The 144,179-nt window shown below is 38.6% G+C and overlaps 1 protein-coding gene across 1 annotated transcript; it reads left to right on the plus strand.

Annotated features, from left to right (window-relative positions):
* The first annotated feature begins 28,806 nt into the window (after positions 1-28,806).
* Positions 28,807-106,513, plus strand: LOC127418079 (short transient receptor potential channel 7-like). The gene is made up of 12 exons (XM_051658460.1): positions 28,807-29,116; positions 34,546-35,308; positions 53,526-53,708; positions 59,208-59,372; positions 70,861-71,077; positions 71,204-71,437; positions 80,078-80,342; positions 97,008-97,203; positions 98,829-99,050; positions 101,669-101,749; positions 102,362-102,437; positions 106,180-106,513. The coding sequence occupies exons 2-12, from the start codon at positions 34,556-34,558 to the stop codon at positions 106,320-106,322; spliced, it is 2,535 nt and encodes an 844-aa protein (XP_051514420.1). The 5' UTR covers positions 28,807-29,116; positions 34,546-34,555; the 3' UTR covers positions 106,323-106,513.
* Positions 106,514-144,179: the final 37,666 nt, after the last annotated feature.

A 144,179-nucleotide genomic window follows, 5' to 3' on the forward strand; every position in this document is an offset into this window, starting at 1 on the left:
TTCCCCTCCTGTCTCCTCCCAGGTCGAGGAAGGCGGGGAGGACCCACCGGCAGTCGGGGCATAAGGCACGCCCCCCCCTGGAGAGGAAGGGTGGGGGGGGGGTGTACGTCATGCTAGGGGGCTCCCCGGCCTGAGGCAACGCCAGGAGGAGTGTAGAGCCGAGGAGGGCGGGGCCGGGCTGGAATGAGACACACCCGGACCCAATCAGCCTGATGGGGCGCGCGAGGGATAAAGGCGGCCGGGGACGACAGTTCGAGAGAGAGAGAATTGCAGGCAGCTGTACTGTGTGTTTTCGGTTGTGTGTTTTGTTTAAATTGTTTATTAAATTATTATTTAAGTTGTCAAGCCGGTTCTCGCCTCCTCCTTTCCACGAAACCCCCTTACAGACTGCTAATCCTCTCAGCAGCCTGAACTGTCCTTTGTAGTCTCCTGATATCTGATTTCATAGCTGAACCAAACCAGACAGTTATTGAAGTGCAGAGGACAGACTCAATGACTGCTGAGTAAAACTGTGTCAGCAGCGCCTGTGGCAGGTTGAATTTCCTCAGCTGGCGAAGGAAGTACAACCTCTGCTGGGCTTTTTTCACAGTGCAGTCAATGTGGGTCTCCCACTTCAGTTCCTGTGAGATGGTAGTGCCCAGGAACCTGAATGACTCCACTGCTGCCACAGTGCTATTTAGAATGTTGAGGGGGGTCGGTGTTGGGGTGTTCCTCCTAAAGTCCACAATGATCTCCACTGTTTTGAGTGTGTTCAGCTCAAGGTTGTTTTGACTGCACCAGACAGCCAGCTGTTCAACCTCCCTTCTGTATGCAGACTCATCGTCATCTCGGATGAAGCCGATGACAGTGGTGTCATCTGCAAACTTCAGGAGCTTGACAGAGGGGTCCTTGGCGATGCAGTCGTTGGTGTAGAGGGAAAAGAGTAGTGGGGAGGGCACACATCCCTGGGGGGCACCAGTGCTGATTGTTCAGGTGCTAGAAGTGAGTTTCCCCTGTCTCACAAGCTGCTGCCTGTCTGTCAGAAAGCTGGTAATCCACTGACAGATAGACATGGGATCAGAGAGTTGGTGTAATTTATTCTGGAGTATAGCTGGGATGATGGTGTTGAAAGCTGAACTGAAGTCCACAAAAAGGATCCTTGTATATGTCCCTGCTCTGTCCAGATGTTGCAGGATATGATGCAATCCTATGTTGACTGCATCATCCACAGACCTGTTTGCTCGATAAGCAAATTGAAGGGGATCTAGAAAGTGTCCAGTGATGTTCTTCAGGTGGGCCAACACCAGTCTCTCAAATGACTTCATGACCACAGACGTCAGGGTGACAGGTCTGCAGTCATTAAGTCCTGTGATTTATGGTTTCTTTGAGACAGGAATAATGATTGAGCATTAGAAGCAGCATGGAACTTCACACTGCTCCAGTGATCTATTGAAGATCTGTGTGAAGATGGGGGCCAGCTGGTTAGCACAGGATCTAAGACATGCAGGTGAAACGCCATCTGGGCCCTGTGCTTTCCTTATCCTTTGTTTTTGAAAGACGCGGCTCACATCATCTTCACAGATCTTAAGTGCAGGTTGAGTAGCAGGAGGGGGAGGAGGGGGGTTGCAGGAGATGTTGGTGTTTGTGTGAAGTGAAGTTTAGAGTAGGTGTGGGGTGTGAGATTGGGCCTTTCAAATCTACAGAACACATTCAGGTCGTCAGCCAGTTGTTGGTCCACCACAAGGTTGGGGGTAGGAGTCCTGTAATTCGTAAGTTGTTTCATGCCACTCCAACCTGATGCAGGGTCGTTAGCTGAACACTTGTTTTTCAGCTTCTCAGAGTATCTTCTTATAGCCACTCTGGTTCCCTTATTCAGTGTGTTCCTGGCCTGATTGTACAAGACTTTATCCCTAAATCTGTAAGCATCCTCTTTGGCTTGACGAAGCTGCCTGAGTTCCGCTGTAAACCATGGTTTGTCGTTGTTAAATGTTAAATAAGTCCTAGTAGGAATGCACATATCCTCACAGAAACTGATATATGATGTAACAGTATCTATGAGCTCATCCAGGTCTGTGGCTGCAGCCACAGAAATTCTCTACTGCCACTGCTTGACCCATTCCGAGCGGGATTTGAACCGGCATGGGAGGCAGGTGTGCTAACGAGGAAGCTAAAGGCTATAGCCTCTAAAGTCAGTGTAATGTAGCCAGCTGGTAGGTAGCTGTGCTGTGTGTAAACCTCACTCCCCTGGCCTCAAGAGGTGCACTAGTGACTGACTAGAGGCTTTAGCCTCCTCGTTAGCGCGCCCACCTCCCATACCGGAGACGCCGGTTCAAATCCTGTTCGCAGAGGGTTGAGCAGGACCAGTTACACTTACTGCATAGAATGTACTGTATTCTGTGTACTATTCTTTCAAATAGTTTGTGAAACAGCATGCAAAATGCAATGATTAATATAGTATTTAGTTTACTACATTTGTTGTCCCCTCACTATGTTGCATGTTTAAATCAGCTATCATGCATACTGTGCACATTATACACTGAAATATACGCAGAAATAGTTGGATGGTAGTGTGCCATCACAAACATATTCAGTGAGCCTCATTCATAAAACATGAGCAGAATACATTTCTCTGTAAATCTTTTGTACAGTAATGTCTTATGCAAATTGAATTTCAATTCAATTCAATGCAATGATTTAAGTAAGAATCATGTTATGAACTGATTTGCTCCATCTTTTTCTCTCTCGCTTACTGAAATTCCCTCCATGAATTCTATTAGTGAAGGTACTGTAATCTGCCTGATTTGTTTCCTTGGCAACTGTTGTCAGGCTATTGAAGACCCTCCCCTTTAGAACAAACAAATAGTGGACACATAGACAAACACTGAACAGAGATGTAAACAATAGCAGACGAGTCCAGACTAATTATTTTCACTGCCGCAGACTGTGTGTCTTCACGAAAAATAGAGATTGATTATTGTTTTCTTCTTCGTTTGTACTGTATGCAATTGAAGTCTGCATAAACACAGATGTTCCTGTAATATTGTAAACAAAACACTGTCCCTCTGATTAACTAATTTATTTTGCATTAATGAGTTGAGCAGTTAATCACATATATCTGTGCACTGGTGAAGATTAATTTCACACTGTGTGGATGTCTGATGGCCGATATTCTGCACTGACTTGAGACTGTCATCCCAGCGGATGACACCAGATAGCTGAGATACTAATTAAACCTATGCTGCACATATTCACTCTCTCCTTCTTACTTTTCTTAATTAGGAATTCACAGGACCTTAATGACACCTATTCTTTGCAGAAAACAATCACTGTGAACCATTCTGCAATGTGCTAAAAGCCACTCAGAACACCTGCATACAAGCATCATTACAGCAAGTTATGCATGTGCAAACATCACTTGCAGTAGCAGTTCTAGCTTGTATGGTGCCTTGGGCGAAACTTGCTTCAACACGCCCCCAAAGATTGTAAATGAGATGGCTGGTGGAGTTCGTGCCACACCCCCCCCTTTTAACCAAAACCCATTGGCAGATACTGATATTTTGCCACTTAATCACCTTATTTTGTCATCCGATCACAATTTTGCTCAGGAATTATTCTTTAAAAACTTTACAAAGCTATTTTATTGTTTTAACAATATATTATTTCCATTGAACGTGGCCAAAATTCTAGGGGAGCCACAATAAAAGATAAGTACAAGATAAGAAAAATAAAATATGATAGCATGATGATTGATGTGGGGAAATAAGGATTATTTTGCACTTCTAAAACATCTTTGCGCTTCTGTTTTTGAAGTTCTAAACAACAAAAATCACATTATACATATTATGATGATAGAACATTACGCAGTCATATTATGCATATTATGCAATATCGACATGCTATACTTTTTAAGATTTAATTTATTTTGGTTGTTTTTTCTCCATATTATTTGTAATTTGATTACAAAGTAATTAGTTACTGTAATAAAATTACTTTTCTGCTTCAAAAAGTAGTGTAACCAGATAGGATTATAGTTACCGACTTTCAGATAAATTAATTGTTTTTAAGTACACTACTTGGGTTGCACATTTCTAAAATAATTGTAAAGCATGAATCATGTTCATATGTACATCTATTTGTGTTTCTGTGACAACTGAATGGACAACAAAAATGAACAAGGAAAAAATAGACATTTTGAAATTTTTGAGCGGAAAAAAACATTTCAGTAAAAAAAGTGTTTAGAAAGTGTTTAAAAATAATTTGTAATGTGATTACTTTACCCTGAAGTAATCAGTAAAAATTATCTATTTCAATTTTAGAGAATTACGTATTTGTAGTGGATTACTATTTTTGAGTAACTTACCCAACACTACAGTATGTTTCACAGAAAAAAATATCATCATTTATTTAATTAATTATAAATAAACCATTGATTTTTATATTGTCATTTTCATGCTTACGACTGATACGCCGATCATAATTTGGTCAATAATTGGCAAATAAATATTGGTTGCTGATACATCAGTGCATCCCTAATGATTGTGCATTGTCTCTTTTGCAAAAGACAGAGAATGCTTCTCTAATAAGTGATCAGCGCTTCTCAAGGAACCTTGTATTTTAGTGGCATCATCATGTAACTGCAATGAGACCATTTGCAGGAACAATGACAAAGAGATTGAGAGGAAAATAATGAATGATGAAAAACAAAGAAACAAAGCAAAAATGAAGACAGACCTATTACAGCCAACATATGCATTACACAATACCAATTTACCACAGTCGCCAGGGACTGAGAGATGAGGGGGACATATAGACAAGTGTGTCTGTGTGTGAAGGGTTGTAGGGTAATAGAAAGCGAGAGGAGAATAAGAGGCGAGTGTCAACATATGAAAAGGGGTCCATGAAAGTAATTATTCTCTGGACAGCTGTCTTCCATTCAGACTGTGATTTCTGACACCTTCAAAATACACCCCAAATGAATAATATGAGAATGATCCCTCATTCTTTCTTTTCTCCAAAGAGAGGAGAAATAAATAAATAACAGTAAATGAATATCAGGGGAGGGTACTAGGTTTGGGGCAGATAGTGTTAAAAACAATCATTTGAGTGAAGCAAAATGTCAGTTTTTGGAATAGTGTGAACAGTGCAATATGTTGAGATTAGGAGTTTCAGTGAATAAGTCACAGGTTGCATACGGATTTACATACTTCAACTACACACTAAAAGTATGTAGTTCACTGGTAATGGGAAACAAACACTTTTGAGTTAAGGAAGACTAGTGGTACTTAAAATGCAGTAATCAATTTTATTTATAATTTTTTTATCTCCTTTTCTCCCAATTTGGAATGCTCAATTCCCACTACTTAGTAGGTCCTCTTGGTGGCATGGTTACTCACCTCAATCCGGGTGGCGGAGGACAAGTCTCAGTTGCCTCCGTTTCTGAGACAGTCAATCCGCTCATCTTGTCACGCGGCTCACTGTACATGACACCGCGGAGACTCACAGCATGTGGAGGCTCATGCTACTCTCCACAATCCACGCACAACTTACCACGCGCCCCACTGAGAGCGAGAACCACTAATCATGACCACGAGGAGGTTACCCCATGTGACTCTACCCTCCCTAGCAAACGGACTAATTTGGTTGCTTAGGAGACCTGGCTGGAGTCACTCAGCATGCCCTGGATTTGAACTCATGACTCCAGGGGTGGTAGTCAGCATCAATACTCACTGAGCTTCCCAGGCCCCCAGTAATCAATTATTAATTTATTATCTGACAATTTAAAGAACTGTCAAAAGCTTTGAAAATGCCAGTCAGTACTGTTCAATCACTTATTAAGAAGTGGAAAATTTGGGGATCTCTTGATACCAAGCCAAGGTCAGGTAGACCAAGAAAGATTTCAGCCACAGCTGCCAGAATAATTGTTCGGGATACAAAGAAAAACCCACAGGTAACCTCAGGAGAAATACAGTCTGCTCCGGAAAAAGATGGTGTGGTTGTTTCAAGGAGCACAATACGACGATATCTGAACAAAAATGAGCTGCATGGTCGAGTTGCCAGAAAGAAGCCTTTACTGCGCCAATGCCACAAAAAAGCCCGGTACTATATACCCGACAACACCTTGACATGCCTCACAACTTTTGGCACACTGTAATTTGGAGTAACGAGACCAAAATAGAGCTTTATGGTCACAACCATAAGCACTATGTTTGGAGAGGGGTCAACAAGGCCTATAGTGAAAAGAATACCATCCCCACTGTGAAGCATGGTGGTGGCTCACTGATGTTTTGGGGGGGTGTGAGCTCTAAAGGGCAGTGGTAGCTCAGCGGTTAAGGCTCTGGGTTACTGATCAGAAGGTCGGGGGTTCAAGCCCCAGCACCGCCAAGATGCCGCTGTTGGGCCCTTGAGCAAGGCCCTTGACCCTATCTGCTCCAGGGGCGCTGTATCATGGCTGACCCTGCACTCTGACCCCAGCCTAGCTGGGATATGTGAAAAAGAAGAATTTCACTGTATATGTGCAAATGTGTGATAAATAAAGAAAATTATTATAATTATAATTATAAAGGCATGGGGAATCTTGTGAAAATTGATGGCAAGATGAATGCAGCATGTTATCAGAAAATACTGGCAGACAATTTACATTCTTCTGCACGAAAGCTGCGCATGGGACGCTCTTGGACTTTCCAGCACAACAACGACCCTAAGTACAAGGCCAAGTTGACCCTCCAGTGGTTACAGCAGAAAAAGGTGAAGATTCTGGAGTGGCCATCACAGTCTCCTGACATTAATATCATCGAGCCACTCTGGGGAGATCTCAAACGTGCGGTTCATGCAAGACGACCAAAGACTTTGCATGACCTGGAGGCATTTTGCCAAGACGAATGGGCAGCTATACCACCTGCAAGAATTTGGGGCCTCATAGACAACTATTACAAAAGACTGCACGCTGTCATTGATGTTAAAGGGGACAATACACAGTATGAAGAACTAAGGGTATGCAGACTTTTGAACAGGGGTCATTTCATTTTTTCTTTGTTGCCATTTTTTGTTTTATGATTGTGCCATTCTGTTATAACCTACAGCTGAATATGAATCCCATAAGAAATAAAAGAAATGTGTTTTGCCTGCTCACTCATGTTTTCTTTAAAAATGGTACATATATTACCAATTCTCCAAGGGTATGCAAACTTTTGAGCACAACTGTATATATATATATATATATATATATATATATATATATATATATATATATATATATATATATATAATTTTTTTATTGCAAGTTATTGTGGCGGGGTGAGCAAGAGACAGACACAGTTGGTGTGGCGTCAAGCCTCGGAGAAGCATTTATTAAAAATAATAATAAACATTAAATGTTCATAAATGGGAAAATAGTGTCCAGAGGGAATGGTGTTCAAAATAAAGGGGAATCTGGTGTCTTTGCAGTGAAGGGGGGCTTGTGTAGGATGGGGAGTGTCCAGAGGAGGATCCATGAAGTGGGTGGGATCCAACAGACGCACGCGCTCCGCTCGTTGGTCCATGGCGTAGGTGAGGGGAAAGCGGCCTCGCATTCGTGCCCGTTGGCCATGACACGTGCTTCTAATTCTAATTAGTTGCATCTAATTCACACCAGGGGTCCGGGGGTGCGGGTCTGGTGCGAATCTAATTCGCCTGGAACCCACCCCACTCTGTTCCTGGATCTGTGAGGACACCATTGTGTGCACACATGGAGAATAGAGGCCGGCTCTGCATTTATTTTGCAGCAGTGATAAGGCCAAACACACATCAGGTGTGCCTCGTTCCCCCACTGCCAAAACGAGGCTTATTAATTATGCGCCTCTTCTCTCACCTGTCCTCTCTCATGGTGAGCCTGGCTGAAGGACGGCCCTCAGAGGTGGGGCGACAATGACAAGTGGGAGGGGTGGGTTGTTCCGCCACATTATGGCTGCATCCAAACCCAGGACTGGGAGCCTTCGGAGGCTGTATACGGAGGCAGGATGAAAATAAGGTGTTTTTCAAACTGTTCGGAGACCAGTTTCCTTAAAAGTTCCACTCATTCAAAACAACTGTCAGTTAAGCCATTAATTGATTAGGCAGCAAGTCAGCTGCCTGCATGTTCAGATGCAGCCTATATATATATATAATTTTAAAAAAGGCCCTCAGATAACAGTAATTTAATATACAATTATTAAATAGTTATAAATATATTATTTCAGATAATAAAATAAATAACAGATCATTAAAATGCAATACATTATTGTGGGAGACAAGTAAGGCATTGATAAGACAATACAAAAACTGGCTTCATATATATATATATGTGTGTGTGTGTGTGTGTGTGTGTGTGTGTGTGTGTATATATATGTATATGTATAGTCACTAGAGTAGAATTGGGGGAGACGGAGGAACACGTCCCCCCCAATGCTGTGAAGGGGGTGAAAATACGCTGAAAATAATTTAGTGTGAGATATCTTGCAATTGCGTAGCTGTGAGTCTGACATATTGAGACAAAAAACGGAAGTCACCCCACCATTGTACGAGGTGGTATTGCCCAACTAGGTGGTGTCACGTGGTACCTGTTACTTTTCTCAGCGCTGGCCAGGATGCATGAACTCACAGTAGTTTATTATTACTGGATGAGGATTTTAAAAAATGCTTTTATAAATAATGCTGAGGCTGATTTCCTTCACAGGTATGAATCCTTGCAATTATCAGTTTTTGTTAAATATATCTATCCAGTGTAAAATGCCTTCAAATGATATAAAACGTTCTTAGATTTAAACGCAGATGCATGGAGGATTCGGTGTTCAGAGCGTCAAGCGCCCCCTGCAGGAATAAAATACCCAAGACAGTCTGTGGCTGACAACGTGTAATTTCAGTCTGTAGGACTGTATCCCACATAAAACTTTCGTATGAATTTAGAAAACATGAAATACATCACGAGTCATATGTGGAGTCAGCGATGATGTTAAAGGTGTCCATAGAAGGTGTTTCATGGTGAGGAAAGCAGACAGGTATTTCAGATGAGCAGGTAAGAATTGTAGTTTTCTGAAAGGGGAAATTATTTATGAAACAGTAACCATAATACTTTTTCTTAATGTTTGATATGATACAGTGTATAAATATTTCAGAGTATGCATTGAATTAGGGATGACGTGATTATGCGTTTTACTATTAATTGTGATTAAAAATATCACGGTTCATTTAACCGTAAGAATTTAGAATCCACGGTTAAAAACCGTGAAGTGCTTTATTTACACATGGCAAAATATTATATATAATGTATAAATATATAATATAAAAGAGTTTTTCGTAAGATTTTGTAAGCCTAAATGTGAAAACACTTGTGCCTGTGTGTGTACTGGAGCTGTTGCTATGGTTACGGACGGTGGCCGTGTGGTGCTTTAATGGCCAGGTGTCGCGGACTGAACGTGAACTTTCAATTCACGTGAAACTGAAGCTTAAACATGCAAATTCCAAAATCTAACAGAGGAATTCGATCTACCAGACAAAAAAGTGACTTAAAGCAGCTTGTAACGGGGTTCAGGATGGGCAAGGAGGAGGCGGGAACCAGCAGAACAGTCAATATAACTTTAATGACATAAATGAACTTAAACAAACATAAACCCACAGACACACACACACACACAGTGGCTGCGTGTGTCTCTCTCTCTCTCGAACTGGTGCCTCCGGCTTGTCTTTATCCCCCTCCCGGTTGACTAGGACAATTCAGCACGGGCGTGCGTCCTCACGGCAAGACCACGCCCTCCTCCTCGTCACACTCCTCCACTGCCCGATTCAGGCTGGGGAAATCTCCGGCATGACGTACTCCCCTTCCTTCCTGGAGGAGAAGTGTTGCCCTTCCGGCCGTCCTTCTGCCGGCAGGTCTTCCCGCCTCTCTGGAGCCCTGGGAGAGACGAGGGTATGGAGAGGGTTTAGAGTCTGTTGCCGATGTTGGGGTGTCTGACAGACAACTGATTGCTTAATAAACTGATGCAGAACTAAAAACTGTTTAATGCCGTACAATAATCGTACAATCTTACGCACTTTTGAAGCACTCCGGTTTCATTAGCACATCACTGAGCTCGGGATGTGCATAAGCGGTGTCATGCCCTAGACTGGAGCGTCTCTACCCACTTTTTTGTGTGTGTGTATTTATCAGTTTTCTGATTATAGGGCTTCCCTTAGTGTCCACATATCCCCCAGAAATACGTCCACTTAGACGTTTAGACAATTGTTATATGAAATGCATTTTTTGCATCAGTGCTGTTGCATAATAAGAAAATGTGCAAATAATTGTATTCATGTTTAAATAGCATTTTTATATAATCATTTTTATTCGTAAACCAAAAGGAAAATATTCTTGCTCAAGGGTGGCTCTTTTGTAGCTCAGGAGAAAACAGCAGTTCATGATTCATGGCTGTGATGTAAACGAAAGTCTCTTGCTATTTATTTATTTTTTATTTTATTATTATTATTATTACTATTATTATTTTTAAAAGCACAACCCCTTCAAACTTCCTGTTTCAACAGTCAGCTAAGGAATAATAATGCATGGTTTTCAATTCATGGAGTCTTTAACTGCTACAGTATTAGCACATGAAATCGCCCAGAAAACAGATAAGAAATCATTTCAAATTGTTTCTCTTCAGCAAAAGATCCTGATGATGTGCTTATATAAATCAGAATGTAAAACAATTGTCCATAAAATGATGTTTTGTCTTCCAGACAATTTCGTTTTTGACTCTGTTTTGTAATGTTGTTATACTTGCATGACTGTTGATGTTGGTGTGGTGTTGTGTCAGTTTAATCATCAACACATTAAACTGATGTAAAGATGCAGTTTGATTTGAGAATGAAGCTGAAGTAGCTCTTAAAAGCTTTTTGAAGGCTCTGTTGTAAATGTCACAAGCTCCTTATGCTGTAATAGATTATTTCATAAGCCATTTAGTTCGCTCCACGCTCCCTTCAGGAATTAGAAGGGTAATTAAAAACCAATGATGAATGTGTGTGTGGAAATGAGTATGTGTGTATTTCTGTATGTGTGTCTGTTTTGCACAAAGCACATTAATTGTACTAGTGCAATAAATATTAAACAGACACACTCATTAACAAATATTAACTTGTCAACACTTCAGACTTTCATAATAGGAGGCTTTCCTTCTCAACAGACAATTAAAGAACCGTTAATCATTAGCTGTTAACTGTGGCTGTATTTCCTACACATAAAGCATCTCTGTGTCTTAGCGAGGCTGATAGGCGCAAGGTAATTATGATTAAGATGTTTTTCTATTCTTGAGCTTGTCAAGAAATTACAGTCACACTGCAAGACAAACCAAACAAAAGCCAGAACAAGTAGTTAAACAACTAATTTCAAACATCAAATGAGATGAAAGAGCAAATATGCAAGAAAAAGAGAACATTCTGAAGCTTTCAGTACAGAGCACTTTATTATCAAAGGAAAAAGTTTTTTTTTTAGGCTACATTTCATGGAGAAAATGAGCATGGTGTTTTCCTATGCAAAACTTGCTGCCACAACGCTAGGGTACTGTGTAGCCTGATCTCATGAAAATTACATGATGGTGGCGACATTTTTGCAAAACACACATGGCTCCTTGCATGTATCGCAGGAGCTCTGAGGTGAAATATCCACTGTGTGGCGCTAAAAGCGAGTTAAATGTTCTCCAACACAGATGAGGTTTTTAAGGTTAATGCTCTATCAAGTTTTAAATCAACAAAACCAACCTCCCTACCCTAAACCTTAAACCTAAACCTAAGCGTCATAAAAAGCAAATGTGAGATGAAAACACAACCACATCATTTTGTGGTGCTTCTATGACACTTTCATCTCACATGTTATCTCGTGTGCTCTTCATGACTTGTACCCCGCTCCTTTACATCGCAAGTGCATCACTCTAACAGTTGAGTTACCGTGCAATTTGATCACACTTGAACAAGCTTGTAAATGTGTTTGGTTATGCAATGCTAACGTTAAAATGAGTCAGGCACCATAGTCAGGGCCATTTCTAGGCACCTGCTAGGAGGGCGCCAAAGAGGAGGCCTCTGCCATAAACAACCCCCCCCCCCCCCCCCAATTGGGGTGCCAATAGGGATCTCGCCTAGGGTGCCAGAATAGTCTGAAATGGTACTGACTATAGTAAAAGTGTTTAGAAGAAATAATATAGCACTGTGTGAGGAACAGGGTGAAAGGTTAGTGTTTATGAACTGATAATCTGCCGTTTTACTCGTGTGAAGAGAAATTCAATTCATTGTTGTTATAGTGCCTCTAGTGTTCATGTGTCTGGGATTACCTTGAATAATTTCAGGTCGAAATAATGTACAGTTTTGTGCCAGTGTAGATTTACTTGAGCAGAGCGTTATTTCTCTGCAGTACGTCCAGATGTTTTATAGCAGCAGGAATTCTCTGTTGGTAAATATTCTCAATCTGCTTGAGATATTGCTATTTATTGGTTCAGAATACACAGTCTTGGATTTAAAGTGCATCGCAGCCATTGAGTTTTATAATACCTGAAGTTCTCTATTAACATTCCCATTCATCTCAATAAAATTTGCTCAACTGACGCATAACCCAGAAATGAAATGATCAGAATTATGTGATTTGAATTCTGAGGTGCTTTAAGGGGGCACAATCAATTCTTCATGAATTCCCCGCTGTATGTAATATGTATGTATAGTGTATGTATAAGGGACACTTCAGAGAATTTTTTTTAATTTCAAGATTTATCTCCAAGAATCTTTAGCGAACAAACTGTGACATCCTCAACGTTTCAATCCGTCAGAAGCTTTGATTCCCCCATTCCTTCAATTTGACGATACTTGTAGCACAAGCTCTGACCTCTTATTGGATGACCTACAAATACTTAAGATTGGATGACCTGACCTTTGTTGACATTAGTCCAGGAGGTTGGAAAAATATCTGTCTGCTCTATACAGAAATCACGACAGACAAGTCATAAATGAGATGCGGGTAAACAAGAGCCTTGAATTTGACTGGAATGGGGAAACAGACAGTGGTTTGGAATTGAAATACAATCAACCTTTGACTTTTGGCCTCTGAGGAACAAAAATGCAGATATGGTTAGTGCAAGGTGTTGCATGTGTGCAAACAAAGGCTAATACACTTTCTGAAATCATTTCTAGACAGCACAGGTCATTTAGCCTCTGATCTTATGTCTCTCTGACACATCCTCTTCCTGTTTTGTTGCCTTGGTAACCTCCATTTCAGGCTACTATTCCTGACTCATGCGTGACAACAAAAAATAACTTTGACTTGTCCCTACTTTTCTTTAAAAAAGCAAAGATCGACATTACAGTGAGGCACTTACAATGGATGTGAATGGGCCAGTTTTTGGAGGGCATATTAGAGCTGTAAAATGGTTAAAATTGTCATTTTTTGTGGAATTTTAGAGCATGTGAATCATGGCAACAAAGTTGTAAAATTAGTTAGTAAGTGATTTTATCACATTAAAATCATGTTTACAAGCATTTTGTTTACATTTTGCATCTATACTTTTGAAACAGTGAGTATTTTAATGTTTACAGATTGACCCCCATTCACTTCAATTGTAAGTCCCTCACTGGAACCCAAGTTTTGGCTTCTTTTTTTTTTTTTTTAAGAAAGTTCATTTTTGTAATAATTATGCCACCAATGCTGTCGATTGAGCTTAACTTGTATATGTTCTCTAAATGTTTCTTTAATTAATGACAGGACAGAAATGGATTTTAAATTAGCGGAATGTTCTGCTGTCATTTTTGTAATCAAAAATGTGTTTTGAAAAGACAATCCTGAAGGAAAGATGTCTCTAATGATCAGTTAAATTCATGCTCTGTGGATTTAATAGAGCTAAAGAAAGAGAGGGAGTATACGGCACTGCTCACTTGTGGTCTACAGCCTACATAGGTAGGTACCTTCTAAGGGGCCATTTTCACAGTACGCATTCTTGCATTCAGCTATAAAAAAAAAACAACATAAAAACAGCTAGATGGAATAGAACAGAATGCAGAGGCCTCGACTCACATTTGATTCCAATAGAATTTGACATGATACTCTCATAAGCATGAAAACAACACATAAATGTTGGGTAAGATTGCGCTCATCGTAATTCGTACTTTGTTTACCATGACTTTAGTGCTCAGGGAGGCAGATGGTTGCAGAAAACAGAAAGTGCGTATAATTGCAGGTTTTTGACATCATTTTAATACTGAAATATTTTTAAAATACACAAATTACAGCACTGTCAATTGTCTTGACGCCCCCTGTTCTCTTGTGTCTAGCAAAGTAAAACAGTACTGGTAGAAGAGTTTCATTTCCTTTCCGTCTTGTCAGAAGCAGCCAGAGTTAATTAAGCTTTAAATCTTGTTCAACACAAATTAATTATTAATCTTCCAATTTACAGAGGAAGGACGTCCTATTCTCTCCACCTCTGGTCAAGTGTGTGTGTGTGTTCTTTGTGAAGTAAAAGTTATAGGGAATGTCAATTAGACTGATGGCGAATAGGCCTACTGATGCATTAGTATTGCATTGTCATGCCTCGTCACAGCCTTGTTTGCTTAAAAATGCATTGGTTAAGAACAACCCGGTCTCATAGTAAAAACGTGACTCTATATACATTTTTGCAAAACTTGTTATACGTGTCTCCAGGTACAATTCCCAGAATTGTTCCATGTGAAATGAACACTAGAGGCGCTACAACAACTGTGTGTTTTATTCCCTTTCACTCAAATTATGACTTTAATGGCTGAATATGACTTTATAAATCTTATTTTTCTCTCTATTACTCAGACCTTGCTATTTTATGATATGCTGATGTTATGAAATTGTCTTCTGTCATTTTGAAAGCAGGCTAAAAACCTCATAAAGCTTGATAGTGGGACCGAATTTCAAAACACAATGTCAGAAATGTGGAAAAATCGATCTCTTACTCTGATTAGTTTACAGAATTGTTTACTTTAACTTGAAGTATAACAATTAACACTTTCATTTGAACTGAAAAACTGTTCTGAAACCATAGAACACTTCTACATAAGACTTCTGTATTGAAATTTGACATAATAGTAGTTATTTATGTTCTGTTTTCCGTGTGATAAGGTTCGTGGAAACTGTGTAAAGCATTTGTGGATAAACAGACGATTTCTGGTCGGATGAACTGTACAAAACCAACAAACCCGTCTGGAGTCTTACAAGATTTATAAGGTCTGTCATAAAGTCTCTCTATTCAGCTGAAAAATTACTAATGCGATATGGTGTGTACTGAGGGGAGAGATAACATTCAGGACTTTTCTATTGCAGCACAAAATGTGTTTATTTAGAATGATAATCACATGTGTGACTATGTTCAATCAGTCTGCAGCTCTGTATAGTGAATGTTTGGATTCTGTGGCTGGCGTTTAGTACTTTAATTCTAGTTTTATCTTCATAGTTTTCTCCGTACATCATTTTCTCTCTATCCCTCTATCGGCTCTCTTTTCAAACTGGATCTGATTTGTCTTTCTTTGAACAGAAACACAACCTTGTTTATCACCTGCATAATATAGAGTATACACAATCTCTCAAATACACACTCAGTTACACACATGAAAAAGCACAAGCTCACCGTCAAATAAATGAAAGCATTCTCAAACCCACATAGTTACATAAACACTCTCAACTATACACACAGACAAACAAACATACACACTCATTACGAGTGTGAAATCTCTCCCTTATCCATATTTCAGGGTTCGTTCTGCAGCTGAGAGAAAATGATGGAGGGAAAAGGCGTGTGAACGAGGCTGTTTGCTTAAACGCTGCTTTCGTCCACGCATGAGCAGCTGAGACCAATTACCCATCCAGAGGAGCTATTCCCATCCATCACAGAGAGGGGGAGAGTATGACCCAGTGAGAAATGTGAACATTTTCTAACAGAAAGACCGTCCTAACGGTCTCTGTGTCTTTCTCTGCAACAGTTCGGCTCATTAAATGACACTCATTTAAAATTAAATATCTTGTTACATTATTGAAAGTACAGCAGAGCTTATTTACACTAGGTGCAAATTGCGACAGATGCTATTTTCACTAAGTGTAAAAAGCAACAAAAAGCATCTTCTTTGCACTAAGTGCAAATAGCATTAGATGCTATTTGCACTCTAGTGCAAATAGTGGCAGATACTCTTACACCCCTGTTTAAATACTAACAGACAGTATAGTGGCATCACTGCAGCATTTTTAGATACCCTACATTAACCCATACCCCTTACCCTACCTTGCAAAAATTAACCATGGTTTTACTACGGTAACTGTAGTATCACCATGGTATTTTTCTAGTAAAATCATACTAACCACAAAATAAAACATGGTTACTATTAACTACTTTTAACAACATGTTACTGTAGTAACACCATGGTTAGTACATCAGAACTATATAGTTTCCACCCAAACACATGATTACTACAATATTATCACAGTAAAACCATGGTTAATTTTATCCAGATCAAATCCTTCTCTCAACTCCTCGACCTTCACTGTAACCAAATCACTGCGAGAAATCTCTTTTATTTATTACTATAAATAGTATTATAGGACATATTAAGAGCAGAGACATGGGAAAAAGTATGTCAAGGGGTGGGATTCGAACCCAGATCTCTAGTGTGACAACACATACACAAACCATCATTATACCCAGAGCTACAGCTGCATGTGAGGGTGCAGTCTGTCGTAAAATCCTGTTTTTCCACCAGATTATTGGAGTGCAAATAGTCACTTAGTTATCCAATCTCTTAATCCACTAAATGTCTAACCCGTTAACCAGTTTAATGTCTCTGCCCCACTGCGAAGAATTCAGATATGCCCGCCCTCATTTGATCAGCAGTTGACCCCAAATAAATCTGTCGTGGCTGTCTTGAGTTTGGTCTGAGCAGTGGTGGGCGGAGTTAGTGTAAATAGCCTCTGCCAACAAGATGGGCTATTTGCACTTAGTGTATATAGACACTCTGTTAAAGTATTGCAGTAAAATGATGTAATGCATCACTCTGTTAGCAGTGGCTCATTTTAGGGTGTAAAGTCAGATCTTGGGACACTAATTTGTTTTAGTATAATGAATGACAGTTGTCTGTTCAAACGCTACAGAGCTGCCTGTATGTTTACTGCTTATATCGGCAGCTGCCAACTTAGGGTCCAATTACGGGAGTTGTCAACCTTTTGCTATGCAAATAAGGGGTGCTTGAGCATTCTGAACACTTCAATACAGGACGTTTCGCCCTCCGACTGGGAGGTGAGGCGAAAATTGGTGTCCTGTACGGGATGTCTTCAATTTGGACAAAATCTAGGACAGTTGGCAACCCTAATTTACACTAAAGTGTTTTTGCATTCATCTGCTCTGTTTTTTTTTTATGGTTTTTCTATGTAAACGTGCTAGATGGACATCTTTGACCATTTTTCCACATCATGTCTTGTACAGAAGTGCCACATTGTTTAGCTGCCATGTAAAGTTTAGAAGAACTTTGACTTTTAAAAGCGTCTCAAGACACTTGCGTTCTGTTCTGCTTTATGTTGCATGGTGTCTAGAGGGGCGATGGACTGGGAGGGCCCAAAAAAAGGCTATATTTATATTCCATTAACATGAAAACATTATACATATATATATATATATATATATATATATATATATATATATACATACTGTATATATACACACAATATAGTAATAACATGTAATAACATGTAATTGCTTGAAATAAAATGTTGCAAGACTCCTGTGTTTTTCTGAGCGGTGCAGTTACACTTTACTAACACAATGAATAAACTGTGTTGTTTGAAACTGATATGCAAGGAAAAAAACAGCTAAATAATTCCACTGTCATTGGGATAAAAATATATTTAAATAAAAATAAAATTCGCCTCTCACACAAAGCGCACAAGAAACTCTTGATTCCATTATATTTTGACATTAGCATGTTGCTAAGCTAACAACTTGATGCTGCAATATACAGGTGTATATATACGTTTATAGAACTGTAATATAATGTGTATATATACATATATATATATAGCATATATGCACAATATATATACAGGTATATTTATATATAAGAATATTTGAATATATTATCAGCATTTTTCTAGTTTCGACTGCTATTTTTTATGTTTGTTTTTCCACCCTGAACTCATTGCAATGCATTCTAGGATTGCCTTCTTTGCGATGCTACCTTAGAAATTCAGCAAAAGAAAATGTCTTAGAAAGGATCATAATTGTGCCACCTATTGCCTTTCCAGTCGGGAGCGTGCCTATGGTGCTCACTAGATTTCAGGGCTGTGAGATTATTGTGATTCAAAGGACCGATCAGAATTATATTCTCTCTCTCTCTCAATCTCAAAGGACTTTCTTTGTAACATTCATTTGCACACTAGCTCCCAGAGGCGCCCGAGTGAGTGTCTTCTGTAACAGTTCGAGGGACTCTGTAAATTAGAGACAAATGGCAGGATATTTCCGTGGGTGTTTTTGGGTCTTTCAGGCATCCTTATCTGAGCAATCAAACAGTGTTCTGTATTCCATAAGGCAATGCCCAAAAATCAACATGACCTTCCGTTTCCTGTGTGACGAACAAACCAAAACTGGAATTGAATTTTAACATTGCCTGACTGTTGAAAGTTAAGACATTTTACACCATATTTTATTTCCGAGATGATGACTGTATGCCACTCGCTGAATTAATATGATACAGTGAGGTCATGTCAAAACAATGTTGCATCCTTCTTTTTGAAATTATTCTTGCTGCATGCTGCATACCATTTCACATTTGTCTTAAATAGTATGCAGTAGACATTATGCTAACCTGCGAAAACAGCTTATTCTGATATTGAAATTCAGTATTCAGCAACTTGAGCCACCTGGGTGTGAATCATAACAGAGGTCATTTACATATAGAAGTCTTAAAGGTACAGTATCAAAACAGCCTGTTGAATTCTAAGTGTCAGAGAGAGGATGGAAATGGTCATGAAACAATAGTCTGTGAGGGCATAAACAGCATAGTGTGTCATAGTGAAGTGAGGTATATATGTTTTATCAGTGTTCTTGTTCACAATGTGACAGCACAGATCTGTGGGGCCAAACCGCAGCTGAGGGTGGGCTGAAGACGTGGACCGGTTATTGATCCGAATGGTATGGTGGATTGCTATCTAAAGCGCTTCAGTGTTTTGATTGACAGCTCCTCTGGTCTGGACGTTTGATTGCCATGGAGAAGTGGCGATTCTATTTCAGCGCTGAAGGCCAGATTATGCCTCCTGGAATCTAAAGGTTTCAAACACACACTGAAATGAAGATACAATTAAATATAGCCATGATTGAACAATATTTAATAGCAATTTTTATTTATGATGAAGTAATGTATTTAAAATTTGACTGTGAAATCAATGCAGGCTAGATCATTTTCCTCCAAAACACAAGAAATTACAGTTTAAAAAAACAATAATAACCAGAACAGGTTGTAATATGGTGGAATACCCAGTTTAATTAGGTATGTTTTGAAATTATAATACGCAAATTTATTACATTAATATAAACATTTAGTGAGATTTTAGGAGGAGTTGTGAAAAATACTGCAACACATTGTTTAAGTCTTGTGGCAATGCCTTTGAAACTGTGAGTTCTTTAAAGTTTATGGCACCACTTGTGCCTCACTGTTACCCAGATGTTTGCTTTTTTCTAACGAAAAGGAAAAATGCCACACATGCTGTCAACTGAGCATAACTTGTTTTGAACCTGGAAAATTCATTTAATCGAATGTGCATTAACAGGTGTGCCTTTATCGGTATTTTACAACGGTTTGGAACGTTGCTCATCCAATCAGAATTTACAGTTGGAACTGTTTAATAAACTGCATTAAGACTACCATGCTTTGTAGAAAGTTTTTCTTCCAATGACTAAGTGTATTTATTTTTGAACAAATGTATACACAGCAAGAAATGATGGTAGGTTTAGATGCCTCTGGCCAAACAGAATGGTCTAAAATATTGCATGGAGTATTCCCATCATAGACACAAAAAGAGAGTGAATGGATTGCATAGATGAGAAAGACTCTTCGCTCACACAGAGAGAAAACAGACATCTGGAGGGAAGAGAGAGGGAGAGAGAGGTTTGAGGTCAGTGCCAGTCTTTGCATATGTTTCAATGGCCTAATTCCTGAAAATGAAACACAACAAACTTATCTCTCTTTCAACACCTCCTCTTGCTGGTACTTTCCAAAGCTTTTAACAGTGAAGGGTTTATCTGGTTGAAATCTGACAGCCGCTTAGTCTTTGACACACACTGGGAGACATTTGAGTGTGAAAAGCTGTCCAGCACAGAACAGACCCTCAGAAACCCCTGGGGTGTGTGTCTGTCTGTCTGGCTGCTGTTTAACGGCTCATCACACCATAGAGAATAATCCACACACACTGTTCTTGGTAGAAATCAAATGAACCGTTCTGTTCGATCCTTATACTGTCATTTTTATTAATTAATTTTAACACCGAAAGAAACATACAGTATGAAGCTGGATACATTTTAGTGATCATAGATTGTTCTTTTACCCACAATTTACACAGAGCAACAAAGCACAGGAGGGGAGGAAAGATGAATGATATGACGGGATCATCTGCTAGGGTACACGTATAAAGCGGGTTTTGTGGCATATGTGTAAAAGAGGGTTTAAGGGACATGTATAAATAAAGTTCTGGGTTTTATGTGTATTTTAAGAGGGTTTACATGTATATGAATTAATGAGATTTTGTGGTACATATGTAAGATGATAAGGGTGAGTAGCCAACAAACTTTTTGGGTATCTATCTAAATATCTATCTATCCATCCGTCCGTCCACCTGTCTGTTCATCAGTCCGTCTGTCTGCCATCTCTATACCCATCTATCTGTCTGTCTTTTGTCCTTTTGTTAGTTCTATATATTGTTTGTTAATTAGTTTTTTAATTTGTTCAATCTATAGTTTGTTCATTCATTCTATCGTTCAGTTGTTCTATCTATTGTTTGTTCTTTCTATCTATCCTTGCTTTGTTCATTTGTTCTATCTAATGTTTGTTTGTTCATCCATTCATTCTATCTATCATTCGTTCATTTATTCGTTCCATTATTTGCTTTATCCTTCATTCCATCTACTGTTCAATCGTTTGTTTGTTCATTTGTTAGTTTGTTTGTTCTATCTTTCATTCAATTGTTTGTTTGTTCATTTGTTCTATCTATCGTTCATTTTTCCTCCATTCGTTCATTTGTTTGTTCCTTCTATCTATCGTTACTTTCTTCATTTGTTCTATCTACTGTTCGTTTGTTCATCCATTCGTTCTATCCATCATTTGTTTGTTTGTTCATTTGTTCTGATATTTTCTTTTTCTTTAGTTCTATCTATCATTTATTTGTTTGTTTGTTCATTCGTTCATTTGTTTGTTCTTTCTATCTATTGTTACTTTCTTCATTTGTTCTATCTACTGTTCGTTTGTTCATCCATTCGTTCTATCCATCATTTGTTAGTTTGTTTATTTGTTCTGTTATTTGCTTTTTCTTTCGTTCTATCTATCATTTATTTGTTTGTTTGTTCATTCGTTCACTTGTTCGCTTGTTCTAACTATTGTTTGTTCATTTGTTCTATCATTGATCATTCTATCTATTGTTTTTTTGTTTATTTGTTCTATCTATCGTTCATTTTTCCTCCATTCGTTCATTTGTTTGTTCTATCTATTGTTACTTTCTTCATTTGTTCTATCTACTGTTCGTTTGTTCATCCATTCGTTCTATCCATCATTTGTTAGTTTGTTTATTTGTTCTGTTAATTGCTTTTTCTTTCGTTCTATCAATCATTTATTTGTTTGTTTGTTCATTCATTCATTTGTTTGTTTGTTCTATCTGTTGTTCGTTTGTTCGTTCTATCTATCATTGATCATTCTATCTATTGTTTTTTGTTTATTTGTTCTATCTATCATTCGTGTTTCCTCCATTCGTTCATTTGTTTGTTCCTTCTATCTATCGTTACTTTCTTAATTTGTTCTATCTACTATTCGTTTGTTCATCCATTCGTTCTATCCATTATCTGTTCGTTTGTTTATTTGTTCTGTTATTTGCTTTTTCTTTCATTCTATCAATCGTTTGTTTGTTTGTTCATTCATTCATTTGTTTGTTTGTTCTATCTATTGATCACTCTATCTATCATTTTTTGTTTATTTGTTCTATCTATCATTAGCTTTTCTTCCATTTGTTTATTTGTTTGTTCTGTCTATCTATCGTTACTATGTTCATTTGTTCTATCTACTGTTCGTTTGTTTATCCATTCGTTCAATCCATCATTTGTTCATTTGTTTATTTGTTCTGTTATTTGCTTTTTCCTTTGATCTATCTGTGTTTCATTTGTTTGTTCATTTGTTTGTTTGTTCGAATGTCCTGTCTATTGTTCATTCTATCTACTGTTCGTTTGGTCATTCTGTCTATCATTGATCATTCTATCTATCGTTCCTTTGTTTTTTTGTTCTATCTGTCATTCGTTTTTCATCCATTCATTCATTTGTTTGTTCGTTCGTTCTATCTATCATTAATTTGTTTGTTCATTTTATTGTTTGTTTGTTCATCTATCATTAGATCTATTGTTTGTTTGTTCATTTTATCATTCGGCCATTCTGTCTATTATTTATTAAATCTATAAATTGTTTGTTTGTTCATTTGTTCTGTCTATCATTTGTTAATTCATATATCTATCATTTGTTTGTTCATCTGTATGTTTGTTCTATCATTTGCTTGTTGGTTCATTCTATCTATCATTTGTTTGTTCGTTCACTCATTCTGTTGTTCGTTCTATCATTCATCTGTTCTATCAAACTATCGCCTGTTGGTTAGTTTGTTTGTTTGTTCTTTCTATCTGTTTTGTTTTTTGTTTGTTCTTTCTGATGTTTGTTCTGTCTGTCATTCATTAATTCCTTCATTACTTCTGTTTATCATTCATTCTTTTGTTTGTTCATTCTATCTATCATTCGTTTGTTTGATCATTTGTGTGTTTTGTTCTATTTATCTAGTATGTATAAGTGTGTGTATACAAGAGGCTTTTTAAGTACATGTATAAAGGATATATTGGGGTGTGTAAGTGAAAGAGTGTTTAGGATACACGCAGAATGAATGAAAACAGAGCTTTAACTGATTGTTCTGTGTGTAATGTTGGTTTTCTGTTCAACAGTATAGAAATATTTGTTAATGGTTTTGTCTTTACACATGCTCCCATAATCAGTCACCTAGAGAAAATTGTTCTATTTTCCTCAAATTTGCATGTCTTTATTGATTTTCGCTTTTCCATTTGAATTCTTTGGTTCCTGCTTAGTCTGTTTAATTGTGTACATGTGTATGTGTTCATGTGAGAAAATTATGTGTACAGCCTACACTATATTGAAAAGTATTCGCTCATCTGCCTTTAGACGCATATGAACTTAAGTGACATCCCATTCTTAATCCATAGGATTTAATATGACGTCGGCCCACCCTTTGCAGCTATAACAGCTTCAACTCTTCTGGGAAGGCTTTCCACAAGGTTTAGGAGTGTGTTTATGGGAATTTTTGACCATTCTTCCAGAAGCGCATTTGTGAGGTCAGACACTGATGTTGGACGAAAAGGCCTGGCTTGCAGTCTTCGCTCTAATTCATCCCAAAGGTGCTCTATCGGGTTGAGGTCAGGACTCTGTGCAGGCCAGTCAAGTTCTTCCACACCAAACTCGCTCATCCATGTCTTTATGGACCTTGCTTTGTGCACTGGTGCGCAGTCATGTTGGAACAGGAAGGGGCCATCCCCAAACTGTTCCCACAAAGTTGGGAGCATGGAATTGTCCAAAATCTCTTGGTATGCTGAAGCATTCAGTGTTCCTTTCACTGGAACTAAGGGGCCAAGCCCTGCTCCTGAAAAACAACCCCACACCATAATCCCCCCTCCACCAAACTTCACAGTTGGCACAATGCAGTCAGACAAGTACTGTTCTCCTGGCATCCGCCAAACCCAGACTCGTCCATCAGATTGCCAGATGGAGAAGCGTGATTCGCCACTCCAGAGAACGCGTCTCCACTGCTCTAGAGTCCAGTGGCGGCGTGCTTTACACCACTGCATCCAACGCTTTGCATTGCACTTAGTGATGTATGGCTTGGATGCAGCTGCTCGGCCATGGAAACCCATTCCATGAAGCTCTCTACGCACTGTTCTTGAGCTAATCTGAAGGCCACATGAACTTTGGAGGTCTGTAGCGATTGACTCTGCAGAAAGTTGGCGACCTCTGCGCACTATGCGCCTCAGCATCCGCTGACCCCACTCTGTCATTTTACGTGGCCTACCACTTCGTGGCTGAGATGCTGTCATTCCCAATTGCTTCCACTTTGTTATAATACCACTGACAGTTGACTGTGGAATATTTAGTAGCGAGGAAATTTCACGACTGGACTTGTTGCACAGGTGGCATGCTATCACAGTACCACGCTGGAATTCACTGAGCTCCTGAGAGCGGCCCATTCTTTCACAAATGTTTGTAGAAGCAGTCTGCATGCCTAGGTGCTTCATTTTATACACCTGTGGCCATGGAAGTGATTGGAACACCTGAATTCACTTATTTGGATGGGTGAGCGAATACTTTTGGCAATATAGTGTATATACAGTGGACCCATGAAGTATTTAGACACTTAAGTCCCACCTAAAAACATTAGCAACTACATAGCATAACATCCCGGCAATCAGCACTCTAGCATTGTGGCGGCAAATGTTTGCATGGGAATTTTTCATCAGAAATTTTAAAAATATAGTTTTAATGTACACTTTGTTAAAATGCATTATAAGAATTCATTTTGAAAACTGTTTTCGTCCCTTGTGAAGGTGAGAAAATTGCGCATTGAACTGTGACAGAATTATTTACACTTTTTGTTTTTTGTTTAGTTGAGAGGTGGAACCATTGTAGCTGTCAATCAATCTCTATCATGACCTTTACAGGTAGAGGGGGCGTGTCCAATACACCTGTGCCCCTCCCCCTCTCCCTTATGCCCTCCACTGGGACTGAAATATTGATTGCAGGGAGATACGAGGTGGAATGGATTTTCAAGTGATGCGGATGAAGAGAGAGAACATGATATCTCCTGATTTCACCAGGAAGTCGAGTGATTGCACATTCTCGGTCTCAGGAGGAGAGCTCGATTTTAACATATTGTATGTGTGTTTGTGTGTCCGATTGTTTAATTAATTCCTTGAGATCCTTGTGGATTTGCCTAGAATGCACATCGGATGCAGGAAATGAGCCAGGATCATGTCAGATACTGTGGATAAAACATTTGAAAAACACACGTGAACGCACACAGTTACCTGTTCACAACGACCAAACACTCTAATTTACTAACTTTAGTGTTACCTGACTTCAGAATAATTTATTTCTAGATCTGAGTTAGGTATAGCTGTCTAATCACTCTTTTATTCCAAGTTTAATGAGCTCTGTGTTTGTTCCTTTTCCGGTGTAAGTGTCATGTAGCCAGAGATTTGACTAAACGGCATAAAGTCTGGTCTTACTGCAGTCTATTCTCAAGAATTGCCCACTTAGACAAGAAGAAACTGTCTGAGTGACATATAAGCAACCAGTGATAGTTGTTTTGTTTTTACTTGTCATTTTAGGGGCAGATTAATATGAAATAGACAATACCACAATAATAAATCACTGTAAAAAAATAAAAAAATAATGAAAATGTTTCGCATTTGCACATGTGGTTGTACAGGAAAATACCAGAACATTTGTATAGGTCAGTCAAATCTACACACTTTAAAATACACATCATAATCATAATAATTTATTTCTACTCCACCGACAAAACAGTTTGGTTACAATGTTGCGAACCATCAAATAGGAAGTATCTGTTGCAAAAACAAAGAAGCGGAGTGATATAAAGAGAGAAACGATATGAGAATCCTGTTCTGCAATATGAGATATCGGCACTCAAATTAGATCAATAAGAATCAGTGGGCCGGAACTAACTGTTGAATAAAGAATAGTTTTTCTTTCAGTCTGGTTCCTCGAAAGGTTTCTATATCTCATCTAACTAACATCTTAGGAGGTTTTAATGGCACTATATTCTGTAAAGCTGCTTTGAAACAATATGTAATATGACAAGCTGCATTCAAATCTGACGACGTGTCAAGATTGTTTTATTAAACAATCACAAAAGGTTTTAGGTGTTGTTGGGGCTAGTATGTTGTATTTCAAACCAAACCACACAGGTTTATTCTGTCTGAAGCCCGTAGGTTCTGAATGCAGAATGAATCGCTCATCGGTATTCTGTGCACACTGAATTTTTATGTGTTTGGTTGACCATGAAGTAAATCACCTCTGACCCTAACTGCCAAGACTGCTTTACACAGACACAACCTAGTCACTCTCCCTTGTCAATATCTTGGATTTGATTAGACTGCAAATGTTAATCAGTATTCTGGTGTATATAATGTATGTATATAAAGGAAGTCCTGTGCTCGCTGTCACATGGGGAAGTTGTGACAAGGGCTATATCTCGGTATCTGTTAGGTTTTCAGTCAAAAGTTCAATTGCACAAATGTTTATCTCCAGCATTGCTTTTATACTGTATGTTGGTTTCAAAATGCCCTGCCTGGTAAAAAAAAAAAAAAAAAAAAAAAAAAAAGTTGCATACTCTAATATTTCGTTGGACTGCCTTTAGTTTTGATTACGGCACGCATTAATCGTGGCATTGTTTCGACAACATTATGCAATGTCACAACATTTATTTCCATCCAAAGTTGCATTAATGTTTGGCCGAAATCTTATATTGATGACGGGGGAGTCAAACCACTCTGTAAATTCTTCTCCAGCACATCCCAAAGACTTTCAATGGGGTTAAGGTCAGGACTCTGTGGTGGCCAACTGATGTGTGAAAATGATTCCTCACGCTCCCTGAACCACTCTTTCACAATTTGAGCCTGATGAATCTTGGCATTGTCGTCCTGGAAAATGCCCATGCCATCATGGAAGAAAAAATCCGCTAAATGGGATAACCTGGTCATTCAGGACATTCAGGTAGTCAGATGACTTCATTTTATTGCTGCATAACATTGCTGAGCCAAGACCTGACCAACTGAAGCAACCCGAGATTTTAACACTGCCTTAAATCCAAATGGCAGTGTACATTACAGTAGCATCATATTTTCACAATAGCTGGTGGGTAAACAAATAAACACAATAAAACACACTGGCACTCAGACAAGAGTCAACTATATAATGAAGGTAAATTTCAACCAAAAAAATGTTCTCAGGACAAAGATATATTGCATATATGTTGGATCGGGGCAAGTTGTCACATTGTATTCAGTGTTTTAAATGCTATGCATGTATGAATAAGGACTCTCAATGTACATTATTCTTAAAGGAATATTCCGGGTTCTATACTAGTTAAGCTCAATCGACAGCATTTGTGGCATAATGTTGATTTCCAAAACAATTATGTTTCACTTGTGCGAAAGAAAATGCGGCATTTAAAAATGGAAGTGAATGGGGGCCAATCCGTAAACGCTAAAATACTCACTGATTCAAAAGTATAGCCACGAGACGTAAACAATATGAGCGTTAACATGATTTATAGTGTGATAACATCGCTTACTAGCATTTTGTGTGTAAAGTTATAGCCAATATATTTTGTTGCCATAACAACAAAACACTGTTAACATTTATGCTCGAGGATCTTATCCAAAGTGACTTACAGTGCATTCAAGGTAAACAGTTTTTTTAATCAGTTTGTGTGTTCCCTGGGAAGCGAACCCATGCCCTGGCATTGCCATGCTCTACCAGTTGAGCTACAGGAGCACCATGTAAAACCCTGAAATCCCACTAAAATGACAATTTAAGCAACGTTAAAGCTCATAATAAATCTGTGCTTTTATAAAATTATAAGCTTTACATTTCTACCTTTAAACACTCCAAAAATCAGCCCCATTCACTTCCATTGTAAGTGTCTCACTGTAACATCGATCTTTCACTTTTTTCAAAGAAATTATTTTTGTGTTAATCAACATTATGCCACAAATGCTGTCGATTGAGCTTAACTTGTATTGAACCCGGAATATTCCTTTAAGCAAGAGGCATAAATATCACTGTCTAGCTCATCAATTGTTTATCATGCATCCAGTAGTTGTCAACTACATTGTGTAAAGGTTCTGTACGTTTTCTCTTTAATATCTTTGCGCGCGTGTGTGTGTGTGTGTGTGTGTGTGTGTGTCTGTGTGTGTGTGTGTGTCTCGTGTGTGTGTGTGTGTGTGTGTGTGTGTGTGTGTGTGTGTGTGTGTGTGTGTGTGTGTGTGTGTGTGTGTAAAACCAATAATTTAAGGGATGTTCCTATACAGAAATTAACTTTCAGAAATAAACCCTTATCCTGAGAAATATTCACTGGAGTAGGAAGTGTGACAACTAGCCCCGGTCCCCCTCACAATGTAAATATTAGAAAGATGCTGCCCCACCCCAACAGATCATTATAGTTAGCTATTTTATATTTAGGCTATATTATTCCATGTCATATTTTTGTAGCTTGTAGTGAAGCAAATGACCTTTTCATATGATTTATAGTTTAACTATTGCAAAGCAGCAGTTTTTAAATGTAGGCTAGCTTACCACATGTCAACTATTGATGTAATCTACGCATAATTACACGAGCACACTGCCTGATTATGAGTGAGTGCGACTGGATTTATTGATCTTATGGTGAAACTCTCTTCACCCACTTGTTGCTGCTGTCTCTGTTGCATGAAACACTTTGACGCATCAGATTCGGAGCTCTCCCGATGTCTGACGAAGGCGAGGAGCTCCGTGTCTCCTCTTCCTCCCCCTCCTCACCTCCCGCTCCTGCCGGTCAGATTCATCTCCCTCTGCTGCCGAGACACCCGGTGCGGCGGGCATCAGCGCCACTTCCACGCGCGGACACGCGGTCCAGTGACGCGTCGGTCCGCCATCCGCTGGAGTTGATCGGGCGATGCTGCGGTGCGTCTCCGGTGCGCAGCAGACTTCAGAACCACGGACAGCGGCGCTGCTCTCCTCACAGACCCCATCATGAGCAGCACAGCCCGGAGGAGATCATAGAGACCCCGCACAACCGCGCACTGCCTCACGCGTGAGTCACGACTTTAAACCGCTGTTTGTGTGGTACATACTGGAGTTTATTAGTATTTTGGAGTATTCTGAGTAGTAGGTTTAATATTACTGAATCAACCTGAATACATTAGGTTACACCATCGAACGTATGTTTGAAGAGTCATATGAGGTCAGTATAGCAACTTAAGTAACACCTGCACGTTTTTTACAGCCTATTCAGACTATGCTTCATATTTCAATAGTGTATATAAAATTATAAGCTTCACATTTCTGCCTTTAAACCCTCTAAAAATTGGCCCATTGACTTCCATTGCAAGTGCCTCACTGTAACCTCCATTTATGTTAGTGCAGCTATCATTATGAGGACTCTCCATAGACATAATGATTTTTATACTGTATGAACTATAGATTCTATCCCCTAACCCTAACCCTACCCCTAAACCTAACACTCATAAAAACTTTCTGCATTTTTACATTTTCAATAAAACATCGTTTAGTATGTTTTTTAAGAGATTTGAATTATGGGGACACTAGAAATGTCCTCATATACCACATTTATAGCATAATACCCTTGTAATTACCAGTTTATAACCTAAATAAAAAAACCTGCCCACACACACACACACACAAACATAAACACACACACACAAACATAAACACACACACACACACACACACACACTAGCACACAAACTAACACATACTCAAAAACACACACACAAACACACACATTAACACATACACACACAAACACACACACACATACACAAAACCACACACAAACACAAACACACTAACACACACACACACACACACCTCCTTTTCTATCTGCTCTCAGTGTAAGTGTAGTATGGCTCTGTTTACACCTGGTATTAACATCTGTATCGCACCATCCAATTACAAGTGGTCATAAACAATAAATAAAAAATGAATGTAAACTTAATGTAAATGAATCAGTGTACATAACACCTTAAAATGCTTAAAATAGGCGGCTCACTAGTTTTGGAACACATCTATTATCTGCTTTTCTAAGATGTTAAAGGCTACAACAGACTCTTATTCATTTCTATTTCAACTGCTCACTTCCTGTATAAAGAATACTCTCTCTCTCTATCTCTCTCTCTCTCGCTCTGTGTGTGTGTGTATGTGTTAATGTGTGTGTTTGTGTGTGTGTGTGTGTGTGTGTGTGTGTGTGTGTGTGTGTGTGTGTGTGTGTGTGTGTTTTTTTGTGTATGTGTTAGTGTGTGTGTTTGTATGTGTGTGTGTGTGTGTGTGTGTGTGTGTGTGTGTGTGTGTGCTTCTGTGTATGTATTAGTGTGTGTGTGTGTGTGTTTGTGTGGGCAGGTTTACAAGGACATTTTTTGGGGTTACAAACTGGTAATTACAAGGGTATTATGCTATAAATGTCATTTATGAGGACATTTCTAGTGTCCCCATAATTCAAATCTCTTAAAAAACATACTAAACGATGTTTTATTGAAAATGTAAAAATGCAGAAAGTTTTTTGTGAGGGTTAGGTTTAGGGGTAGGGTTAGGGTTAGGGGATAGAATCTATAATTTGTACAGTATAAAAATCATTATGTCTATGGACAGTCCTCATAATGATAGCTGCACCAACATGTGTGTGTGTGCGCGCGCACGTGTGTGTGTGTGTGTGTGTGTGTGTGTGTGTGTGTGTGTGTGTGTGTGCGTGTGCATGTGTGTTTTGTAAATAGGAGCTGATCATTGGTAGTAGCCACTTCCTCTTCCTCACTGTTTTATTTTTCTTTCATTTTTCCCTGTACAATACCTTCAGCATTTCATAACAGTTTCTGAAGAGGGTCATCACTTTTATCTCAGACTTTCTGCTCTGTTTCATCTGTCTCACTTCTCACTGGTCCTTTCATTCTCTGTGCTGATGAGCAGCAAAAATTCAATTTCCATGCTAATGCTGGTATAGGAGAGAGAGAGAGAGAGAGAGAGAGAGATAAAGAGAGAAGTAGGTCTACAATAGGATGAAAGGATAGACAAAGGAGTTTGCATAGTTAGTATTCTTTGTGTGTGTGTGTCCATCCAGATAATCACGTCCACATTTTCTCCATATAGATCATCTCTTAATTCATTCCCTGTATAAACTTTATTCGTATTGAACGTGAGCTGTCAGATTAGACTGAAGCACATTATATATTTAAGTCATTTAAGCTGCTATGTGTCATTTTTGGATATTAAAATACTTTCTTGTATCCCAGTTAAATGTGCAGACACCAAATAAGCCATTGGTAGGTTCATGAGTGCAAACACAGGCTCTGAGCTGCTGGTCTTTTAACCCCTTTGGTTTGTTCACACCCTAAAGAGGCTCTAAGCCAATCAGAGGAGGCTTTCAGAGGGCCTGTGGTCAAAGTGTCCTCCCCTCAAGATAATTAATTAATCATGTCGCCGGAAGTTGCCAGCTCTCATTGACAATGAATGAGAAGAGGTCGCTTTGTCGCTGGAAGTCGCTGCATGTGTGTACGGAGCTTTAGTTTGTTAGTTTTAAACACAGATAATACATTACACGTTATGACTTGTCTGGGTTATCATCTGCATAAGAAGCATTTGTCAATTTTTGGTAAAATCCCACACCTCCTCCAAATCTACTTATATTGCAATTCTATTTGTTGCTGCAAATGGTGCAGAAATTGCAATCTTCACCTTTAATTAGACACTGTGATGAAGGTAAACCATATGCAAACACATGCAGTTTGTGGACCTGTAACAATACGAGAAAGTAAGTGTTCTTGTTTAAGCTATATCTTTAGGATCTCGATGAACTCGCGCACACACACACAGCTGTCTGTCTTTGCTCATTGTGGCTCCCACTCTCGAGTGCGATGTTCTTTTATGTCCCTTTAGGCAACTCGCACTGTTCAAATGGGTTTCATTTTCACCCGCTCCTGTCTGTGTTTGATGTCACAGAACGCTGTGTAATCACCTGTGATCTTTTCTTCCTTCTGTCTTTTTATCAAGTCACTCTTTTATTCGTCCCTGAGGAACAGAGGAACACAGTGTCAGGTAACAGATGTCCCGCCAGTCTGATATCTATTTGAAACAATACTGCTAATAGAATGGTGCTCGCCCGTGCAAAACTCGCCACCACAATTATAGAGTGTTGTGGGTGGTTGCTAGGGTGTTGTTCAGCTCAATAGGAAAAATGTCCCTATAGCTCTCTCTCTCTTTGGGGTTTTGTGCAATTGCATAGAAGCAAACACTGTTTTTATTTTATTTTGTAGCCGGTTGTGACTCTTGTGTGTTTCTGCGTTATGAAATGTCTCGCTCAGAACTTTGAAAGCATTTGGGAATTAAATGTTCAGAGCAGCACAATGTGTGCCAGATGGCATATTGATTTGCTTGTTGTACATGTATGTTTCTGTACCATGTGTTTGTGTGTGTATTTATTTCTGCTTCTGGGGAGTATTAGCGGTGTGTGTGTGAAACTGGTCGGTACTGGGTAAATAGATTTTCCCCTGCGGTGCCTTTGTGTGTGTGTTATTTCTGACAAGACTGTGATCGTAAAGAGGGCTAAAATTGATATGATCACATTTCCATATAACATCTTTCTTTTTAGGATCTTGTTATTCTTAAACTGTGACATATCCTGTGATAAATGACAAAGCTAAAGTGTGTATGTTACCACTTAAATTTTTAAATCGTTGCAATTTCCTAATGCTCATGGGTTTTCATCTCACTCAAGCAAAATATTAGATCCATAGAAAGTCATGTACTGCAACCCTGGGCCTATATTTCATATAACTGATTATTGGTCCAATCAGAGGTCAGATTGACTCATGTGGTGTAAAAGACCAATTTAATCAATTTCTAAAAGTAGCACTGTGATTTTCCATCAGTCTATTGATGAGTGATTGTGGATTGGAAGCTCCTACAGTGTAGTGAGCAGAGAAGATTAAACTAGATTAATTAAATTCACTAATTTATTTATTTATTTATTTATGTTTTATGTAACTGTGCAATACTTTCTCCTATATCCGTATAAAGTCAACATGAAATCAAAGTTGACCCTGTTTACTTTATATAATTCCAATTAAGTCTGGATAAAAAACATTTATTTGATCCCCATATTGATTCTTAAAATCACAAGATCGATCTTTTGCTCTATGCCGGGGGTGCTTATTACTTTGATTGCTCAGGTAATGGGTATATATGTCTAATCAGTAAAATACACTTAACAACTCTGAGTCTTGGTGCGGTATTAATGTACTAAACAGCCGTTAATGTCTAAAGTGAGCGTAAACAGCGGGACAAAAATCTGATTTGTATCGAAATATCAGACTTGAAGTGTAAATGCAGCCTTATATTTTTATAATTATTTTTTATTTTTTAATTATTGGGGGGGGGGGGTTCTCCCCCTTTCTCCCCCTTTCTCCCCAATTTGAAATGCCCAATTCCCAATGTGCTCTAAGTCCTCGTGGTGGCGTAGTGACTTGCCTCTGGGTGGCAGTTACGAATCTCAGTTGCCTCCGCGTCTGAGACAGTCAATCCACGCATTTTATCACATGGCTTGTTGAGTGCGTTACCGCGGAAACCTAGTGCGTGTGGAGGCTTATGCTATTCCGTGGACTATTTATCCACGCACAACTCACCACGCACCCCACCGAGAGCGAGAACCACACATTATAGTGACCACGAGGAGGTTAACCCAACGTGACTCTACCCACCCTAGCAACCGGGCCAATTGGTTGCTTAGGAAGCCTGACTGGAGTCACTCAGCAGCAGCCTTATATTGTTAATATTAATCAAACTATAACAAGACAACGAGAATATTTCTTACTACTCTTAGCTGGATAACTTTAATAGCTTTAGAAAGTATTCATGTATTATAATTATACAATGAAGACCAATTATTTAAGTAGTTTTGTTACATTTCACTTCTGAAGACAATGATTTAACCTCTGGAGTCTTATGGATTACTTTTATGCTGACTTGTGATTTTTGGAGCTTCAGAATTATGGCACCCATTCACTTGCATTGTATGGACCAAAAGAACTGAGAAATTCTTCTAAAAATCTCCATTTGTGTTCAGCAGATGGAGATAAGTCATGGGATGGCATGAGGGTGAGTAAATGATGAGAGAATTTTCATTTTTTGACTTTTTGGACGATTCCTTTTACTTGTGCAGACACAACTATTAGTAAGCTAACTGTAGATTGACTTACTGAAGAGTGGAAAAACTGTGGGGCACACAAAGCATTGCTCTGTTTGTTTGACCAGTCGAACATGCTAATTCTGGCTCAACTAATGCAGTAAGTTTGGAGCGGGACTACCTGTTTGCCTGAACAATTGACTATTCATAAATTTTTCTCTCCTTTTGCTGTCCATACATATATCTGTCCATTTATTGGTCTTCAAACCATTGTCAATTTATTAGTTTGCTCTTAACATGCCAATCTTTTGCTTTCTGTCTCTCACTCTCAGGTCAGAGGTCATGCATCGCAGGCACACCACCCTGCGAGAGAAGGGGCGTCGCCAGGCCATCCGAGGCCCCGCCTACATGTTCAATGAAAGAGGCACAAGCCTTACAACAGAGGAGGAGCGATTCCTCGATGCTGCGGAATACGGTAACATTCCTGTCGTCCGCAAAATGTTGGATGAGTCGAAAACTCTAAATTTCAACTGTGTGGACTACATGGGCCAGAACGCATTGCAGCTAGCCGTTGGCAATGAGCATCTGGAGGTCACCGAGCTACTCCTGAAGAAAGAGGGGATGGCGCGCATTGGCGACGCGCTCCTATTGGCTATCAGCAAAGGCTACGTTCGTATCGTGGAGGCCATATTGGCTCATCCAGCATTTGCAGGTGGTTTGAGGCTAACCTTGAGTCCGTTGGAGCAGGAATTGAGGGATGATGACTTCTACGCTTACGATGAGGACGGAACGCGTTTTTCACACGACGTAACACCAGTGATTCTTGCCGCACACTGTCAGGAGTACGAAATCGTACACATTTTGTTGATGAAGGGTGCCAGAATCGAACGACCTCATGACTACTTCTGCAAGTGCTGCGAGTGTACGGAGAAACAGAAGCGCGACTCTTTCAGTCACTCTAGATCACGCATGAATGCATACAAAGGGCTTGCTAGTGCCACCTACCTGTCACTGTCCAGCGAAGATCCCGTCTTGACAGCACTAGAGCTCAGCAATGAACTTGCGCGACTCGCCAACATAGAGACTGAGTTTAAGGTAGGAGATATTATGGTACTGTTTTTTAAGTCTTTTAGCTGGCTATTTTTTGTGCAGTAAGCTTTCTTTTTTTTTTTTTCAAGGAACAGTTTTTTCAGAGTAACCTGAGGTTAAGTGTCTTTACCAAAGGTAAAATGGTGCTAATTCATATTGACCTGTTTCATGTGACGTCACTCTATGACTGCGCCACAATGTTTGGGATAAAAATTCTATACACCTTCAGTGTGCTGCACTGTAAGATGCGACAAAAGCCTTTTTCAGGAGTTAAAAGCAGCTCTTACATTCATACAGATGGGATCATCACAGAAGTTTTGTAATATTGTGACCAAATCAGACCAGAAAACAACACAAAAACTTTAGTTACTTCTGAATAAGAGATGTTTACGGTGATGTAATGGTAAGCATGTGTATGCGATGGTCACACATCAGACTCAGCAGCGTACATAGATGAATCGTGGCTAAAATATATTTAAATATCAGCAAAAGTAAAATTTGGCAATATCTGTGCTGACCTCAGACCTGTATACACCTTTCCTGGGAGTTGGTATGGATCAAAAGCATTTTTTGAGGTTTTTCTTAATATCGTTTTAGGGGTGTTTTTCCATTCACAGCCATTGTTTCCTCCTACTGATGGTCACAAATATGGCGGCTTTGGGGAAAAGTGATGTCACTGAAACAGGTCTATATCAGCCCTTCAGGGGGTTTGAACCTATAACCATTGGTTCTGGGTCAGACTTTTACCACTACACTATTTCAAGAGGCATTTAGTAGTTCTCTAGCTAGTGTTAGCATTGCTCTTCTTCGTGTACTTTAAGTACCGATGTTACAGAGGTGTTAGATGCTATACTGCCATCTTTCCATGTGGATCAGCATGATCGTCTCTGCTGCCCCGGCCAGCTTTGTAATATAATTTGCTTCTGGAAAATGTCGGAGTTTGAGGTAATTTCTAAAGTTATTTATTACTCTTATAATATAATTGCTTTGCCTAAAATCAAACATCAGAAATCAAGTTAACATGCTTCTACTGTTAAGGATAGATTATTATTGTCCCTCATATCAATAATCTTTGGAGACTGTCTATGTTTCACGTTATTTCTAAATACAGTTATTACCTTTATTAGAGAACTGCTTAGTGTAAATTTAACCTCAATTATTTAGCGATACAGAATGTCATGGCAAAGGAAATATTAGCATGTCCATGAAAACTGTAAGAACTCGTTTTGTTTCCAAGTAACCACCGTCTACACAAAATCCACAACAGTCGCTGTGCCAAGCTACTTTGCACTAAACGAATGAAGATGTAGATGCCTTACCGTTACCGATGTTTACTCTAGTTTTTTGCCTTTGCTGGTCTTTATGTCTTCTTGCTTGAAGCAAGTTGCTTCAGACCTTTTTTTGCTTCTTCGGCAGTACAGCTACTGGATCTTCCATTGTCTCCACTGCTAAAGCACGATAAATAAGCATGACCCATTGTGTTGTCACCATGACAAATTCCTTGTGTGTGTAAGCATGCTTGCCAATAATGCTCATTCTGATTATTTTCACTCTTCACGTCACCAAACAACAATGTTCTAAGAATAGCCAAGAGTATCAACACAGATGGCAGCCAATGAGCATGAGGATTATCTTCTTCGACGTTTAGTGAAACAGCGCGTCGTGATTTCAACATGGCGAAACACACTGAAGGGGGTGACCCACACCATGTAGAAAAAAACACCTCACTTCATCTTGTGTGAGTGTACACCATTCAGATCAAACTTCACAAAAACACAATTCATTTGTTAATGTGTAAAACTTTTTAAATTGGCTCCAAATTACGAATGCACCTTTAAACTATTTAACAAATACCCATAACAAATATTCTGAAAAGAAGGTTATAAACATTGTTCTGGGGCTGGAATCACAAAAGGTTCTTTAGAAGAAAATTCTTCTTAACTAACATTTTCTACTTAACTTCTAACTTAAGAAAAAAGGTGAGAATATTTCATATTCCTGAAAAAACTTCTTTAGAAAGGTTTTTTTTTTTTTTAAGATTGTGAATAACATCTTAAATATAGGATAACCTCACAGTTGTCTTAAACACCAAAAGGTAAAATGTTTGATTAATTTACTGGGTTGGGTTGGTTGAAATGTGATGCATTCTATCATGGCCAAAATTTCTTCTTGCTGTGAATAGTTAAGTGAGTAGAAGATGAACTGATCTCCAAAAGGCATAAAGTTAAAGATGAAACATTCTTTTCAACATTTTAAGCAAGATGAGTGTATTATTTTTGTTTTGCACAATTTTAGAGTGAAAAAATGGGAAAGGAGCACCATGCAAAAGTTTGGGCACTCCAAGAGATTTTAGCTCTCTGATAACTTTTACCAAGGTCTCAGACCTTAATTAGCTTGTTAGGGATATGTCTTGTTCACAATCATCGTTTGGAAAGGCCAGCTGATGCAAATTTCAAAGCTTTATACATACTCTGACTCCTCAAATCTTGTCCCAACAGTCAGCAGCCATGGGCTCCCCTAAGCAGCTGCCTAGCACTCTGAAAATTAAAGTAATTGATGCCCACAAAGCAGGAGAATGCTATAAGAAGATAAAAAAACGTTTTCAGGTAGCCGTTTCCTCAGTTCATAAAGTAATTAAGAAATGGTAGTTAACAGGAACGGTGGAGTTCAAGTTGAGGTCTGGAAGACCAAGAAAACTTTCAGAGAGAACTCCTCGTAGGATTGCTAGAAAGGCAAATCAAAACCCCTGTTTGACTGCAAAAGACCTTGAGGAAGATTTAGCAGACTCTGGAGTAGTGGTGCACTGTTCTACTGTGCAGCGACACCTGCACAAATATGACCTTCATGGAAGTGTCATGAGAAGAAAACCTTTCATGTGTCCTCACCACAAAATTCAGCGTCAGAAGTTTGCAGATGAACATCTAAACAAGCCTGATGCATTTTGGAAACTGATGAAAGTAACTTTTTGGCTGCAATGAGCAAAGGTATGCTTGGAGAAAAAAGGGTGCAGAATTTCCTGAAAAGAACACCTCTCCAACTATTAAGCGCAGGGGTGGATCGATCATGCTTTGGGCTTGTGTTGCAGCTAGCAGCATGGGAAACATTTCACTGGTAGAAGGAAGAATGGATTAAATTAAATACCAGCAAATTCTGGAAGCAAACATCACACCATCTATAAAAAAGCTGAAGATGAAAAGAGGATGGCTTCTACTACAGTATAACGATCCTATACACACCTCAAAATCCGCAAGCTGAAGGTTTTGCCATGGCCCTCACAGTCTCCTGACCTAAACATCATCGAGAATCTTTGGATAGACCTCAAAAGAACAGTGCATGCAAGACGGCCCAAGAATCACAGAACTAGAAGCCTTTTGCAAGGAAGAATGGGCAAAAATCCCCCAAACAAGAATGGAAAGTCTCTTAGCTGGCCACGAAAAGCATTTACAAGCTGTGATACTTGCCAAAGGGGGTGTTAATAAATACTGACCATGCAGGGTGCCCAAACTTTTGCTTCGAGCCCTTTTCCTTTTGTGTTTTTTTAAACTGTAAAAGATGGAAATAAAAAAGTAAAATTGCTTAAAATATTAAAGAAATGTGTCATCTTTAACTTTATGCCTTTTGGAAATCAGGCCATCTTTTGCTCGGTTAGTTATTCACAGCAACAGAAATTTTGATCAGGGGTGCCCAAACTTTTGTCTGCCACTGTATCTATACACACCATAAAATCAGTGGACATGTTGTAGGTAATATTTGGGCAAAATTGTCTGCCTTTTTATAGTTAATAATAGGATAAAATGGGCAGATTCAATTCATATTCAACTTTATTGGCAAGAGAAACTTTAGTGTACATTGCCAATGCATTATTACACTACACATACAGATATAAAACATACTGAATGCTAAAGTTTAATTTGCTAAAGTTTAAAAACTCAAAACTGTTATTTGCTCTGACTGCCGTTTAGTCTCTACAAGTATACCTGTCTGCAGCTTGCTGATCGGCAAGGTACTTCTCAGTCTCTATCGCGGTTTCGCTTTTGAAACTGGTTCAGATGACAGTGAGCGAGTGCTTTCGGGCGATGCAAAGAGATATGGCAGTTTGCCCGAATCTCTTGCAAGCCTGGTTCACCGCTTGCAGGTCAAGTCTCCATTCTCCGTACAGTAAAACCGCTCCTGTGTTTATTACGCCCGGGACATGCATCGAGCGTAGTTAACAAGTGTGCACTGCTCTACAGAATCAGTTTCTGTGCTAGGATGTGCAGTCAAGTGTGCACCTCATGAAAATTTATTTTTGCACATTTATGCTGCAGAAACTGGGGAAAAACGTTTGTTTTTGTTTTTTTCTCCACTTTTTCTCCCCAATTTGGAATGCCCAATTCCCAATGCGCTCTAAGTCCTTGTGGTGGCATAGTGACTCGCCTCAATCCGGGTGGCAGAGGACGAATCTCATTTGCCTCCTTGTCTGAGACCATCAATCCACGCATCTTATCACTTGGCTTGTTGAGCACGTTTCTGCGGAGACATAGCGCATGTGGAGGCTTCACGCCATCCACCGCGGCATCCAGGCACAACTCACCACGTGCCTCACCGAGAGCGAGAACCACATTATAGTGACCACGATGAGGTTTCCCCATGTGACTCTAACCTCCCTAGCAACTGGGCCAATTTGGTTGCTTAGGAGACCTGGTTTAAGTCACTCAGCACTCCCTGGTATTCAAACTCGTGAACTCCAGGGGTGGTAGTCAGCGTCTTTGCTTGCTGAGCTACCCAGGCCCCTGGGAAAAACATTTGTGAAGTTTTGCTCATTGTACAAAGGTGCCTGGGTTTGTTCCTGGCAGGCAGCATATGCCCTATCCACACTCCCACCCTAATCTGAGCCTGTAAGGCTGAGTAGCCTGCCAGGAACAACTCTAAACTCTTTTCTCCTATTGAGTCAAGTTTCAGAAAAAAAAAAAAAAAAAGAACTTTTCAAGAAATATTTCAAGAAACTGAACATTCTTACAAACTTCTAATTTATCCTAAGAGCGTTCTTATGTTTTTTCTTGAGAATATTTTCATGCACCGGACCCCTGGTCATTAGTGTTGTTAAGATCGCAATAGGAATTAGCAGTGGAACCCTTTTATTTCGAGGTATACTTAAAAGTGAAATGCAAACATGTTTTCAAACTGATTTCCCAAAGACTCTTCCCGTTTGCAATTGGTCGGATGAAACAAATAGCCCCGCCCCTTACTAATGCCATTATCTGAGCCTAAGTTGATGTCTTGGGCTGGTCAGGAAAACAAACAGACCAATGTTTTGATTGTGTCACAGTGTTTACAGTCTTAAAAACCCTAGCGGTCCTAAACATAGGCTTTAATTTCTTAGTGTCAAATTTAATATCCAAACAAGTTCTTGACAGGTTTTGTGAGATTCAGCCATTTAGACTGAATAAAGCACAAATATACAGAGATGTGGAAAAACAGTAAAAAAAAAAAAAATATGATATTCACTAAGAAAAGATCACTATAAACCTGACATGAACATTTCACAAAACTGTGCCTCATCTTCTGAAGTGACATTACAGCAGCAATAACGATGACTCTTGAGGCAAGACAATCAAGTTTCGGTATATTAGACCAATTCATTACAATAGTGTGTGTCCGTGTGTGTGTGTTTGTGTGGGCAGGTTTAAGTGGTTTACGAGGACTTTTTTTTAGGTTATAAACTGGTAATTACAAGGGTATAATGCTATAAATGTGGTTTATGAGGACATTTCTAGTGTTCCCATAATTCAAATCGCTTAACATACTAAACGATGTTTTATTGAAAATGTAAAAATGCAGAAAGTTTTTTGTGAGGTTTAGGGGATAGAATCTATAGTTCATACAGTATAAAAATCATTATGTCTATGGAGAGTCCTCATGATGATAGCTGCACCAACATGTGTGTGTGTGTGTGTGTGTGTGTGAGAGAGAGAGAGAGAGAGAGAGAGAGAGAGAGAAAGATAGAGAGAAATAGTGCAGGAGGGCACAAGAGAATGTGGTTTGAATTTGATACCTGGGATAATGTTTGAAAAAGAAGGCAACAACTCAAAGAAATGTTGATTACATTTATATTTAACACTAGCTACGTTTACATGCACCTAAATAATCCGTTTATAATCCGAATGATAGCTCAATCGGATTGAAAAGCCTTCATGTAAACACAAAAATTATCCTATTGAAATTTCCATCTTATTGAAAGGCCTAAAATAATCAGTTTAAAAGAAAAATATTAGCCATGTAAACATTTGAATCCGACTAATTTCTCAATCGTATTTTAAAGTACCTTGCAGTCATGCGCAGAGATGTGGTGTGTATGTATGTTTATACATGATACTCTTTGTGGGAACCTAATTTATTCAAAGCAATGACAAAAGGCATTATTAAGGGTATGCGGGCTCACGCTGAATATTCTGCAGGGCTCATATGTTCTTTCATGACATCACATAAAGCAAAAAAGAACTTTGTGTCATTCTTAATAGGGACTTTAAGCAGCAGGTGCGGTTACGGCGTTCCGTGTTACATTGCGTGTATGCAACTTCACTCACTTCCTGACGTCGAAACCATAATTTCTAAAGCATTTCTTCTTTGCCATAGTGACAGTCGATCGTACGTGACAGGTTAGGAAAGTACATTTTAGAATATCTTTTACAAGAGATGATGCAAAATGAACACAGTATATAGCCTAAACATCCTCCTCAAAACGTATGTTAAATTTCACACGATTATAGGCTTTGAATAAAAACCCTCAAAAATATCGATAGCCTATTAATAATAATATCTAGGTTTTAGACGTAGGCTATTTATATCGTACAAGAGTAAAACTCTTCTTCTGACAGTTGTTTAACACTGCAAGCATCCCTTCTCTTGCTCTTTTAAATAGCCTACCATTTTTTCTTGAATGATTAAAGAGCACCTATTATGGTTTTTAAACGTGCCTAATTTTGTTTATAAAGGTCTTATACAATAGATTTACATGCATCCAAGGTCAAAAAACACTTTAATTTGCTCATAATTTAAATTGCAGCATTACCTTTTTTCCCCAGTGTCAAAAACGACTCGTTCAATGATCCGTTCTAAAGGATTCATTCTAAACTCCTCCTTTCAGAGAGCATACTCTGCTCTGATTGGTCAGATGTCCCAGTCTGTTGTGATTGGTCTACCACTTATTGTAGTGTTTGAGGGCGGGTCAAAGCTGTTCACGAGCAGCCGATGAAGACCAGAGGCGGGTTTTTTGTTAACAAATTACGTAGGTTAGTACAGGAAGTAAGTCTGGAATTACTAACGACTCGTTTCAGGTGTTCAGAATCGGTTCTTTCTTTTGGGAGTCAATAACTCCATTTGTTGTGCACTTTGCAGATTTTTTACATTCACAAACAGCTATATAACACACTACATGAAAGGTCATATTTGAAAAACCATAATAGGTGCTCTTTAAATGCTCCGTTCCGCCGTCATTAGTGATAGTGATAGTGATTTTTGCATAGCGTTCCGTCCGCAGCTGTTGCTTAAAGTCCCTATTATTTTTTTTTCATTGCTCATCTGTACACTCCTTTAAGGACAACACTCACCCACCTTTCTTTACTTCATACTCGCATCCAGCGATGCCTGCGGTTAGATTGGAGGAGGAATGGGCATGAGACAAATATATGGTTAAGTCAGACAGGGTATTAGACGCTGCTTCTAATTCTTTGTTTGCCGAGTAGAGTGAGTAACATAAGAAAAAAGCTTTTCTGGAATATGTTTTAGATATCTCAACAAAGCAAAAATGCCAGTTAGGTTTAAAGCAATGACTGACGTTTTTCGTACGCGCAGAAGTTTGATTCGAAAAACGTGTAATGCACTAAACAAATAGTTTTATCGGATTGCAAAGTTTAGGGGACATATAAACAGCTTACTATTTATATCCACTATTCATAGTACTATTGCTTAAGTAATAGTCAAATTAAAAATTTAAATGGATGGTTTATGCAAGGGCGTAGATTTGGCTTGAACATTGGGGGGTTGCAGCGTGAAGAATTTACATATTTACATTGATCATGGTATAAATAATGGGGGGGGTTATCTCTCCCCCATCCCACCTGAAATCTATGCCCCTGGGTTTATGTTCAAATGCACTACACGACTGTCTTTGACCATTGCGATATGACTTGTTGATTTAAGACGGCGTGGAAAATTAAAAGTAGTTCAACTTGACACCTGCTGTCTTTCCATTTCATTGTGCTCTGCCTAGCTGTTTTGCAAAAATGCGTTCTGTGTGAATGCCCCCTTAGAAGGTAGCTGCCTATGTAAACAGCAAAGTAGCTCTCTTGGGTTTTTTCTTATTTTTTATTTTTTTTTTTGAGGAGAGGAGAGGAGCAGGTGTAGGTTTGTGTTTGTCAGGGCTCTGATGGTGGCGCGTGTGTCCACCACAGAACTGTAAATTAAAATGATTCTCACATAAGAGTGTGTGTAATTAACTACAGTTTGTCTCTCGAGAGTTCTGCACGTGCGTGCGCGCGTGTGTGTGTGTGTGTGTGTGTGTGTGTGTGTGCATGCACCTTAATGTTGATTGGCACGTCCAGTCTTTCAGTACACAGTCCACAGGTTAAGCAGAGTAGCATCTGTTACCCTGCACACAGTGAGCTCACTAATGATTGCGAGTCTAATCCATGTGACGACCAAATCCTGTTCTACTCCTCGGAGGATTCAACCTGTCTGTAGACCAAATCAGTTCTCCTCCACAGCCACCTGGTTTTAGATTTAGCATTTTTTTCTGATTTTATTAATTTTTTTGTCACAAAGCATAAAAATTTGAGGAAAAAGTTGGATTGAAAATGATGAATTTCAGAATGCCTTAGATTTTGGTTTGTCCCCGTTTTAATGACAGCATGCACTCAATCTGGCATGAACATGTTATCCAGCATGATTTGAGAATATTCCAAAAAGCATTTTTTATTAAGAAAATAATATCAGTTAATATCAGTCTACTGGGAAACAATGAGCACTTTTGAGAAAGAATTAGTCTCTGGATTTGCCAAAGTTTGTGAGGTTCATGGCATTGATTCTTTAAAAAATATCCTGCAGCTGTCCCGTTACTGAATCTACAGAATGGAACATACAGCGTGTGTATGACAAATGACTCTTATGAGCAGTTCTTTTGAATCTATAGTGTGAAACATGAAGTACTACCAATGTAGTCTGATTCATTATTGAATGACTCTCATGAACGGTTCTTTTGACTCCACAGTGCAAAACATACCGCGTGACCAATGTAGTCCGATTCCTGATCAAATGACTCTTATGAGCAGTTCATTTGAATCTGTAGTGTGAAACACACAGTACTACCAATGTAGTCCGATTCATGATTGAATGGCTCTCATGAACGGTTCTTTTGAATCTACAGTGTAAAACATACAACGTGACCTGTGTAGACCAATTCCTGATCAAATGACTCTTATGTGTGGTTCTTTTGAATCTATAGTATGAAACATGCAGCATGACCAGTGTAGTCCGATTCATGATCAGATGACTCTTATGTGCGGTTCTTTTGAATCTATAGTGTGAAACATGCAGCGTGACCAGTGTAGTCCGATTCATGATCAAATGACTCTTATGTGTGGTTCTTTTGAATCTATAGTGTGAAACATGCAGCGTGACCAGTGTAGTCCGATTCATGATCAAATGACTCTTATGTGTGGTTCTTTTGAATCTATAGTGTGAAACATGCAGCGTGACCAGTGTAGTCCGATTCATGATCAAATGACTCTCATGAACGTTTTTTTTTAATCTATATTGTGAAACATGCAGCGTGACCAGTGTAGTCCGATTCATGATCAAATGACTCTTATGTGCGGTTCTTTTGAATCTATAGTGTGCAACATGCAGCGTGACCAGTGTAGTCCGATTCATGATCAAATGACTCTTATATGCGGTTCTTTTGAATCTATAGTGTGAAACATGCAGCGTGACCAGTGTAGTCCGATTCATGATCAAATGACTCTTATGAGCAGTTCTTTTGAATCTATAGTGTGAAACATGCAGCATGACCAGTGTAGTCCGATTCATGATCAAATGACTCTTATGTGCGGTTCTTTTGAATCTATAGTGTGAAACATGCAGCGTGACTAGTGTAGTCCGATTCATGATCAAATGACTCTCATGAACGTTTTTTTTGAATCTATAGTGTGAAACATGCAGCGTGACCAGTGTAGTCCGATTCATGATCAAATGACTCTTATGAGCCATTTGTTTTTTGTTTTTTTGTTTTTTTTTAGGTTTTTTATTTAATGAATTGTTAGGATCCATTATTGAATTGCATTTCTGCCTCTAAAAGGCTGTGTAAACACATGTTTTACAAGAATTGTATTAAATGATTTATTTTATCTGCTCTGTTAAAAACTGAAATGATCTCATCATTTGGCAACAGGCTGCTGACAGCAGTAAATGCAAAAATAATTTCATTTCTTATTTCCAAATAATTCTTCCTCAAAAGCACTACAAGAATGAATTAATTTAACTAAGGAACCTGAATCATGAAGAGGAATTGGAAACAGAATTGTTTAATTCCTTACGATTCCCATCCCTACCCCTATGATTTTAAGTCTCTATGATATTCTGGTTTCTATATATGGCTCGGGTCCCTCCTTCAATGTAAGTCTATATATAAAAAAATAAATAAATGTCCACCTGTTTTAACGTCCTCCAGGCAAATATTCGAATTGGAGGATTTACACACTGAACTTTAATACTTTTGAATAATAGGTTTGAATTTGTTCCAATCCTTTAATCGAAGTATGAGCAACAATAATTGCCATTTGTGACATCATTGTGTGTATTATTGTTATTTTAAACATCATTTAAATAATGAACTGTAGTTAATCATTTTACATGTCAGTCAAATGGTCGTTTCCTGTCTAATTAAGCGCTTCATGGCCAGAAGAAGTTTATCATCCCATGATGTGTTTGCTCATTTTGTTTTGATCATCATATTAACAATCATTAGAATTCATATGAGGAAAAGGTTGTTTATATACAATGATTAAGCTGTTGTTCCTGAGGCTCAGAACAGACTGACTTTGATTGCTTTGTCAAATCTAATCATTCTCTGCTCTTTTCTCAGTTGTAAAGAGGTTTTTTCTCCCCATCCTCATATAACCTTTTTTAGGCTTCCACGGTGTTCAGATGCCTTTGCGTCAGTGATCTAAATCCCTGTGAAGCACATCACATTTAAGGGCCAAAATGAGTAAAGATATTGTTTCTTCTTTAGAAGAGGCAGCTGTATTTCCCTCTGATGAAAACAATTAAACTGCTGTTTATCCTTTCAAAGCAGACTGCAAACAAATCAACATGCGACAAAAGCACTACTGAAGTCTTAAATGTGGTTCACTAATATTTATAATTCTTTTTTTTTTTCTCCTCTTTTCTCCCCAATTTGGAATGCCCAATTCCCAATGCGCTCTAAGTCCTCGTGGTGGCATAGTGATTGAGACCGTCAATCTAAACATCTTATCACGTGGCTTGTTGAGCGCGTTACCACGTAGACGTAGTGCTTGTGGAGGCTTTATGCTATTCTACACGGCATCCACGCACGACTCACCACGCACCCCACCGAGAGTGAACCACATTATAGCAACCTCGAGGAGGTTACCCCATGTGACTCTACCCTCCCTATAGCAACTGGGCCAATTTAGTTGCTTAGGAGACCTGGCTGGAGTCACTCATCACACCCTGGATTCGAACTTGCGACTCCAGGTGTGGTAGTCAGCGTCTTTTCTCACTGAGTTACCCAGGCCCCCAAAAATTATAATTCTGTCTTCATTCACTCACCCTCATGTCGTTCCAAAGCCATATGATGTTGTTTTCATCTGTGAAATCGAAAAATTGTCATTTTACGAATCTTTATGCAGCTCCAATCTCCAAAAAGGATAAAACATTATAAAGTCCTATTAATGTAAATCATATGACTCATGCACGATATTCCAAGTCTTCTGAAGAAATAAACTAGCTTTGTGTGAGGAACAGACCAAAATTTACGTCATTATTCACTGATAATCTTACTTCTGCTCAAGTTTGAATCCAGCCCATGTTCGCATCCAGAATTCAAACATGCCGCCGATTAACATGGCAACAAGTTTGGAACAACACGAGGGTCATGACAGAATATTATTTTTTTTGCTGAACTATTCCTTTAAGTCCAGTGAAAGCATTGTTATGTGCATCGGACCACTCTGTTTGGCCTCCCAGTATTCCATATGTCCTGTGAATACTGTTGCTGCCAGTAACATCAGTTCTGTTGCCCGTAGCGATGAGACGGATGCTGAGAGTTTAGCTGATAGACCCTTCCTACTCATGTCGGAAAAGATGAGGATTACCGGAGATTTCAGAGGAATACTCATTAGGGTACAACGCAGGGCTCATTTTAAGACTGCCGGCGCATCCCAGAGTCTGCGTTTGAACTGAGGAATGCAATCCAGCAAAGAATGTTTGAAATTAGTACGTTCATTCTGATTAAACCCAACAGAAAAAGATGCAGGCAATTTGTCTTATAGAATTCATTGAAAATTCGGAAATTCTGAATCCTCTCAGTGTAACCATGAACATGTTGCTGTCTGTGATTTTACACAAAAATCTGTATAAAAGGGGAGATTGGGGCTAGTTGTCACATGGGAAAGTTGTCAGAAAGGCTATTCTCAGTAACTATAAAGCTGCAAGGATCAAAAGTCCAGTTACTCTAATGTGTGGATTTGTATATTGTTTTCAAACGCAGTTAATGTCTACCTAAAATTACAGTTTCATCATATTTTTGTAAACACAATAAAATCACACTGGGATGCATTAAGGCAAGGCTGAACTAAATAATGAAGGTAGATTTTAACCAAAAAGTTTAACTGTGTTCTCAGGACAAGGGCATTTTTAATACCATACATGTCAGGTTCAAGTTGTCACGTGTTTTAAATGCAGTACAGTATGTCATTACTTAATAATTCTGTTGATTGAATCGATGGTTTGATATTTTTGGTGTTTCATGAATTTTTTTAATTTAGCTGAAATGCCATTAAATAGCCTATACATGCTTTTTAAATGCAGAAGATGGCTTATTTGCCTTTTATATTAAATCATGTTTCAAAAAATTGGTATTCTTCTCAAATCATTGTAAATAAACAGCTGATTCCCATTGTGTCAACTTACCCCATATAATATGACAACATGCCTCACTGTAGGTTTAATGTGTGTTCATTGAATTGTCTGTTTTTTGTATTGTGTTTTTTTTTCTTTTTGGGCAACAACATTTTTTAGGCTTTTTTGTAGGCAGGACTTTAACATACTGTATGTGTCTGTTGAGAAATTACATTTGTGAACTATTCGCTGGATTAAGAAGTGTGACAACTAGCCCCGATCCCACCTCTGCAAATGTTTTGCCTGAATTATCTTGTTCAGTAAATATTAATACATCCCAGTATTTATGTTGTAGTAGAAATACATACTGAGTACCAATAGTTGTGGAAAAAACTGTCTGTAATTAAACATTACTGTGATTAATTACTGTATGTTATTGTGTATTGTAACATTGACGCTGTAATGGAAAATCCATACTAGAATTCCACTCATATTCTAAAGGCTGAATATGAAACCTCCTGTTCTGAATGTTTATGATGAAAGGAAGAGAAATGGAAGTGTCACTGTGTGACTACATTTACATTTAATAATTTAGCGGACACTTTTATCCAAAGTGACTTACAAATGAGGAAATACAAAGCAATTTATCATATAGGAGCAAACAGTATTAAAAGTGCCACCATACAGAATTTCAAGAATAACCCAAAATAATACACAGCTCGAGTAGAAGTGAAATTGCAAAACAATAGAGAAAGGCAAAACTAACAAAAATTGTCTTTACAGTAATGTACTTATATGGAAGTTTACTGGCTCAAGGCATTCAGGAGGGTTTTGAAGCAGACATATGAAGCTCATGTGTTTGTTAAAGCACGTAAAGTAATTATTCTCTAGTTATTTGATATGTTATTTAATTATCTTAATCGTCCTTGTAGTGATGGGACTACTTTTCTTGGCAGGTGAACTTCTACTTATGCATTACAGGCAACATTCATGTGGGTGGATTTTTGTAAACATTGCGATTTTGTTATCCTTGCACACATGTGAAAATGACCACGTTTACCGTCTTTACACAGTTAAAGATAGCTATATCCCCCAGAAGTTAACTAAATCTGACAAAACTGCCCTTTGGGGACAATTGGCAGCACTCTCTTTTGTTAAAAAACAGGATTCATGAATAATGTCTTATTTCATTCTAAAGTTTTCTTTTAGGGGAAGTGATAGGGTTTGGGTTAGACTGGAGTAATAGTTATTACCTTTAAAAAACAATGGAACAATAGAAGTCTGTTGCATTTGCCCTTTTAGAAAGCTAGGTAAATGTGTGTACATGAGACTTGTCTATTAATATCTGTGTGTGTTTTTAATTGTTAGCGCACACAATGCTCTCCTCATCGCCCTGAAAGACTGATCTCTTTACAACAGTGCGATGAAAAGGGCAAATCTGTTAAATCAGCCAGCTATCACTCATAGTGTGTCAGCATGTGTGTGTGTGTGTGTGTGTGTGTGTGTGTGAAGTGCATGAGAACACACACACAGCTGCCGGCAGGTCAGGCTCAAGGGAGTGTGTGACAACGGCATTGTTTTCATCATTTGACATTTTCATATCCATCATATCCAGACCTTATTCACGCTAGCACCATCTTTGATTTTTAGTATGACAGTGAGGCTGAGAGGGGTAGACTGTTGCAGTTTAAAGTGTTTTTCTCCATAGGGGAACTGATTAAACAGAGATGTTAGTCAAACTTTGAACTGTTGGTGGCACTTGAGGGTTTAAGGGACCAACTCCAAAATTTCCACTAGGAACATTGAGACCCTCTCCAACGTGTGTGCCAAATTTGACAAGTTTTTACCATACGGTTCTATAGGCTGCCATTGACACCCAGCCAAAAAAACAAAAATAATGAGAAAACTAACAAATACTGTAGGTGTCTATGCACCTAAGGAGAGGAAAACTATTTGAGTATTTGTTTCATCTTACTGGTGCATGTAAACAGATGAGGTCAGGCTGATTTATAGTCTGACAGAAACACAATCTTATTCAGTTTTAGCCTCTGAAAGCATTCGGACCCCTGCAGAACTCATCTAGAGACATATGCACAAACCTGCAGACGTTTGCAAAAAAAAAAAAAAAAAAAAAAACCCACTGCATTTTCTCTCTTTCCTGAGAAACAGCACAGAATGTTCTTTGCTTTTCCCCTTCTGTTCTCCACAGATATCCTCATATTGGCCCCACAGACCAATCTAATATTCGAAAGCTAATTGTTTTCCAGGAACACAATTTGTGAACATAAATTATCAGTGCTGTTTAAAGCAAGGCCGTAACGCATCCCCACAATAATCAGATTAAAGTGGCCAAACAAAATGGGCTTTTCAATGACTGATTCTTTAATTTCTACATTCGTTCCCATTATCCCAAGATTACATTTGATCTTTAATATTTGGTTACTTCCTTGTAGGATGGGAATCATAAGAAATGTTATGGTTCCGGTTCCGATTCCTCTATAAACAATTGCAGTTTCTTAATGGTTCCATTAACAATACTTTTAGTACTTACGAGAAAGAAATATTTGGAAATATATCGACTTGTTAATTAAGATATTTTATTCATTCATTTTTATAAAATACCACTAGTTACAGCAAAGCTCATAATGTTTAAATATAGGCTAACTACACACTGCCATATCAACAGCCATCCAGAAATTACTCTGATTTAAATCTCATGAGCCTTAAGTACAAATAACACAGTAACAATTCTTGGTTCATTTGTAGTCGGTCATCACAAACTGGCGGTTCAGTATGTGTTTGATTAACCAAAAAGAACCAGCTGATAAGAGTCATTTGTTTGGTTATTGTAAGTGCATTACTGTAACCTCAATTTTTTTTATTATTATTATTATTATTCTATTATTATTATTATTATTATTGAGACGAGTCAAATATATATATATATTGAAGCATAATGTCAATTACCACAAAAAAAAAAAAAATATATATATATATATATATATATATATATATATATATATATATATATATATATATATATATATATATATATATTTTTTTTTGTTTTTTTTTTTTTTTTTTTGTGGTAATTGACATTATGCTTCAAACGCTTTCAAAAGAGCGCGAGTTAAGTACAGTATTGAATCTGGAACATTTCTTTATTTATCCTGCATTCTCCATGTAAGGAGTGTTAATAAATGCTTACTCTGTCAGTCAGATACAGCTGTGAAATGAACAATTTGCATCCTTGATTAATTTGCATAGCATCTGCTTAAAAAGTCATAATGAATTCGATTTGATGCTGACTGGTTGTATTTTCCTAAAAGGGTTCAAAACTCAGTACAGCTGCTAGGTTAAGGATGCTTCAGACGATGAGATGTGTGTGTGTGTGTGTGTGTGTGTGTGTGTGTGTGTGTGTGTGTGTGTGTGTGTGTGTGTGTGTGTGTGTGTGCTGGCTTCCATATAAGTTTGATGTATGTTCACTCAGCTAATGTAGGCTATTTTGAGACAAAAATCTTAATGGTTTTGTAGAATATTCAAATATTATATCTATTTTAAGGATTACAAATCGTATAGTACCTGAGGCCATCCATGATTGGAATATGTTACATTATTATACCGGTCTCTGAAAGACTCAATTCTGATTGGTCAGTTGCAACATCTTGCAGTCTGATATTTCTGACTGACACCCTTCAGGGTGATACAAGACTCCATCATTACAGTGAGGCACTTTCAATGGAAGTGAATGGGGCCAGTCCATAAATATTCAAATACTCACTGTTTCAAAAGTATAGCCACAAGATTTAAACATTATTCATGTTAGCATGATTTTAGTGTGATAAAATCACTTACTAACCTTATATGTGTAAAGTTATATCTAAAATTACATCTTTGTTGTCATGAGGACGCAACAACGGTAAAACCTGTAATCTGGTAAAGCCAGTAAATCATTGAATTTATCACACTAAATTCATGTTAACACATATAGTGTTCACTTCTTGTCACTATACTTTTGAAACGGTGTGTATTTTAATGTTTACGGATTGGCCCCATTCACTTCCATTGTAAGTGCCTCACTATAACCCAGATCTTTTGGGGGGTTTTTGTTGTTGTTTTTGTTGTTGTTTTCTTTTTGTTTGTTTTTTTTTTCAATTTATCTGTGGAACGAGATTATTTCAGAGGCATATCTGAGTTCATACACAGAATGAACAGAACTGTGGATAACACTGGCTTCAGGAGTGGCCAGAATGCTTGTTATCTCAGAGATCAGTTTGAGCGGCCGTTCGGAGCGCTCAGCCACAAAGGGCATCAGTTCCGCCTCCAGATCTCACCTCAAAACTACAGCGGTTCAGTGTAACAGTGAAAGACACAGATGAAATCTGATTTAGAAGGCAGGACAACAGCATTTGCTCTCTAGGCACACGGACAGACACCTCCTGCTCGAATGTCCAGAAGATTATTTTCATGACAGTCTCTGATGTGTGATTTTAAATGCTGGTTTGTGAGCTGTCATGGAGGCTGACAGTGTGTTCATAAAACAAGTTTGCTTTTCTGTCAGGGGAAGTTTTGCTTTCTTATCACTTGTAGGTCTCTTTCAAACCTGGATGATTTTCTTTTTCTTCCATGCAGCACGAAAGGAAAAGTTATAGAATGTCCAAAGTGCTTCTTTCATAATGGCGACTGAGACTGTTTAGCTCCAAAACAGACAAAAAAGCATAATACATGTAGTCCATATGACTTGTGTGCTATATTCCAAGTCTTCTGAAGACATAGGATATCTTTCAGTGAGGAACAGGCCCAAATTTAAGTCATTATTCACTGATAATCTACCCTTTCGCAGTTGCGATGAAATTTCGCTTGCTTTTGCCTATATTGAAAAATGCCACGTGAACTGCCTAGTTGTCGCAGGTTTTGAGACCACCACACTTCCAATATATGGATATGACAGATACATGACAGTTCAGGGAGTAATGTCACAAATTTCAGCCAGTGCATGATATCAGAAGACTTGGAAAATAGTCAAATGGGCTTCTTCTATGATAGTTTTATGGTGCTTTCTTGACCTTTTTAGAACCCAAATTCTTAAAAGTCTGTCTTTCTACAGAATGAATACAGAAAGCTGTCTATGCAGTGTAAAGACTTTGTGGTGGGTGTTCTGGATCTCTGTCGAGATACAGAGGAAGCGGAGGCCATTCTGAATGGTGACGTGGATCAGAACCCCCCAACAGACCACCAAAGACCCTGTCTGAGCCGGGTCAAACTCGCCATCAAATATGAAGTCAAAAAGGTGAGAACGCTCTTTTTAATAACAAAAAATTTGAGTATCATTTAATATCATGGAATATATTAGTATATATACAGAATATACAGTATATGTACATGTATATATATATATATATATATATATATATATATATATATATATATATATATATATATATACTGTATGTATTTAGTATACTGTATATATATAAGTATCTTGGTATTACCATCCTGTACCATCATTGTACTATGGTACCACCACAGAATGACTTGTCTCTGTGGAGAGGAGGTGTTTGGGTTTGAAATCTCAGTATGCATATGGTCTGCTCTGTTCTTCACCTCAGCTGAACTCTGATTGGTCCACTGTGACTGTGACTCACTCTTCTGCATGTTAAGAACTCACCTTGTGACTTTAGCACACAAACCACTGACTCCACAACTCTGAGCTCTCTTCTGTTAGGACTAACTCAAGTGTGACAAGATCTCTGCATTCTTATTATGGGGCAACCTTCGCCTTTTCTTTCTGTTTGCCACAACATTAAAACTGGGTCTGAATTTAAAAGCTGTCTTAAAAACACCAAGTTTTGTGACTTTTAGTTCCTGGCATTTAGCTTTGAGGCCATCTTTATGCTGGTGTGCTCCTAATAGTTGACAAATTCTCTCTTAGTAGATACAGTTGAAGTCAGAAATGTACATACACTTAGGTTGAAGTCATTAAAACTAATTTTTTAACCACTCCACAGATTTAATATTAGCAAACTATAGATTTGGCAAGTCGTTTAGGCATCTACTTTGTGCATGACACGAGTAATTTTTCCAACAATTGTTTACAAACAGATTGTTTCACTTTAAATAGACTATATCACAATTCCAGTGGGTCAGAAGTTTACAAACACTAAGTTAACTGTGCCTTTAAGCAGCTTGGAAAATTCCAGAAAATCATGTCAAGCCTTCAGACAATTAGCCAATTAGCTTCTGATAGGAGGTGTACTGAATTGGAGGTGTACCTGTGGAAGTATTTTAAGGCCTACCTTCAAACTCAGTGCTTCTTTGCTTGACATCATGGGGAAATCTAAAGAAATTAGCCAAGACCACAAAAAAATAAAAATAAAATAATGGACCTCCACAAGTCTGGTTCATCCTTTGGAGCAATTTCCAAACACCTGAAGGTACCATGTTCATAAACACCATGGGACCACGCAGCCATCATACCACTCAGGAAGAAGACACATTCTGTCTCTTAGAGATGAACATAGTTTGGTGTGAAAAGTGCAAATCAATCCCAGAACAACAACAAATTACCTTGTGAAGATGCTGGAGGAAACAGGTAGACAAGTATCTATATCCACAGTAAAACGAGTCCTATATCGACATAACCTGAAAGGCTGCTCAGCAAGGAAGAAGCCACTGCTCCAAAACTGCCATAAAAAAAGCCAGACTACAGTTTGCAGGTGCACATGGGGACAAAGATCTTACTTTTTGGAGAAATGTCCTCTGGTCTGATGAAACAAAAATGTAACTGTTTGGCCATAATGACCATCGTTATGTTTGGAGGAAATAGGGTGAGGCTTGCAAGCTGAAAAACACCATCCCAACTGTGAAGCATGGAGGTGGCAGCATCATGATGTGGGAGTGCTTTGCTGCAGGAGGGACTGGTGCACTTCATAAAATAGATGGCATCATGAGGAAGGAAAATTATGTGGATATATTGAAGCAACATCTCAAGACATCAGGCAGGAAGTTAAAGCTCAGTCGCAAATGGGTCTTCCAAATGGACAATGACCCCAACTATACCTCCAAAGTTGTTGCAAAATGGCTTAAGGACCACAAAGTCAAGGTATTGAAGTGGCCATCACAAAGCCATCAATCTGAAAAAAAATGTGTGGGCAGAACTGAAAAAGCGTGTGCGATCAAGGAGGCCTACAAACCTGACTCAGTTACACCAGTTCTGTCTGGAGGAATGGGCCAAAATTCCAGCAACTTATTGTGAGAAGCATGTGGAAGGCTACCCAAAACATTTGACCCAAGTTAAACAATTTAAAGGCAATGCTACCAAATACTAACAAAGTGTATGTAAACTTCTGACGCACTGGGAATGTGATGAAAGAAATAAAAGCTGAAATAAATAATTCTCTCTATTATTATTCTGACATTTCACATTCTTAAAATAAAGTAGTGATCCTAACTGACCTAAGACAGGGAATGTTTTCTACGATTAAATGTCAGGAATTGTGAAAAACTGAGTTTAAATGTATTTGGCTAATGTGTATGTAAACTTCTGACTTCAACTGTATATACACATTTTAATGATGAATGCTAGCCTATTGTGTAGTACAGCCTACTGGCAATTTTAAAAACAAGGGATTGCACTCTATTGAAACTTCTTGTTTCAATAAAGTGCAACAGTCTGGCTTCTTAAAGTAAAAATCCCATTCATTTTTGCCTTAGGGGAATTGATTTTTAACGATAACTTTTAAACCATTAAAGACAGACCTACCGTGAGCTCTGAGGTTGTTAATCAACGATATATGCTTCTGTTGAAGCCATCAGTCCACATGATTTCAACTTCTTTTTTTTTAAGGGAATAGTTCACAAAAATGATCTCATTGTGTGTGTTTACATGCACGTTCTTACACCGATTATGCTTAATAAGACAACAAAGTGTGTGGTGATATAAGTGCAATGAAAGGCTTTCCTTTATTGGTGTTAGGTCTTACACAGCTTAAGAATAAACTGATCGACAGGTAGATTTTTGCCCATTAGCCCGATTTCGCGCTGCATGAAAACCCCTTTCCGGCTTTCTCACCAACTTATCCAATATACACATATGTTGTGTGCATGCCTCTTCATGGTTTGATGTCAAAAGCAGAGAATAAGTTGATTGTGTCAAATCTCATGTAAAAGCGGTTTTCTTGCTTTGTTGTTTTTTTTTTTTTTTTAAATAAGCTTTTTGGGAGCAATCAGCAGATTGGTGTGCATGTAAACGGGCTTATTATTTACTCACCCTCATGCCATCCCAGTGTTTCATCTGCAGAACACAAACAAAGATTTTAGAAGAATATTTTAGCTCTCTAGGTACACACAGTGTAAGTGAATGTTGGCTGAAATTCAAAGCTCATTCACTTATATTGTATGGACCAACAGAGCTGAGATGTTCTTTTAAAATCTTTGTTTATGTTCTGCAGAATATGCATAAACATCTGAGATGGTGTTAGGGTGAAAAAATGATGAGAGAAATTTCTATTTTGGGTGGAAAATAGTTTTCCACCCAAAGGAATAACTATTCCTTTAAAAACATGTATAATAGCACAATTATTGGTGAAGAACTACAGTACCCATGATCCTGAGGGGGAAAATCCACCAATCAAAGAATCGCGGCAAACAAAGCGCGCCAAAAGAGCTCTGCAGCGACCGCCCAATCCCATTACACACTGTGAATGACCCAATCAAGCCACTCTCTCTTCACTCAATCTTATATATCTGTATATATTTTGCAATACACTTAAAATATAATGACTCTATACTTACAATCAACAATTATTTTTTTTTATTTGATTTGATTACGTCATTGCAGTGCTACATGGGACTGTATTTCATTCCCTTATTAAAGACGTTAAGTACACAGTCTTGTACCTTTGCCTTTTTGGCTGATTTTCAAATACTTTTTTGCTTCAAATCAAGGTTTGAAATTTTGTGATTCACCTCGGAGCTGGTTGGTTTGGTTCATGGCTTACAACTCTTTTATGAGGGATTTTATTAACTCCCTATGGAAGTAAAGAATGGAAAAACACTTCCGAAACAAAACTGAGTGGGTACTGTTGCGCTGTATTGGCTGTTTTATAAACTAATGATGATTTCTTCAATATGTTCCCCAAATGTTCAATAGGAAATGCTTTTGTGCGGCTTTTAAGCAATCAGAAATAACAAATTTGCCTGCCGGACAATAATTAGTCAAAAAAAAAAAAAAAAAGAAAACTCCGGAAATAAAATCTAGACACCAAAATAACTTATAGTGGCTAGGGATAAGCTATTTTGACTTTGACCAATTAGCAACAACCTAGAACACCTTAGTAACCACATATCAACCACACACAACACTCTGGCTGTGAGTTTTACATTGGCAAGCACCACTTACATTTCTTTAAAAATCCAGCTATACTGCTGTATATAATGCCTGGCGGTGTGTCCGGGTCATGCAGGGGCTTAATCTGTGTTTGTAGACTCTCAGAATTGTAAAAACCAGCTCTCACTTGAGCTTTAAGTTGGAGAATTGCACTTTTTTTTACTATTCTGATCTTATTAGACCAAATGCCAAACAAACACAAACGGCAAAACACAGCGTCCTGGGTTTTCCACTGTGTGATAAGAAATAAACTCTGAAGCTGTGGGCTTGTGGTGACATGTCTCAGTGGTGCTTTAATTTAATAAGATAAACAGAAATAAAGGTGCTGACGGGCAGAGAAGTGTCCAGGGAGAAACGTATTAATCTGCAGCGTCACAACGAAAACAGAGTGTGTTCCTTTGAAGTACAAGCTGGATGAAAAATCACAAATGAGAGCTCTTTATTATCTTGATTGTTTCTCCAAGACATCAATGACATTAATTAGAGAGCAAATGGAGGCTTTTGCACACACACAAACACACACACACAAACACACACACACACACACACACACACACACACACTCAGCTGTCTAATAGAGCTACAAAACTAAACAACAGTGACACCAGCAGCTGTATTCGTCATCTCTGGACCTTCATTGATTCTCCACCTGCTCAACAGATCACAATTACATTTGAACGGCCATCATTTACAAAATTCGACAAAATGATCTATTTTTACAAGTGTCATCAAAGAGCATGCTTGAGGTAAAATATGAGACAAGTGTAATTTGAAAAAAACAAATACAAATCAAGGTAAATTTCACTTGTGAGCAGAATATTTTTATTGACCGTCATTTCTAATCAAGCTGCAATTTAGCTAAATTATGCAAAAAGTGTGAATAAAGTATTTAATTGAATTAAAATAGACTGTGCTTTATATGTTTAAAGGGATAGTTAAGACAAAAATGTAAATTATGTCATCATTTACTCACCCTCATGATGTTCCAAACCTGTGCAACTTACCTTCTTTAGTGGAACACAGAAAAACACAGAATATTCACACTGCTCTTTTCTATATAATGACAGTGCATAGGGATGGATACTGTCGAGCTCCAAAAACGACAAAAAGGCGTCATAAAAGTACCATTAAAGAACTTTTTTAGATTGAGATTTTTAGCAAATAATCACTTTCATTTTGGTCTTCTTCCTCAGAAGACTTGGAACATAATGCACTAGTTGTATGACTACTTCAACAGTATACTGTACTTCTGTTCTGGTGCTTTTTTGTTGTTTTTGGAGCTCAACAGCCCCTTCTCCATTCACTTCATTCCCAAATTTTTTTTTAAAAAAAGCACAGAAAATGGCTCTGTAAATGTAACAGACTGACCGTTGATTTGTACTCCTCTTCTCTGTGTCTCAGTTTGTTGCTCATCCAAACTGCCAGCAGCAGCTCTTGACGATCTGGTATGAGAATCTGTCTGGTCTCAGGCAGCAATCCATCGGTGTGAAGTGTTTGACGGTTCTGGGAGTAACTGTCGGCCTGCCCTTTCTCGCCATTACGTATTGGATCGTGCCATGTAGCAAGGTAAAACAAACTGTGATTCTAATTCTTTCAACGTGAACATTTTCACCTGAACTAAGAGTGATAGTTCAACTAGAATGCCTGCAACATCTCACAGAGCTGTTTTCAAAGGGCCATATTCTACATATTTGAGCACTTTTATCACATAAGTCCACTTGTAATGTTAGTCAAGGTTTCTTGCAAACATTGATACACGGTCCTGACCAGGCACGACGCTGTCTGTCTATTCTCGGTTGCTTGGATTCTATTTCTGCAGTTTATTTCATGCTTATTGGAGCACTGCATTGTAAACTTAGCAAAATACTAACTTCACACGAAACAAAGAGTCTCTTGTGCACTTTCTGAGAGCTTATGTTTTATTAAAGTATTTTTAATGTCTGACAGATAGACAATAGAAAAAGAGAGAGGTGCTGAATGTCAAGCAGAAAGACAAATGGCAGACTGATAAGAATGATGATGATGATGATGAAGGTTTTGTGTGTGTGAGACATTTGAACTTGAGGGCAATCAAACCATTCACACCACCTCTGCTGAGAAAAAACAACTTTTACTGATTACACCACTGATTTTTGACAAAGTCTCTGATGAACATTTGTGAACTTTGTGAGGAAAGAATACTTTCTTAAGCAGCCTACTGAGAGATATGACCAAGAGGAAAAACATTGTGGCTGTTGTTGATGAATTTATGAGGTATGTCGAGGGCTGAATATTTACAACAAATGATAAATCACGATGGAATTATTTAAAACAGACTGTATGTTTGTATTGTCTCTGTGGGTAACAGTGAATATCAGCTCTCACCTCTTTCTGTTGAATGAACTGAGATTTAAAGGATTAGTACAGCTAAAAATGCTGCTGTGAAACACAAAAAGAAATGTTAGGCAGAATGTTCATGTTGCACATTTCCATAAAATAGAAGAATATAGGGACTTGGTGCTTTTGCACAATGAAAGGATCATAAAAGTGGTCCATATGAATTGTGTGCTATATTTTCAAGTTATCTGAAGTCATATGTTATCTTTGTGTGAGGAATAGACTGTAATTTAGGTTGTTATTTAACCCGAAGAATCCCAAGCATTTTTTTTTTTTTTTTTTACTTCCTAAAAAGTGTTTTTCGTAAGCCACTGGTCATTAACATTATAAATATGATGCATATTCTGTTTTGAGCATTTTGGAAAAGCATTGCAAATTTGCAACACTGAGCATTTAGGGTTGCAAAATTTCACCACAGGTTTTAAAATATATATATATATTTTGGGCAGTATGTTTTTAATTCACAACACAGCTCAACACCAGGCACGTGCAGCGGGGGTGACTTTAGGGGCTCGATCAAATGCCACCCAAAATGAAAGCTTGCACACCCAAATACGCTTAACAATAGTGTTTATGTGTGTAAAAAATTATTATTATTTTTTTTTCGATGCATCATTTATGGAATAAAAAAGGAAACAAAAGCGCACTTTAAATTACGAATGTCTAGTTCAGATTTCTGCCTCATTGCTCTGAATTGCACGCGTCTATATAATTAACATAACAACGGTATTATTGTTCTTTTTTTAATATGAACCAAACCTCCCTCTTCTCCATAAATACAAAGAATGCTTGGAAAAGATTTTAAATCTTATTAAAGTTGTGCATTCATCTGTTCAACACAATGTATTACACAAATATTTTTTATCAGTTTTTTTTCGTCAGTTTTCCTGTATAGTGCAAATTGTCCCACCATGTATATTTTTGTCTTTAGCAATAATTATGAATATAAAATAATACAATTATTTAGCATAATATTTTCATAGATTAACAGGCCTACCTCCTCCATTGATAAAGTGTCATTAATTTAAACAAATTGTACTGTATTATTAGTAAAAACAAAATGAGATTGTTTTCTCCCAACGACCACATGATATATTTGCTGATCTAATAAAAATAATAAAAAACACACATCTCTATGTAATGTAATATATTTAAAGGTGCACTAAGTTTTGCTAATTAAAAATGTTTTACACATAAAACATGAATGGCATTTTTTTAATATGTTGAAAATGATGTTCATTCACATGAGATGAAGACTCCAGCCACATCAGAAGCCCAATAACAGCTGTTTCATTTTACATGGAGCTGGTTGACCCCTCATGGGCGCTGCCATGTTGACAGCACATGACAACCTGTGTCATGCAAATGACTAAGTTACTACCACTAATGAAGATGATAATAGTAACATGTTTAATTTATATAGCGCTTTCAGCCAATAATCAAAGGACATGTAAACAGAACAAGCAAACCAAGCAATAAAACAACAAACACAATATACTTGCTACAAACAACAACAGAGCCCAAGTCAACAGTGTAGTCTAGAGTGATGGCATGGTATTGATAAAGAGGATCCACCAGACAGTCCGAACAGAATGAGTGCAAGTGGAAAGATAAAATGTTCAAACTAGAGGTCCCTGCTGGAGTGGTGAAACAAACCACTACAGTACGTCCTGTAGCTCTCATGGATCACAGATAAATGCGTGACATCAAATGCCAAGCATGAGCAGAAGGCGGAGTTCAGCAGGGCAGAGAGCTCACGAGTCGCGGCTGCCCAGTCAGAGTCCAGAGCACAACAATGCACGAAAATTCGTTTGGACTGAATCCAAGAATGTAAATAATAGGAATGTATGTAGTACGAGACAGAGAAAAACAGTGACTAAAAGTAACAAAACAGAAGATAAACTACGGTGTAAAGCGGCAGCACTTAGTAAACAAACTTCCAGTTTCCAGGACAAAACTTCCAGAGTCCAAAACCACAAGTACTACTGGGACCAGTGGGACGAGTAAGAGCGAGCTAAAATCTTACTTAGTGCACCTTTAATATACCACAGATATTATAAAACAAATATTTTATTTTATGACAGAAAAGCATTGAAAAGGTTTATCTATGATTTACTGACTAGGATTGGGAAAAGTTTAACCACTAATGCCTAGTGTTGCATTTTTACTATGCTTAGAAAAAGGTCTCAAATTTATGAAAGTTGATATTTTTGGGGGATATAATCATGGGAATCTAGAAAAAATATTACAGGTCAAATGCATGTTAAATTTGTACCAAAAGTACATTTACATTTAGTCATTTAGCAGACATTTTTATCTAAAGCGACTTACAAATGAGACACTCTGGGGTAGCTGTTTAAGACAGTACATCGTTTAACCTTGTTATTTGTCATATATAACAAAACTGCATTATACCTTATCCACCTAGCTGCAGACAGATGAGCTGTTTTTTGCTCTAATAGTATCATAGACACAGAATGTGGTACTAACAGAGTCAAATCTTGGTATCCAACTAAGTCCCTCGAAGCCAGTACTGCTTTTTCTGCTGCTGCTAATGCATGCAGAAATTTTGGTAGGCCCGCTGCAACCGAGTCTAATTTTGATGAGAAATATGCCACAGGTCTCATTTTACCCCATGCTCTTGCAATAGCACTGAAGTCATGTAGCCCTCTTTTTCATCCACTGTCTGAGTGAATGTTTTTTCATGTCTGGTAGGCCCTATGTGGGAGTTGATTGCAGAGCTCATTTTAACTGAATGAAGGCTTCCTCTGCTTCCTCTGTCCAGCTAACCTTCTCATTTGCAGCCAGGCCCTTACCATGTATGATACTAGACAATGGGGCCTCTTTCTCTGCATAATTTGGAATCCCCTGTCTACAGTATGATGTCATCTCTAAAGCTCATCACTTGTTTCACTGTCAGTGGTTGTATTGCTTCAATGTATTGCTTCAATGTATTGCTTCACTGCGCTTGGGTGAGAGGGATTTGCCCTCAGCTGTGATCACATGACCCAAAAATGTTAACTGCATTAACTGCTTTCAAATCTTGTACAAATCTCCATTCTGTTGGCTGGCCAGCATCACAAATCTTTTTGACAGGAAAAAATGGAGTTCATACTGGAGATATTGGACATGGCACAATTATGCCAGACTTTAATAATTATTCAAAAACGGAACGTATCCCCTCCTTTGCTTCCAATTTGAGGGGGTATTGTTCTTTGCACGGCCTATATGATGATTTAGGAGTGATCACAATCGGTTCAACATTTTTCAGTAGTCCCACATCATATTTGCTTTTGGCCCACAAATCACGTGGTACTTCAGCTAGCTCAGGAGGCAGTTCCCCCAGCGTGATGAATGCCGGAGAGAGTTTGTCACATGTCTCCTGAACTCTCTGAATGCCCCTCGAGGTTTCTATGTTATGCTGACAGTCTGTTTTGATACTATCCATCTGTACACTACGCCACACATTTGAGTCGCCCACTTTAGTCCAGTCATCCACAAATGTACATTGTTTAACCCATGGGCCTATATTTTCCCATTCGAGCATTTCCCCTTTGGTCAATGATATATGTGGTCTGGCATTGGGTACCCTATACTGCTTTTCTGCAAGGCTGGGCAGACAGACTCCAACAGCACACTTATCCTTAGTCCAAAACAACCAATCTGCTTTCAACCAATAAGACCTCGCTCGCTTTTCAAACCAACATTTCTCATGCTGCTCATCTGGCCCTTCTGATACAAATGCTGTACAATGCAATTAATCAATCTCCATAAAGTCAGTTCCTTCTTGTTTCATGTGCATATGTGCCAGTTTTACAAGCTCACCTCTGACTGTGCTCTTATTATCATAATGTAGTTGCCATTCATAAGCATATAACAGTGTGTTTATGTTGCATTTTGCCATCATGTTTTCTGGTGGGTCAACAGTTTCCTCCCTGGCCACAACCCCTGAGGTGCCTGCTACTAAACTGATGCCCAAAGTGCACATTAAATCACAGGCCAACAATTTTATTGGACAGCAATCAGACATCAAGAAGGAATGTTTGATATTGCCCTTTAAATTGTCAGTCACAGACAAAGGTGTTGTATAGTATTTTTTGCAACATTCCCCGTAACCCCAATTGTTTTTACAAATCTGCCACTTAATATTGGCTTTGGGTTTAATTCCTTTGTCATTATGACTGACTCTGTGGCACTAGAGTCTACCAAAAATGTGATTGGTGTGTTTCTTACTGTCAGTGTGAGTTTTGCCATCGCCCTATAGGCCCCATCAGAAAACATGGTGTATAGCGTGTCATGCATGCGAGTGTAAGAGTTTGCTCGCGTGTCGAAGTCTCTTGCTGGGTTTCCTCAGAATTCACCTGATCCGTCCCCAGCCCCCCCAGGAGTCAGTCAGCTTCAGTATCTTCGTCCTTTGATAATCCTTTCTTGGGTTTGTTTTTTGGACAGTCTCTAGCCCAGTGGTCCATCGGCCGCATACGAAATAGCCGTCACTGCGCTCTCGGCCGTGTCCCCGGCCTCGCCATCTACCTCGCCCTCTTCCTCATGTTTCTTTTTGCACCTGAGCCTCGAGGGCATTCAGTTGAGCCATCTGCAGCCTAGCCGCCATAGTCTTTTCCTTTTTTATTGACTTCTCTTCAGCATGCACAGCATACTTCTCAACATTAGCCAGTTGTCCTGTGTCGCAATCCAGACAGTGGTCTCTAACATCAGCCCTGATATCTGGACTTAGTCCTTCCACAAACCGATACTGCAAATGTGCCTCCCACGGAGACATATTGTTCATGTTTGCCGGCCTGTCTATACCACTGTGGACAGTATGCATTTCCGTAAGTCATGCCAGATAGTCATAAACACATTAATTTGGGCCCTGCTTGCAGGCTGAAATTTTCCTTAAATTTTCCTGAAACTTAGTCCTTATTTGGTCAACGAGCCTGCGCACATGAGTCATGTAATCAGTGTCCCTTCTGTCATCATCATATTACAAATCTTCCATAGTGAAATCTACTGACACTTGTCCACATTTCAAATTCATCTAAGTTCCAAGCAGTCATCGTATTTCTCCTGTTGTTGGTCTGAACTATGTAATCAGCTGCTGCAGTTGTCTGCCATACTCCTCACCCCGACTTCCTCCACATCTGGGAGGGTTTGTGCCACTTCTTTTATGTCTGCAAAAGTCCATGCATGGTACTCATACTGAGTTCCACCCTCCCCTTTAGCCACTTGGATCTGCAGCATGTAAATGACAGATGTGTCGGAGAAGCTTCAAGGTGATTATGCGATGGTGAAGTCAGCTGCGGTTTCTCTGTATATGGTAATCCAGTGCCTTCCTTCACGCTTACTGTATACGATGGTGCCGGTGGTGGCGCTGATGGTGAGACGCTAGCTGATTGGGGCTTCGTTGTCGGCCCCAGGGTTACCCCGTCTTGTGCTGTTTCATCTAATCGCTCGTTCTGCCGATCTCTGCGTCACCCAGTGGGAGCTGAGTTCAGGTCAGGATCATCTGAGTACTTCAGACACTGAGACAAGTTGTTAGTTTTATCTGTATGTTTATATGTTTGCTACTGTGAGCCAGTGTGCATATGCTTTCCAGTCTGCCTGAAATACTGCATGCTTTTTCTTCCTCCTTTTTGATATTCCTTCATGTTCTTCCCTACTCTTCTTTTCCTTCTCCTCTAACCTTTCTCTTAATTGTTTCAATTGTTGTGTGCTGAAACTTCCTGTTTTTGGAAATCTGCATTCAACTACCCAGACTCACAGTTGATCACAGCAGCCTTTTCCATAATTATTTATCATGTATTTGCTATTTGGAGATCCCAGATCTGGTTCGTCTATTACTAGGGTTGCAAAGGGCCGGAAAATTTCCGGAAACTTTCCAGAAACTTTCCATGGGAAGTTAAGCTGGGGAATTTTGGAAATATTGGAAAAAACTTTGGGCACTTGGCTATATGCTGCTGCATCTTTGTGGCATTCTTAACATAGGCCTTTGCACAGTATTTGCAAATGTACACAGCTTTTCCTTCTACATTGGCTGAGGTGAAATGTATCCACACATCAGATGGCGCACGTGGCATTGTTCTGTAAAATAAGATTAGAAAAAAGCTTGTAAAAAACACTAATGAAATGCCATGCACAGATATATAAATAGTTAGCTAAATAATTGGAATATTCTGGAATGATAAAAATATTTTACAATTGATGCTGGACAAATGAATAGAAATAGGCTAGATGAATAGATGAACACTCCTCAATTAGCATGCTAAATCAAACTATAACCTACGTTCTTGTATGATGACAGAAAACTGGCTAGCAGAAGGCAAAAGAAACAGCATCACAGTTGAGCTTGGTACCACCATGATAGCTAGCCTCTTGTATTGTCAATGAAATGGTGTTAGCTAGCTTACATTTAGCATATCTGATTTACTGGCTAGCTAGCTACTGTATAAACACATTTTGATTTAGTATTGGCTAGTTAAACTTTAATACCATAGCTCAAATATATTTACCCTAGTAATGTCATCAAAACTTACTTGACTGGATGTAGTCCTTGGGCTCAATGCAGTAGTGTGGCTTCAATAGTCCTGCTGTAGTAATTAGCCTGCAGTAAGTAGTGTGCTGTGTGCTTGTGATTGAGGAATGCGCAGGGTAGAATTTCAACTGAATTTGCATTCAATCTGGTTGTTTTAACCAAGATTATGCTGCAAGATGTTTTTTTTTTTTTCAACTACATTTAAGTTCCCTGTTATAGGCTAACTTGCAATTTAACAAATTTCCAGTTTATTCCCATTAAATCCCGTTAATTCCCATATATTCCCGTTAATTCCCATGGAAAGTTTCCAACTTTGAAAATTCCCAGAATTTTGCAACCCTATCTATTACCCCTTCATTTTCTTTTTTACTATTGTTCGAACCCATTTTAGGCGATTCTCCAGCAGTCCCAGACCTGCCCTAGTAACTCGTCAGTTAAAATAATTGTATCAATTATTTAGAATCCCTTTGTAACATGGTTCAAATGGGCAAGGAGGAGGCGGGATCCGGCTGAAGAGTCAAAGTAATATTTAATGAAACAAAAAGACACAAAACACAAACACACACACAGCAGCTGTGTGTGGCTCTCTCTCTCTCTCCCAATCTGCTGCATTCGGCCAGCCTTATCCCTCTCCTTGGGTGATTAGCCCGATTGGGGGCCAGCCGTGCAGACTCACGGCCCGGTCCCGCCCTCCTCCTCATTACACTCCTCCCTCCTTTGCCTCAGGTCGGGCATGACGTACACCCCCCCCCCACACACACACACACACACACGAAGGGGGGGCATTGCCCTTCTGGCCACGCCTGCTGACAGGCTTTCCCCACCTTTCGAAACCTGGGAGGGAAAAGAGGAGAGGGAAAGGGCAAGGCGGAGTGACAGTGAGAGAGAAAGAGGAGAGAGAGAGAAAAAATTGCTTGCCGGTTTCCCAACACACCGTCGCCTGGTCCTCGACCACTCCTCCACACTCTGGCGGATGACAGCCACTCCTCCCCAGGCGGACCGGCGCGAGTCCTCTGACCCCTGGTGGATGGAATGCCCCTCTGTGTTCTGGCGGGTGGTAGCGAGCCTCTACACCCCTGGCAGCGGCTCCAGCCCTTCAGGCGGCCGGCAGCAACTCCTCCGTCCCCCGGCGGATGGCCGCGGCTGCTCCTTTGGGTGGATGGGGGGGGACTCCACGACAGCGCATCCCTCCTCCTTCCCGGGCTTCGGAACCAATGTAATATGGTTCAAATGGGCAAGGAGGAGGCGGGAACTGGCTGAACAGTCAAAGTGATATTTAATGAAACAAAAAGACACAAAACATAAACACACACACAGTAGCTGCGTGTGGCTCTCTCTCTCCCGAACTGCCACATCCAGCTCATCCTTATCCCTCTCCTCGGCTGATTAGCCCAATCGAGGGCCGGCCATGCAGACTCACAGCCTGGCCCCACCCTCCTCCTCGTCACACCCTTATTCCAGCCCTGGTCTTTCCTCAACTAAATAACAATTACAAAAATTATCATATATTGAGAATCACAATGGAATTTCTTACCAGAAAGAGAATTGACGCTTGAGTCTGTTTGCTGGTTCTTTATCCTTCTACTCTGTGGATTGTGCGTTGATCCAACTCCGCCTTCAGACCTCATGTTCCCACATCTCACCCTCTTTTGTAGGGGAGGTTCGGGCTACAGTGACTCTAACCCCGACTGTGCACAGTTTCCATCCTTCGGCGCTGAGTGTGTTGCCGAATCAGCTGACGATCCTACCCGACTATGCCAAGATTGTTGTGGAAATTTCCTAAAAAAGAGACTCAGAGGCAGAAAATGTCTGTCTGGATCTTTAATAATACTTGCAAGTAGTCTCAGTCACCATATAGAAATCAAAGGTTTCCACAGGTGCCGAGCAAAGAGCACTTTGCCTCCTCTGCCTTATACTCTGTTGGGTGTGGTTTCAGTGATGCCCTCAGTATCCATGCATCGTCCTTGCCTCGGGCACATGAACATCTCGTGTCTTACTCTAGTGAAGCTTTTGCTGGGCAGGATAAGGAGTTGGGTCAACTAAGGACACACACACTTTATCACCAAGCAGAGTACAGAGCGTCCACACATTATATGGTATGCAGGGGAGAGAACAGACAGAGAGAACACAAAGTACCCAGTAGAGAAACAATAGAATACAAAGTCTTAAAAATTTTCCATTACAGACACATAGCAAGCAATTTGTGATAAAAGTTTAACAAAATCTGCAGTATAGGACTGCCAAGTTCTTACAGTGGCTGGAGTAGTAAAGATGCTAGCACAGAAGAAAGAGACAGACAAGGATTTTTTTTTTTGTGCATTAAGTGCAGGTTAAGTGCAGTAGTAAGTGCAATTAGTGTGGGTTGGTTAAGTGCTCGCAAAACAGATATGTTTTCAGCTGGTTCTTGAATGTTGAGAAGGTAACAGCAGCTTGTATGGAGGTTGGAAGTTCATTACACCACAGAGGAGCAGAGAAAGTGAACGATCGTGAAATAGACTTTGAGCCTCTTTGTGATGAGACCACCAGGCATCGCTTGTTCATAGACTGCAGAGAGCGAATTGGAGCATAGACCTGAAGAAGTTAATTGAAGTGCAGTTCCATTGGCTGTCCTGAAAGCCATAGCCAAAGCTAAATAATTTGATGCGGGTAGCTACTGGTAGCCAGTGGAGTGAAATCAAGAGTGGGGTGACATGAGCCCTTTTGGTTGATTGAAGACCAGACACACTGCTGCATTGTGGATCATCTGCAGTGGCTAAATTGTGTTAGCTGGAAGGCAGGCCAACAGAGCATTGCAGTAGTCCAGTCTTGAAATGACCAGAGCTTGGACCAGGAGCAATGTAGCATATTCAGACAGGGAAGGTCTGATTTTTTAAGAGGTAAAGAAGAAGGGAAAGTAACAGAAACTGGATGAAGAAATGGTCAGAGATATGTAGAGGAGTAACAAGGGGATTATTGGATATACAGTTACGTGTAAAGATGAGATCTAGCTGTTGCCCTGCTCTGTGAGTTGTAGGGGTTTGCGGTCTTGTAAGGTCAAATGAGGTCAGAAAAGCTAGAAAGTCAGCCACTTGAGGTTTTTCCAGGTGGATGTTAAAGTCCCCAAAGACCACCAGTGGAGTGCCGTCCTCAGGGAGTGAGGACAGCAGTACATCTAGCTCTTCAACAAAGTTGCCTAGTTGACCTGAGGGGTGATAGATTATCAAAAAGTGGATTTTACTAGGATTAGTGGCAGTAATGGCATGATATTCAAAAGTTATGTTATTGCAGAGAGAGAAGAGCGGAGTGAATTTCCATGAGTTTGAAATTAGTAAACCGGTTTCCTCACCCCGCCCAGTCAGACGAGGGGTGTGGGTAGAAGTGAAGTCAGTTGAGAGAGCTGAGGGAGTTGCAGTGCTGTCTCTGTAGATCCACGTCTCAGTCAGAGCCAAAATATTTTTGTTTTTGTTTTTGTTTTGACTAACTGGGGGAAAAAAGTAAAAGCAATTGTGTCTTCTAGTCTTTTGTCTGGCTTTAACAAGCTGTTTTGTTACAGTTCAGAGTGTGTGTGTGTGTGCAGTTTGCACCCATACTGAACAAAAATGAAATGTTATTGAATTGCTTTAAACAAACATTGTAATTATGCCACGCCGGGTTTAGTCGTTACCCGCCGCAGCTCTCAAATCTCATTTGCGCTTGCGCATATTCAAACTTGGTACGCTATGCCAGGTTTTACATCATGATGTCAAACAACATTGGTTCTGAGAACTACGGTGGAAGATTTTTAGTAAATAACAATTTATAATCCGGTCTGTTCCTCACAAAATGCTCTCGTATTGCTTTAGAAGACTTGGAATGTAGCGCATGAGTCGTATGAACTACATTTGTGGAGCTTTTGTCCTTTTTAGAGCTCCACAGTGTCTGTCCCCATTCACTTTCATTGAAAGAAAAAGAGCAGCGCTCTGTACAATTTTCATTCATTCCTAAAAGTCATATAGATTTGGAATTATATGAGGGTGAGTAAAAGATTATAGAAATGTCACATGTGTGTTTTTGTCAAACTTTGGAGCTTTTTCATGCTGCTGAAATGAAACTTTTTAAGACATGCGAGGATGAAAAATCTTGGGCAACATTCTCCTGTAATTACCTCTCAGGATTAAATCTCTCTTTCAGCTCGGTCAGATATTACGGAGTCCCTTCATGAAGTTTGTAGCTCACGCCGTCTCTTTCACCATCTTTCTGGGTCTGCTGATTGTGAACGCATCGGATCGCTTCGAGGGGGTGAAGAACCTCCCGAATGAGACGATAACAGACCACCCTCGACAAGTGTTCCGTGTCAAGACCACACAGTTCTCCTGGACGGAGCTGCTCATTATGAAATGGGTGCTAGGTAAGGACTGGTGCATGCTGGGTAACTGTTGGGGTGTTTTTTGTGTTCTGTTTCCTGCTGTGCTGTCTTTCTGCACTGATTAGAGAGGTGTGTGTGTGTGTGTGTGTGTGTGTGTGTGTGTTTCAGGAATGATTTGGTCGGAGTGTAAGGAGATCTGGTCTGACGGTCCACGTGAGTATGTCATGCACCTGTGGAATGTTCTAGATTTCGGGATGCTGTCAATCTTTGTGGCCTCATTCACGGCTCGTCTCATGGCGTTCCTCAAAGCATCAAAAGCTCAACTCTATGTCGATCTGCACGTCCCCAATCGCGACATCAGCAACGCATCCCTTCCTGCGGACATCGCCTACTTCACATATGGTGCGTAAACACACTAAAGAATTTACCACATTAACCAGATTTTGCATCAAAAAACATAGTTACTACAATTGTTGTTGAGTGAATCTCACAAACATGTCCAGGTTATTTTAAAAGAAAGAAACGTGATTTTGCATAAACAAAATGACGCCTATTTGTTTTACTGAATTGAACTTTATTTATATATTGAATTTAATTGAAGACATTGATGTATTACAGTATTTTTTCCTGTAATACAGTAAGAATGAGACTCATCATTGAAAATGATTACAAAAAAAAAAAAAATCAAATAAGTTAATATGAGATCTCTTTTATACAGTGCAAAAAACTTCATAGTTTTGTTGTTAAGTTGTTTAATTTCTTTTTTTATGCCATTGGTGGTGAATACTAAATTACCACACTTTTATTGTAATAACAACAATGACTGCAGCAAACATGGTGGAAACATTGCTTAAAATGCTGACAGTCTGTGTGTCTGTAGAAACTGATTTTATATTGTAAATTCTGGTAGTTTAGGTAGAATCAGTTATTAGGACGCCACGGTTCAGAAACCATCATTAGCTGAGCTGAAATCTGTGATTTGCCCGATCGGTTTGACCTCATTGTTCCTCATTCCAACACTTTCTGATGAGAGTTGTCACATGGCCTCATATTAAATCAGCTAGAGCAGTTATCTTCTCAGAAATAAAATGGGTATTTTGCATTATAATCCAATTGTGTGCTTTAAGCTCTTGGTAGTCTGCTCAAATAATGGTAAACATAATTAAATATGTTACATCTGGTTCATTTATGGTAAATTAGAAATGGAAGGTCACATTTGGGCAAATGTAGCAGGTTATCCAGGTATTCTACAGTATGCATACAGAATACTGTTCATACTGCATACTACGGAAATAGTATGAGAATGGTAGTATGCCATTCTGAAAATACACAATGTGATGCATAGAGCTGATATCTTCTCTTATCAATGCTGCTATCTGCTGGTTTGAAACTGATATCACAGCCTGTGAAAACATCGAATTACACACGAGTGTGTGTTTGATGTTCATTGTGTTCAGTGAAAATCTTCATTAGATTTCACCACCTTTTAAGTTTCTCCATCTGATTCTCTTTGAGTCCTTCAAACCCCAAACACACGTTTACTATTCCTTCAAATTGGAAAAAAATTCAGAATTCTCATCAAATTATGGGATGTTGATCGTCCTGTCTTGATGTTTTCTTCATATTAAAACAAAGTAAATGAAATTCGTGTCTCTACACTTACATTTGGAAATCATATTATGGTACTACCGGTGTTTTTACAACATGATATAATGGTATTTACTTTTCTTTTTTATGATCCCGTGGTTTGATAAACATGGTACTGTGGTATTGCAATGGATTGTTGGATATTATGGTGGTATTTCTTTTTTTTTTTTTCTTTTTTTTTTTTAGAGGTTGTTCCATGTTATTACTCGAGTGGTGCCATGGTGTTATTACCATTTTTTAAAAAGATATTTAACATGTTATTACCATGTTTTTGGGATGGTAATATGATGGTGTTACCATGCTTTATGCAGATATGCACTATTGTATTACCATGTTTTTGAGATGGTAATATGATGGTGTTACCATGCTTTAATGCAGATATTGCACAATGGAATTACCATGTTTTTGGGACAGTAATATGATGGTGTTACCATGATTTGTACAGATATTGTACTATGGTATTACCATGGTTATGGGATAATAATGTGATGGTGTTACCATGCTTTTTGCAGATATTGCACTATGGTATTACCATTTTTTGGGACAGTAATGTGATGGTGTTACCATGATTTTTACAGATATTGTACTATGGTTTTACCATGTTTTTGGGACAATAATGTGATAGTGTTACCATGCTTTATGCAGATATTGCACAATGGTATTACCATGTTTTTGGGACAGTAATATGATGGTGTTACCATGATTTGTACAGATATTGTACTATGGTATTACCATGGTTATGGGATAATAATGTGATGGTGTTACCATGCTTTTTGCAGATATTGCACTATGGTATTACCATTTTTTGGGACAGTAATGTGATGGTGTTACCATGATTTTTACAGATATTGTACTATGGTTTTACCATGTTTTTGGGACAGTAATATGATGGTGTTACCATGCTTTATGCAGATATTGTACAGTTGTATTACCATGTTTTTGGGACAGTAATATGATGGTGTTACCATGCATTATGCAGATATTGTACTGTGGTATTACCATGTTTTTGGGACAGTAATGTGATTGTGTTACCATGCTTTATGCAGATAGTTTACTATGGTATTACCATGTTTTGGGGGACACTGCCAGGATGTTTTCACCATTTTTATTCTGTGGAAAGGTACCATTGTATTACTGTTTATTGTGGTGGAACCAAGATAGTATCATGTTTTGGACATGGTATCCATATCTTTTGCATATACTGTACTATGGTATTACCATGTTCTTTTCAAAGATAGTTTACTATGGTTTTACAGTATTTTTGGGACACAAATATATTAGTATTTTTTTATAATGGTACCATGGTATTACAATTTTGGAGATACTGTACTATGGTTTTACCATGTTGTCTTTATTTTTTAGCTTTTTTGTCTTGGGGGGGGGGGGGGTACCATGGTATTAATATGTTCCTTGGAAGATGTACCAAGATACTGTTTAGGCTGGGTTCTGGTCAATTTGTTGGATGTCTTTGGGCTTGTAATTAATGAAAAATTAAACAGCCCTACCTAACTTGCCTCATACACGCGCTCTCACTCACAGTTGTGTCTGCTCTGTTTTTCCATTGTTTTTCTATGTAAGCAAATGCTGAATGGATGTCTTCGACTTTTGCACCGCGTCTTGCGGTTTCTTTAGTGTCTCACGCTGGATTGGCACATTTTTACAAAGTAAAAAGAACTTCAAGTTTTTAAAAACAAAAGTACGTCGAGACACCTGTGTTCTGTTTCATTCATTGTGCTGCATCAAGCATGTTTTTAGTGTATGTATTAAAGATTATTATTTCCTTTTATTTTTGTCATTGCTTACAATTTTTTTCCTGGTTTGCCTTACTAATATTCTCTAATTTCATTTGCTCATTAGTTCTAGTTTCTTTCCAATTAGCTGCTTATTGATTTGTATATGCCCTCTGTTGATAAACTAAAAGAAACACAAAAACAAAGAAACAAAGGAAAAAAAAACTTATATTTCTCATGAACACACTACAAACATCAGACAGCTCCAGAGTCTCTCAGTCTACTGTGCATCAATACAGGCATTTATAAATCAGGACCCATTAGCACAATACTGCAGTAATTGGTTAATCAACAGAGGGCGTATACAAATCAATAAGCAGCTAATTGGAAAGAAACTAGAACTAATAAGCAAATTACATTAGAGCATATTGGTAAAGTAAACCAGGAAAAGAATTGTAAGCAATGACAAAAATAAAAGGAAATAATCATCTTTATTACAGCCGCCCCCAAATTTATATCAAAAATTAGCAAAGTTTAAATTGTCCATATCCCAAAAAAATGGCTTATAGGGGATCAGCATAAACAGGAATAGGGACAAGATGTGCTACAGGTCTGATGTACCTTTTGTCCTTCACTTGAACCTCAGCAATCCTTACTCAACCATCCTTACTAAGATGAATTGCAGTCACCTTACCTATAGGCCAGGTAGAATGAGGAAACAAGGGATCAAGAATCATGACAACAGAGTCAAGGGAGAGGTTAGGGTTTTCAGTGCACAATTTTTGTCTCGACTGCAACAGAGGGAGATAATGCTTAATGACATGGGCCCAAAAGTGGTCAGCAAGAATCTGGCTGTATTAACACTGCCTATGACTGAGAAGTTCTGTATCAGAGAAAAGCACCAGAGGTAGAGAGGCATCATGCCTGCCCATCAACAAAAGATTTGGGGTAACTGGATCAGGGTCTGCCACATCTGAGGAAACATATCCTAAAGGTCTTAAATTAAGGACTCCTTCAATCTCAATTAAGACTGTCTGCAATACTTCCCCAGAGACAGATCGAGTTCCCAAAGTTTTCTCTAAAGCTACCTTCAAGTTCATTCCACCTTCTGAACCTCATTTTGGAGGATCATGGGAATGGGAGGTCTGATCCATTAAGGTAGCTTTAGAGAAAACTTTAGGAACTAATATGTCTTAATGTCTAGGCTTCGTAGCTGTGAGATGTACCTCCTGAAAGAATCACAGCGGGCTCAGACATACAAAGATGAGATCCTGAAATTGTTGAAAGCTGGATATATTAAACAACTATCCTCCTCCGATGACTCCAGTGCTGCAGAAATCTGGTATATCCCTCATCATTTGGTAACTCATAATGGGAAAGATTGTATTGTCTTTGATTGTTCCTTTACCTACCAAGGACAAAGCCTCAACTCTCAACTACTCCCTTGGCCTGCATTAGGCCCTTCTCTCCTTGGGGTCCTCCTCCACTTCAGGGAGCATAATATTGCCATTAGTGGTGATATTCATGATATGTCTTTAATGAACCAAAGAGAGCACATGTTACACCACTCCTTGTCTCTCTCCACTGGCTGGCTGTTGATGCACGTATCAAATTCAAGGCTCTGATGCTGGCATACAGAACAGTCACTGGGTCTGCTTCAGCATACCTAAAATCATTTATGCAGAGCTACGCGCCCACTAGAAGCCTGCGTTCGGCTAAGGAACGTTGCCTTGTACCAACACAAAGAGGCACCAAAACACTTTCCCGGACTTTCAGCTTCATCGTACTACGTTGGTGGATGACCTTCCCAACTCCATCCATGAAGCTGACTCACTCTCTGTCTTCAAAAAACGACTAAAAACACATCTTTTCCATGAGCACTTAACCAGTCATTAAAAAAATTTAAAAAATAAATAAATTAATTAATTCTGTTGCACTTTATTCTGTTTTGAATACTATTATGATGCTAGTGATACTTTGTAATACAGCACTTTTTTCACTTATGTTTTCCTCTTTTGTAAGTCGCTTTGGATAAAAGTGTCTGCCAAATGAATAAATGTAATGTAAATGTAATATGTTCCATCAGATTTGCCTGTTACCTCAAGATAAGCCTCTCCTTCGCTTTCTGTGGCATGATTTGAACTGTGAAGCTCCTCCTTCAGTGTACGATTGGCAAGTTTTACCTTTTGACACAAGGCTGGTCAAGGATGCACAGGCGGGAGAGGATATAGCTCATTCAGTGAATAATTGTTTCTATGTAGACATTGCTTACAAAGCCTTCCAACAGCTGAATTGGCTAAGAGTCTCACTGATAACCTCCACACAGTACTGGCTTTGGGAGGTTTTGAAATTCGTCAGTGGGCTGGTAATGATCCTGATGTTATCCAACACTCGCCCTCAGAAGCCAGATCAGAACAAATGGAACTCTGGTTTGCTCACAATCCTTCTGCAGATCCTTCAGTGTCCACCTTGGGTCTTCAATGGAACTGCCTTTCAGATGTCCTGGGTTACAAATACAGAGCTATTGAGTCAACTGCACCTACCATGTGTCACATATATAGGATACTTGCAAGTCAGTATGATCCTCTAGGCTACATCCTTCCTTTCACTACTAAAGCGAAGGTTATTGTTCGACATCTGTCGGACAGAACACGTGATTGGGATGATACTAATTTACCTCATGAGCTCTTAATGGCCTGCCGATCATGGGAAGCAGAGCTTCAGATGTTGCCTAATGTCATGCTTCCCTGATACTATACCCCTCACAGCAGTGAGACTGCTGCTGTTAGAGAGATCCACATCTTCTGTGACTCATCAGAACAGTCTTATGGTGCAGTAGCCTACCTGCGTACAGAAGATAGTACTGGCCAAACTCATGTTTCCTTTCTTTTGGCTAGATCTCGTGTGGCCCCAAAGAAGCAAATGTCAAGTCCTCGACTTGAACAATGTGCAGCATTAGTGGGTACCCAACTGTCTGATGTTCTTCAGGTAGAACTTACCTTTCCTGTGCAACGCAGTATCTTATGGACTGACTCAAGCACTGTTCTCCACTGGTTAACTTCTGATTCCTGTCACTTCAAAGTGTTTGTTGGGACAAGAGTGGCTGAGATTCAAAAACGTACACAAGGAAAAGAGTGGTGTTATGTTGAGTCTGTAAATAATCCAGCCGATGACATCACCAGGGGTAAAATATTGTCAGAGCTTATTAGGCCACACCGATGGAGCCAAGGGCCCCTCTTTCTGCTGAAATCACCTGATTTATGGCCCACTAAGCCATCAACAGAACCTCTAGATGATCATGGAGAGTTACGGAAACCTCACTTTTGTAGTGTCACCCTTGTTGACCCATTACCTATTCCTGAATCTAGTAAGTTTTCCACCTTTCAAGACCTGTTGATGACTACTGCAGCATCCATTCACGGGGCGGCTGATAAGAATGGAACTCCCTCTGCTGAGACCTACCATGAGGCTGAAATAACTGTCTTGAAACAAGCACAGAGTGAGTCATTCAGGGATGATATTGCATGCGTAGAGATCAAAAGACCCCTCTTGTTATCAAGCCATTTGCATTCATTGTCCCCAGAGTTAGAGCCAGAAACTGGGCTTATTCGTGTTGGAGGAAGGCTTCTGCAAAGTAATGAGATTCCTTTGGATACCATTCATCCTATTGTCTTTGACCCAGCTCATGCTACCACTAAACTTCTCATAAAGCATTATGATGAGAAACCTCAACATCCTGGAAGAGAGAGGCTTTTTGCTGAACTTAGGTGGAAGTACTGGATTTTGAGAGGATGAGAGGCAGTACAAAAACACCAACATGCATGTGTTAAGTGCCAGCAATCTCGGGCAAATCCTATTATCCCTCAAATGGCTGATCTTCCCCCTGCATGCTTGCGTATAGGTAAACCACCTTTCTTTTCCACAGGTATGGATTGTTTTGGACCCTTCAATGTTAAGATTGGTAGACGAGTGGAGAAGAGATGGGGGATTCTTTTCAAATGTTTAATCACAAAGAGCGTGCATCTGGATTTGCTCCATACCCTCAGCTCTGATTCATTCTTAATGTCTCTTAGACGTTTTACTTCCTGCAGAGGTACTCCTTTTGAACTGCTATCTGATCAGGGAACAAATTTCAAAGGTGGTGCTAAGGAAATATGTCAAGCCTATCAGACCTTAATACCTGATTTGCAAACAATGTTGGCAAACCAACAAATCTCCTTCAAGTTCATTCTACCTTCTGCACCCCATTTTGGAGGATCATGGGAATGGGAGGTCCGACCAATAAGGTAGCTTTAGAGAAAACTTTGGGAACTCAATCTGTCTCTGAGGAAGTATTGCAGACAGTCTTAATTGAGACTGAAGGAAGCCTTAATTCAAGACCTTTAGGATATGTTTCCTCAGATGTGGCAGACCCTGATTCAGTTACCCCAAATCTTTTGCTGATGGGCAGGCATGATGCCTCGCTACCTCTGTTGCTTTTCTCTGATACAGAACTTCTCAGTCATAGGCAGTGTAGATACAGCCAGATTCTTGCTGACCACTTTTGGGCCCATTTCATTAAGCATTATCTCCCTCTGTTGCAGTCTAGACAAAAACTGTGCACTGAAAACCCTAACCTCTCCCTTGACACTGTTGTCATGATTCTTGATCCCCAGCTTCCTCGTTCTACCTGGCCTATAGGTAAGGTGACTGCAATTCATCCTAGTAAGGATGGTCGAGTAAGGATTGCTGAGGTTCAAGTGAAGTACAAAAGGTACATCAGACCTGTAGCACGTCTTGTCTCTATTCCTGTTTATGCTGATCCCCTTTAAGCCATTTTTATGGATATGGACAATTTAAACTTTGCAAATTTTGGATATAAATTTGGGGGTGGCTGTATTAAAGATTATTATTTCCTTTCATTTATTTATTTATTTATTTATTTATTTATTTATTTATTGTGTGTGTGTGTGTGTATCTTTTGGTTGTGTAATTGAAATAAGATTTATCTTGATTGAAATGTTTGTATTTCTGTTCTTGTCTTGAAACCACACATTATGTACTCTCTCCTCATCTGCTTTGTTCAGCCTGCTTTAATGGACTAATAAAGTGGTCAAATGGAATTGCACTACTGGACTCGGTGTTCTTACAGACACCCTTGTTGGACTCAAGCCAGACATTTCCTCCTTAATCCATACTCCCTTACAGTATAGGTGTCACAAAGATGTGACATTCTGAAGAAGTTCAGGCTGTAAAGAGGTCTTTATGTGACTGTTACATTGTTACACATGATTCCAGACTGTTCTGCACCAAGCAAAGTTTCGGTGCTTGATTAACTGTAATGTTTTTTCCATTCTGCTATGGTGTGATGAGGGCCAAGTAGGGTATGGTCACACAGTCTCAGGTACGGGTCGGAATTGGTTTTCATTTTAAGGCCTGTGCAGACCTCTATTTAGGACATTATCATGATTGTATTACCATGTTTTTTGGACACTGCTATTATGTTAATACCATGATATTGTCTGTAGTTCTTTGGGTACCATGTAAATATCATGACATATAAAAGTGGTCATAATTTAATTGAATTCAAATAATTTAATTATATTTCTCAAATTACGACTGCATTACCATCACTGTACCATGGTACCTCAACAGTATTTTTGTAAGTGTACTCTGTCTTTCGCAGCGAGGAACAGATGGAAACCATCAGATCCACAGATCATCTCCGAGGGTCTCTACGCCATCGCGGTGGTCCTGAGCTTCTCTCGTATCGCTTACATCCTCCCTGCCAATGAGAGCTTCGGCCCGCTGCAGATCTCACTGGGTCGCACAGTGAAGGACATCTTCAAATTCATGGTCATCTTCATCATGGTCTTCGTCGCATTTATGATCGGCATGTTCAACCTTTACTCATATTACCTGGGGGCCAAATACAACCCCGCCTTCACCACGTGAGTGACACACAAACACACACACATTTTTTTTTAATTATTATTATGATAGGGACCTCCAAATGAATTCTATTGTTGTTATAATTTTGGGAGGCTTTCTCCTATTCCAGTGTATAGAGTTACAGTAACAAAGTAATCCATTGGTTGTTCAACTACCGGAAGAGTGTAAACACTGTGACTTTGGCACTTTCAAAACGTTGCTCTATTGGGATCGAATTAAATACTATTTAAATCGGAATCAGATTGAATTGAGAGCTTGTGAATCAGAATTGATTACAGTAATGAGATCTGTATGGATACCCAGCCCTATTCATGTATGTTTATTAAGCTGTTTTCCTCATGGGGTCTGATTATAGGTTTTACTATTTCTATGGGGAAGTTTGGTCACACAATGTAGGAAAAACTTGACACACACACATAGTCCTGTGCTGCTGAAATTCATTTATCTGTGAACTGATTTTGCAGCCTGATCTCATGAACATTACGTGACCGTAGCAACATTTTTGCAAAACAAAATTACGTGCTTCATTACACGTTTGGCTGCAGTTTCCCAGTGAAATGTCCAGTGGGGGGTGCCAAAAGCAAGTGAAATGGTGTCATATTCAGACAAGGTTTTTAGGGTGAATATTAGATGAAGGTTGTAATGAGTAAAACGTACAGTACCTCCTTAACCTAAAACTAACCAATAGTGATCTAAAAACAAATGAGACATACTTACTAGAGGTAAACCGCTATATCTGTTTTACAGATTAATCAGTACCGATAGTTGCTTTTTGGAAATATCAGTTATTGGAAAAAATATATGACAATAGTTGTTGATATTTTATTTACATTGTTTACCCTAATTGTTTTTATTTCTTATCATTAAACCTCATATGGTGAAATATATACATACACTCTTAATCTGGTGAATCTATAGGCTATAAAAAGAGAGTCCCCAGTGTATTTTGGGCTTGTTTCAAGTAAAAAGTCCAGTGTTATGCACCAAATCTTCATTTCTCTGGTTATTATTGGGATTTTGGTTGCAAAATAAACTGGTTTTGTAAGGAAATAATCTTTTTTTTTTTCTATAGATGGATTTAAAAAAAATATCGGTCAATTAATCCACCTTATTTATCGGTATCGACAAAATCCACTATCGGTCGACCTCTAATCCTTACCCTTAACTAACACCTAAACCTAACCGATAATGTCCTAAAAGTGAATGCGACATGAAAAGGCCATTTTCTGAAGCAACCACATCATTTCATGTAGCTTCTATGACACTTTTGTCTCTCGTTTCAGCTCCAAAGTCCAACACTCTATCACAGGGATATTAAATTAAAGTTCCAAGAGGTCCGGTCTCTACATTTCCTTCCCAGCAAAGGACCGGACAATAACTTACATGGTGTCAGTAGTCAGTATGTCTATGAAATGGCTTAAGGAATGCTTAATCAACTTTATGAAATAGTTATTATAAATGTCCAAGTTGGCAGCAATAGTACCTTAAAAAAAGAAATAAAAAAAAAAAAAAAAGAAAAGAAAATCATAAAGTCAAAACAGTCTCTTCAAAATTAGGCAAGGATTAGGACATTGGGGCCCCAGAGACAAAGCCAAATTGGGGTTTGGGGAATATTCTACCAAAAGATGAAAATATTTCAATGAGTTCATCAATCGAGTGCACTTTGTTGTGAATAATAACTTTGTTTTGAATCTGAATGAGTCCAGTATTTGTGTTTGGATATTTTTAGATACCTAAGGGTCATAGGAGGCCATGTGACTGAGGAAAAATACTGTATGGGGGTTCAGAGGTATCCCACGAGAGAAAATGTTGAAACTGTAAAAGTCTGAATGGACCGTTTTTATATTTTTAACAACAACAAAAAAATTTACATTGCAATAGTGAATCTTGAAAATACTGTTAGATAAAGTTAAGTAGGTCTATACATAGAATATAAATATCAAATAATGGAAACGTTCTCATGAGAACTCCACTACGCTACTAATAATGTAACATTTCTGGTTGTTTTTCCTTGCCATCTATGCCAGAGATGATAAATCTTTGATTAATTTTCACAAAAATAATCTGTTTGTGAAAGACTTTAAACATGATGATCAAAATAAAGGTAATTTTGGACAGAAAAAAAAAACGTAATAGTTTAAAGGCGCTCTGGAAGCACATTGTCCTGTCACAAACCTGGTTTAGCTGAATGGTCAGATTCATGGAGTTCACTTTGCTTCGTTCTCATTTTCTGCTGTGTGTTTTAGCAAAAGATGCCAGTATCTATATTGCTGCTCACTGTATTTCTCTGCTATGGCCTACTGTCGTTAAAATTTCTGCGTCTGCAAATCTGCGCGCAGCACCATGTCTAGCATGGCGCGCGGAGCGTGAAAGGGTATATATGGAGCGTTTTCTGTAATAGAGAAAAATATTCGAGGATACAACCCTGAAAGATCAGTGCAATCTGAGCCCAAACGCTTGCGTTGTACACAGCTCTGTTGTTTTGTCACACTGATCACTTGAAGTGAAGAAACGGTAAGATGGGGCAGCCGATGTCATGATGTCACGTGGTCTGGATCGAGCCAAACAGGGTCTGAGTTCAGACTGCGGTTCGCAAAACAGTGACCGCTGCTCTATCAGGTGAGCTAACGTGGAAGCTAATCACATTGGAATAAGTGAGTAAATGTAGGTGGGTCTGAAATACAAGTGTTAAAATTTGTCGCTCTTTAAATGATTAATTATAATAAAAGTCTTTCGATATCAGAACATAGTGTGTGAGTAATAGTGCGAAAAATAAGTGTTTATAAAGTCATAAGCAGCCATTTAAGTCGTGATTTGAGTGAAAGTGAATAAAACACACAGTTGTTGTAGCACCTCTAGTGTTCATTTCTCCTAGAAACTGCAGTGAAACATAGAACGCGGCACGTAGAAGTCAGTTTGCAAATCTGTAGTAATAGTAATGCTCGTTCTACAGTATGAGACCAGGTTGCGATTTTGACTTTCGACAGGTAGAAGACAAGATATCTTGCGTGTATTTGCAAAATTGCACCTAAAATCTCTCCAGTTTCCTTTTCTTTCTTATTCAAACTCTCTCTTTCTCTCTCTGCTGTCATCTTGTATTAACGTGACTGCTGTTTTTGAGCGGTAAGCTCTGATTGGTATTCTCTGCACACATTTGTCAAGCTCATGAGAGAATGGTTTGGCTGGAATCTTTCCTAAATCGTTCTGCAAATAGGTTTTTTTATTCAGAAATAAGTTCTGGACAGCTGGTTTTGATGTCGATCCCAGCGGTCCGTCTTCACTTAAGTGCAAACATGAAGAGCCATGCCAGTGCTCCTCATGGGGGCTTTTCTCCACCGCTTGCTGTAGTGATTGTCTTTCATTTAAAATGTCTTTCATTTTCACTGCTCAAAACTGCTCCTCATTACAGAAGAAAGCCTGAAGATCTTGACACGAAGTTCCTAATTCACCACACTTAGATGTTTCTTTTAAAATGTCATTGGAGGCAAAAATAGACACAAATGGGATGCTTGTTGATGTACAGTAAGAATGCAGAGCTATTAAATAGCTGATTTGATGAGAAACATGAAATGCCATTTCACAGCTGTAATGTAACAAGTATTTCTGAGTGAAACGAGATATTCACTGAGAAAAAATCAACCTGGTCTCATAGAATCAGGTTACTGTACCTACATTTTTTCAAAATGATTTTAACGTGGCTCCAACCTATTGCAGCAGTTTCCAGATTAAATGAAAACTAGAGGTGCTACAACAATTAGTTTTATTCACTTTCACACAAATTATGAGTAAAGCGGCAGATTATCAGTTCATAAACAATTTTCACCCCGTTCCTCACACAATGCTATCTTATGACATCTAAACAATTTTACTTTAGTGCATGACTTGTAAGTTGATCAATTTTAACATTTGCATTAAATAATCAAGTGCACTTGTTCGAGTGCAATCAAATTGCATGGTAGCTCAACTGATAGAGCATTGCACTTGTGATACAAAGGACCGGGATACGAGTCCTGAAGAGCACTTGAGTGGACATGCGAGCCGAAAGTGTCACAGAAGCAGCACAAAATGACACGGTTGTGTTTTCATTTCACATTTGCTTTTTCTGACACTGTTGGTTAGGTTTAGGTTTAAGGTTTAGGGTGGGGAGGTCCGTTTTGTTGATTTAAAACTCGATAGATTACCTTTAAAACCTTGTCTGTTTGGGAGAACAATTAGCTCGCTTTAGTGCCACACAGTGGACATTTCACCTCGGAACTGCCGTGAAACATGTAATGAACCACCTAATCTCATTTAGCAAAAATGTCGCCACAGTCCCATAATTATCATGAGATCAGGCTCGAAAAAACGTAGGGTGGGACTTGATTTAATTCATCAGAAACTGATTGCACCATGAAAAGTGGGCATTACCTTAATGTATCCATGCAACTAGCTGGGCGTGGTCTGTATATAAAATGATAGGAATGAGAGGAGGAGTTTGGTGACATCACTGGAGAAGGAAAGTCATTTCAGAGGCAGAGCAAGTTATATTTATATTTTGATGGTAGATTACGTAGACAAATTTTACAAAAACAAAATGTGTTTTTTTATATTCTTTGGAATAATGTGAAATTATGAATCAATTACAATAAGACCGGAAAAATGTGTCAAGAAAGTAAATTGGCTCAATTTAAAATTTCATGTTTGTTTTAACCCTTGAATGCATGGGAATTTTCCAAAACACTCTTACAAAATCGGATCTTTGGAGAACCGGCACATAGATCTATCAAAAAATGAATCTACAAAATGCCCAGATGGTGTAAAATTTTCCAAATATTTTCAAAAAAATTAGAAAATAATGAGATAAATATTTTTATGTTTTATTTTTAGAAATCAGAGAGATAATGCAAAAAATCAGGACAAATCTAGTACAGAATTCATTATTTTCACACCGAAATTGCGTGAGACGCAACTGACTGTCAAACACATATTGAGCTACACAAAATCGACACATAAGCTGCACATAATTTACACATACATTACATAAATGCATTTTCTCAGGCACTTATTGAGTCTAAAAACAGTATGCACAATTTACATAATTTCAATTTTGGTACTTTGCAATTTTGTCAGTTTTGCAAATGGGGTGGAATGAGGTCCCGGGTCTCTTAGGACCTGAGGTTTGCGGTTAAGGGTTTAAGAGATCTCACGTGTGATTCCCTCCCATGAGCAGTAACAGATTCAGCTGTGCATTTTGTCCTAATGACGTTTTGTTGTGTCTGTGCTGGTGATTTTTGTTCGCTGTAGGTGGTAAATTAGCTTGCTGATTAAAGTGATGCACCGTCAGAGTTTGCCAGCCACTGGTGCATAACGGACTATGGAAACCTGCTAGCGTCACCATGGTTACGCTCCTCCGTGATGGTTCTAAATGGAGAGTCAGGGTGGAGAGGAATGACAGGGTCCCATCAACGTATCTCGGCCTGTCAGAGGGACAGTGTGCGAGGAGGCGTCGATTTTAATCATTCAGTGCGCATCTCCAAAGTGTCCTGCAGAGATGGAGACTGTTTTTAAGACGAAATGAGCCGCAGCCCAGATTTAATCAATGAACCGTCTCGGAGACAGCTGATGGCGTGGTTTAATCAGAAACAGCAAAGGTTAAATGTGTTTGAGCTGTAGTTTGATGTGGATACGGAGGGTTAGCCACACGCCTGTCAGGCTGAACGAAACATGCCAGCTTGTGACATCCAATGCAGGACAGAAAAAAAGATTTAACTTTTCACATATGATGGCTTCACTACAAATGTCAAGCCTCAAATGCTATTTTAATGTGACTGCATGTGATTAAACAAAAAACATGCATTTAATTAATGTGCAAAATTCAAGTATTGTTTCTGTAATTTGTCCATTATATTTCCTCTAATGTGTGACTGTGTGTAAATATGTTAAAATCAACATGAAACGACATTCGCAACTCTATTTACTTCCATAATGTGCCGTATTTTCGAGTGAAACATGACATTCAGTGAGAAATAAAATCAAGGCCGGAACCTGATTTTATCCATCAGGAATTTCGTGTTTGGTGAAAAGACTCTATAAGACAATTTGTTGGGGGATTGAAAAATAAATGGGCTTGGTGATGTTAGCCGAAAAGGGAAGTCGTTTCAGAGGCGGTGCAAGTTAATACATTTTATTTAAAGATTATATTATATATATATATATATATAATGTGCAGCAATGCATTATGCACATTAAGAATAGGAGTATGTCTTGAGAAATTAAGATAAATTTGAACTCAAGTGGACTTGAATTTTCACTCTTATTCAAAATGTAAAAATAGATTTGGTTTTATAACATGTATATTCCATGTAATGTAATTTATGAACAAGAATATGTGCAGAGGTGCATCGAAGTTAATGAAATGGGATTTTTCCTGCTGTCACTAGAGGGCGGTGTGGTGCTAGTCTAGTCTATAGGAGGCCAGTGCCTATAAAGCAACATAAAGTATTTCCCAGTAGGGTTTGGTAAAGTTCATATGGACACTGTGGAGCTCATTAGTTATGAGACAGTCAAACACCTCTGCACCTCAAACAAACTTAACTGACCTCAGATGTCGTAGATGGTGACTAAATGTGGAAGTGTAAGAATCTATAAATATAACACTGCCAAACAGCACAGGAAGGAAAGTTCAACTTTAGAACTCAAAAAGTAGTTTAAGTAAAACTGTGTTTGCTAAATCCAGTTACTTTTGAAATGTATTCCACTACAGATTACAGAATACATGCTGTAAAATGTAATTTGTAATGTATTCCATTAGATTACTCAAGGTCAGTAATGTAATCTAAATACTTTGGATTACTTCTTCAGCACTGGTAGATTTTTTCACTTGTTTTGACTATAAAAACTCTGCCAGTACAGTAAGACAAAATACACATGTTAAAAATACATTCTCTGAAAAACCGAAATATCTTATGCAGTGTTGTTTCTAAAACAAGATAAATCAAACTGATCTTGTTTTAAGGATTTTTAGATATTTTTACAGGAAAACAACACAAAAATTATGATCAAGAATATGATTTTTGCCCTAATATCAAAGGTCTTACTAAAAAAAAAGAAATTATGATCTAACGTGAATTTTCTTGGTAAAAAAATATGATCGTGTCTGGTAACATGTGCATGTAAAATGGCTAGAAATAGCATTTTAGCTTAGTGTAAAGCTGACAATTTACACAAGGTTTATTTCTATTTCTTCTGCTCCAAACTTACTTCAAACTTACTTCTCTGTCTGCTCGTATGAATGTAACGCATCATAAGAAAGTGTTTCACCGCTGTTCAAATGCACTTTGGATCGCATCATTTATATGTATAAATATTTTCCATCTGAAAGGACTAAATATTAAATGAAACAAATGAAATAAAATGCAAAGTAATCTCTTCAGTAATCAAAATACTTTTTTAATGTAACTGTATTCTAATTACCAATGATTTAAATTGTAACTGTAGTGGAATACAGTTACTTATATTTTGTATTTTAAATACGTAATCCTGTTACATGTATTCCGTTACTCCCCAACCCTGTGTATATGTATACACCGATCAGCCACAACATTAAAACCACCTGCCTAATATTGTGTAGGTCCCACTCGTGCCGCCAAAACAGCGCCAACCCACGTCTCAGAATAGCATTCAGAGATGATATTCTTCTCACCACAATTGTACAGAGTGGTTATCTGAGTTACCATAGACTTTGTCAGTTCAAACCAGTCTGACCATTCTCCATTGACCTCTCTCTTCAACAAGACATTTCTGTCCACAGAACTGCCGCTCACTGGATGTTTTTTGTTTTTGGCACCATTCAGAGTAAATTCTAGAGACTGTTGTGTGTGAAAAAACCAGGAGATCAGCAGATACAGAAATACTCAAACCAGCCCATCTGGCACCAAAAATCATCCATGCGATTATCTAATCAACCAATCGTGTGGCAGCAATGCAGTGAATAAAATCATGCAGATACGGGTCAGGAGCTTCAGTTAATGTTTTATATATATATATATATATATATATATATATATATATATATATATATAAAACCCCAAAATACCCCTCTCATCATTTACTCACCCTCATGCCATCTCAGATGTGTATGACGTTCTTCTGCAGAACTCAAATTAAGATTTTTAGAAGAATATCTCAGCTCTGAAGGTCCATACAATGCAAGTGAATAGGTGCCAAAATGCTGATGCTCCAAAAAGCACATAAAGGCATCATAAAATTAATCCAAACAATTCCAGTGGTTAAATCCATATCTTCAGAAGTGATATGATTGGTGTGGGTGAGAAACAGATCAATATTTAAGTTCTTTTATTGCTAGAAATTCTCCTCCCTGCCTAGTAGGGGCGATATGCATGAAGAATGTGAATCACAAAAAAAAAAGAAGAAGAAGAATATGAAAGTGAATGTTGGGAGCTGGAATGAGAATTTATAGTGAAAAAGGACTGAAATATTGATCTGTTTCTCACCCACACCTATCATATCGCTTCAGAAGACATGGATTAAACCACTGGAGTCGTATGGATTACTTTAATGATTACTTATGTGATTTTTGGAGCTTCAAACTTTTGGCACCCATTCACTTGTATTGTATGGACAGAGCTGAAATATTCTTCTAAAAATCTTCATTTGAGTTCAGCAGATGAAAGAAAGTCATACACATCTGGGATGGCATGAGGGTGAGTAAATGATGAGAGAATTATGAACTATTCCTTTAATAGTCCCATCTTATGCACCAAATCAAAATTGGAATTTTGGTTGCACAATAAACTGCTTTTATAAACTCTTGTAGTCTCAATGTCTGTGCCCAGTAGCGGTGTTAACCACCATGCAGTTGCGTGGGACCCAGAACGTCGGGGGGCCACGGTCGGCCAAACAATGAAGTGTTGATGAGTGACGCGTTGTTCTGTGTTCACACGTGGATACGCTGTTTTCAGCTGTCTCTGAACTGCAGGTGCACCCATTCACACAATTCCAAACATTTGAAGCAGCTTCAATTTATTACACAAATATAAAAATGCAACCCAATATCACAGAAGTGTAGGAGGTGACAGCGTTTCACCAGATTTGTAATGAGGCAGACTGTAAACTGTCAAAATGAGTTTAGCACTGCTGTGCACTATCATTGTTCTGTCAAAATAAAAGCTCTAGGTGAGGGTGAAGTAAATATGACAGAAATACTGTATGTGTATGTTACTATTGCATTAAAGAAATCCTGGTTGGCCCCAGCTAGATGGTTGCTTGGGGCCTCGGAAATCGTAACCCCACCCCTGTCTGTGCCAGTCATAGTAAGGAAAGACTTAGAAATGTTTTATCTTTCTATACAGTATATCGGTTTTAAAAAACTATCAGACGATTTATTGGTTATCGGCCTTTTCCACCACCTTAGTTATCGCTATCAGCTAGATGATTTCTTTCCCCATGTCTGTCTTTTATTATGGTATGTATGTTTCCTTTACATATTTTTTTCTCCACTAAATGGCCAGTTCTTGGCTAATCTTTGCTGCTATATGGTCCAGACTTTGCCGTTTTAGTCAAAGGTCTGGCTAAGCGAAAGTACTGCTGGACTGACTTTTATGAAAATCAAAATATGTCCTGTTTACTTTCTTAATAATGTTCTTGGTCTAATTGTGCACAATTCAGTAGTCCACTATTATGAATCCACAATAATAGTAAAGTAGAAAAATATCTTTTGATCCACATTGTATCTTTCTATGTTTCTGAAACAAGTTCTCTTTGTGTGTGTGTGTGTGTGTGTGTGTGTGTGTGTGTGTGTGTGTGTGTGTGTGTGTGTGTGTGTCTGTGGCTCTGTGTCTTGAGTGTGTGTGTGTTCGGGTGAAAGTGATAATGATCTCTCTTGGGGCAGAGAGTGTGTGTGTGTGTGTGTGTGTGTGTGTGTGTGTGTGTGTGTGTGTGTGTGTGTGTGTGTGTGTGTGTGTGTGGACTGCATTGAAGAAGTGCTGGCAAGAGGTAACACTTGAGAGACAGTAGCAGAGCACAAATTGATGTCTCTCACACACACACACACACACACACACACACACACACGCACACACTGACACCTGTCAAGAGAGAGATCTGCACAGATTTGCACAGAAGGAGGAGAAGGGAAAAAAGTGAAGATGTCAGTGATTTGAAACCTGTCCAGATTGCATTTCACCCCAAAATCAAAATCAAAATCAAAAATCAAAAATATATTTCGCATACCATAAAATATTTTTTTAAAACATCTATTTTTTGGACCATTAAGATTTTTTTTTCATTGTGATGTTATTTTAATGACAATTGACCCTACACTAAGCCCTGCCTTGAAAATATTACTGACAAATTCGATCGAAGCGAAGGGTCAATTAAGCAAATTTTTCAACTTGTTTACTGTTATTTGTTCTTGTTTTCCCAGAAAAGAAATTTAGTTCTAACAGACAAGGACTAAAAGCCACAAATAATTATTCATGGGGGTTGCAAAATCTTAAAAATAGCTAAATTAAACAAAATCTAATCTAAAGTGGGAGAGAGAGGTGGTGATCGAGCAGGTCTCTGTGAATCAGCATTGCGTGGATTTCACAGAGAGACGGGAATGGAAAGAATAAGTGAAAATGTCTCCAAACCAAAAATGAAAATGCGAAGACAGAAACTAATAATAAAAGTAATATTGTTAATATATTTTACATTTGCTAGGTATTTTTATGCTTATTATAGTACTGTGTTGTTAGCTTAGCAGCATGCTAATGTATCAGTCTAGTCATTTCGCATGATGAGTGCTATTTGTTTGGTGCATAGAGCTGTTTCCTATGCATAGCATGTCAAATCAATCACTGTTGCTAGGTTACCTTCGTATAGAAGGTAACAGAGTTTCTGTTCATAAGCATCAGTTTAACATAAGTTAAAGATACATGCCCTGACCAACTTGTAATTTACTTTAAAAAGTAACTATTATTTATTTATTATTAACATGGTGACTGAAACATTTCAGACCCTGTTGAAATTTTTATATTTACTTGCATGAAAGATGAGATTGTAGTTTTAAGACCCCCAAAACCATGTTTTGACTTCCTGTAGAAGGGTTTAAGCTTTAATTAGCCCCAGCCCCATCCTGTGTTATAGTACCTATTCACTTTTTACTACAATGAGAAAGAAAGGGAAGAGTCTGCACTAAATTCTGTTAAGCTATTGCTTTGCTTATAGGATGAATAGGATGAATCACTTGTGTTTTGCCAGTCCTCATTTTATACATCACATTTAGCATCTGCTAAATGATAAAAACAAATGTTAACATCCTGATAGAGAGCAAGAGATGAGAGCTGTATCTGTAACATATAGGCCAAAAAAAAAAGTCAGACAACAGCTGAGTAATATATGGATGATATTTTAAGAAAGAGAGAAATACAGTGAGAAGATGGGTCTCTTGCCCAGTCTATGGGGGCGAGGTAATAGAAGAGAAAGCCAAACTGGAACCTGCTGTGTGTGTGTGTGTGTGTGTGTGTGTGTGTGTGTGTGTGTGTGTATGCGTGCGTGCGTGTGTGTGTGTGTGTGTGTCTCTTTCTCTCTGCCTACCCCTTCTTTAACATGTTCCCTGTTAAGCAGTTCTGTAAAATATATAGGAGAAAGAAAAGTGCAGAAAAACCAGCAAGGGATCATGGAAAATCTTTAATATTAAGGAGATGAGCTCATTTTATCATTCTGATTGCCATGGTGATGGCGTCTAATTTCCCGCTAATGTTTGTCTGGCTGAGTGGGTGTGACTCTTTCTCCAGAAAGAGATGAATGGATGTCAAACACAAGAGATGAGTAATATAAGAAGTTACAAAGAGTGATAACGAAAGAGAATGAAGAAAGACAATAAACCAAGAAGAGAGAAATCAACATGGAGCTGATAAGATGTATTTCAGAGTTGAATTATTGTTTTTGAATATTTTCTGTTTAATGAGATAATGTTAATAAATCTAGGTGCTCTTGGCAATAATATACCTGCTGTCTGAATTCATCAAATAAAACATCAGAGATACACAGAAACTCTAAACCAGATGTGAAACAGATAGATTAATATAAACGAGAGATGAATATAATACATGTATGAAACAGAGCCACTTTAAACATTAGGCAATATGACTTTAAATGAAAAGAAAAGTAAACATATTTATTTACTTGTTTATTTATTTATCTATTTGCATTTTGGCATTATTGTCATGACCATTAAGAACAAAAATGGCAACGCTGACTACCACCCCTGGAGTCACGAGTTTGAATCCAGGGTGAGCAGAGTGACTCCAGCCAGGTCTCCTAAGCAACCAAATTGGCCCGGTTGCTAGGGAGGGTAGAGTCACATGGGTAACCTCCTCGTTGTCGCGATTAGTGGTTCTCGCTCTCAATGGGACGCGTGGTAAATTATGCGTGGATCACGGAGAATAGCATGAGCCTCCACATGCTGTGTCATGCACAACGAGCCATGTGATAAGATGCGCGGATTGACGGTCTCAGAAACAGAGGCAACTGGGAATGCCTGGGATATCCACATTTTGAAAGGAGGTACCTGAGGGGAGGACCAAAGTAACAATACACATTTCTTTGCCAGATACACCAGTATTTTATTTTTTATCCCCTTTTCTCCCCAATTTGGAATGCCCAATTCCCACTACGTAGTAGGTCCTCATGGTGGCGTGGTTACTCACCGTCAGTCCGTGCATCTTATCACATGGCTCGTTGTGCATGACACCGCAGAGACTCCGCATGTGGAGGCTCATGCTACTCTCCGTGATCTAAGCACAACTTACCATGTGCCCCACTAATTGCAACCATGAGGAGGTTACTCCATGTGACTCTACCCTCCCTAGCAACCGGGCCAATTTGGCTGCTTATGAGACCTGGCTGGAGTCACTCAGCACAGTCTGGATTCAAACTCGTGACTCCAGGGGTGGTAGTCAGCATCAATACTCGCTGAACTACCCAGGCCCCCCAGATACACCAGTATTAGAAAAAGATGTTTTGCATGGCAATCAAACACTGTCTCCACCCTCATGTCCAATAGAAACTATTCCAGGGTCATATCAAATTGCAGCTTAAGGAGTTCTTCTATATGTCATGTACTTTTGTCCAGAATGGCACAATTTTATCACAGTACCAAAAACAGTGGAGAAGGGTACCCTTATACTTTTTTATATTTGAAGCACAAACCAGAATAATTTCTATACATCTTCTTTAAGCGCAGTGGTGTGAGATAAATTCTGTTAATTAATTTATAATTGAGTTCATGAACCCCCAGTAAGGTACACTTAGGATACATATTTTTGCATGAAGTAGACCAGTTGGCATTGTCAATGCCATGACCTAGATCCTTTTCCCAAACACTCTTCAAACTCTCTAGAGAAGAAGCGCATGTATCAGACAGGACATCATATATATATATATCAGATATCAACCCCCTACAGAATTGGTTTGTCAAAATCTGTTCAATTCCAGTCATTTCAAATCTCAATTTACCTTTATCAGATAAGGATTTTATAAAATGATGCATCTGGAGGTACTTATAAAAATTAGATCTTGGTATAGCGTATTGATCTGATATCTTCTGGAAAGATTTTAATGTATTTTCTGAGAAAAGATGAGATATCTGGGAAATCCCTGCCTTTGACCAGGCTGAAAACCAGATGTTGCACAGGGTAGTGGAAAGTCAGGGTTGGAAGCAATAAAGTATATCAATGAGAAACGTGGCGATATTCTGAGATATGACTTTACATCTCTCCATGCCAAAAGCGTGCTTAAGATAATATAATTTTCCGAAATACATTTGTTCTTCTTAACATTTATGACAAAAGGCAAAAAAGTTATTGCGAGCGGGGAGCAGGCCAATGATTCAATATTAAACTACATAAAGTCTGTTCTATCATTACACCAACTTGCCATATGCTTACCTGAGCCGACCAATAGTACACTTAAAAATGTGGTAAAGCAACACCTCCTTTATCCTTTGGTTTCATTAATTTAAAAAGTTTAATATGGGGCATTTTATTGTTCCATATAAATTTAGAGAAATGTTTATTAAGAACTTTGAAAAAGGAGCTGGGTAATAGCAAGGAAAAGATTGGAACAGGTATAGCAATTAAGGGAGAATATTCATTCTAATTACATTTTTCTGACCAAAAAGGAAATGGGAAGTGTGTGCCATATATTAAGGTCTTTTTTAATCCTATCAATAAGAGAGGAATAATTTTTGCTAAAAAGATCGTCAAATACTGGTGTAACAAAAATACCGAGGTACTTGATGCCATTCGCTGCTATTCGAAAAGGTGAAAGAGATGATAAATCAGCTAGAGGAAAAATATTAAGGGGAAGTATGTTGTCTGTGCCAAAGCACAATTTTATGAATCCTGTCTGATCGGACTTGATTATCCGTGTCAGCGCAGTTTCGAGCCTACGAGCTAATACCTTTGCCAATATTTTACAATCTGTATTCAGAAGGCTTATTGGCCTATAGGAGGCACACTCTTGAGGATTTTTGTCTTTCTTCAAGAGTAAGAAAATAGATGCGGTTTTCCATGAATCAGGAGTTACCCCCTGATCTAAAAGGTTTTGGAGGGCGGGCATTAAGATGTGGGGAAGTTCTGGCCAAAACTATTTGTAAAATTTGCAAGGGAAACCTTAGGGTTCCAGAGATTTGTTAGAGGGCATGGGCCAAATTGCATTTATGACCTTTTCAGGTGACAGAGGTGAATTAAGAAATTCCCTGTCGTTCTCTGAAATGGCTGGAAGGAGAACTTTATCTAAGAATGCAGAATATCTGGTTGCTTAGCAGTAGCCTGTGAACTATATAATGATTCATAAAAACTTTTAAATGCCTTATTTATCAATGTGAGGTCAAGCGTAATAATGCCATCTGGTGTCTTCAAAGACGTAATTACTCTCTCGCTTTGCATTTTTTTTATTTGTCATGCAGGAAGAATAATATATTTGCCCTACCCAGTCTCGTTTCAATTTTAAATGTTCAAGATCTGATAAATGTGTTTTCTGAAGCATTGCAATAGTAATCTTTTCCTTTTTAAGAAAGGTCAGTATTTCTTGATCACATGCCCTAACCCTTTAACATTCCATAGAAACAAAATACCCCATGCCAGCAAATAAAACAGAGCTACACCCATTAGGAGGCGCACATGTGCAACAAACCAGTTGATTCATAACTTATATATTAGACTTTCAAGACTTATTATACCAAAAGAGGTGCACATATCCTCCATTATAAAAAATTGTACACATTAATAAAAATGAAAACAAAAATGAGTGCAAGTAGTTCTTTTTATCAAGAAACATCAAGACACAAAAAAAGAGACCAGCACATTTAGAGTCTCAGCTAGGTCTACGTCAAGAGTTTCTCAGATATAAATTAAGACTTTGATTACACAAACCAAACATAGTCTTATGAACAACAACTGGGTTATGTTAGCACCCATTGTCCCCATTGAGCATTACTTATATTCCAAAGATTTTAGAAACTCCATAACAGCCGCAGAGGTGGAGAAAATGCGCATCTCGGTTCCATGAAGACAACGAAGCTTGGCAGGATAAGGAAAACCTCTGAACATATTGCGGTTAGACAGTGTCTTCCTCACATCGTCGAATTCCCAGTGTTTCTTCAATACCTCCACAGATAGATCCTGGTAAAGCGCAGCTGGTTTCCATTGTGAGTGACATTGCATTTTCCCTGCGCGGCCTGTAAGACTGTCTCCTTATCTGTGTACCCTAAAAACTGAACCAGCACACTTCGCAGAGGGCGATTTGCCCCCCGGTTGGGTGCAAGCGACCTATGCGCTCTCTCAATGTTGAGATGTAAATCAGCGGAGAGGCCCAACCATTTCGGTAACATCTTCGTAAGAAAGTATGCGACGGATTCAGAATCTTCAGCTTTCTCAGGCAGACCAACAATTCTCAAGTTTTTACATCTTCCTCTGTTCTCTAGATCATCCACTTTGGCTCTAAGTTGAACTATTTCTTCCTCCAAAGAGATCATTTTATTCTCATGAGACAACACTGTATCTTCAGCGGTAGAGATTCTCCCTTCAGCCTCAGTCCGCCGTGTCTCATTTGCAGACACTCTACCCAACAGATTAGAGAGAGATTTCTGTACTGAGATAATTGAGGTTGATATATTGTCTAAATGACTGTCAATCGTGCTTACACGACCATCAATACTGCCCAGTCTGTTGCCAAGTGAACGGATTTCGGATAACTATGTTTCTTTACATTTCTCGGAGATCGAGAAGACATAAAAAGTGGAAAATCCCATGCCTCTTTAGTCTCAGACATGTTAGGTTGCTGTTGAGGCAGTGATATCCGAGTTTGGGTCGAGTTGAAAGAAAGAAAATTAGAAAAAAAAGGAACTGGAGTGGAGCTAACAGACTAAGCAGCCATTTTTGAGCTGGTCACGTGTCTCCCTCCATACATGCTATTTATTAATCAAGGAGGTGCTGTTGTTTCATAATTGACTTGATTTACGTACATTTGACATTGCTATTCGAAAAAGAAGCAACATGGAAGTAAACTATAGCAAGTTTAACACATAAAAAGTCTGAAGCATAACATTTCATTCTGGGCTTGTTTCTTATCTGTTTGTCTATGTGTGTGTGTTTGTGTGTGTGTGTGTGTGTTCACAGGGTTGAAGAGAGTTTCAAGACTCTGTTCTGGTCTATATTTGGTCTGTCTGAGGTGATTTCTGTGGTTCTGAAATATGATCATAAGTTTATTGAGAACATCGGTTATGTGCTGTACGGGGTTTATAACGTCACTATGGTGGTGGTTCTACTCAACATGCTCATCGCCATGATCAACAGCTCCTACCAGGAAATAGAGGTACAATCTGTCAATGCACTGCAAAGTATTTCATTCCTATAGGGATAGTTCACCCAAAAGTGACAATTCTGTCATCATTTACTCACACTCATGTTTCCCAAACCTGAATGGCTTGCTTTCTTCTGTGGAACACAAAGACGATGTTAGACAGAATGTCAGTCACCATTCAATTCCATTGCTTCTTTTTTTTTTTTTCCATAGAATGAAAGTGAATGGCGACTGAAGCATAACATTCTGCCTAACATCTCTTTTTGTGTTTCATGGAATAAAGAATGTCATACAAGTTTGGAACAGCGTGGGATGAGTAAATGATGAGAGAATGTGCAATTTTGGTTGAATTATCACTTTAATAATCAGTATCTTTGTCTTGTTTTCCAGTAAATAAATAAATACATAAATAAATAAACTAAACTTCCTTAAATCAAGACAAATTAACTTGAGAAGCAAAATTGTGCACGATTTGTTGTCATTAAGTGTACCTGGAATATTTTGTTTTAAGAAATCATACGAGTCTATTTTGCTTTGTTACAATGGCAGATCTTTCCTCTTGTTTTATGTTAATGTTTAAATCACAATAAATGTTTTATTTCTTATCAGGGCCGTTTCTGGGCATATGGAGGTCCCAAGCAAAATCCTACTTGGGGGCCCCCTATGCAGCTGACTGATTGAGACGTAATAGCTGCCTGAGTCTTAATGACAGCATTTAGTATTTTTTAAAAAAAAACATCTTGCTTTGTGGGGCCCCCTGGTTGCTCAGGGGCCCTAAGAGGCCACTTATACTGCTTATAGGTAGAAACGGCTCTGTTTCTAACCATTTCTTATTGCCGTGCACTCAATTATCAAAAACAAAACTACTTGCTACACCATATGCTAACCATTTGTGATGCAATAAATAAAAAAGCAACACAATGTCTTCCATTTAAATCTGAGTTGTTGCCCTAACCAGAAGTTTTGGGTAAGTTACTCAAAAAAAAGTTATCCACTACAAATCTCTCTAAAATTGTAATCAGATTACATTACTGAGTATTTCATCAAAAAAGTAATCAACTTACTATTTGCATTACTTGTAAGTTACTTTCTAAAAAAACTTTTCACAAATAAGTTTGTTTTTCCACTCCTGTTATGCCATTATATTGTCACAGAAATGCAAACCGATGTACATATTAAAATCATTAATGTTTTAAATGAATTTGACATAAAAAATATTATTTGAGAAATATGTGTAACCCAAGTAATGTACTTAAAATTAATTTAAAACAAGAATCTTTAATGAGTTACACCACTTTTTGACTAAAATGTAATTAGATTTCAGTAATTAATTACTTTGTAATCAGATTACACCCAACACTGTCAACCTTTTGTCGATAACTTGGTTTCTATTTTTGCTGTCACGCGAGTAGTCCCACCCACAGTGAAATCTCATTAGTCCAAAATCAAAAATATTAAAATTGACCGTTAATGTACAGTATTCTGTCACGCAACAGTTTTGCATTGCATGGGGACACACAAATTTCTTGTCGTTGGAAACACATTATCTTATCACACCTGAATAGGACTAATTAGGACACTAATCATTACTTGATCAATCAGGTATAAGTTACATCGCTCTCTTTCTCTCCCCGTAGAAAGACGCTGATGTGGAATGGAAGTTTGCTCGTGCTAAACTCTGGTTGTCGTATTTCGATGAGGGCCGGACTCTCCCTGCACCCTTTAACCTGGTGCCCAGCCCAAAGTCCTTCTACTACCTGATCGTCCAGGTCAAGTCCTGCCTCATACGACTCTGCAAGGGCAAAGCTCATCGTCATGACAACGAGTTGGAGATGGGCATGCTGAACTCACGGCCAAAGGTAAGAAACAAAGGCTGCATTCCAATTCACATACTTGTTCTTACATAATTCTATACCAATTATTATGGGATACTACCACATCATAAAACAGTATGGCATGCACACACCTTTGGTATACTTTTTTCAATTCTTCATAGATGTGAATTTTGCTTTTAAACACCTCACACGCTTGTCTCTATGTGAACAGGTCTCTAAAGTGCATTCATCATGTGCTGCATTATGTCTCATCTAATCTGATTGCTGAATCTCAGTTCTGTCTTGTCTGCAGCTTTATGTCTTTAAAAACTGATTCAGGGTAGCTCAGCTGCAGACTTTGATGAAGAGCCTTTAAATGGAAATGATCTTGACAGTCAGGCTCAATCAATTGTCATTTAAAGAATAAAAGGCAAAATTTCTTCAGCGTTGTCTGATGTTTCTGTGAGAGTGTTTTTGCTCTGTAATCTCATGGAAGAGCGCTGTCAGCAAACATGTCTACAGAACTTTATCCAGCTGTTTTATCTGGATTTAAGGGTGAATCTCACAAATTCTGTCAAGAAAATTTCCAGGTAGCTACAATCAAAAGAATGAAGTAAGAAATTATATTTTGCTTAGTGTAAATGAAGCATATATTGTGATATTATTTCTTCACATTTAAAGGTGCAGTATGTAACATGTTTTATGTAATATTCACCTTTTTTTTGCCAATGTGTAAATGGCTTGTAACACAACTTAAAAAATTAGCCCTTCCTGGACTTCCTAGGTTGCCTATTAAAGCCTGTAGACTGATTTTCATGCGAAGGGAGCGGGTCGCTTTTGCCGGGAAAATCCAAAGGATGTGAGGTTTATGCGTGCTCCCGAGAGCCTTGCCTCAGTTCTTCCTTATTTAACAGTGTCAACAGACAGTCTGCAACACTAGGTAACGTTATCTTAGAGATGGAATCCAGCAAACCTCCGGCTCCCAGCACAACACCGACTCCAACACAAACTCCGAGTAAGCCAAAAAAAAAAAACATTTATCAACTGAATCCCATCTGGCTAATGCAGGAACGTGATCGTGGTCGAGCGAAAACTAGAGTGAACATCGGCAGGGCATTTGATTCCTGGTTTTGGGGATCAAAACCGACCCTGAATTGCCATTCTTCTTATTGGACAGGTAAGCTTACATAACTGCAAAGCATGTGAAATATAATGCCATAAGGATTGATCTGTGCAATTTTAGCTAAACTACAATAACACATGAAATGAATGCTAGACAATGTTCAAGATAATGCAAAAAGCTCCATTCATTAGTGTAACGTAACTTGGTTATACAGAAAATATATACAATCTATTATTATAAAACAATAGCGCATCGATATATCAAAATAACAGTTGTCAACATATTTATAATGTACAGTCTATTTTATAAACAGCTACTGTCATCATCCACCAAATTTAGCTAACAGCTATTGATAAAGCTGGCTAGCTAGCTAACGCCGACATCGTATAAATGCAGTCAATGTATCATGCAAAGAAAAGTGATTACTTCAAACTACAGTCTCACATAGTCAGACTATATCCACACTTTGTTCCAGCACTGAAGAGTCAAATATAATATACAGTCTCAAAGTTTGTAGTAAAACAATCATAACTGTGTAATTTTAATTATGCTACCTCATCTGTCAGCTTGATGCCGGTGGATCACGTTCAGTCTCGCATCCTTATGGAGTGTGTGCACGAGCGCGATCACGAGCAACAGGCTGCAGTTCACTTAATGGCCACAGGTGTCATTAATAACAAGGGTTTCTGAATCTTACATACTGCACCTTTAAGCCCCCCCCCACCACCCCCCATTTATCTACTTTTTCACCTTTCAGAGAAAACTGCAACATAGTGCATTGTTGGAAATGAAAGGATAGTCTTTAAAGTAACCAATAAAATACAGTTTTGATTGTGTCTCTTTTCCTAGGGTCACCATAAGAGGGGATGTTGTTGTCAGCCGATCCACTTCATCTAACATAGTTTTACAAAAAAAATTTGAAATATGAACATTGCCATATAGCAACTCTGTACCACAATGGAATTGCACTTATGCATTTTCTCATCGGGAATTTTTATAGATAGTGGAATGAATTGTATTATTGTATTGATTAATTCATTTGGTAGTGTTGCCTTAATTTAATTGCATTTATGCATAAGTAACAAGATTATGATTTGTATTTCTTCTTTTAAGGAAAAAATTGCAATGTTTGATGGAAAGTGCAAGAAAAGTGCACAGTGCTCACTTCTAATTGACAACAGGGAGGCTGAACCAGGCTTAATAATCAACAATATTGAAATATGATTCTGATAATGATTCATGATAATGATTCACTCAATTTTAATTTAAGTTGCTGTGAATGTATAAATACAAAGTTTCCTTAATTCAAGGAAAAATGATTGTTTTTAAGAAAAACTCGTTTTTGGACCATTTTCACCAAAAAAAAAAATGTTTTGTCTTTTTTAATTTTTGTTACTAGAGGTATTTTATGTCAGAAAATCAAGTGGGGGGAAAGTATTCAGCCATTAGAACATAATTGGTATTGCTTACCATACAGCGTTAAAATTGAAGTTAAGTATAAAATATGCAGTATAATTTGGAAAATGGGCATCTTTTTCAGTCTGATCTCCATCGAGCAAATCTCAGGAGCAGAGAGGAGAATACTGTAAAGAAACCAATTAAAAACCCAACACGCTATCAGGTGAGAGACAAACTTATCGAATCAAATGATACAAAAGACAACTCATTTTGACTTCTGTTTGCATGACTGTATAACTGACAATCTCTTTCTCCCCATTATCTATCTATCTATCTGTCTGTCTGTCTGTCTGTCTGTCTTATCTATCTGTCTGTCTGTCTGTCTTATCTATCTATCTATCTATCTATCTATCTGTCTGTCTGTCTGTCTTATCTATCTATCTATCTATCTATCTATCTATCTATCTATCTGTCTGTCTGTCTGTCTTATCTATCTATCTGTCTGTCTGTCTGTCTGTCTTATCTATCTATCTATCTGTCTGTCTGTCGGTTGGTCGGTCGGTCGGTCTGTCTGTCTTTTCTATCTATCTATCTATCTATCTATCTATCTATCTATCTATCTGTCTTTCTGTCTGTCTGTCTTTTCTTTTTATCTATCTATCTATCTATCTATCTATCTATCTATCTATCTGTCTGTCTGTCTGTCTGTCTGTCTGTCTGTCTTATCTATCTATCTATCTATCTATCTATCTATCTATCTATCTATCTATCTGCCTGTCTGTCTGTCTGTCTGTCTGTCTGTCTGTCTGTCTCTTTATCTCTTTGTGTCTAACAGAAGATAATGAAGCGTTTGATTAAGCGGTATGTTTTGAAGGCTCAGGTCGACAGAGAGAATGATGAAGTTAATGAAGGTAAAAATCCATTGAATTCACTGTAACGTCTGTGTTTTGTACTCCAGACTGCAGAGGCATACTGTTTGTGTGTGTTTGTGTTTGTGGAACAGCATGTTTCTTATAATTATAAGCACTCATCAGAGCTTGACAGTTGTAGCTGCAAACACACAGAACATATTTAGACACACACACACAGTGCTTAGAAGCTTTTTTAGTGAGGACCATAGACACAATGGTTTTCATACTAAGATAATAATTTTCACTATACCCTAACATGACCCTTAAACCTAACTCTGCCCCTAACACTGGCACAAACATGTTGGCATCAGCAGATTTGAAGTAAACCATGCTTTTACAGATTTTTTAATCTTTGATATAATCACTATTCCACAGATTTCACTATATAAGCTCAGACTAGTGACAATATTATGGGTATCATCTTAATACATCTGGCATTTAGATGCGTTTTGGATGATCTGATCACACCTGGACAGGCAAGGCACATCACCATTTACACCTGGTCGTAATATGCATCTCTTTTGACCACATCAGTCATGTCATATATCAGTCATGTCAATGAATTACTGCATGATAAGAAAGCACAAAAGGAAAAAGTTGAAAAGAAAGCCCTAAAAGACACACTGTTTTTCTTAATTATACTTGCATTTAATCTAAGTGCAAACGTAACATTTAGAGCAGAATTCTCCATTATTTTAGTGGTGTATCTATATGAACCTGTATGAGTTTCAGATTCTCACTGTCACTGCACATTGATATCAGGCACACTGAAGAATTTCCTTTATGTTCTTGTGAATATAGACCACTTCAAGGACTGTTCGTTGGTGACGTCAAGTGACGTCACTGTTCCGTGAACATTTCCTGCTTGTAAAAACAGAGACCATTTAGCAGAGACAGGTCACTTCTATTAAAATTAATGGAAGAAATTGGAATGGTCAACAGAAAAAATACAGTCTCATCACCGCTGCCTTTAAACACCAAGCACGCCTCTCCTCGGGAGACCGGTCTCTACCTGCTGGTGTCTTTGCGGGTCCAGGAACGGAGGGGTGAGGGTCTGGTGCGAGTTAGATGCGTCGCCGGACCCACACCTCTGGTGCAAGTTAGATGCGATGCTAGGGATTTGAGCACAGGCCGCGGCCGGGCCGCTCGAGTGAAGCCGGTGCCACACATGCCTCGGATCAGTAAAATTGTACTGCTTATTTGAAATATGTTCTTTTTTTCGTAATCTTGACCAACCGTTTTGGAGATTTCGGTCTTTCTCCATTCAAGTAGATAGGAGCTGCACTTTCATGACGCTTGTTTACATAGAAAAATAGCTGCACAAACTGCCCAAGAGTGTTCCAAAAATGGCCGCTGAGTGGACCTTGAAAAAGAGACTTTGTTGAAAGGATCCGGAAATACGTTTGGACCATTCTAATTCATTTATTTTTGTTTACATTCTTGAAATGGTCTATACACTTTTTTTTGACATGCATTTTTTTTTTTTTTTGTTCTTCGATCACACAGTTATTTCCATTAAAAGCACAGTATTTGATTGACAGGTGAGCAGGCGGTGCTTCATTGCTGTTCGAAGTTACGCATTCTAACAGAATAGCATTTACACCACAAGCCCAATGTGGTCATATATGTTTTTGGCAACTTTTGACCACCTCCAATGTGGCTGAAATGGACAAATCTCAAAAAAATGTGGTACCCTGTTTACACCTGTTTTTCACGCCGTCCTGTTTTCAGTGGATCACCATATATGCAAATACCAGGTGTAGACGGGTGTTTGTGTATAGTGGACTATAGTATAGCCGCTTTTCCACCATCGAGCCGAATGGTTCTGAGCACAGTACGGAACGGTTACAGTAGCATTTCCACTGGAGCACGGTTTGGCACGGCACGATTATAAACCCTTCTCGGCCTGGAATTCTCTGCACGGTTAGCTAACTGTACTCAACCATTCAAAACCGTGCTGGTGGAATGGCTTTAGAACACGACGACTTTTTTAATGTATCTTCATGATTTTATGATGATGGTTAAACTAGTATTGTAGCCTACTTTTTTTTGTTTTTACACAACGAACCATTTATCATCAGAGAAGTAGATTACTAGCTCATTAAAACTCAAAACTCAAAACACATCAATATATTCTCATATACTATTTTAATATAATACTTATATAATATTGTAACGAAGTTCAATGGAAAGGAGGAGGCGAGAACCGGCTAAACAACATAAATAATCATTTAATGAGAAACTTAAACAAAAAGACAAACACATACCGGGCAGCTGCTTGTAACTCTCTCTCTCTGGAACTGCCACCTCCGGTCGCCTTTATCCCTCTCGAGGGCTTGATTAGCCTGATTAGGGGCTGGGTGTGCAGCATCACGACCCAGCCCAACCCTCCTCTCTGCCGCACTCCTCCCTCCTCTCCTTCAGGCCGGGGAGCCCCCAGCATGACGTACATCCCCCCGCTCCTTTCCGTGGTGGGGGGGCATGCCTTCCCGGCCCCGCCTGCCGGCAGGTCATCCCCACCTCTTCAGACCTGGGAGGGTGACAAGAGCAGGGAAAAAACAACATCAACAAAAACAAAACAAAAACGAGAGGGAAAGGTCAACACGGAGTGACAGCAGGAGAGAGAGAGAGAAAAAAAACGTTCTCGCCGGTTCTCTGACACGCCGTCGTCCGGCCCTCGACCACTCCACCCTATGGCGGACGACAGCCGCTCATCCCCGGGCGGACCGGAGTGAGTTCTTCGACCCCTGGCAGACGGAATGCCCCGCCGCATTTCGCCGGCCGGTAGGGAACTCCTCCGCCCCTGGCAGCGGCTCCATAAATAATCATTTAATGAGAAACTTAAACAAAAAGACAAACACATGCCGGGCAGCTGCCCGTAACTCTCTCTCTCTGGAACTGCTGCCTCCGGTCACCTTTATCCCTCTCGAGGGCTTGATTAGCCTGATTAGGGGCCGGGTGTGCAGCATCACGACCCGGCCCCACTCTCCTCCCTGCCACAAATATTTTGTCAATAAATATCCTTTTAAGCTAGATTGGGAAATTTAATTTTTTGGTGTTTTTATGTCCAGTGGCATACACAAGCCCTCAGCATATGATGGTGAACCCTTCCTTTTTCTTTTTGCTTTCCTTTTTGCGACATATGCCATGTCTTGCCTGTGTATTAGCGGAGTAAATACCAAGGAAAAAGCAGTCCTAGAAACTGAAAGATACGATCATCTGCCATAGTGCATTTGCTCCAATGTTTACCTCTCATGCTGTTGCCAAAAAAACGGATCTGTTACATGCACCAAATTGACTTATCCTAACCCAAACTACTAACCCTAACCCACCCTAACCTAACCCGAACCTAAACTTACAAACTGCATCTAACCCTAACCGTTCTCTTGATTTTGCTGCATCACAGTGAAAAAATAATCCGTATCTGCGCCAACTGGCTGTTCGGAACTGTTCCGGAACTGTTCGGCCCGATAGTAGAAAAGCAGCTTATGTGACAGTCTGACTATCCAGTTAGCCAGCTGTTTGTCTTACTGTAATGTCTGTGTAACCATAAAACTTGAAACTTTTAAAACCAGTTTAAACTTTCAGACAAGGCTTTGTCAAGCCAACATCAAAGTTTGTCTTCACAAACTTTACCTATCTAGTTCTAAGTATGTTGCCCTGTCCAATTTGACAGGCATGTTATGCTGCCTCATATTACATTTGAATATAATTAATCTGTGTGTTTGTTTGTATGTTACAGGTGAGCTGAAGGAGATAAAACAAGACATCTCGAGTCTACGCTACGAACTTCTCGAAGAGAAATCTCAGGCGACAGGAGAACTCGCCGACCTCATTCAACAGCTCAGTGACAAGTTCGGCAGAAATGCCAAAAAACAACCTTGAGACCGGGACAAAGAGAGACCCACACAAACAGAGAGAGAGAGGGCATAGTTTAGGTACAGTGGCCCTGAAAAATATTTGGACAATCAAGTCTCACTTAAAAATGTCTGAATGTAATTGCAACAGATAGCAAAACATCAAACCAAGTGGCATTTAGGAAAAGAAAGATGGCACATAGACTTTTCAAGCTAAATACTTCACATATTTAAGCTGTTTGTTTTGTTTGAAGTTATAAAGCAATTTGATATACTGTTTAAATTAAGAAATGTATAAAACACTGTGTGGTTGTCAAACGTTAGTGGAACATGTTGATGGTAAATGTGCTGAACTCCACCTGTGGTTACTCTGCTAGGACACCTGTGTGAACCTGAGGGGAAATTACTTCATGCATTCACTAAAAATCAGTATAACACTAATCAATGGAAAAATGGCTAAGACAAGTGAAGTTAGTTCTGAGAAAAGCTCCAGCAGCATTTGAGACACACAGATGACACATTATCTCATGCAAAAACATTCAGATATTTTTAATGTCTGTTAATTTGGATGATGCAGCGTTAGAGCATAAAAAAAGTAGTTTGCATGTTTGCTGATTAGAAAATGCATTTAAAAGCAACAAAATCCCCAGACTTGTTCAGCTTCATAATTAGAAGTGCTTTATGGGATGAATCGAATCAAACAGCTGTCATGTTGTGATCCAAGGCTTACCACTCTATTGATTAATTTTCTGGACTATCTGTAGAGAAAATGAATGGAGAACAATACTTCCAGAACCCATTGTGCAATAGGCGCTTTTATGAGAATTCACTCAGATACTAAACATCTTCCAAAAGAGAGTGAGAGATTAGAAAAAAGAGATAGAGAACAGACAAATGGAGACCAGGTGAGGGTTAGATAACCATCAGGTATTCAGGGCATTCTGTGATACTGTATCATCTCCTTTAAGAGTAATTCTAAGAGTAATCCTGTTCTGAGAGAGAGAGAGAGAGAGAAATATTACAGAGAGAAAGGATGAACAAAAACATTCAATGAAAACACTGTGATAAGGAGATTTAATGTTCGATTTAAGACAACAACAAACAAAAAAACAAAAAAAACATTTGAATCATTTACATTACTAGACAAACATTTGGACATGCTTGACCACTTGTATGTTTCTCGTGATTTTTAAACCTTTTTCATCTATGAATCTAATGCTTAAATTAGTTCTGTAAAGAATATAAATTGTGCCTACATATCAACATCTTTACCAATGATTATTTCCATTTAAATGTATGATATGGAGCAGAAAGCGAAGGAAAAGGAATCAACAAGTGTCCAGCAAACATGTGAACACCTTCAATACTGTTTAAATAGCTTCTTAAGGCCCCTGCACACTTCATATGAAATCCAAGAACGAATGGGTGTAATGTCATTTAGAACAAAATCTGGTGTTTTTGAGTTTTTTTCGGTGGTTCGTAACAGCTCGTCAGGGCAAACTTTCAGTAAAACTTTGTACCGGCTGCTAAACACCGTCTTTCTGCTGTTGGTCCACATCATTGGTAGGTTTGACCTGGAGCTCCACCTACTTTGGAGCCAACAACTAATTCCAGTTTGGTCAGCTAAAATCAGTCAACATGAACACACCGGCATGCAGAGTTATTAGCGAGCTGGTGTGAATTTACCTACATCCGTACGATCGTTCACGTGGAGACATTTTCCATGTCATGCGATTTTTAAAAAGTCTTTAAAAGGAATCAAATCTACTCAAATACTCATAAATGCCTATTCACTCATGTGCTGTCTGGAGCGAAATCCATTCATGCATCTGCATAAAGGGAGATATGCCTATAAGCATTCTTTTGTCTGTATTCTACCCATTAACCCCCTTTTATACACGCATCTTTGCAGTAGTATCAGTGTCATCATAAATTACAATAACAGAGTTTATTACATGGCTCTCTGGAACACTCGATTCTGATTGGTCAATCTAGCAGTCTGATATTTCTCGGAAACAACCGCACATCCACATTTCAGATCGGTCATCCGGGTATTTGCGAGCCATTGTTCCTGCTTCTCAGATCACTTTGCGATCTCAACAAGTAAACCAATAATATCATTTCAACTCAAATCAATGTTTCATGTCTATTATTTATGTATTTATTTGGCAAGTAGTCTTGTAATAAGATGCATAATGAGTAGTCAGACAGTCATTAATTATAAAATTATTACAGCAGGATTCCGACGCAAACCAGAGGTGGATTTCAGCTGTTCAGGAATTTCTTTATTGTCACATAATTAAATAATTTCAATGCAATTCAATATTTTATCTATATGTCCATGTATTTATTTATTGGTTAGTAGCCATATAATAAGCGGATTTGTGTCGGGCTCCTGATCACCCTTTCGGGGTTTATTTTGTCATAACAACCAGTTGACTGTTATTATCCCTTACGTAAACATATTATGGCAGCGTATAGCATGTTAGCACATTAGCGACATCAATTCAGAATGTAAACATTACAAATTACACATTATGTAGTGCAAATATAGTACTTTAAATCACCATCGAGTAGTTAAAACAGCTTCTTTTACTGGTCTTTTGTGAATTCTACTCATAGAATGAGTCATATAGTCATTGATAACATTTTAATATCATAATAGTTGATGTTTTACGTGTAGTCTTGAGCATCCTCATATATAAATGCTCCTCTAAACACCTCCCACACCACTCTCTGAATGTTCGCAAACAGTATGTCGTCGCTCAGCTGTTTCGAACTTCTGCTTTGCTCTGAGAACAAAGAAAAACTTTGTCGTGAGTGTGCCGGGGTCATGAAGTTGCTTGAGAGAATGAACAGAAACTGAATCTAGACAAAGCGTGGTGACCTTAAAGAAGGTCTAATATTAGTTTCGATTTTAGTCATTCTTGGTCACTTCATCATTTCCATACTTCCATTTGTGTTAATTACATTTCAGGTCTGACGACTTTACTATTATTCTAAAATGTGGAGAATAGCACTAATAAAGAATGAGTAGGTGTGTCCAAACTCTTGACTGTAATGTAAATTAAAGGTGCATAAACAATATTTCCTCTTTACCCAGTACAGGCTGTCTAATTAACTTAAGAACTCGCATAGAGCAACTACACACACACTACAATATAAATGGGCTTTGATTTTAAAGTTTTGTCTGTGCAAAGTACTAGGCGACAGGCATTCATATATTTGTGTGTGTGTTTTTGAAAGATAGTTTATGTAATATTTAAGAGTTGTGCCGTATGAATTTAGATATATCTGAATGTATTAGGTTTGTTTCACTACCAGTAAATTAATCATAAAAACCCAGATGCTCAAAAGCCTATTTTTCGCCTGTGTAATGAAAAACATGTCTGAGCAACACATATTGTGCTATTTACTACCAAAATTAAAAAGTTTTAAAATTGACACATTTGACTGTGAACATTTATTTAAATGTGCAACGAATGGAACAGAATGTGTGTGTCTGGAGGTGCATTTTTAAATGCTTGACACAAACTCTTAAAAACATGGTGCAATGCCCAAAGACATCCATTTAGTGCCTGTTTACATAGAAAAATTATTATAGAACAGTATTGTTGGGGTTTCTACACACTAGGGAAAGCTAAGATGAAGCGTTTCACAGATAAGAATGAGTAGTATTTGTAATCAAGCGGGCATACAATGAAGTAGATTTAATTTTTGCCTGCATGATGAAATCTTTCTCGAACCCTTGCATTTTCCCTCTCTGTCCTGCCAATGCACCATCCCCATTAAAATCGATGATTTTCAGCGTTTTAAAAACGTAACCTGCATGCACAAGTCACTAAGAAAACAGCTAGATGTGGAGCACTAGTCAAATTGTTGCATGTTTACATAGAAAAACAATTTAAAAAACAGCGCAGACTCATTACTTTCTTACAAATACTGGATATTCCCAGCCCCTTTGGAATAATTGTAAATCTGCAGTATGGGAAATTCAAAAAAGATTGCAACTTCAAAATGGAATTCCCTCCATGATTATTATTGGCACACTGCCAAGTGGGAAATTTTAGAGGACAAATGCACTTGTCATATTTAGTGCAGAAATCAAGAGTAAATGAGAACCTGTGTACACGTTTATATAAAGCTTGATTTATAGAAAAAACTAGCACTTAACAAATACATGTCACTTTCCTCTTGAGAATGCCACATTATCCGACAACTTCCATTTTAATACGTCTACTGAGGTTGTCTCCAAGGTAACATCCCCATACCATTAGTGTCACAGCTCAACATATAATGGGTCATACAATATGTGCCATGCAAGGAGACTCTGTCTTTCTTCAGCACACATCGCTTGACACCTGCAGCAGGTATTTTATAACCCCGTCAGGGTGACCATCCATCCATCCATACATCTTCTATTGCCGATTGCCCTATATAGGTTTGCAGATAGAGCTGGAGCCTATCGTCAAGGCGACTATGCCAGACGGTTTTTACACTGAGACTGGCGAATGTACAAATGAAAAAATAACAAGCGTAGAGTCTCATTGATGACAGTAGCCATGGCATCAACAGCCCGAGGCCTCTCTGATGGTGACCAGAACGGGACAATCAAGCCATTGTTTTATTTATCTGACACGATGTGGCATTTTAATATGAGAAAGCAGCATTTGCCCGTAGTGTAGCAGGATACATTCAGTGGGTTCTTATTGTGTCTCTGTGTGAGTGAAGTAATGATGGGACTGTCTGCTAGTTTGCCATGTCTCTTCCAGGGCAGATAAATTAAATTTGTACGATTTATAACAATTTTGCCATCTCGTAATATTGATACGACATGACGAGATTGGATTGAAAGTATCAAGTTCTCGCGAGCCACTGTGAACGAGCTGCTTTCATAACACTCATAAATGCGCAATGGACATCAAGATTTCCGCTGAAAACGACTTCAATTCCAGGTTGTTTTTCACCAAAACCTATCTTATGCATTCAGAAAACTTGGAGTATGACACACAAGTCACATGGACTACTTTAGTGTTGCTTCTGTGTAGGGTCCTTTATTAAGCTTTAAAGTGAGTCCATTGTATTGAAAACACGCAGAGGGATCACCTTTAAAACATCTTTTTTTGTGTGCGTTCACATAAGAATGTCATATGGGTTTGGAACAACATGAGGGTGAGTAAATGATGGCAGAGGTAATTTATTACTTTAATTATGTATATGGTGCCATCATTGTCCTTCGCTGTTGTAGGAGCATTTACATAGTATGTGTGCTGTGAACCTGCAATGACAGTCACTAGAGCAAAGACTGAACATCTGGTGACACACACACACACACACACACACACACACACTTATAAACGGCCCCTGAAAGAGAATCTTGTGATTTTATATTGATTAAACAATGGTTCATTCCACTCAATTAAACATAAGGATATTCCCAGGCAACTGTCCATTGACTATTTCCAAAAATATTCTTTAGTTCAGTTGGCCTGTGATGCTTACTCTAAGTGTAATTGTAAAGTTCGGGACAGAGAGACGGCACATCTGTCCGACTGTAAGCTGTGAGCAGACAGGAACTGTTGGGTTCAACAGTCTCATAAAAGCCCAGTTATTATTGAGTCTGTCGGCATTGTGAAGTGCTGCTCTTCAAATGTTTGTGTGTGATTGAGGATGTTTTACAGAAACCGTTTCATACTGCTGTCCTCTCGTAAACACACACACACGTTTTCCATCATTGTTGAACTCACTTTCTCTCCAGTGTAAGGACAATGTCTGAACATCCTAGAAGTCTTTCAAAACTTTGGCTAGGGAAACCCAAAACTGAAACTTCTGCAACCATTTTCTCACCCTCATGTCGTTCCAAACCTGTTTGACTGACTTACGCAATCTTCTTAAAAATATTTTGGTACCACTTTCTAATAACTTTCATTAATAATGAATTTACAAACACTATGTATGATGCTTGACATATCATTAGTTAATGTATATTTAAATATGTACAAATGTTATTAAGCTTTCATTCATGTATGCTTTGCACTTTTTTTTCTCTTTTTCTTTTTCTCCCCAATTTGGAATGCCCAATTCCCAATGCGCTCTAAGTCCTCGTGGTGGCGTACTGACTCGTCTCAATCAGGGTGGTGGAGGACGAATCTCAGTTGTCTCAGTTGAATCTGAGACCGTCAATCTGCGCATCTTTTCACATGGCTTGTTGAGCGCGTTACCGCGGAGACGTAGCGTGTGTGGAGGCTTCACGCTATTCTCTGCGGCATCCACGCACAACTCACCATGCGCCCCACCGAGAGCGAGAACCACATTATAGTGACCACGAGGAGGTTACCCCATGTGACTCTACCCTCCTTAGCAACCGGGCCAATTTGGTTGCTTAGGAGACCTGGCTGGAGTCACTCATGCTTTGCACTTTTTAACAAACAGAAGCAATTAAGCAAGTAATTATTTTCAAACCTTTATAAACATTTACAATGGATGAATAGTTTCAACTTTTGATTGGGTACAGGACAAATATGAACAAATAATTAATAAATGATTTGTAAGGATGTGTAAATAGTAAAACATGCTTACATACATCAACAAACAAGCAGCAAATGTGTGACCTTTTCAGACATTGTTTTCTAATTAGCTAGACTTTAATAAAAAATGTGTAAACATGAATAGCGTGCAATGTGGTAAAAAAAATACGAATAATTTCTGAAAACATTTAATAATGTGAATAATGTGAATGAGCTCAATTATGAAGCATGAATGAAAAAGTTTAATGGCATTTATTAGCACTTAAAAGTACATAAACAAATGATCTGTTAATCATTATATAACATTTGTTAAACTAGCTTGTAGATGTTAAAAAGTGCAATGCATATGTATATGATAGAAAGCTTAATAGCATTTGTAAATATTTGAATTTATATTGCATAATGCTCAGGTTTGGGGAGTAACGGAATACATGTAACAGGATTACGTATTTAAAATACAAAATATAAGTAACTGTATTCCACTACAGTTACAATTGAAATCATTGGTAATTAGAATACAGTTACATTCAAAAAGTATTTTGATTACTGAAGAGATTACTTTGCATTTTATTTCATTTGTTTCATTTAATATTTAGTCCTTTCAGATGGAAAACATTTATATATATAAATGATGTGATCCAAAGTGCATTTGAACAGCGGTGAAACACTTTCTTATGATGCGTTACATTCATACGAGCAGACAGAGAAGTAAGTTTGAAGTAAGTTTGGAGCAGAAGAAATAGAAATAAACTTTGTGTAAACTGTCAGCTTTATGCTAAGATAAAATGCTATTTCTAGCCATTTTAAATGCACGTTACCAGACACGATCATATTTTTTACCAAGAAAATTCACACTGGATCATAATTTCTTTTTTTTTAGTAAGACCTTTGATATTAGGGCAAAAATCATATTCTTGATAAAAATGTTTGTGTTGTTTTCCTGTAAAAAATATCTAAAAATCCTTAAAACAAGATCAGTTTGCTTAATCTTGTTTTAGAAACAACACTGCATAAGATATTTCGGTTTTTCAGAGAATGTATTTTTAACATGTGTATTTTGTCTTACTGTACTGACAGAGTTTTTATAGTCAAAACAAGTGAAAAAATCTACCAGTGCTGAAGAAGTAATCCAAAGTATTTAGATTACATTACTGACCTTGAGTAATGTAATGGAATACATTACAAATTACATTTTACAGCATGTACTCTGTAATCTGTAGTGGAATACATTTCAAAAGTAACCGTCACAACCCTGATAATCCTTAACAGATCATTAGTTAATGTTAGTTAAATTCATTAGTAAACATTAACAAGTACATTATCTAATTTAGAACTATTTAAATATACATTAATGATCTGTTAAGCATTATATAATGTTCTCTCCTGCCGAACACAAAAGGAGATATTTAAAAAAAATAAAAAAAATCTGTGATCCTGATTTCCATGCAATAGTAGTAGATTGTGACTCACTGAAGTGTCATAAAGGTTGTGCATCATATTTAACGCCTTCTGAAGACATGTGATATTTTAGGGTGAATGTCCACCATTTCACTATCAACTACTGTTGTATGGAAATCAGGGATTGCAACCTTCTTAACAATTTCTTTCAATTCCTTTCTTTCCGCAAAAGAAATGGGGATTATTAAACAACAAAAGAATTTTCTTTCTGCAATCATTTGCTCACCCTCATGTTGTTCCAAACCTGCATCACTTAATTTTATTTTGTGGAACACTAAAGAAGAAATTTTAAAGAATGTTGTGATCCCTGATTTCCATACAATAGAAGATGACAGTGACTCACTTTAGAGCTTAAAAAGCGCCTAAAATTTACTAACGTAGTCTATGTGACTCGTGTGTCATATTTCAAGTCTTCTGAAGACATTTTTGGTGAGAAACAATACAAAATGTAAGTTATTTTAGAGTAAAAATCTTGACTTCCTCTGTCACTATCAACTGCTTTTGTAAGGAAATCAGGAATTGCAGTCTTATTTAATATTTTTATTTTCTTTATATACTGTATATATATATATACATTGATGTGAATCATTTCAAACTGATTGAATCAGGTCAATTAATGAATATTATGTTGTTGTTTTTTTTTTTTTTTGGACGTTATTGTATTATAGTCTAAAACTGAATTTAATTTTAAAATGAATTTTAAGTTAATTGGAATTGAATCATTTGAAATGAATTGAATCAGGTAAATTAATCTGATGTTGTTTTGAGTTTTAAACATTTATAGTTTCTAGTTTACTGATCAAATTAAATCAGAATTGAAAATGAATCAGAACTGAATCGTTTGAATGGAATCGAATCATATCAGTTAATGAATCTCATCTTGGTTTGAATTAAAGTCTTGTATTTTCTGATATTCTGGTCAAAGAATGGTTATAATTGAAATTAGAATTTTAATTGTAATAAATGTTAAGCATGCACCAATGTTGATATTGCATATCCCCCGTTTATAGGTAACTGCCCCTATGACTGTAACTATACCTTGGAGTTAATGTGTAAATCAGTAAGATTCAGTAAAACCTGTAGATTTGTTTTAAAGTCAACGTGAAACTACATTCACAACCTATCTTACTTCCGTTATGTGACATATTACTGAGTGAAACAGGATGTATAACAAGAAAAAAACAATGCACTGTACGACAGGACTTGATTTTGCCCATTCGGAATTGATTAGATGGTGAAAAGACCAGGAACATTTATTAAGACTAAAGAATAAAGGGTGGATTTTGAGTTTTATGTAATTGAGACTATTTGTGTTGAATGACTTTTAAGGACATATAAAACAGTATATGGACAAAAGTATGTAGACAACCCATTCTAATTCATGGGTTAGCATATTCCCTTTATTCCAGTGAAAACACAATCCAATCCCAGACCTAAACTCCATTTAACCCCTTTGGGATGAACTGGAACATCGAATGCGAACCAGGACCAATCACTCAACATCAGTGCCTGACATCACTGATACTCTTGAGGCTAAATGAACAATTCATTTCAAACCCCTTGGCCTTAATACCTCCCCTTGCAGAGATAAGCATTAAAACAAACAGCAATGAAAGATAGACAGACTAAACAATAGTGTCACAAATCGAAATATTTTTACTTACCAATCAATAGTTGCTTTTTTAATGCAGGAATAGCCTATTTTTTACTTATTAATGGCCACAAATTCCTATATTCTTAAGACATACAATCAAATTCATGCCTTTTTTGTCACCATGGAGACAAGTCTCGGCCCTCAGGGAATTTCAGTATGAAATATGCCTTTAATTTTCATTCAGCGTTCACTGTGAGTGGCAGGATGATTCATTCCCTAGTGGTCGATCAGGATCCGTTTCGTTTATTGTCCGAGTTGCTCGTAGGAGGATGTGTCTCATCCCAGCGCTGTCATGGAGGAAGAGCAAACCCATTAAATGGGCTTTTGTCTGACTTGTCTGTGCTACCAGAATGTTTGGTCATGCACCTGTCCTCAAAAGGGACACAAATTTGTAACCAACATTTTGTAATGTTAAATCAAAAATGAGCCGCTGGAAGTCAGCCGTGCCTGCAGATATCACGTTTTTCTTTCTCACCTCAGACAGGTGTAAGAGCCGGCCGGCTGGCCATTAATCATGTGAGGGGCATTTTTAACAGAGCTGCAGGCTGTCGCCTGCTCACGCGCTGGGAAATCTGTAATTCTCACCTCTCTCCTCAGAGCCTGGCAGCAGTTCTAATGATCACTTCAGAAAACGTCCTTTTCAACACTACTCCTCACTGAGGTCTTAAATTCATTCATTAAAAAACTCATTAGCTTGATGTGGAACCTGAAGCCCACAGGTTTCTATAGTCTTGTGTGAGGTTTTAGACAGTAATTTCAATTTGAATATGAATTTGAATTCAATTGAAATGAACTGAATCAAGTCAATTTATGAGTCTGACGACATTATTTTAAGTTTTATTAATGATATTTTCTTGTATTCTCGTCAAAAACATTTGAATATGTTTCTGGTCAAATAAATTGATTTGAACATGAATTTGAATTGAATCATTTGAAAAGAATTGAATCGGAATTGTATCTTTTTAAATGAGTAGAATCTGGTCAATTATTTCATCTGAAGTTGTTTTGAGTTTTAGACATTATTATTCAGGAATCCTGATCAAAGACAGAATTGAATATTAATTTAATTTGCATTGAATTATCTGAATGGAACTGAATCAGATCAATTAATGAATGTTGTTTTATATTTTAGACATTTTCTGATATTCTGGTAAAAGACTGAATTTAATTTGTATTAGAATTTTAAAGTGAAATGGAATGGAATCATTTGAAATAAACTGAATAGGAATGGAATCATTTGCAATGAATTGAATTGGAATGGAATCATTTGAAATGAACTGAATAGGAATGGAATCATTTGAAATGAATTGAACTGGAATGGAATCATTTGAAATGAATTGAACTGGAATGGAATCATTTGAAATGAATTGAATTGGAATGGAATCATTTGAAATGAATTGAATTGAAATGGAATCATTTGAAATAAATTGATTGGAATGGGATATTTTTTAATTAATCGAATCTGCTCAATTACTTAAAGGAATAGTTCACCCAAACTTAAAATTCTCTTATCATTTACTCATCCTCATGCCAGCTCAAATGTGTATGACTTTCTTTCTTCAGCAGAACACAAATGAAGATTTTTAGAAGAATATCTCAGCTCTGTAGGTCCATACAATGCAAGTGAATGGTGACCAGAACTCAGAAGGTCCAAAAAGGACATAAAGGCAGCATAAAAGTAATTCATGAGAGTCCAGTAGTTTAATCCATGTCTTCAGAAGTTATATGATAGATGTGTGAGAAACAGATCAAAACTTACGTAAGTCCTTGTGACAAGGAGGAGGGCGGGGCCGGGCTGTGACTACGCACTCCCGGCCCCCAATCGGAAAACTCAGCTGAGGAGAGGGATAAGTGCAATGACATGCGGCAGTTCGGGAGAGAGAGAGACAGGCAGCTGCCCTGTATGCGTTTACGTTTGTGTGTCTTTATGTTTAAGTTTATTAAAAACATTACTTTGATGCTCCTCCTTTCCACTGAACGCTGTTACAGTCCTTTTTTACTATAAATCTACACTTTCACTTTCACTTCAACATTCTGATGTGTAAGTGACTTTCACTTTCACATTTAGCCACCTACTGGTCTGGGCTGGTCAAGGTGGAGATTTATAGTAAAAAAATAAATAAAAAATACTTAAATTATGATCTGTTTCTCATCCACAACTAACACGGGGCTCCAGTGTTGAGGGTCAGTGATGAGGAGATGTTGCTGCCAATTCTAACCACCTGGCGTCTGCTTGACAGGAAGTCCAGGATCCAGCTGCACAGCGAGCTGTTTAAGCCCAGAGCCCGGAGTTTCACATAAACCATAGTGCCCTCCAAGCTTTATGTGAAACTCGCTGTGCAGCTGGATCCCGGACTTCCTGTCAAGCAGATGCCAGGTGGTTAGAATGGGCAGCGACATCTCATCACTGAACCTCAACACTGGAGCCCCACAGGGCTGTGTTCTCAGCCCACTTCTGTACTCCCTGTACACACATGACTGTGTGGCAACACATAGCTCCAATGCCATCATTAAGTTTGCTGATGACACGATGGTGGTAGGTCTGATCACTGACAATGATGAAACAGCCTACAGAGAGGAGGTGCACACTCTGACACACTGGTGTCAGGAGCACAACCTCTCCCTCAACGTCAGTAAGACAAAGGAGCTTGTGGTGGACTTCAGAAGAAAAGACAGAGAACACATCACCATCAATGGAGCACCAGTGGAGAGAGTCAGCAGCTTCAAGTTCCTCTGTGTCCACATCACTGAGGAACTCACATGGTCCATCCACACTGAAGTCGTTGTGAAGAAGGCTCATCAGCGCCTCTTCTTCCTGAGATGGCTGAGGGAGTTTGGAATGAACCGCCACATCCTCACATGGTTCTACACCTGCACTGTAGAGAGCATCCTGACTGGCTGCATCTCCGCCTGGTACGGCAATAGCACCGCCCACAACTGCAAAGCCCTGCAAAGGGTGGTGCGAACTGCCATACACATCATTGGAGGTGAGCTTCCCTCCCTCCAGGACATATATACCAGGTGGTGTGTGAAAAAAGCTCGGAGGATCATCAGAGACTCCAGCCACCCGAGCCATGGGCTGTTCTCACTGCTACTATCAGTCAGGCGGTATCGCAGCAACAGGACCCGCACCAGCCGACTCCATGACAGCTTCTTCCCCCAAGCAATCAGATTTCTGAACTCTTGATCTCCCACGATCAAAATACATCAGCACTGCACTTTATTACTCTTATATCTCACACCGGACTGTCATAAATTATATTCTCTCTTAACAACACACTGGCAACTTACTATCGACCGACAGCCTGAATGTCAATACAGTTCAATACAACCTACTGTATATTTTATATATACTATATATCCTATTTTTATTGTATAATGTGTATTCTATATTGTGTGTATTGTATACTGTACATTGTATGTTATTATTTGTGTATTGTGTTGTGTAATTATGTGTATATTAGATTTTAAATTGTGTTGTGTAAATCTGAAGTTTATTGTAAATTGGTATAGGTCTCATCATTGTCATGACTGCTATGTTGCTCGGAACTGCACCCAAGAATTTCACACACTATTGCACTTGTGTATATGGCTGTGTGACAATAAAAGTGATTTGATTTTGATTTGATTTGATTTGGAAAAAAAAAAAAGTACTTAAATTATGATCTGTTTCTCACCCACAACTATTATATCGCTTCTGAAGACATGGATTTAACACTGGAGTCTTATGGATTAATTTTATGCTGCCTTTATGTGCTTTTTTTAGCTTCAAAGTTCTGGTCACCATTCACTTGCATTGTATGGAACTAGAGCTGAAATATTCTTCTAAAAAATCTTAATTTGTGTTCTGTAGAAGAAAGAAAGTCACACACATCTTGGATGGCATGAGGGTGAGTAAATTATGAGAACAATTTTCATTTTTGGGTGAACTGTCCCTTTAATCTGATGTTGTTTTGAGATTTAGATTCTAATTCTGGAATTCTGATCAGACAGAATCAAGGACAGAACTGAATATGAATTGAACTGCTGTTGAATAATTTGAAATTGGAAAATCATTTGAAATAAATTGAATCTGGTCAGTTACTTAATGAATTGAAATTTGAAGTGAATTTAAGTTAAATCTTAAAATGAATTGAACTGGAGTGGAATCATTTAAAATTAACTGAACAGAAATTGAATCCTTTTGAACAAAATCATTTGAACAAAATTGAATTCTATAAATCAATTATTTGTTTTTAGACATATTATTTACTGATGTCCTATGAAAGACTGGTTTGAATATAAAATATAAAATGAATTTAATCTTGTCAGTGTTGCTCTGAGTTGAGCACAGGGCCAGCCTGACAGATAATAATATATTTTGTTGTTGTGTCCCAGGCGATGTACAGCAGAGGTTGTTTTTGGAATGCTAAACTGTCTGAATACTGTTTTGATCGCAGGAGCACATACAAACATTGAGCTAATGATACAGAAAAGGAAATAAACATGGGCACAGCTCCATGAGAGTGACCTGACGGCTCAGGGTGCCTGACATCTCAGCTGGTATGGGTCCGATGTGGAAGAAGAGGAGAGAGACAGGAGGCGTCTGGTGGAGTGTGACATCGTTTGATGGTGCCTCCCTCCGGGGACGTCACATGAACACGGTGGCATGACTGATGCTGGCACGGGTTTGGCATCCCTAAAATTTCTTTATTTCCACATTAAAAACACGTGACAGTGCTGCAATCTCACCCGGAGGAAGACTGGACTGCTCGAAGATTGCTCTTTCAAAGCTCGGGAGGCTTAATAAGGTTGCTGGTGATATTAGTGATATAACAATAATGCAGTTGTTGACATACAGTAGATGTCAAGAGTATAGAGCAATAAGAGTATGAATGTGAACAGCATAGATACTCTAGTCTCTGAGTTTCTTTTTCTTATTATTTGATGCAGATTTGAGAGTGCAGAACAATTTGTTCAAACGCTTGTACTGTTGTGAACCTGGTTTCAATCATTCAGCCAGAGAAAAATGTCAAATATGGCTTCCCCACATAGTCTTACAACAACTTGTTGACTTTTATTGGATGACTTTTATTCCCACAGAGACCAAACAATCATCAAACAGAATTTTAAATTGATAAAACACAGGCTTTAGATATTAGCTACACTTTTATTTTAAGAAATGCAACATCAGTTAACAAATTAACTTACTTATTACTCATTAAATAAATTGCATATTTACACTCTCTGGGCACTTTATAGGTACACCTGTACACCTACTTATTCATGCAAATAAGTAGGTGCCAGATGGGCTGGTTTGAGTATTTCTGTAACAGCTGATCTCCTGGGATTTTCATACACAACAGTCTCTAGAATTTACTCCGAATGGTGCCAAAAACAAAAAACATCCAGTGAGCGGCAGTTCTGTGGACGGAAACGCCTTGTCGATGAGAGAGGTCAACAGAGAATGGCCAGACTGGTTCAAACTGACAAAGTCTACGGTAACTCAGATTACCACTCTGTACAATTGTGGTGAGCAGAATAGCATCTCAGAATGCACAACACATGGAACCTTGAGGCGGATGGACTGCAGCAGCAGAAGACCACGTCAGGTTCCACTTTTGTAAGCCAAGTACAGAATCTGAGGCTGCAGTGGACACAGGCTCACCAAAACTGGACAGTTGAAGACTGGAAAAGCATAGCCTGGGTCTGATGAATCTCAATTTCTGCTGAGGTACACAGATGGTAGGGTCAGAATGAATCCATGAACCAAACCTCCCTTGTGTCAACCATCCAGGCTGGTGGTGGTGTAATGGTGTGGGGAATGTTTTCTTGGCCCACTTTGGGCCAGTTAATACCAATCAATCATCGCTTGAATGCCACAGCTTATTGAGTATCGTTGCTGACCAAGTGTATCCCTTCATGGCCACAATTTACCCATCTTCTAATGGCTTCTTCCAGCATGATAATGCAACATGTCACAAAGAAAAAACAAACTGGTTTCATGAACATAACAATGAGTTTACTGTTCTTCAGTGGCTTTCCCAGTCACCGGATCTGAATCCAATAGAATATGGATGTGGTAGAATGGGAGATTCGCATCATGAATGTGCAGCTGACAAATCTGCAGAAACTGCCTGATGCAATCATGTCAACATGGACCAGAATCTCAAAGGAATGTTTCCAACATCTTGTGGAATCCATGCCATGAAGTATTGAGGCTTTTTTGAGAGCAAAGGTAGGATTGCTCTCAAAACCAACATTAGTATAGTGTTCAAAATAAAGTGCTCATTGTACTGTATATATGCAACAAAAATGATGCATGTCAATAGCCTGTATTATGCTTTCCTCGTCTCGTTCCAAAGCCCGATGTTACGAGGAAATTTTTTAGGTTACATGGTAACTGGTAATTACAAGAGTATTATGCTATAAATGTGGTTTATGAGGACATTTCTAGTGTCCCCATAATTCAAATCGCTTAAAAAAACATATTAAACGATGTTTTATTGAAAATGTAAAAATGCAGAAAGTGTTTTGTGAGGGTTAGGTTTAGGGGTAGGGTTAGGGTTAGGGGATAGAATCTATAGTTTGTACAGTATAAAAATCATTATATCTATGGAGAGTCCTCATAATGATAGCTGCACCAACATGTGTGTGTGTGTGTGTGTGTGTGTGTGTGTGTGTGTGTGTGTGTGCGTGTGCGCGTGCGTGTGCGTGTGCATGTGTCTGAACAGAAGGATATTGATTACATTTCAGTCCTCTAGGGCACAAATGCACTGATGTACGTCGAGAAGAACGACACCACTTATTCCCCGTTCGTTCTTCTTTTCTCCCTCACACACTCTTTTTTTCCCTGAAGAGAAGGCATCACTCATGTCAGCAGCAAAGTCCCATCAGCACCACCTCCACCATGATCATCATCACCACCATCATCTTCTCATTTTTCCCATCAGGACAGTCACCCCACTGCACTCTGGAATAGATGCTGGATGACTGTCGAGGGCTTAAGTTCAACAGGTGAGCAGAATCTGTTAACACTGTTAAGGCAGGGAATACTTAGCTCTTTCGAATACTCAACTTTTCAAAGTATACTTTTTTTGACCGCAAGCCCATATGGACACACTCAACACAGCACTTCGACTGCTTTGTGATACTGTATTAGCTCAGTCAATCACAGGTGCATGTGCAGACGATGCCCACAGATGCGGACTGTTAGCTGTGTCACACGCGGACAGTCCACGTGACATGCACACTGTGCACAAGATGTGACGGCACATGAAAAACAGAAATATACTTTGGCCTTCATGGCGGTCAACAGTTTGAAGAGAGTCTTGCTGAGCAAGTCATTTAATGTTAGTTAAACTGTTGAAATGTTTATAGCTAGCTACCTGAAAAATCACCCTCATGAGTACTGAAGTTTGTTACCGCCACAGTAACACAAGAATGTACGTTAAAGGGATAGTTCACCCAAAAAAGAAAATTCTGTCATTATTTACTCACCCTCATGATCTCCCAGGTGTGTATGACTTTCTTTCTTCACCAGAACACATTTAAAAAAAATTACAAATATCTCAGCTCAGTAGCTCCTTAAAATGCAAGTGGATGGTGACCAGACTTTTGAAGCTCCAAAACTCTCAGACAGTCATCGAGATGACTCCAGCGGTTAAATTAATGTCTTCTAAAGCGACACGATCATTTTTGGTGTGAAAAAGATCAACATTTAAGTACTTTTAACTCTAAATCTTCGCTTACATTCAGCAGCGAGCGCATGTGATGTAATCGCGTTGGCACATGAGACGTGTGAGAACTGATACACATGAGACACACCCGGAAGAGCAGCGCTGTTTACAATTGAGGAGGAGAAATGCTGTACAGAAGCTTGTATTTATCTGTTTCTTTACTCACAATGGTGCGTTTGTGTGCTTTACCTGGATGTCTCAACCGAGACAAAAATGTGAAATTACATCCGTAACATGCCAACATGAATACATCACACGAGAGACCGGGTGAACTCAGCGCTCTCATGAATGCGCGTACTGCTGCTGATCGAAAGCGATGGTTTATAGCGAAAAAGTACTTAAGTATAAAAAAACAATTCGCCCCAAAAGTGATTGTATCGCTTTAGAAGACATTAATTTTAATCCACATTAATGCTGCGCCATATGGATAAATTATGTCATTGTCAATGGCAAACACGACCATTTTTTTTTATTTTATTTTTTGTGCAAATAAGGCTCATTATAAAATGCACATGATTCACAATCATCAGCACTATTTGCATGATGCGATTAATGTTGCGCTGATATCTTCCACTGAAAGTTATTGGTAAATGGAGTTTTATTTAAAAGGGATATTGGTGTACATACTCTATTGATCATGGCAGGGATAGTTCATCAGTTGGTGATCAAATAATGGAGAAGAGCATTCTGATATATTCAGGGCATATATTCAGACGCACAGTGCAGTTGAGCGCACTTTCTGCATTTTAAAAAGCTAAAAGCTTCAGGTGTCTGGATCACAGTGGTGGAATGATGGTATACAGTTCCAGATTGAGGTAGTCTGCTGCATCCTCCACAAACTAGCACCTAGAATCAGCCTACAAGCTGGGAATTGCCCTGTGCAAATTGCAATCATCAGTACTTTTGTGGTTGTGTTTCCACCTGTATCTGATTTGCATAATTCTTTAGTGAACCAGTGCCAAAGTATCGCAGACAACATTTGCAAATCAATGACGCAGTCAGCAGGCGTAATTAATTTTCAGTAAATTCCCTTCTGAAAACCATTTAAAGATTTGATGCCATGTACCTCACAAGCTTTGACAAATCCAGCAATACGTTTCTCTTCTATAGCACTTACTGTAGAAACCTAGTACCTTGTAAACAACACCTTATTTCCCAGTAGACTGAGCTGGCGATTTTGAGAAAGCTATCACCAATTTTGTGTGCACTATGCATCAGTCTGTCCGTGAGCACGTCTGAGGCTGTGACTTACTGACTCTAGAGAGAAACCAAAACACACAGAATCCGTTCTGTCACACACTGACGAGACAAACACCAGAGCGTGTGGACGTTTCTGTCAGCTTTCACCTGTCATCCTTCTCTCTGGTTATTACGAGACATGCCGAGAGATGTTTGGCACACAAATCTTCACATAAACACGCACACATATTGCAGGAAACATCTAGCCTGCAACCACACTAGCTATAATTTTAGCCAAAGCCATCAGAGCTGTAGTGAGTCACAGTTGAGTAGGACGTGCTATAGTTACCAAGTCATCAGCAGAAATGTTTCTTGGAAATGTCTTGAAATGTTGTTTGAGTTAAGATTGACTTTACATTTTACTAGCTAGCCAATATATGAACAATCCCTGTTAAAGGCTTTATATGATAATTAATGCCATTATTTGGTCTTCGTCACAAAAGGTTGTCCAAAGGGATAAAAAAGAGAAATCTTCTTACAATGTAGTTTAAAATGTGTCAAATTCGTAGAAATATAATCTTCATTTTACAATTTTTGAAAACATTTATAGCATTTTCTACAAAAAATAAAATACAAATAAATAAATAAAAATTAAAACTGAATTTATGACTTAAAAAAAAAAAATTTGGTTTAACCATCAAGTAAAAGGTATTACAATACTTTCCTTGCACCTTGAATACATATGAGTGTACAGAACTTAGTAAATAATATTTATTTTTTGTTAATTAATAAATATTATCTAATATAATATGAAATCAAAATTAGTCAATTGAAATAAAAATAAAAATCGAATATATTTTTCTAGGTAAAATAAAGCATTTATTCATAAGTAATTATTAAGTATTTAAGTAATTATAAAGTATTTATATGACTTTTTGAGTCACATATATCAGTAAGTTTTCTCAGGGATACTCCATTTGACCTGAACAAAATGGGGCTTTTCATAAAAATGTCAAAATATCTGATATTTTTTAAAACTTATAAAAGTTTTTATCTTTTTAACTAACCACTGAGAACAGCGTTGAAACTTCAAAACACAGTAAAGACCACCCAGAAAAGACTAGCAACTGTGTAAGGACATGATACAGAACACCACCAAGAACACAACAGTAACTACATATAGCAATGCCTGGCAACCACCTAGATCACCCCAGCAACTATGTAACATTGTCCTAACAACCACTTATAATTCTCTAGTAACCACATAGCAAAACGCCTAAACACTTAAAATCCACACAGAATAACCTAACAACCACAAGGCAACATGCAAGAAGCTACCTAGAACACCTTAGCAACCACATAGCAACAATCTGACAACCACTGAGAACAGCCTAGATACTACACAACACAGTAAAAAACACCAAAATTACCCTAGCAACACTATAGCTACATGCAAAAAGCCACCTAGATCACCTTTGCAAAAACCTGACAACCACTGAGAACAGCATAGAAACTGCATAAACCACCCTGAAAACCCTATCAACTGCATAGCAACATGCAAAAAGCCACCTATAACACAGCAACTGCATGGCAGTACATTAATCAACCAGTAAGAACACTCTTAAAAAACCTTAAAGCAACATCCTGACCACCCATAACACCCTAGTATCATAGTAGTGAGTTTCGCACAGATAAAACCACACACCCACACTCACACTCTCTCTCTCTCTCTCTCTCTCTCTCTCTCTCTCTCTCTCTCTCTCTCAGGCATAAAGGAATACATTGGGATTTTGTGTCTAGCACATGTCAATAGACTCACAATCCTTGAAACTGTCTCAGCCCGGCGCTTCTGGTAATGAAATCTGTCTATCTCCAAATCCTCCCCTGAATCCATATATATGTGTGTGTGTGTGTGTGTGTGTGTGTGTGTGTGTGTGTGTGTGTGTGTTTAGTCTGGGATTTTCTATAGATCATATAATGTTGAATGTGGGTTATTTCGAGACATTCTTGTGCTCTTTTCTCTCAGGTCACATGATCACAGCATCTAACACTCTATGTCACTCTGTGTAACATGTAAACGCATTAAGAGCCGGCAACCGTGCAGCCTGTATGAGCAACCCAAGAGTTTGACAGCCTAATGGAAATATACATGAGGCGTTGTGCACATACATCATGACAGGCGCGAGATGAGACTAATCTGAGACAAAGTGAGACATGAAGAGGAGAATGAGGAAATCTCAGGAGATCCAGTTCAACAGACCCGATGAGATGGAGAAACTTTCTTAGAAGCTGTCTAAAGCGATGACCTCATTTAATTCAACACGATAGTATTTGCCCAGAGAACTTGCTAGATTTTTACATTTTCTGAAGAAAATGTGAGCTGTGCTTGTCAGTGCAAAACTTGCTGGCGAACTATGATGCTTGGGTGGTTGCCAGGGTGTTGCTATGCAGTTGTGAGGATGTCCTGAATGATTGCCAGGCACATTGCTCTATGGTTGCTAGGTTGCAGGACGAGTTACACACCGAATTATGTAGCCTACTGTATTCTCATGAAAAGGACGTGACAATTCCGCAAAATAATATTATGTAGCTCATAGCGGGGCAGTTCCGAGGTGAAATGCCCACTGAGTGGCGCTAAAAGCAAGTTAATGTTCTCCAACACAGATGAGTTTTTTTTTTTTCTCCCCTTTTTTTCCCCAATTTGGAATGCCCAATTCCCAATACGCTCTAAGTCCTCATGGTGGTGTACTGACTCGCCTCAATCTGGGTGGCGGAGGACGAATCTCAGTTGCCTCCGTGTCTGAGACCGTCAATCCGTGCATTTTATCATGTGGCTTGTTGAGCACATTACCTAAGCAACCAATTGGCCCGGTTGCTAGGGTGGGTAGAGTCACATTTGGTTAATCTCCTCGTGGTCGCTATAATGTGGTTCTCGCTCTCTGTGGGGCGCTTGGTGAGTTGTGCGTGGATGCCGCGGAGAATAATGTGAAGCCTCCACACGAGCTAGGTATCCGCAGTAACACGCACAACAAGCCACGTGATAAGATGCATGGATTGATGGTATCAGACACGGAGGCAACTGAGATTCGTCCTCCGCCACCCGGATTGAGTCGAGTCACTACGCCACCATGAGGACCTAGAGCACATTGGGAATTGGGCATTCCACATTGGGGAGAAAAAATCAGAAAAGTAAGTGTTTATAAATTGATAATCTGCCATTTTACTAGTGATTTATGTAAAAGTGAATAAAAGTCATTGTTGTTGTAGTGCCTCTAGTGTTCATTTCACCAGGAAACTGCCGCGATACCTACAACGAGCCACATAAAATTCACTTTGCTAAATTGTACGTATAGTGACGTGATTCTTTGAGACCAGGATGTAATAATGTTTGAATGGTCTTATGTTGCTCAAATCCTTAACCTTAAGTAGGATCAAATCAACTAATTATCTCCTAAGCAACCAAATTGGCCCGGTTGCTAGGGAGGGTAGTCACACGGGGTAACCTCCTCATGATCGCTATAATGTGGTTCGTTCTCGGTGGGGCGCGTGGTGAGTTGAGCATGGTTGCCGCGGTGGATGGTGTGAAGCCTCCACATGCCCTATGTCTCCGTGGCAACACGCTCAACAAGCCACGTGATAAGATGCGTGGGTTGATGGTCTCAGCAACTGGGATTCGTCCTCCGCCACCCGGACTGAGGCGAATCACTACGCGACCACAAGGACTTAAAAGCACATTGGGAATTAGGCATTCCAAATTGGGAGAAAAAGGGGAAAAATCCACAAAAAAAAAATAAAAAAATAAAAATAAAAACAACTAATTAAATGAACCACAATAAAATAGTAAGAATCTAAATAAAATAAAAAAATAACTCGATCTTACTTTCTGAATTGCATGCTAGTCATGCCTTGACTAATGCAATGCTACATCTGAGGCAAATAAGAATGTCTGCTAAATGTCGCCAGTGTAAATATGTTTTATTGTAAGTGTCATACTGCTATGTTGCTTGGAACTGCACCCAAGATTTTCATCCACTGTTGCACTTGTGTATATGGTTGAGTGACAGTAAAGGGATTTGATTTGATTTGATCTTTATGGCAGGATCCAAAATCTAAGCTGATATACCATCTACCATGACATATGTCTGCATTTTATTAAAATTAACTCTTTCAGATCCAAAACCTTCTATGAATTCATATATAGCTTGATAAGTTTAGGAGCTTAAACAATTACAATCCCCATTTCCAGGTCACCTTGTGTTAATTTCTGTTGTATTCATAACCTCATGAGGCGTCCCAGGCACAAACATCAATAGTGTTAAATTCACATAACTGCAAAAAGACCTGCACTCAAGAGCTGTCGAGGCAGCTTGACGTGATGAAGAGTGTAGGGAATGCAGGAGGCCCTTGTGGCTCCCGTCCAATGCGTCAGCATGCCTGTGGCGGGAATACTTATCTCGCATTACCCCCACATTACCCCCTGCCGAGAACATGCTCCTGTCATCAGTGGGGATGTAGGAGGAAGCTTACCTCTCGCCTTGTGTTACAAAGCCGCTTGCTGCTGTGTATTTTTCCATCTTAATTACGTTCAGAAGAGGTGCTTGTTCTGGGAGGATAGAGCTGAGAGGAGAATCTGAGCTTTTCTTTAGCGCTCACACACAAAATTCTCCTGTCAGGTCACCTTCTAATAAGTTGTTGTTTGGAGGTCTATAAATACTGTCTTGCATCTAGTTTCTTGTTTGCTTCCGTCCATGTCTACTGTATCTCTCAACTCGCAACGGCCCTCTAGGTAGAATTTTATAAAGATGAGGGACTTAGTGTGTCAGCGAGTGGATTAGAGGTAGATTCAAGTGGACAGCACAAGAACAGAAAATGGGTCAGTGTTGTGGTGGGGGAGGCACGAAGGTTCCCGGAGGCAAAATGGGCCTTTTAGAGCAAAAGTGTCAGTTGCGACACAATTATAATCTCCTTAGCCCTGTGCAATTACAGCTACGTACTCTCTCCCCACAGATGTAGTAAATACCACCAGAGGATATTTACGCTGAGCTGTGACTGGGAGAATTTTGTGAGCATTTGTATGATTTGTGAGATGTTTACACACAAGAAGTGTTGAGTTTCCTTTAGCATGTTGACCTGGTCGAACAATGCAGGGTGGCATGTTTCCATTGCTAAAGTGTGACAAACATGTGACTGCTTATTCACCAAGGGTGTTTAGGTAAAAACTGTTACAAACAAACCCAAGTAGCACACATGCATATCCTGTTTATTTTTCATCTGGAAAGCATTGCATTCTAATTAACATCTAAAAAAGATCAGACTTACAAACATTCTAAATCACAAGTTTCAAAGACATCTGCTGAATATCTTATTGACATCCAATGGGAAACATCTTATAGACGTACTGCAGATGAGCAAACAACCTAAAGAAATACGTCTTCCAGATGTAAACATACACATTAAATAGACGTCTGGGTGATGTACGTGTGCTATCAGGGAAGGTTCCAATTTGGACCAAAAGAATTAAAGGAAAAAAAAAAAAAAAAAAACAACAACATATATACATCAAGGTGTGTTTTGGCAAAATTCAGACGAGCCTTAATGTTCTTCTGGGCTAGCAGTGGTTTTCAACTCACCACTCTTCCATGGATGGCATTTTGGCCAGTGTCTTTCTGATAGTGGAGTCATGAACAGTGACCTTTACTGATGCGAGAGAGGCCTGCAGTTCCTTGGATGTTGTCTTTGGCTTTTTTGTGACTTCCTGGATGAGTCGTCGCTGTGCTCTTGGAGGAATTTTGGAAGGTCGGCCACTTCTGGGAAGGTTCACTACTGTGCCAGGTTTTCTCCATTGGAGATAATGGCTCTCACTGTGGTTCTTTGGAGTCCCAGAGCCTTTGAAATACTGTAGTTTTGTAACTCTTCCCAGACTAATGTATTTCAATCACCTTTTTCCTCATCATTTCTGGAATTTCTTTCATCCTTGGCATTGTGTGCTATTGGGTGAGACCTTTTAGCCAACTGCATGCTGCTGGAAAAGTTCAATTTAGGTGTTGATTTGATTGAACAGGGCTGGCAGTAATCAGGTCTGGGTGTGTCTAGTCCAGCTGAACCCCATTATGAATGCAGTTTCATAGATTTGGGGATTTAATAACTTAGGGGGGTAAATACTTTTTCACACTTTTTTGCTTCAATAAATAACATTATCATTTAAAAACTGTATTTTGTGTTTACTCAGATTGCCTTTGTTTTATGTTACATTTTGTTTGAATTTTTGAAACAATTTAGTATGAGATATACACAAAACAGAAGAACTCTGGATGGGGCAAATACTTTTTCACAGCACTGTACTTGAACATCAAACTCACCAGAGCTGATTTCCTAGGAAAGCTTGTATGAATGTGTCAGGTAGGTCAATTAGATTAACTAATTATCCCAGACATCTGTGCCAGGTTGGTTTGGTATTGAGTAGAAAGTCAAGAACATGCCATACTCGACTGCATCATGCAACAAGTCGCTAAGCTAGAGTTGTCCCTCAATATCAAGTTATAATGGAGGAAAAAAAAAAAAAAAGAATTTGACATTTTATGAAGAAAATGAGTGGTTTTCCAAAGCAAAACTTGCTGCCACAATTCTTGGGTGGTTGCTATGTGGTTACCGGCCCGAGTCAAAAGCACCCACCATCCAGGGTGTTGTGAGCATTGCTATGTGGTCGCTAAGCTGTTCAAAATGGTTGTTAGGGCATTGCTATGCAGTTGCATGCAAGGATGTTCTGAGCAGTTGCTAAGGTGTTGCTATGTATTTGCAAGGTTTTTCTGGCTGGTTGTGACAGTAGGTGGTTACTTGCAGTGGTGGAAAGAGTACAGATTTTTTTTTACTTAAGTAGAAGTACTGCTATTGAAATAATTCACTTTACACTTGCAAGTCAAATTTTGGTTTTAAAAATAGGCAAAAAGAAAAAAATTCTCCTGAAATTCTATTTTCTCCTAAAGTCTATTGTTTAAGAGATCTGAAGGCTATTCCATGCATTACTATTTTGAAAAAAAAAAAAAAAAAAAAACTCTAACCAGGATAGAGAGGGAAGGGGATGGCCAGATGCACAACAAAAAGACAAGTAAATCACAGTCTCTAGTTGAGAAACAGACTCCTCACAGGTCCAAACTAGCAGCTTCCAAATGCCAAAGACCTGCATTGCTGCAAGAGGATGCAACATTTATTTAAATAGAAATAGCCATTTGTAACATTCTAATTGTCTCTAAATCGCCTCTAAACTACATAATGTGCATAATGACTGAAACACATTTCTATTTCAGGTATATTCTCATTCACATATGTCCAAGTATTTTGGCTATTAAGTTAATATACTGTACAAAATTAATATAATGCAATATCATAGAGGAAATTTATCCTCTGTGATACTGCAGCAATTGTCCAGATGTGGAATGAGATTATTAAGCAAACTGTTATCAACTCCTACATGCCAACAGAATAAAATAAGGCAAAAATAAACATTTCACACAGTGTTTAGTGAGAGATATGATTGATTCAAACACTAAAAGTGGTTGTTCTGTATATGTATTATTGTATTACAGTTGTAATAATAAAGTCTTAATTAACATTATGGTTATTTAACATATTGAGATATTATTATTAAGTAAATTGTAGCATTTGGTTACATTATGTTTTGTGATTTCTCATACCTTCTTTATATAACATCCATCCCTTGCGCACTTTTGGCCTCTAGTTGGTGAGACTTTTCAGACAGATTAACAGCAGCACAGGGCAGGGAAGTACAGTACAGCACTGTGAGCGAGAGTGTTACCCAGTAGGACAGTATTTTGAAAAAGAGGGGCGAGCGGTTACGGAATTTAACGCAGGAGTACAATATCAAACTGATGCAGATTGATAGAAGGAAGAGCCCCGTCTGTGCACATGATGATGTGAGGAACTGGACGGCGGGAAAAAAATATGTTCAGTGAAAAGTCAAAAGAAGGTCAAAATGTATGTAATTGTAACTGTATCAGATATTATTAATAAAACACGGGAACTCGTTGCGTGAGCATTTTTTGCCCCCATATTTAGAATTTCGGGATAATTTTGTTAATTTTGTTGCTATTTTTGCCCCGAGTCCCTGTTAAATTCCTACACTATTGGCATTGTTTATAAAAAGTTTGTTTTAGACATACAGTAGTAGCAAGTAAACAAGATATCCTCACATATACTGTATGTCAAACTACATTGTGTTAATGTTTGACACAGTTAAAACTTTGCCTACCTTAAAACAAGTGAAGTTTGATCAGTAGTTAAACGTGTTCAGAAGGTTCCCTCGTACTTGAATGAACGGCTCCTTTCCTGAATAAAATTAAATATGCAGAAAATCACAGTATTACAGTTCTTGTATAGTGACAGGGCAGAAAGTCTTGGAGAAGCTAGAGAAGAGAGGACACCGGCGGCAGTTTATGCAAGCTGCTGTGCTCATGATGCTATGCCCTGCGGGCTTCCGTCATGCCGCGCACAACGCGTTTTAGTTTATAAACAGATTTAGCGCTTAGAATTTTCTTCTTCACAAAAATTCAGGAATATTATGTCTTTTTTTGTACTTTGTAATTATGGTGAAAAATAATTGTAGTGAAGTTGAACACTTAATTTTTAATCAGCTAAAGTAAAAGTACTATTATTTATTTATACTTGAAAATGTGACAGATTTACTCAAGTACTGTAACGAGAGTAGTTGTAATTTGTTACTTTCCACCTCTAGTTACTTGTCTAATGCTGTGTTCATGTCATGTCGGAATTAACATAAATACGTTTACGACAACTGTTAGAACTCGTAATTACGGTGGCGCGTCCTGATGGATTTTTTCCTCATAACAGCGGAAACAACTTAAAATACAGACATCATTAGAAACTATAAAGGGTCTACTTTTATTTGTGTACACTCATAATAACAACAAAACCTTGTGCTTTTGTAAAATAAAGAAAATAATCAGGGTGTGCTTTCAGCCGTCTCTGTCTCCGCGAGCATCTTTCTGAAACATGTCACAAAAATGAACTGAAACTCCGCGAATACTTATCAGACAAACATGAAACATATGTCTAAAGAAAGCTTAAAATGTCTGCTTTTAATTAAAATAATTCAAATTTAAAACAAATATTCTCCTGCAATGTAATCTGTATGAAACAAAGCGATGTACAGTTTCTCCTGGCTCAGCTAATTATAGCTAATGTGATCCCACCCACCAGCAGAGCGCGCTATTCATACGGTAATGTGCTGAGGCAATCAATACAAATGGTAAACGCCCCCGAGGCAAGTTTTATATATATATATATATATACACTATATTGCCAAAAGTATTCGCTCACCCATCCAAATAATTTAATTCAGGTGTTCCAATCACTTCCATGGCCACAGGTGTATAAAATGAAGCACCTAGGCATGCAGACTGCTTCTACAAACATTTGTGAAAGAATGGGCCGCTCTCAGGAGCTCAGTGAATTCCAGCATGGTACTGTGATAGGATGCCACCTGTGCAACAAGTCCAGTCGTGAAATTTCCTCGCTACTAAATATACCACAGTCAATTGTCAGTGGTATTATAACAAAGTGGAAGCGATTGGGAACGACAGCAACTCAGCCATGAAGTGGTAGGCCACATAAAATGACAGAGTGGGGTCAGCAGATGCTGAGGCGCATAGTGCGCAGAGGTCGCCAACTTTCTGCAGAGTCAATCGCTACAGACCTCCAAAGTTCATGTGGCCTTCAGATTAGCTCAAGAACAGTGCGTAGAGAGCTTCATGGAATGGGTTTCCATGGCCGAGCAGCTGCATCCAAGCCATACATCACCATGTGCAATACAAAGCGTCGGATGCAGTGGTGTAAAGTACGCCGCCACTGGACTCTAGAGCAGTGGAGACGCGTTCTCTGGAGTGACGAGTCACGCTTCTCCATCTGGCAATCTGATGGACGAGTCTGGGTTTGGCGGTTGCCAGGAGAACGGTACTCATCTGACTGCATTGTGCCAACTGTGAAGTTTGGTGGAGGGGGGATTATGGTGTGGGGTTGTTTTTCAGGAGCTGGGCTTGGCCCCTTGGTTCCAGTGAAAGGAACTCCTGAATGCTTCAGCATACCAAGAGATTTTGGACAATCCATGCTCCCAACTTTGTGGGAACAGTTTGGGGATGGCCCCTTCCTGTTGCAACATGACTGCGCACCAGTGCACAAAGCAAGGTCCATAAAGACATGGATGAGCGAGTTTGGTGTGGAAGAACTTGACTGGCTTGCACAGAGTCCTGACCTCAACCCGATAGAGCACTTTTGGGATGAATTAGAGCGAAGACTGCGAGCCAGGCCTTCTCGTCCAACACCAGTGTCTGACCTCACAAATGCGCTTCTGGAAGAATGGTCAAAAATTCCCATAAACACACTCCTAAACCTTGTGGAAAGCCTTCCCAGAAGAGTTGAAGCTGTTATAGCTGCAAAGGGTGGGCTGACGTCATATTAAACCCTATGGATTAAGAATGGGATGTCACTTAAGTTCATATGCGTCTAAAGGCAGATGAGTGAATACTTTTGGCAATATAGTGTATATATATATATGATATATTTTAAAATGCAATTTATTCCTGTGATGTAAAGCTGAATTTTCACCATCATTACTGCAGTCTTCAGTGTCACACGATCCTTCAGAAATCATTCTAATATGCTGATTTGCTGTAATATCTGATATAGGGCATATACACAATATATAAAAAAAATTTCAGGACTCTTTGATGAATAGAAAGTTCCAAATAACAGCATTTATCTGAAATAGAAAGCATTTGTAACATTATACACTACCGTTCAAAAGTTTGGGGTCAGTAAGAATTTATTTATTTATTTATTTGGAAATAAATTAATACTTCTATTCAGCAAGGATGCATTATATTGATCAAAAGTGACAGTATAGACATTTATAACGTTACAAAAGCTTTCTATTTCAGATAAATGCTGTTATTTGGAACTTTCTATTCATCAAAGAATCCTGGAAAAAAATTATATATTGTGTATATGCCCTATATCAGATATTACATTTTATTCTGTTCCCAGGGGAGGGGTCTTTGTCTCCTCAGGTGTGAATCACATCAATATTCATGATCATCCATGCCTCCTCGCATATGGCCTTTCTAACACTAAAAGTGTCTTATAACAGTTAAATGACTATATTGGTTTTCACATCATTTTGTAGCAAAAACTCTAGGCTACAAGATCCAGTTCTCAAAAGTCTTGTGAACAAATGTTTAGTATGTGTTATATGGCCTTATTTCAGCGACTTAAAATTTTAGTTTTTTTCAAAAACCATGCATAAACGTTATTTTCTCAAAAATACAAACATGTACATACATGCTGCTCACATATTATTGTAGCCCCATTCGTGCTGAATACAGTGTTATCAGACTTTAGCCATTAATATGTTTTTAAGCAACTGAAAAAAGCACAAATGTCAAGGCATGTCAAAAATTCTCCAGGTCCCAAAAACGCCCTCAGATCCCAGAGGGTTAAAGCTCAGACTTGACTGTCCTGACGTCATGTAAAAAGAACCATAATGTCAGTTGTCTCAACAGTTAAAGGAATATTCAGGGTTCAGAACAAGTTGAGCTCAATCGACAGCATTTGTGGCATAATATTGATAACCACAAAACTTAATTTTGACTTGCCCCTCCTTTTCTTTAAAAAAGGCAAAAAATCAAGGTGACAGTGAGGCACTCACAGTGGAAGTGAATGGGGCCAGCTCCGTGATGTGAACAGCTGCGAATCTCCTAATTGTCCGGTGCTTCTCAGTTGGAAGGCTGAAGCCTAGTTAGGCTGGATATCTCGGCTGCCACGTCATCAAGCACCATCGAAGGCCATCTCAGTTTTGAGGTCACTTGGAAGGCAGCCTCATTTTGCAGCCTTTGTTCGGCTTATTTTGGAGGATGCATCAGGTGCATCCTATGCAGCCTTCAATCACCCACAATCCTTTGCACAATTCAGATTATTATTATTTTTTTATGAAAATGTCAGAAAACAAATCAAACGAATGTGCACCCACCTGGTGGCCTCCTCCATTTCTACAAAGTAGTTGTAGTGATTCACGTGACAACAGCGGCGGAAACATTTTGACGTAGCCATGCAGAATTACTAGACCATCTCATTCATAGCGCTGAATGCTGAGGAGGAGCCTAGCCTACAGCTTCAGAAGGACTGGTCAAGGAAGGACACAGCTTTACTAGAATGCAGCCTTTCGTTTGAGAAGCACCCGTCATCTTTTTAATTACAGCAATTCCAACATGATGTGAATGCAGCATATGCGCTCGGCCCAAAGTCTTCATGTTAGAGTTTTGCTATGCCATTGTAATACAGTTGTTCTGGGGGTTGCTAGGTGTTTTTTCTGGCTCAGTCAAAATAGCCTTCCCCCAAGTCTCTGATATTCCTTCAGTCTAAGTCTGTTGGATTTTATTGTCTTGTTTTATCGTCCAAGAGGTGTAAATTGCAAGTCCAATCACTTAAAAAGTAATAATTGCACAACTCTCCTCAACAAGCTGAATGAGATTTGGTGTATCATGTCTGTAGCACAAACCAGTGCAGGTCGAGTTACACACTGAAGTTTAAACCTCTTCAACTCTGTGAGCCCGGCAGTGGGTCCAAAAGTGAGCGCTATATTGTGAAAAGTTTACGCATAAAATACTCAAGTCGTCATATACATAAGTCAGGCATATGTGGAAACTTTTCAGAGATAACCATCACTTCTGCATATGTTACTTAAAATGACAAAATGAGGCCTTAAAACATCCGCGTCGCAAATTAGCGCCACCTAGTGGTCATGTGGTAGAAATATTAATATGAATATCAAAGTCTTTAAAATAGCAGTTAAATAGTCAAATCATATATCAAATGAAAGATCTTATTCTCAGGAATGTGACTGTACAGTTTATTATGTTGCCCTAATACCACAGTTTAAAAGATTTTCAAAAGAATCACAAAGTGAAATATGAAATATGTAATATATGAAATACAAACGTCTCTTTTATGCGCCGATCACTGCTGCTGTAAGCCCCAAATAGCTAAAAACTTTATATCTGCTTTTACTTTAAGCAGTTCCATAAAACATGAGCCATTGTTTACTTATGTCTGAGCCTGCTTGTGTGAATAATCCAAAGTTATATCTTAGATGTCCAGAACGAAATATGCAAAATTATAATAATAATTGTAATGCTTGACTTTACACCACTAATAAATGTTTTCATGACATCACCAGCTCAAGCTGTCCCTTTAAATTGCAGGTTCACATGATAGGCTGCATGTCTCTCTCTCTCTCTCTCTCTCTCTCTCTCTCTCTCTCTCTCTCTCTCTCTCTCTCTCTCAAACCTCCCTGAGACATTCCGCACCATCCTGAAACTCCTCCACGCACTTTCTCCCAAATTGCAGAGTCTGTCTGGAGGAGAAAGAGAGACAGAGCAGGAACATTAGCGCGTCACCAGCGCCTCTCCATTGCGCACAGAGAGCAGCTCATCTATCTGTGTCTTTTATATGTTTATAAAGACCGTGTTCCTCTTCAAGTCGAGCCGGATCGATACTCATCGCCGGTGGTCGTAAATGATGGATGCGCGTGGAGAGCCTTTCACATTCCCTTGGAAATAAACACGCGGCGGGATGTTGGTTTGACTGGAGCCTCTCCAAACCACAGAAAAGGGTCGGAAAAGAGTGTGTTTGAGGATATTGCGATTTTTATTGGCCGTTTATCGGGACATTTGGAGAGATTCGGACCCGCCAGTGTTGGGAGGTCCTATTTCTCCTGGAGTTCATATGCAAAAGCAGATCGCAGGACATGGATAGATTGTTTGCGTCTTCTGTGGATGTGCTGCCGATGATTATAGTGTCGGAGTAAGTGGATATAAAGCTCACAAATATTGCGCAACAGATACATCGAGACTGTCTTTACTGTATTGACTGAATAATAATGCGTTTAATGCCGAACTTCTGCGTAAACATTGACTGCGATGCAATGTATCTATCTGCATGTATAAAGTTACATATAGAGGACACCGGGGCTAGTTGTCACACTTTTTAGCCTAGTGAATATTCCCCTGTCTAGGTTTATTTTGCCAAGTCAATTTCTGTATAGGCACATACCTTAAAGTTTTTGCTTCAAAAAAAGCTAGTGATCATTACCACGGTTTTTGCACAGGAAGAAAGGTCCCAGCTAACAATTTTGGTTCCCGGAACGTTTCGCGAACGTTAGTTTTTGGTTCTAAAAAGTCAAATTTAAAGAGAACGATCCTAGAACGTTAGTTTTGTTGTTGTTGTTATAAATAACCCAAATAGAACGTTCCTAAAACGTCAGTTTTTGTTTATAAAAATAAAACCCAAAGAGAACGTTCCTAGAATGTTTTTTTTTTCTCCCCTTTTTCTCCCCAATTTGGAACGCCCAATTCCCAATGCATCTCTAAGACCTCCTGGTGGCATAGTGACTCATCTCAATCCGGTGGTGGAGGATGAATCTTGGTATGCCTCCGCGTCTGAGACCGTCAATCCATGCATCTTATCATATGGCTTGTTGAGCGCTTTACTATGGAGACATAGTGCGTGTGGAGGCTTCACACTATTCTCCGCAGTATCCATGCACAACTCACCACGCGCCCCACCGAGAACGAGAACCACATTATAGCGACCACGAGGAGGTTACCCCATGTGACTGAACCCTCCCTAGCAACCGGGCCAATTTGGTTGCTTAGGAGACCTGGCTGGAGTCACTCAGCACACCCTGGATTCGAACTGTGCGTAGTGTGGTAGTCAGCGTCAATACTCGCTGAACTACCCAGGCCCCTCCTTACTAGAATGTTAATTTTTGATTATAAAAATAAAATGCAAGGAGAACGTTCCTAAAACGTTTGTTTTTGGTATTTAAAAACTAAAAGCTATAGAGAATATTCCTAGATAACAACACCTATATAAAATGTTCCTAAAACGTTAGTTTTTGTAAAAAAAAATAAAAAATACAACCTAAAGAGAACGTTCCTAGAACAATAGTTTTTGTTTATAAAAATAAAACCCAAAAGGAATGTCCTAGAATGTTAGGAATTGGTTCCCAAAAACTAACCAAACGTTAACGATATCTTAACATTAAGGGGATGTTCTGTGTTTGCTGGCTATACTGTTCATTTAACACACGATGACCCCTATAGTGGGGCATGTTGTCACACTATTTGGGGTAAGTTGTCACAATGGGACTGTGCTGTTTATTGACAATGATTCGAGGAGAATAGACCTACCTTTAATTGAATATGGAATAATCAAAAAGCCATCTTCCACAACATGTAGACTATTAAAGACTATTTAATGGGTTTTCTGCAACAAAAAATAAATAAATAAATAATAATAATATTACAAAATATTGATTTTGAAACACAAAAACATTAATTGAAAAAAAAGCAAAAATGGAAATGGTAACATATAAAAATATCAAACCGTTGTTTTCACAAACAGATTGAAACCAACATACAAAACCTCTGCTAGAGAAAATCTTACTGAGCCTTGTGACAACTAGCCCCAGACTCCCCATTGCATAATATAATACAACAATACAAACACACATTTCTATAAAGTAGCTTTGCTCCCATATACATTCCACATGTGAAATGCATTTAGTAATTTATAATGCTTTTAATGAATATGAATGCAGCATGAATTTGTGTGTTCTTATTTCAGTCTAACGGTGTGGATTCATCATGCTGCGACAGATGCTCTTAAACTCCACGGCAGCGGCGCGGGACTTTGACTTAATGACCCATACACATACACCGACACCACTCAATGTGTCTCATGGACCCGTGAGCGTGTTGGCCCTCCTAAAGCCAACAGGCCGCGGGGGTGTGCTGCGTGAAGGCGTGCTGAACAAACCGGACCTGGCCACATACGTGGTGATGTGCCTGGTGCTGTTTCTCCTGGTCCTACTTATTGTGTTCTTCATCAACTGTCAGCTTAGAAACTCTTTCTTCGCCTCCATGCCTTACGACCGCTCACTGCGAGAAGCGCGGAGCTCATACAAATGAGATGGCTCAGATCTGTGGGCCCACAATCACACAGAAGTGGACTGTACAATTGGAATAGAAAATTTTACCCTCTGGTTTGAAGTGACTGTGGTGCTTGAAGTTGAAGTGCATCATTTCTGCATCACGAAATGGAATCGGAAAAATCATGACTGTTTTCAAACAGGTTTCCAGAACACTACCCTGTCTTCCATTGGATGGACAAGCAGATTGTCTCTCCCCAAAAGTCACGGCATTGGTTGGTCACGATGCTCAAACAAACAGAGCAATACTTTAAAAACGCCACAGATTGACAGGGTTCAACCTATGAATGGCTTAATGTAGGTGTATTTGCATATTACGCTGGGATACGTGGTAGTATTTTAACATTGGAAATAATACATACGTCAGTTTAAAGCGATAAACCAAACATGCATGCCTCAGTCACCATTCACTTTCATTGCAATTTTAAAAAGATGCAATGAATGTGAATGGTGACTTTTTTGTTCCACGGTAGAAAGAAAGTAATACGGTTTGGAAAAACATGATGGTGAATTTAAATTTTTGGGTGAACTATTCCTTTAAGGTTATGATGGCACTTTGGATATCAAAACAGGACCAGAACTCAAGACAGAGCACAAAGTCTGCGTGATTGTTTATGTGTCTGTATATAAGGATTGTTTTGTACTTCTGCACGGTCACATCAAGGCCTTTTCTGTCCAAATAAGGTTATAACAAGTCTTGTGCATTATGTAAAGCAGATTATTTTCTTGTACGTTGTTAAACCATGATTAAATCTTGCTTTCATGGTGGTCTGCGTCTGAGAATGTGCAAAGAACCCTGTTGATATTGATCACAGCAGACAGGACTGACACAGGAATCTCTCGCTTGCTTCCTTGACCCTTTTTTAAATCACTAATGCCCCGAGGGCTTACGAGTGCATCCTAAAGGGATATATCATTCAAAAATGAATATTCTGTCATCGTTTACTTACCATCATGTCGTTCCAAACCCGTATGACTTTCTGTCTTCTGTAGAATACAAAAGGAGAAGCATTGAACATTTTTCACATTGCTCTTTTTAGATGAAAGTTACTAGAGGCTGTCAAGCTCCCTAAAAAGGATAAAAAGCACATTTAAAGTAGCCCATAAGACTTGTGCATTATATTCCAAGTCTTTTGAAGTCATTAGATAGTTTTGTGTGAGGAACAGATTCAATTTAAGTCATTATTAACATATATTGTGAAAAGCGCTATACAAATGATTTAAAGGGTCATTCCTTGTCAAGTCAACCAGCGGCATTTTATCCAGTGGCATGAATATTGAGGAATCCATTATTTTGTATAGGGGTGTCATAATGTCAGTTTTCGCCTATGATTTTGGAGCAAAACTACAGGTTAAAAAAAATAACTAACCTTAGAAAGGTCATCATTTTATTTGTACACAGAGATTGATAGGTCTATTATGAAAATCAGTTGACTTCAGCACCCCATGTTGCATTACATGCCAACGGTGCAAGTCCAAAATTGGTGAAAAACACTTGTCTGTGTTGTTTTTCCAAAGTTGGAGTGCATATAACTCCAGAAATATTAAAGAAATCTTAAAATCCTTTTAGATTTTGGTTCAAAATAAACTTACCTTTCTGTGTGTTCATTTTTATGGCCATACATGGTTAAATCGCAGAGATATCCAGCTCTCAATAGGGATCCATGCATAAATGTATTCAATTTTACCCACTGTAAAACAAAGGTTGGTGACATGGTATAAAGCTAGTTTTTCCTGTCCAACAAAACAAAGGTCTGAAGTACAAATGATGCTATATACCTCTATAAATTCACATAAAAACAAAAATATAAAAATCTCAATTTTTGAGAGTAAAAAACACTTTTAGTTAAAATAAGCAACACGTGGCTCTTTATTTAATGCAGTACTGATATCTACTGTTTGGATTTCTGAAATGCATCATTAGGGGTCCAAAAACAAACTAACAAACATAAACCCCCTAACGTTACCTTTCAAAATCTGGGCTTTTAACTGAAAGGTTACAGGTTCAAACCAAGAAGCGTTGATCCATTGTTTCCTTGATCTAGATCAAAGACCCGCGTTACTTTAGGAACACTGAATCTGTAAGAACTGAACTGTAAAACAGTTTTGGATGAAAGCAACAGGTAAGTGGCTAATTCTATCAGTAATTAGTCCTGTTTCCTGTTTGCCCCTCCCAACTAAATTGTCTAAATTGTCTATCGATGTTTGTCTCATACTTTTTTCTCTCCTGAAGTTATGAAAGGTGTGCAGTGCCAGCAGAGATATAAATCAATCTGATATCTGTCCTAATCCGCATCCGATGCGGCAAAGCCATGATGAGAGACACAGAGAGTCAGGTGTGACTCGATGAGAGAGAGACTTCTATAATATCAAACCGAGACAAATGGATGTGTCTCTTTTCTCAAGAGACCTTCCAAACAGTTCACAAATAAAAGACAGAAAATAAATAAATGGCCATGACTGCAATATCTGACTGTTTTGAGGTGTTATAACACACAGTCCACAAATAACCGCAGATGTGATCAGTGCGTGTCTGACCTAGCTGTAGGCCTATATTCATGAAACATATCCCCATAGAGCATAGATTAATCTTAAAGGAACCTTCCACAGATACACTGTTAGTATAAAAGTTTCATCCAAAAATTAAATTTTTCTCATAATTTACTCATCCTCATGCCATTCCAGATGTGTATGACTTTCTTTCATCTGCTGAACTCAAATGAAGATTTTTAGAAGAATATTTCAGCTCTGTAGGTCCTTACAATACAAGTGAATGGGTGCCAAAATTTTCAAGCTGCAAAAGTCACATAAATCAGCATAGAAGTAATCCATAAGACTCCAGTGGTTTAATCCATGTCTTCAGAAGTGATATGATAGATGTGGGTGAGAAACAGATCAATAGTTAAGTCTTTTTTACTATAAATTCTCCTCCCAGCTCAGTCAGTCTCCACTTTAAATTGCACTTTTACATTCTTCTTCTTATGTTTTTGGTGATTCACATTCATCATGCATATCACCCCCTACTGGGCAGGGAGGATAACTGATAGTAAAAAAGAACTTAAATATTGATCTGTTTCTCACCCACACCTATCATATCACTTCAGAAGGCATGGATTAAACCACTGGAGTCGTATGGATTACTTTTATGCTGCCTTTATGTGCTATCAGGAGCTTTAAAGTTGTGGTCACCATTCACTTTTATTGTATGGACCTACAGAGCTGAGATATTCTTCTAAAAATGTTCATTTGTGTTCTGCAGAAGAAAGTAAGT

Source organism: Myxocyprinus asiaticus, chromosome 27 (assembly GCF_019703515.2).
Source record: "Myxocyprinus asiaticus isolate MX2 ecotype Aquarium Trade chromosome 27, UBuf_Myxa_2, whole genome shotgun sequence".
NCBI lineage: Eukaryota > Metazoa > Chordata > Actinopteri > Cypriniformes > Catostomidae > Myxocyprinus > Myxocyprinus asiaticus.

Bases quoted from the DNA above. Each gene is read 5' to 3' on its own strand.
- LOC127418079 (XM_051658460.1), top strand. From the start codon at position 34,556: ATGCATCGCAGGCACACCACCCTGCGAGAGAAGGGGCGTCGCCAGGCC. The intron at 80,343-97,007 runs GTGAGTGACACA...GTGTGTTCACAG, and splicing joins TACAACCCCGCCTTCACCAC to GGTTGAAGAGAGTTTCAAGA. The intron at 97,204-98,828 runs GTACAATCTGTC...CTCTCCCCGTAG, and splicing joins GCTCCTACCAGGAAATAGAG to AAAGACGCTGATGTGGAATG.